Genomic DNA, 144,179 nt, shown 5'->3' with positions numbered 1-144,179 from the left:
AGAAGCCATCCATCAAAAGAAAGCAACCAAAGAACAGGCAGAGCTTAAAAAGACCCAAGCAAGAGTTGAGGCTTGAGAAAATCTTTATCAAAGTCATGGTATGTGGAGGCCAACCGTGCAACCACTTTCCTGCTTTTGACGATTGTTGAATTCTTCGTGCGTACCCCCCCTCACATGGATAAGCTTGTCAACCTCGAAGTCTTTCCATTGACCCTTGGAATTTTGGATGTTGTCCTCATCATCTTCAAGGTCCACAATGCCCCTCTTCTTGTACATGCTCGCCTTCTTCAATGGAGCCGTCGGTGCAATCTCTTGCACGTCCTCCCCACTCGAATGAAGCTTTCTTACTGGATGGCTTTGCACACCCTTTAGCAGATATATGAGAGGAGGGGTTACATGTGGAGGCTTACGGTGTGGAGGTGGAGCACACGGTTTTGGGGGGGGGGGGGGGGGGGGAGGGGGGCTTGAATAAGAAAGGAGAGGAGGGTGATGGAGACGTTAGCATGGTTGTGTTGTGACGGGGTGATGTGTGAAAGTAGTAAGAGGGTTGGGAGAATACATTTTGGGATGCATTGTCATCCATGTCCTTTTGGCTTTCTGAATGTTGAGATGGGCCCATGATTCCTGAATACGCAAAGAGTTCAAAACAAACACACACACACACACACACACACACCCTTCAAGAAAGAGAGAGAATTATTAACAAATTTTGTCCTTAATGTGTAGTAAATTGTACACGGATATATCACTAGAAATCTCAATATGGTTGTGTGTGTGTGTGTGTGTGTGTGTGTGTGTGTGTGTGTGTGTGTGAGAGAGAGAGAGAGAGAGAGAGAGAGAGAGAATTATGGGCACATTTTGGTGTGTGATGTGGTATGTGTGACCCCCTTCCCCTCCCAAAAAACACACACACACACACACACAACTATTGATTGCTTTGTTGGAATCTATAAGGGTATATGTAATACCAATTTAGAGGAAATGGAATGGGTTCATAGCTCTAGAAAATAGAGTATGAAGAAAGCTTGCCTAAGTTTAAATTTTGTTGCCACTTTTGAATCACAACATGATTAAATCAACACACAAAAATTTATACATGTACCTCCTGTGCTTGATTGCACTATTTGCTACCTTTCAAGCATCAACCCCGTGCTATTGTCCCTTCCTCCTTGATCACTGACACCTCATTTTGCCTTGTTGGATCCTCTCTCTCTTCATTTGCTTCACTTTAAACTTTTCATTTGCTTTACCTTTAGCATCTTCCTAGATTCTCACTAAACTAATGAGTCCAAAATCGCACCAACCTACTCATGGATTGAATGCCATAAGCACAATGCACAAAATGGCCTAGCAGGAAAGATTTGCATATGGGTCCAAAAGACTTGGAAGATAAGATTCTTTAAAAACGATCTTTTTTCGGAAAGGAAGGTGTTAAAGAGCCAAGAGATTCTTATTGTAACTCAAATTGTTAGATTTTGCTACTTCAAGGCCAAAATTTGTCTATCCTTTGAAAATACCATGGAAACAACCATGTTCATAGTGATAAATCAAGAAAGCAAGGGGCAATAATCGCCATTGGCAAACGGATTAACATTGATGAGTGGAATAGGGTTTGTGGTGCAAAAATGATTGACCCTTCCAAGCAAGGGTGTAGGCCATGTCTCTGTCATGGGGTGGCACCCATTTCAATGAATTTAACAATGGCCTTTCAAAGATGTCATGGTTCGGCACGAGTATGTCTTGATGTTGTATTTTTTGCTCCACACTCACCATTGTGAGCTTTGCAAAAAAAGAAAAAAAACTCTTTAATTTAGAAGCCTATCTACAAAGGCTAAGAACTTCAATTATCTTGAACATTGTGGAAGTGAAGAATTTGTCTATGTATGTATGTAGGGAAAATGCCTCTCCTCCATCTTTGGGACAACTTCACAGGACACAACCCCAACATTCTAGAAGTTTCATTTTTAAGATGGCCAAGTTGTGGGACAACTCCACAAGACACAACCCCAACATTCTAGAAATTTCATTTTTATGACGGTCAAGCCCAAGTACATGTGATTATCTCTATCCGATTCGAACAATCCTCAAAGACAAAGAACTAACATGTCTATGCGCAAGGATATTTGCATGCATGAGAGAGAGAGAGAGAGAGAGAGAGAGAAAGAACATGTCAGCTTTCAATATCTAGATCTAGCCTATAATAAAAATCCACCATGGAGCGTTTCAACTTGGGACCATCTCAGAAAAAGTGAACAATATTTGGGACGCGCATGATAACTCAACGGCTATCAAGCTCTATAACCCTTGTATAAAGAAATAAAAACCATGAGAAAACTACATACACCAAAGACACTCGACCAAGGCAACCAATTCGTATTAAAACCCTTTGTACATAAAACGGATAAACACCGACTTGCAGTCACGTTCTTTCGAAATGTAGCAAGTCACGTTGTCTGTTATAGCAAAAGAAAGAGGAGGTCCAGCCAAGCCAGGCCCTCCCCACGGCTTCGGGCATGTATGGATGCCTATAACTACAACCCACATCAATATAGCAGGAACTACGGCCTGACAGGGTGCACCTTTGTTCAAGAAAACTATGTGGAAAAAGGAAGTGTGCAGCTGCCTCTCATAGACTAGGCAGAGCTTGATAGGGAGACAGACGTATTTGGCCACCACGAGCTTCTCTGAAAGCTTCCTTAGAATGCGGCACGACACCGCCAAAGTCGCTTATGCAGCCGCTATCGATGGAGGTGCTCTCGACACAGCTAGCAGCGACAATGTTCATTGTGAGTTGGAGTACATGCCGAGGTGGTGGTTGTAAGAGCTGCTGTCATGAGGTGATGTTGCATGTCATCCTAGACATCGTCATCCGCATTGGCAAGCTCCCGACAGGTGTCCACAAGGTTGCCACTCGTCCGATCCTAGCTGGTATAGAGTACCTTCCTCCCACACTAGGGCTAAACGTGATGCTTCATCAAAAAAGACGAGTGCGTACCCAGCAACACCTCCCTCTCCTCCTGAACATTGCAATCCCAACTCTCTGCATTCAATAATTCACACACCCAACTCTATGCAGTTGTTCAGCTCGGCAGTAAGCACCCAAAGAGCGTGATCTGCACAGAAAGCATGAGAGAGAGAGAGAGAGAGAGAGAGAGAGAGAGAGAGAGAGACTCGAACGCATTGGCTTTGGAACCAGCTTGGTTGAATAGTGCAACAGATAACCTCTCTTCCACCTTTCAGTTATTTTTTATTGTGAAATCTAAATCTCACAACTCTCGGCTCGTGGGCTGGGTAGCCACAGGTGGCACGCACGATACGGGCAGAGCACAGAGACTTCACAATACCTGACGCGCATGCAGTTGAGCAGCCCCGACACCACCTCTGCGTGCCGCAGGAAGGGCTGCGCAGCTAGCGAAGGGGAATAGAGACGATGGTAGGCAAAGCTATGACCACCACCTTGGGCTGCAAGGTTTGGGTTCACGGAGCTGCAAGCTGCAAGGCTACATAGCCATCAACGCAGTGACTCAGGCACAATATATCCCACGCGTGGCATACTTGAAGCTTTGGAAAGCTCATATTGCGAGCTGTAATGCGCACAGAGAGAGAGAGAGAGAGAGAGAGAATCCTTTCACATACACGTAGAAAGATAGAGCAACCCCTGTTATGGCCCACACCCTACGCACAGAGACCCTGACGTGCCCCCATATGGCGAGGGGAGAGAGAGAGAGACAGACAGACAGAGGTTTTTGCTGCTTCGCAATAGCCATAGAGAGAGAAAAGCTCGCCGATCAGGCATAAGAGAGAGAGAGAGAGAGAGAGAGGGGACAACAGTCTCCTGCCCATCATTTTGAATCCTGCAATGCTGATCTCAATACTGTGTGTCTTTGCAATGAGTATCTTTCATGTTTTTCGACCAATAAAAATTAGCTATTTTTAAAAAGAGAATCTCTTATTTTTCATTAGCAAAAAGGGATGGCCAAAAATACAAATAGTTTCACATTTTTAGTGCAGTGATACACATTTGATCTTTCACATTTTTCAACAACCCACCCTCTTCACTATCTTGCACGGGCATGTTCAAATGGGATCAATGGGGAGGAAGGTCGGGAGTCACATCCACGAATGAGGGCCGCAGATCGGAGCGCGACGGCATTTTGTAAATTCGAGAAAATTAATAAATTCGGGTGGGGACGGCGTCGATAAATGTGAGTGACGGGAGATTACCTTTGGAAATTGGAGTGGGATAACTATGTTTGTAAAAGTGCATGTGTCCTTTAAGGGTGTTGTTTAAAATATAATGGTAAAAAGCCTATCATGTCACACGTTGTATATCAATTGGTTGGGAGTACGAGGTTGGTAAATTCGGGTCACATTTGTAAATTCGGATCGAGTGATTATGAGCATATTGCTGGTTTTCGGTGTGATTCTCTTCTTCTTTTTCCTTTTTTTCACCTATACCCTGTCTCTCTCAACCTCTCTCTCTCACTCACAACACAATGGAATGGTACATTGAAAGTGAAGACAACAATGACTTTGAGGGTGAGGAGAGAGTAGATGAAGCTCGGGTGCATGGATCTAGGTCCATGGAGCTTGACCACAACCTTTGCAATGTGAAGGATGAAACATCGGTCAACATGGTTGCACATATATCTTCAAGGTATTTCACGTTCACTAAAGATGCATATGTATTGATGATTAAAACCTTGAAAGAAGACATATCCCCATCCTTGGATACACTAAAACCTTGCGATCTTGGAGGGTTGCTTGACCTCAAAAAGTGGCGAAGAATGAAAGACATGTTGTGTGTGAGAGGAGGATGCAATAGGAAACTTTTTATTTGTCTCAAATCAGATCCTTTTTCTTAGGATTCCTTGTGTTGAGGACTGGAAAATTATTGTGAAAGAAACACATTGTATGGAAAGCTTACCCCATCATAGAGATCTCACATCCACAATCAATACCCTGCGGTCAACTTGGTGTATTGATCTCAAGCGTGGTGGAATTCCGTTGTCCTTCATCAAAGAATATGTCATATCATGTGGATGTGCCGCCAAAGGAAGACCAATGTGACCACTCAAGGTACCTTTGATCTCAACAGGGTTCCAACATATAAAATACATACAACACGGGCTAATTTGGACATGCAATTAGATCATCTTATGATTGAGCACAAACTAAGGCTCGTTATGGTGCGATCTTCAAGGAAACATCTTCTTTCAAGTGTTACGATTGAATACAAATGTTATAGGGGTGGAAAGACAAAGCATGTTGGAAACATAAGAAGGCTAAGGACATCGAAGAGGTGTGGTTGCTTATTCAAAATTCAGGTTCAATTGCCCAATGAAGGTGACGAGGTTACGATACATATTTACCCCATTCATGATGGCCATACTCCAGGTAGTCGAAGTGACCTCTACCACCTTCCTGTCCATCCAGCTGTCGTTGAGTGTTGCAAAGAGGATTTACTTGATGTTGGTAGTTCCTGTCATGCTGCACAAATGTCACTTTTAAAAGAAAAATACTGGAGCGGGCTTCCATGCTTGATCGCACTATCTATCGCTTCTTTATGATCCCAAGGGAAGTCCAACTACTATCATTCCAAAGCGCATGGAAGGTATTCTTTGTCATGCTAAATTTTCATCTTTGGAAATTTGTGTAGAGTCCTTACAAAAGACATTTGTTTTTAAGAAGGATCCCCAATGATGATTGGTCAACCATGTATACGGAGGTTAGAGTGTTGCAAGAGCAACATAAGGTGGTAAGTTATCCTTTACTCCCAAGTTCATGCTTGTACATTCTATATTCCAAACATTGGTAATTGTTTTGCTTGTAGGTTGTTTATTTTCAACCTTACAATCCAACAACAAGAGATCTAAAGGATAAGCCATTCATACTATGGGTTTCCCCTTTTTGCAGCCGTGCTACCAAATCAACTTGGACAAGGCATCCCTATTTGGTTTATGTTGTGCACCCAAGATGCAGGGGCTCACCATGATGTCATTGCCTTGGAGGTAACTCTACGATAGTACTTTCAAGAATGGGAGACATCCGACCCACCGCTTTGGTCATTGACAAGTCACAACAAGAATTAGAGGCATTTCTTAAGGTGGTCAATGAAGATCCACACTATTGGGAGACAACAAATGAAGGAGAGCATCGCCAAATTTCATGTCACATTATTCTATGTTGGTTCCATGCTAAGAAAGTATGGGTAGATAACCTCCTTCCTCAGGTAAGCATCATGGTTCTTGAGATTTATGATAATCATGTATTCAAGTTATCAACATTGGCTTGGTTCTCATTTTAGGTTCCAAAAGAGATTAGAAGTGAAATCTACATTGAAATGTCAAATCTCATGCAATGCCCAACTGAGGTTGACTTTGATGGTAGATTTCAACAACTACTAGCTTCTTCGATATGCAGCGTATCCCAATGTGGTGCGGTATGTCACCAATGGGTGGTGTGGGAGATTTTGTATATGGAAATCGAGTTGGCCAAAGTTTGGAAGACTTTTTTCCCATGGAAATGTTGATACCACAAATTTGGTAGAGCGTTTGTGGCAGTACATCAAATACACTCTACTAGAGGCACGTATAAATCGCTCCATAGTGGACTTGATTCATGCATTGGTTGGCGATTCAAAGAGTGGGGCCCGCATGGGTGGGACATTGTTGAAGTTCTTTATGCAAAAACAAGAAATACGTTTGTATTTTGCCTTGCTCAGTAGGTGCTTGATGTTCATAGCTGCATGTTTATGTAATTTATGTATGCAGCTGACTCTGATCGATTTGGAGTTCAAGGATCCTCTCAAAAACACACCAACAAGCTACGGGAGGGCGAGAAAAATTTTGCAACGATATGCACTTGACCCCTCTAGCCTTCAAGTTATCAATGAACTATTGATGCAATTCAAATTACAAATCTCCAGTATACCTACCCAGTGGTACAATGTCAATTTACAAGCAAACTATTGCGACTGTCCTGATTGGTCCTCTGAATGGAAACATCTTTATGGCGTAAGATTGATTATCACACAACATTACCCTCACTTGAATGCTATTCTCCCAATTGTGGATAAGGCACATGAGATGATGGATGGGCCTCATCATCATGAACCTGATCAATGCAACCAAGAAGAGGATTTAATGAAGAGTCTACAGGAGCTCAAAGACCTACTTCTATCAATAGAACGAGAACTTCCAACTAAAACTATGAAAGAGGTAGAGCTTATACTCCACCAAGTGAAGGTTGCAAGAGACTCCATGAAATCATTGGTGAGTCCAAAGGAGATAGACTTGCCAGCTAGAGGAAGTATCCGCCAAGTCCAAGAGCATGTCACCCTAACCCGTCTTGGTCATGGAAGGCAAAAGGTGGATATGGGAGGTCTACTCACCCAACCAGAAAAGCCCGCTCGTCAAACCGGAAAGCTTAGAAGAAAGCATCAACGTGGCCGCCACTGCATCCGATTTGACCAGCGTCCTCGCATTTTTTGTTCGCATTGTTGTACGAAAACTCTATTAGTGGATCCTGCATCCACCTTTTGTTGTACTTGTAATGCTTTACTCCCCTTGACAAATCGTCATAGTGGAGTAAAGGACGTGGAAGGTCTTATAACTAGACGGACCGTCCAAGTTTGTGATGGTGTGAGAAGATTTTATGCCACAATTTCTTCTTGTGAGCATGCAGAAACAACTGATAGTGAGCGCTCTTTCACCCTAGCCACATACGATGGTAGCTCTTACTCTATCCAAGCCTCTTCAACGAGAGTTTTAATGATGTTTACACAAAGTCCACCTATTCAATTGAAACTTTTGTAATCGGCAGTTTGAAATGACATGGGTTTGTGAAGTTGAAGATGTTGCACTATTGTCTTTTCACATGGTTTTGAATGTTGCAGCCCGAATTTACTTTTACAGCCCGAATTTACAAAATTCCAAAGAGTAATTTTTGTGCAGCCTGAATTTACAAAATTCTAGAGAGTAGTTTTTGTGCAGCCCGAATTTACTTTTACAGCTCGAATTTACAAAATTCTAGAGAGTAGTTTTTGTGCAGCCCGAATTTACAAAGTTCTAGAGAGCTACTTATGCGCAACCCGAATTTACAAATAACAAGAGAGACCAAAAAATCCTTCACCATAATCAGAAGCATATACCCACACAAAAAATCAAAGGCCATGACTATAGCATATCCAACGAGTACTCACCCTAAGCAAATCCCCCTAACCATAACCAAAATCGTAACATTTCCATCAAGCGCTCATGAAAGTCATAACCAAACATTCAAAACTATAACCAATACATATCTAGGGAATACTAACAAAAAATTTAAGCAAATAAACTTAACCATAACCGAAATCGTTACATTTCTATCAAGCGCTCATGAAAAGTCATAACCAAACATTCAAAACTATAACCATTACATATCTAGGGAGTACTCACCAAAATCATAAGCAAATCACCCTAACCATAACCAAAATCATAACATTTCCATCAAGCACTCATGAAAAGTCATAACCAAACATTCAAAACTACAACCATTACATATCCAACGAGTACTCTCCAAAATCATGAGCAAATCACCCTAACCATAACCAAAATTGTAACATTTCCATCAAGTGCTCATGAAAGTCATAGCCAAACATTCAAAACCATAACCATTATATATCTAGCGAGTACTCACCAAAATCATAAGCAAATCACCCTAACCATAACAAAAAAAATGATGAGCCCATTAGGTGTTCACGCTAACCATAGCCAAAATCGTAACATTTTCATCAAGTACTCATGAAAATCATAATCAAACAATAAAAAATATAACCATTACATATCCAGCGAGTACCCACCAAAATCATGACTAGATAATCCGAACCTTTGTCATAACCATAACATTAAAACCATGACAACAAGATCAACATACATATAACTTCGATCAATATAATAATAAAATGTCATCCAAAACATTTGTCATAGCCATGTCACGGGAGACAAAAAGAGGCTTCCAAAAACTTAAGCCATATTTGTAGGTTTACAAAAAAGATAATTTTCGGCTTATAAAAGCATATCAAAACTACGAAGAGAACTTGTATAACGGGAGAACTGAATGTAACCACCTAAGGTTCTGCACAAGAGACCAAGTGACATTTATTTTGCATTGTCCATAGCTCCTTCATTAGCCCAAGCACCAAGGTCCACCTTCAATGTCTCCACCTCATCATGAGTAAACCAATTCACGGTAAACTGCAAATGTTAACATGATTAGTTCATGACCATGACAAAGATCTCCGTTAGGCATGTATAACACATAATAGAGATGTTAGCATACATTACTTACACAATTCTTGATGCTATGAGACCATAACCTTCTTCAATCAAGAGCTTCATGACCAACATAACATAGAATCCACAATCTTTTGTGTTTGATTGCATTGGCATCTAAACAAAATTCATAAGAAGAGATTTCATACACAAACCCAACAAAAAACATCACAATCTCTAAAAGCGCACCTCCATCGTTTGCGTGTGGCAATCTTCAGGATGGCATAGCTCCTTTCTAAGTTCCGAATGCGTTGCATAAGCAGAAAAATGTTGTAAAACTCTACAAAAGAAGAGCATACTACCTCCAGAGGAGAGCACACTTATCAAAGTACAAAGACACGTTGAAACACATACCTCTGCAAAGGTGAGATGTAACGGTTAATAGACCGCAAAGAGAGTGAATAAAAGAAAAGGATAGCGCTCCTATCATTTGGAAGGCACGATAGTGGACATGCCCAACAATTGTAAAGTACTACAAGCGTCCAATGATCCCTAAAACCACCAAAAGCCATCAGTAAGGATTAAAAGGGGGCACCTAATTTGCATCAAAAGCTATGTAATAACAAATTCTTACTCATCAATAATCAGAAAGAAAGTAAACACTTGTGAAGAAAGATCCACCCGTCCAAAGTAGTTACGTATCGCTCTCTCAGTAGGATTGGTTTGCATAAAAGAGTGCCATAAACTTATATCAACAAACCATGTTTGATCTAAAGCTTCTTCTCTAAGAACGCTTTCAAGCCATCTATCATTACCCATGATCTCCATTATAATCGCCAAGTTAAACGCAAGTACACGATTTAAGTGAATGATTGAAAAAAAGGAATACTTACAAAACAAACGAAATTAGAGTTCAAGAGGAAGCTTTTTTTGTTGCTCTATCACTTGCGAGCTTTGTGTCATACATAACCTCGAGGCCATATCGAAGTGAATATAAGAGGGTTAACTTTTCCTCGTGTGACCTATGCAATGATATTACTTATGAATGTGTAATCATTACAAAACAACACTTGAAAACCTTCCTTGAAATACTCCATACCATGTATTCTTTATTGCCAAAGGATGAACCAAACTCGTGCTTCCAATCGGAGAGGAGATATCTATATGAGTGTGATCCATCAAACCCGTTTGACGACCAAGCTACAAATTGAGCTCTCTTAGCTCACAAACCGCATATGAAAGTGCAAACACATTAGTTGACGGGCTTGAAATCATGATGAGGTAATACCTTACGCATGTTTTCCCTTGGTTTCTTGAGAACTGGTAGTTTAGCAAGCTTCTTTGCCTTTGTTGAGGTACTTCCCTGATTCTTAAGCTGTGGCTACCATAGAGCAAAAGAAAATATGTATTAAACAATAAACTTAAAGCTTTAAACCAAGCAAGAAAGCATTTTGAACTCTCCATCTTACCAATGTAGTGACATCATTATTGTTCTCTTCCTCACTCAAATCATTTTGACTCATAGAGCAATCATGACTATGTTGCTCTTCCTCCATTACTTGTTGTCCATCTACAACTCCTTTATAGCTTCTAGACTAAAGAATTCAAGAGAACAAGTTAGCAAACACATTTTTCTTATAACTTTCCTATATTATTTATCTCTCTCTCTCTCTCTCTCTCTCTCTCTCTCTCTCTCTCTCTCTCTCTCTCTCTATGTGTGTGTGTGTGTGCGTGAGTGTGTGTGTGTGTGTGTGTGCACTCGCACACATTTGTGTGAGACACACGCACACAAAACATTTATGTATCCTCTAGTAAGAAGCTTACCGTTGTAGAAGCTTCAATATCGAGCATACGCGTCTCTTTTTGCGAATCACATGTCTGAGTAGACAAAGCTTCTATTGTCTTGCGACAACGTCCCTTCCCTTTGCCTTTATTTGCACGACCAGATGATTTAGCCATTGCCGGGAGCAAGGAGCAATATACTTTTGACATGCGCACAGGAATGCATGCATAAGAAAACACCCACATCTTCAAACTATCAAGCCTACTTAGCATAATCTCAAGACCTATTCAACAGTGGATACTTGCATTGGAAAAGATGCACTACAACATATCTTGAAATGTCGACTCAAGGTACCTGTGCAATGCACGACGCCGATCCTACGAAGATGGTGGCGGTCGTGTCTTGAAGATCGTTAATTGATTGGCTGCTTCTTCGACCTTCAAACAGTGGCACCAATACGCTCTTCAAGCTTCCATTGCATTACATTTGTTGTAGTCTATCTTGCATGAGTAACCTCGCATAAGTCCCGCCTCCAACCCCTTATCTTCCTCAAGTATCGACTTGCTCTATTGTTTGAGAGCCCATTGCAGGATTCTGCCTCGGCCTTGCTGAGTGAGGACAAGCAGCCCCGATAGAGCAGGCAGCATGAGGCTCCTGTCGCACGTGCACGCTGCCTTGCATGCCCTCCCTAAATGAAACTGGTTGAGCTCGTTTTCAGCAATTCGGCCACCTGCCCAGCCCGGCTCCCTTCGTGCACGCACGTTGCGCCTGTTTGCCTTACTGCACGAAGGAGGCTGCTGCCCACCCGCACGAGGACCTACGCGCCTGTTTGCATTACTCCACAAACCAAGCTCCGAGCCCCCTCCTGCATACGACTGAGAAAGCGACAGGCCTCGCCACACCCTCGAAAATCCGGTAAAACCAGTAAATTTGGGCCAAATTCGTCAACGGCCCAGATCCACCCAGATCCGCTCCACCGTCGATCCCATTTGAGGGCGCCCGTGTAACATAGTGAGGAGGACAACCCACCACTAGCACTCATAACTTTTTTTTTAGTGTTGCAGTGCACTCACCAATCAAACATTTTCAGTCTTTATTTTATTTTTTTAAATGCATATCAGATTTTTCACTAACAAAAAGGGAACATATCACTATAGCCTTAGCCCTTTGGGCAGGCCAAAAAGGACAAGTGTGAATCTCTTGGTTTTTAGGTAGACTTTTTGAGCTATTGGCAAAATTTTACATTGAAATCTCATTGGTTTTCTTCAAAATCACCATTGACTTTTATTGAGATTTTGGTTAGATTTTCCACTAAAATCTCATTGGTTTTGAAGGAGTACGAGTGGAAGTGCGACGCGAGAGAGAGTGCGAGAAGAAGAGCACGACGATATGGTGAACTCGCTCTACTGTAATGTGTAGAGCATAGTGAGTTCTTATTAGGTTTTTACAAAAGAATATGTGTACATACCTGGCGGCCCGCCCACTTACCTGGGCGACCACATTGGGCTTTATACCCCAACAACCTCCCACTTAAAGTCCAATGTGGTACTTTAAGTGTGAGAGAAGCTACTATACAAGCTAATATACAAGAAATGTAGAGAAGTGATGTACTACCCTACACCTAACTGCTTGCGAAAATGCGCAAAGCTCTCTAAGGGAAGTCCTTTTGTAAGTAGATCAGCAGGATTTTCTGTGGTGTGAACTTTGACAAGCTGAAGTTGCTTATCCTCGAGCATTTCCCTGATGAAATGATACTTCACATCCACATGCTTTGTCTTTGAGTGATAAACTGGATTGCGAGCCAATTGCATAGCACTTTGACTATCACAATATAACACAGGCATCTCTTCTTTGATTCCCAGATCTGTTACTAGTCGATTAAGCCAAATTGATTCTTTGCATGCCTCTGATGCTGCAACATATTCAGCCTCTGTAGTAGACTGAGTAACACAATCTTGTAATCTAGAACGCCATGATACTGCTCCACCAGCCAATGTAAAGACATACCCTGACGTAGACCTTCGGTTGTCTAAGTCACCTGCATAATCTGAATCTGTAAAACCCTTTACACTTAGCTACTGACTCCCATAGCATATACGCATACTCTTTGTAGCTTTCAGGTATCTCAATATTCCTTTCACTGCCTCCCAATGTTTCTTGCTTGGGTTTGACATGTATCGACTTACTACTCCCACTGCAAATGCAATGTCTGGGCGAGTAGCAATCATTGCATACATCAAACTACCCACTGCAGACGCATATGGAATCTTATCCATTTCAGCCTGTTCTTCCTCAGACACAGGACAATCTTGTTTGCTAAGTTTCACATATGGTGGCAATGGAACACTCAATGCCTTTCCCTTCTCCATATTGAAACGTTGCAAAACCTTGTCAATATACTTTGTTTGAGATAACCAAATCAACTTCTTTGATCTGTCTCTCTCAATGCGCATACCAAGGATATGACTTGCCTCACCCATGTCTTTCATGTCAAACGATTTTGCCATCTTTGACTTCAAAGCTGAAATTTCTTCCAAGTGCTTGCCAGCAATCAACATGTCATCCACATACAAAATAAGGATCAGCCAACTACCATCCTTAGCCTTCTTTGTATATAGACAGTGATCGAACTCACTACGTTTGTAGCCTTGAGAAAGCATAAACTTGTGGAATTTATGGTACCATGCCCTCGGTGATTGTTTTAAGCCATAAAGACTCTTTAACAACTGGCATATTCAATCTTCCTTGCCTTTCTCAACAAACCCTTCTGGCTGCTGCATGTAAATTTCCACATCTAAATCACCATGCAAGAACGTTGTCTTGACATCCATTTGGTGCAATACCAAATCTAATATGGGAACCAATGCAAGAAAGCATCTCAATGTAGTCATCTTGACCACCGGAGAGAAGACTTCATCAAAGTCAATGCCTTGTTCTTGCTTAAAGCCCTTGGCAACAAGCCTTGCTTTGTACTTTGGCTGACTATCATGAGCGGTCATCTTATACCTGTAAACCCATTTACAAGGTAGAGCCTTTTTTCCCTGTGGTAATTTAACTAGCTTCCATGTCTTGTTTTTATGCAGAGCTGTCATCTCTGACTGCATGGCCAATTGCCAATTCCCGGAGTCCTTCATTTGCACTGCTTCCTTGTAACATGAAGGCTCATTGCAATCAGTCAACATGACATAGTTCATAGATGGAACAAACCTATCAGGAGGTCGCGTGACACGTCCAGATCTATGCACAATAGGTGGCTCAGGCTCAGCCACAACCTGTGGTTCCACTCTATCCTGTCCTTGCTCCTCTTGAGCCCTGACATTTTGTCTTGCACGTGCAGGTCCATCTTCTTGGAAGACAACTCTTCTAATCTCCTCAACCCTCTCTGGTTTAGAATGATATTTGGATTCATTAAAGTGAACATCATTTCTGCGGACAACCTTTCTGGATTCGGGATCCCAAAGTCTGTACCCCATCTCACCAGAATTACCATAGCCTAGAAAGATGCACTTTCTACTCTTTGGCTCAAGTTTGTTCCTAAATTCCTTTGGAACGTGAGTATATGCCTCACAGCCAAAGACTCTGAGATGCTTGTATGAGGGCATTTTGCCTGACCATACCATCTCTGGCACTGAATCCTTCTGCAAAACCTTGCTAGGAGATCTATTTACAAGATGAACAGCTGCTGATACAGCTTCAGTCCAAAACCCATTTGGCAGCTGTGCATTAGACAACATACTTTTGACCTTCTCTTGTATGGTCCTATTCATCCTCTCAGCAACACCATTTTGAGGAGGATTGTAAGGAGCAGTAAGTTCACGTTTTATACCTTTTGACTCACAAAAGTCCTGAAAGGCCTTTGAAACATACTCTCCACCATTGTCAGTGCGTAAGCATTTAAGCTTCTTGCCACTCTGATTCTCCACAAGTGTCACAAACGTTTTGAAAACACTAAACGCTTCATCCTTGTGCTTGAGAAAGTAAACCCATACTTTCCTCGAGTAATCATCTATAAATGTCATAAAGTAAGAAGCTCCCCCTAGAGATAGGTTAGGCATAGGTCCACACAAATCACTATGAACAAGTGCCAACTGTGTATCTCTTCTACTACTTCTATGATTATGTGGCTGTTGTGTTTGCTTACCATACAGACAATGTTCACAGAATTGAAAATCATTAAATGAAAAGCCAGGCAAATAACCAGAACGAGACAAGATTTCCATTCCCTTCTTGGACATATGTCCTAACCGGCTATGCCATTTAGAGACATTTGATACATAAATCATGTAAAGTCCTCCAGACTTTACTCCATGTGCTACTGTCATAGAACCCTTGGATATCTTCAAGTAAACATGTGCTGATCAAGCTCTTTGTAATTGCGGGAACATGTCTCACATTCTTCAGCGTGAAAGAAGAGCCATTCTGAAACTTCAATTGAACATCTCCAACACCTAAGATCTCACATGTCTGCCCATTGCCTAGCCGAACATGATCTTTAGTGGTCACATAAGAGGTAAAACACTCCTTGTTTGGAGACACATGAAGTGATGCCCCTGAGTCTATAATCCAGTCACTCAGTGCATTTCCATCAGATGCTGTAAGAAGAGCTGAGTCCATTGTATTCTTCAAGAAGTAGATGTCTCCTGACACTAGACTGTCATCCTCTGCAACAGTGTTTGTCACATTTATTTCTTGAATCTTCACTGAGGACTTGTTCTTCTCACCATGGTCTTCAACTTTCTCTTTGCCTTTTTCTGCTTTCCATTCTCTGCAGTCTCTTTTCATGTGACCCTTCTTGCCACAATGGTAGCATTCTATGTCACTCTTGCCTTTAGCACTGCGGGACTTGCTGCAAGATTGATTCCTCTTTCCACCTTTGTACTTTTCTTTGGTCCTTCCCGTGACAACTAAGGCTATTCCTTTGCCTTTGTCCATTGTCTTTCTATTGGTTTCTTCAGTAAGCAGACTTCCTTCTACACCTGCTATGTTCAAACCATCTGGAGGTGCAGAATTACTCAAAGCTGTGCGAAAAGTGTCCCAACTTTCCGGCAATGTGATCAACAGGAACATAGCTCTAACAGGTTCATCAAACTTGACACCTTGAGCTGACAACTGACTATAGATTGTGTTGAATTCATTCAGATGATTGGACATAGGTGTCCCTTCTTTCATCTTCAAGTCAACAAGCTTCTTAAGCCAGTATACCTGTGAAGCTGCACTCTGCTTCTCATAAAGATCACTCAGCTTTAACCATGCTTGATAAGCCGACATCTCGTCTGCTACATTGAAGTAAACGCTTTCTGCCAAAATCAACATAATGGTAGAAAGTGCCAATTCATCCATTTCTCTCCATTCATCTTCGTCCATATCTTCTGGTTTTATCCCCTTGAGCTTTATAGGTTTTATCTGCTTCTTTTGTACCAACACGTGCCAAATCTGCTTCTTCCACAATGGGAAATTGGTTCCATCCAGCTTCTTGATATTGTAAAGAGTAGTGTCCAGTGATCCAGCCATAGCTACGCTTCACAGTGGTTTACTTTCCTGGGAAAAATTCGGCAGAGTTTCCCCTGTAAACTGACCTCTGAACCAATATCAACCTGTCAAATGAACCAAGAAAGCTTCAGATTCTGCATAAATTTCGGCAGAGTCTCCTTTGTAAAATGGCTCTGGTGTACTCAAAAAACAGACCAAAAAAACAACTCAAAAAACACTGTCTCTCTGACACTTTAAGCTGCGGGTAAACCTGTCCTGCACCTGTACTGTCTCTCACTGTCCTGTCACTGTCCCGTAAGCATAGACTGCGACAATGCCTCAACGGCAGTAAAGCAAATATGCAATCCCAATTGTCTAACTGACAGTCAATACATCCTAGCTGCCTATCTAAGGGTGCTCGAGGGATCGCTCCAAGACCTGTATCACCGAAAGGATCTCAACATTCGAGAATCCCCCAGCTCAATAAAACCTTACTTGACCCTCAACAAAGACTGCAGTAAATTTGACAGTACATAGACTTCCCACAAAGTCATACATCCACAAATTTCCCACTGTATGCTGTAACCGCTGCGGCGGTTGTTTGCTGCGTGACTCACAGCCAGCAAATCCTCAACAGACATACATCATCTCTGACAATACATCCCATGTGAAAGTACCTGCAATGTTAGGATGAAATCTGGAATATCAAGCAGTAAACACAAGCTACCTGATGAACTAGTGGATGTCGCCTACAGTCTGTGTGTAGATGCGCCCGTGTCGTATGTGACACGCCTCTAAGAACTGTGAGCCGTCCTTCGATGTGTAGACAGCCACAAATCAACACTCTGGGAGTGTCGATATCCTCAGCACCTGCAGTCGTAGGTCGAAAACCCCAAATTTGCAGAGTCGGATCTGCACCCGTCAAGACCACGTAGTCGAAAATGACCGAGATGACCTCAAAATGAAATTCTGAGCACACCGAGCCCTGCGAGTTCACCCACAAGATTTGGGGCCGTGTCTTTGCCTGTGGAATTTCACTCCAATCTGAGCTGGTGACTCTAGCCTCCTGCAGTGCTGCCTCGAGCCTCGATCTGAGCTTTGATACCAATTGAAGGAGTACGAGCGGAAGTGCGACGCGAGAGAGAGTGCGAGAAGAAGAGCACGACGATATGGTGAACTCGCTCTACTGTAATGTGTAGAGCATAGTGAGTTCTTATTAGGTTTTTACAAAAGAATATGTGTACATACCTGGCGGCCCGCCCACTTACCTGGGTGACCACATTGGGCTTTATACCCCAACAGGTTTGTTGGTTTTCTTCAAGATAACCTTTAATATTTTCCTTAGATTTTTGAGTTTTTCCTTCAAAAATAGATGTAGGTGGGTTCAATATTTTTTCAGGTGCTTCATTAGAGGAAATCCATTGAACTGCTCCCATGGGTTTCAAGCAAGAAAAGGACTAGGAGGAACATGGAGAGAGAGAGAGAGAGAGAGAGAGAGAGAGAGAGAGAGAGAGAGAGAGAGAGAGAGAGAGAGAGAGAGAGAGAGAGAGAGAGAGAGAGATGCCATGTGTATGGGGGAAGCCAGATCAGATACAGAGAGATGTTTTTGGGATTCGATCGTCATTGCCACTCTTTTTGTGAGCTTTGATGGGAGGTGATCGACATTGCAAAATTAATGCTTAGACGATGCCAGAGAGGGTGGCCATCCCTTGCTAGGAAGAGTAGGTTGCACGTTAGTTTGCAAAGCAAATAAATACCAGGGGAAAAGTAGTTTGCAAGTTTGGTCGCCCAAGGCGTCCCAAGGTCAAGGAGCACAGAGAGAGAGAGAGAGAGAGAGAGAGAGAGAGAGAGAGAGAGAGAGAGAGAGAGAGAGAGAGAGAGAGAGAGAGAGAGAGAGATTCATAAAATTTAATATCTAACCAACCCAAATGATCCTCTCATATTAAACTGATCATTTAATGTGGGAGAATAAATGGAAACAAGGGTTAGAACATAGACATGTGCTTACAGGTCTATCTCACCACTGGGGCAATGGTAAAGGGGTCCAAATGAGAGATGGTCTATCAAAGAGCAAGGCTAGCCAATGGAGTTTAAAAGACCTTAGGGTTGGCTTCATTGAAGACCTCCAAAGGTTAGTGTTAAAAGCCCTTTGACCTTAGCTAAGCTAGGGTTGTGCTTGAGGTGGGAACCAAGTTTGAGGTGCTTGTCGTGCTTGCTGACTAAGGTGCTTGCTAAGTAAGGTGCTTGAGGTGCTTGTCGTGCTTGCTGACTAAGGTGCTTGAGGTGCTTAATGACTAAGGTGCTAAGGTGCTCCATGACTAAGGTGCTTGTGGGTAAGGTGTCAATGCATGTCCCTACTCAAGGGGACGTGAGCCCTCATTCTAGGGGCTAGAGAGAGAACACACACACCCTCACACAAGGCAAGCTTGGTACCAAGAAGGTAAATAGGACACTTGTCAAGCAGCTCCTTATGTTACTCTCATGGTGTGCCTACAGCCTATTGGTTGGCCTCCCAAGGTTTCAATGATAATTTAATAGATTTAATTAATTGTTTTTGCATTTATCAAGTCCTCTCTCTCAAAGGGGAAAGGGGGACACTTGTCCCAAGACTACCCTTGTTGCTTGTAATGCATCCTACATGTGATTGGCCAGGCTTGCAGGGGTCCAATGAGCTTCAAGAATGAGCTACAAGGGGGGGTCGACCAAAGCAAGAAGGGGGCTAGCTTGGGGGGTATACTCTCCCACACACACTCACACGCATTCTCATTGTGTGAAGTGCAAAAGTGCAAGAGCTCCATCTCCTTCTCCAAGCTAGTAGAGAAATTGAGAGCCTACACCAACACTCTTAGCTATGGAATGCAAATTCAATCAAGAGCCATGTTTCAATGCTTAAGCTGGCCATCTTCTCCATCTTCATTACTATGCTATTATGTATGCTAGCAAGAAGAGTGATGATAAGTGAGGAACTACTTCTTTCTCCTATGGAATGTTTCTTTCTCTGCTTCCCTACCCTCATTCCTCACTAGCTTCTCAATCTTCGAAGGTGTTTGGGGCCTTGGGACTGAGCCTTGGGATAGTTAATGCTTTTTACAAAGTTTGTGTTATGCTCGTGATGCATGAAGCTTTCCATCTTCATTGCATCACCTAGGTCACAAGGAACACAAAGATTGTATTGTACCAAGTCTCTCTTGATGGGAGAATCTATAAGACAAATGCCTATTGGAGAGGGGACGCTCCACATAAATCTAGTCCTCAACTGTTTTCATGTTCTCAAAACTCTCTCTCTTGCAAAAGTATTGTTATACCAAGTTAACTAGGTACTATTTTTATGTTGCTACCATCAATTAAGTTCACCCTTTATGCTGGCGAAGTATTCTCATAAAAATGCTTTCTTTAATTTCTATTTCCGCTACTCTCAAAGTTCATAGGCCATTTCCATTACATTGCTATCACAGCATTTGGTTTCTCTTTTCTTGCTTAAGAAGAGAGGTCCTTAAGTAGCCTATTAATGGTTGATTTTGTTAATTATATTAGGGTAAGTGGGAATGGGATATTATTTGTTTTGTTGAGCCCACTATGTGGAATATGGTGCACAGCTCGAGAGCTTTGGTCTTAATAACGGAGTCTTTTTAAACTTGCCTATGGCTTTACCATTATTGAGCCATAAGAAGCCTGAAAGGAGCTATCCCTCGACAACTCTGCAATATTAGGTCCACTCCACTACTCTCTATAGTTAAGCAATTCGAGCCGTGGGTGTAGATACTTATGTTGGAATTAGGGTTGCACAGAAACACACACAGCTTGGAGAAGACGAAGGAAGCATAAGGCACACAATAGAGAGTGTGTTACTTAGTGTGCAATGGAAAGATTGATAGCCCTAGAGTGATGGGCGTATATACAATGCACGGGGGGCAAAACCTCCTAAAGAGGGAAAAAATGCCCCGGCGGTCCTAGTGTGTTCACACACATCACTACCACATGTATATGGTAACAAATCCCCCCTAGAGTGATGCGGTGAACGAGAGCTGGCACATGAGTAAAGGGAAGTGCCATGCCCTGAGGACAGGATCAGCCCACAAAGGGGAGTAAGCTCAAAGCTTTGCGGAAAGCTTCAAGCTTCTCACGAGACAATGCCTTTGTGAAAAAATCTGCAAGGTTGTCCTGTGTTGGCACATAAGCCAAGCTAATCTCTCCTGCTGAGAGCCTCTCCTTGACATAGTGGTAATGCACCTCAATGTGCTTTGTGCGAGCATGAAAAACTGGGTTCCTCGCAATTGCCAATGCGCTCTGACTGTCAGTGTACATAGTGTTGGCAGTGTCCTGTCCAACACCCAAATCAACCATAAGGCGTCTGAGCCATACACACTCAACCGTAGCTGTGAAGATTGCCCTGTACTCAGCCTCATACCTCAAAGTGGCCACAGTAGGTTGCTTCTTGCTCAACCATGATATACATGAACTGCCAAGCGTGAAACAAAAACCACTTGTGGACACTCGCGTGTCAAAACAACCAGCCCAATCTGAGTCTGAAAAAGCATGTAAGTCTGGCGGCAATGATCCCCCCTTGGGATAAAACAAGCCAAGATGTAAAGTGCCACTAAGGTAGCCGAAAATCCTCTTGAGAGCCTGCCAATGCTTAGACCCTGGGCTATGCATAAATCTGTTGACCTGTGAGACTGCAAACTGAATATCCGGCCTCGTGTTGCATACATAAATGAGGCAGCCAACAGCAATTTGGTAAAGAGTGACATCAGCAGGATCACCAGCATCATGTAGACTCAACTTCAAACCTGTTTTCATGGGAGTGGCAATAGGTTTGCAATCCTCAAGTCCAAACTTACACAGCAATGTCTCTATGTAACTTTTATGACATTAGGCAATACCACCATCACACTGCTTAAACTGTATACCCAAATAATGATGCAATAGCCCCAAATCTTTCATCTTGAAAGTAGCATTCAAATCAGCCTTAAATTCAGCAATATGTCTCTCATTTCGTCCAGTGATCAGCAAATCATCAACATAAAGAACGACAACGAGAAGTACATCACCCTCACGCTTTACATACAATGTGCTTTCTGTTGGACTGATACGAAAGCCTTGTTTGACCAAATGAGTGTCAGCTTTCTCATACCAAGCACGAGGAGATTACTTCAACCCATACAAAGCCTTGTTACATTTGCACACTTTGTCCTCTTGTCCTTTTATGACAAAACCGCGAGGCTGCGTTACATAAACTTCCTCAAATATGTCACCATTCAAGAAAGCAGTAACAATGTCTGATTGATTTACATCCCAACCAAAATGAGCTGCCAATGCACATAGAAAACGCACAGTAGTCATACGACAAGTGGGAGTAAAAGTCTCTTCATAATCTATGCCTTTTTGCAGTGCATAACCCTTTGCAACAAGTCGAGCCTTATGGCAATCGATCTCACCATCCGGCGTGCGTTTCAACTTGTAAACCCACTTCGTACCAATGGCCTTTTTGCCAGGAGGCAAATCACATAAAGTCCATGTGTCATTTTCTATAAGTGCATCCTATTCTGATTGCATCGCAGCCATCCAATTTTTTGAATTTTGTGCTTCATCAAAAGTCAAAGGCTCCTCAACATCATGTAAGCTAGACACAGCCAAAGCATAACAATCTGATGCATAAGATGCATGGCGAGAGCCTGAACGAGTACGACTAGACAAAGGTGCATCCAATTTACTGTCACGCAAACTGTGCACCAACCATTTTGGCATACCTCTAGCCTGCTCATTTTCAGCCCTTTCCTCATCAAGTACATCATGTACATCTGCATCAGTAATAGGCTGATCTAAAACATTTTCAGAAACCCCCATAGGCTGTACATTTGCCTCATTGGAACTTACATTCGTATTTCCAGCACTGAAAAGAGGCAACAAAGTGTCATAAATGTCCTGTGACCTTACATTATTGTCTCTGGTACATGACAGCAAGGGCTGAACAGAATCTTCCACAAACACTACATCCCGTGAAACCAGAATACGTTTTGTTTGCGGATGATACAACCTGTAACCTTTGCTTTCAGCACTATAACCAACAAAAATACATTTGACAGCCTTATCATCCAATTTTTTGCGTTGCACTTGTGGCACCAAAGCATATGCCAAACAACCAAAAACACGCATGTGCTCAATAGAAGGCTTTCTATCATGCCATGCTTCATATGGAGTAATAGACTGCAAAGCTTTCGTAGGACACCTGTTAAGTACATAAGTGGCACACATGATGGCCTCAAGCCAAAAAGAATGCGGTAAAGCTTGACTTTTGACCATACATCGTGCCATTTCCGTCAGTGACCTGTTTTTCCTCTCAGCAACACCATTTTGCTAAGGTGTATAAGGGACTGTACATTGGTGTTTTATCCCACGACTAGCCAGAAATGCATTAAATTCATGAGACATATACTCCCCCCCTCGATCGGAACGGAGGGTGTCCATAGTACATTTCGAGACATTTTCAGCCATAGCCAGAAGTTGTTTGAAGCAAAACAACTCTAACAGCTGCAATCCTTGCAGCAAGACCTGCAACATCCTCAACATCGCCTACATCCTCAACAGCAGGACGTACATCAATGCCCTGCACAATGTTCCAGACACCCTTTGACACAAGAACATGTTGCATCATATAAGCCCACATAGGGTAGTTGTCCCCATCCAACCTGTCCTCAGCAGCAAACATCTTGAACACATCTGTGTTGTTGTTGTCAGCCATGGTAAATGTTGCACCTGATGTGAAAACTGCCTGAAAATAGGAGAAACGGAGTGGGAACAACCTGTGCTATATAGCACAAACCGTAGAAGACTATAAGGCACCTGTTATGCAGAAAATGGCACTGACAGAAATTCTGCACAAAATGACGAAATAGCATGTGTAGTACTGCCTGTAGTGGAAACGAAGGCCGAAATGAGCCCAAATCAAAATTCTAAGCTGACCGAGCTCTTCGAGTTCTCCCAAATTTTTGTCAACCTGCGATCGCTCGCCAAAGCTCACTGAAATCGGAGAAAGTGAGCAGGCGTGTGCTGGAGCAGCTGGCGAGTAAGCCTGGGAGGGCGTGACCTGCTCTGATACCAATTGTTGGAATTAGGGTTGCATAGAAACACACACAGCTTGGAGAAGACGAAGGAAGCTCAAGGCACACAATAGAGAGTGTGTTACTTAGTGTGCAATGGAAAGATTGATAGCCCTAGAGTGATGGGTGTATATACAATGCACGGGGGAAAAAACCTCCTAAAGAGGGAAAAAATGCCCCGACGGTCCTAGTGTGTTCACACACATCAGTACCACATGTATATGGTAACAACTTAAGTGCCGATTTTCAAAGGTTAAGAGGAGTAGCAAACAACTAAGCACAAAAATTTTGTTAATATGGCTGACAATAACCAAGAGAGTAGAATGAACATTGATAACTTTGATTTTGTACATGAAGGTGCTAATGATGATGCACCCATGTTTCTCAATTATCTTGTTACTAGGTTGCAGCAAGCTATGGACAACCCTGCTTTACAAGCCGAAGTTACTTAACAACTTCGCGCTTTTATGGGATTTCCCTTCCTCTCCAAGAGGAGAGAGAGCTTAGGAGGTCTATTGAAAAGACCCCCAAAAGAAAACTCTCTCCCATACATGTAATGGAAATGGCCTATGAACTTTGAGAATAGCGGAATTAGGAGAATTAAAGTGAGCATTTTTATGAGATCACTTTGAGAACATAGAGGGTGAACTTAATTGATGGTAGCAACATAAACATAGTACTTAATTAACTTGGCATGAACAATACTTTTGCAAGAGAGAGAGAGAGAGAGAGAGAGAGAGAGAGAGAGAGAGCGTATTAGAGAACATGACAATAGTTGAGGACCGGATTTACTTGAAGCCAGTCCCCCCACCAAAGAGCGTTTGTATTATAGATTCTCCCATCAAGAGAGACTTGGTACAATACAATCTTTGTGTTCCTTGTGACCTTGGTGATGCTATGAAGATGGAAGCTTCATACATCACGAGCATAACATAAACTCTGCAAAAAGCATTAACTATCCCAAGCCTCAGTCCCAAGGCCTCAAACACCTTTGAAGGTGGAGAGAGCTAGCGGGGAATGAGGGTAGGAAAGAGGAATAAGAATCATTCATAGGAGAAAGAAATAGTTCCTCACTTATCATCACTCTTCTTGCTTAGCATAGCATAATAGCATAGTAATGAAGATGAAGAAGATGGCAAGCTTAAGCATTGAAGCATGGCTCTTGGTTGGATTTGCATTCCATAGCCAAGAGTGTGGTGTAGGCTCTCAACTTCTCAACAAGCTTGGAGAAGGAGATGGAGCTCTTGCAAGCACTTTGCACTCCACATAATGAGAGAGTGTGTGTGTGATTGTGGGGGAGTATACCCCCTCTCATGCTTGGTCCACCCCTCCCCTCTCTCTCTCTCTCTCCCTCTCTCTCTCTCTCTCGTGTATTATTTAATTATATCACTTGGACATGTGTCCTCTTTTTCCTCTTTGAGGAAAAGAGCTTAATTATTTATTTTTATGCATCTAAATTCTCATTGGAACCCTTTAAAGCCTATCCAATAGGATTCAAGCACATCATGAGGGCCACATATGGAAAATTTTGACATGTGTCTTTTATGCTTCTTAAGTCATTTGGTTTGATTTGAACACTTAAGCACTTAGTCAATAAAGCATGGAAACTGTTTATGCCTCTTGAGAGTTTATATTTGAATTGAAGACTTCAAGAACCTTAGTTATTTAAGCATGAGAATCACCTCAAGCTTGGGAAAGGTTCCCACAAACACTTTAAGCACTTTAGTTAGCAAGCTGACAAACACCTCATGGTCAGCCCTAGCTTGCCTAAGGTCAAAGGATTTTTTACCACTAATGTTTGGAGGTCTGTAATGAAGCTAACCCTAAGGTCTTTTAAGCTCCATTAGATGTACGTTGCTCTTTGATAAACTACCTCCTTTTGGACCCCTATTGAGATGTAACCATCTCTCCTCTTGGTCCCTTGTTGGTGAGCTAAATCTAGAAGCACTTATTGCACATTGCTCTTTGATAGACCGTTTCCTTTTGGACCCCTATTGAGATGCAACCATTTCTCCTTTTGGTCCCCTATTGAGATAGGTCTAGAAGCACATATCTATATCCTAACTCTTGTTTCCCTTTTATGTTTCCATATTAAATAATCAGTTTAATATGAGAAAATCATTTGGTAAAGTTAGATATTATATTTTATGACAATACGAGAGGCGGAATCCAAAGAACAAGAAAGTAATGAATCTTTAAGTTCCTTTGAAGATGTGGCTTCATGAAGACGACGATCTAGACGACCGTCGTGACTCCTCCCAAGGGGAAACAGTCAACCCACAGTCCTTCTCTTCGTCACTCCAAAACGGAAGAGATGAAATAAAGGAAGAAAAGGGCAAGAAAGAGGTCACCCTCTTCTCCTTCTTCTTCACCTCCTTCCTCCTCCGATGAAAGCTATGGCTATTCTCCTAGAGAATACAAGAGGGGAAGACATCGCAAATCATACCCTGCATGGCAAAGGTCACAAAAGCTCAAGAAGTTCAAAGAGTGAGGAAAGAGTATCTCTTTTCTCACCTATGATGGCACCTTTGGTGCCATCGACAAAGTATTGGCCTTCATCAAGTAATTTCATGCGGCCTTTGTAGAAGACGGCTTCACGGAGTCCTCCAAGCTACACCATGTAGCTATGCACTTCCAGAAATCAGTTCGCCAATGGTGGGCTAGCCTTCGTGGCAACGACAAGCCCCAAAGACATGGAAAATTCTATGAGTTTACATCAAAAGCAATTCCTTGCAAGCGATGCAAAGGACAAAGTGCTTACTGAATGGTGCAGTTTGAAGCTTCTCTCTCATGAGTCTATACACAAATATGTAGACAAGTTTTGGGATGTACATCTTAATGCTACTATCTTTCAAAAGATAGACTTCATTGAACAAAAACAACAATTATGTGCGGGATTGCCTAAAGAGATGACCGAGTACGTCAACTCTCAACGGCATGCTGGCTCTATCACCGAAGTAATCCACCACACCATGGATGCTTCGTGCATCAATTTCCAAAAAGGGGCTAGACGGAATGTCAAGCCCATGGAAAACAAAGACAAGAGTGATGCAAAGGGAAAAACCAATGCCCAAAATTCTTCCCAATGCAATTCCAACAACAACAACAATCGCTCCAAGGAGAAGGGAGTTTATAAAGGTAAAAACAAACTCTCTCCTAAAGAGCTTGTAGCTTTTTGCAAGGACCATAAATGTTTTTAAGTGTGGGGAGCAAGGACATGGCTATCGTTCTTGCCCCAAGAGAAATGCCTGCAATGAGACTCCTAGAGCTTCCACCATCGAAGCTCAAAAGAGGATGCTCATTACAAAGGATCACCTCTCTCCTATGCTTGGGGAAAGGTAAGGGAGCATGATGCCTTCATCTTGTTTGACCCTAGCTCTACTCACAACTTTATATCAATGGAGTTGGCCACCAAGTTGGGCATTCCAGCTTTTGAGGTGGGAGATTCTGTAACGATCGACACCGCTTTCAAGGGACAACAAGCCTCTGTTACTCCCTTGATGGGGAAGTTGAGGCTTCATGTCCAAAACTATGTCGACAAAGAAGACTTTTCATCTCTCCTCTCCAACATGAGGATGCTTTCCTAGGGGCACCATGGTTCAACTGCCTGGCTGCCAGCATGAAGTTCCCTAAAAGGAGAATCTACTTCACCTATAGGGAAAAGAATATGCATATAGATGCTAGTAAGTCTGGTCGAACTATACCATTTGTAAATCCTCTGCTTTTGATAAATCAATGAAGAGCTCAATTTCCACGTACATGAGTTTTGTCAAAGAGTCCCTAAAAGTCCTAATGTTTCATCAAAAGTAAATGGTAGGAATCAAGAAGAGTTAGACTTGTCTAATTTTCTAAAAGGATTCCACGATGTGTTCATCAATGATATCCCTATGGACTTACCTCCAAAACGAGGGGATAATTACCATCAAATTGAGCTCCTACCAGGAAGCTCACCGCCTAACAAGTCTCCTTATCAAGTTTCCCAAGCTCAATGAGAGGAGATCATGAGGAAAGTACAAGAATGGGTAGACAAAGGGATGGTGAGGTCTAGCTCCTCTCCCTTTTTTTCTCCAGTCCTTTTAGTGCAAAAGGAAGATGTCCTTTTAGTGCAAAAGGAAGATGGTACATATCGTATGTGTGTGGACTATCGAGCACTAAACCATATCACTATCAAAAACAGACTTCCCATGCTTCGGGCTAAAGATCTGCTTGATAAGCTACAAGGTTCTACCTACTTCATAAGGATTGACATTAAAAGCGGCTATCATCAAATAAGGATAGTGGATGAAGATATCCTAAAGACCCATTTTGTACAATGTTTTGCCTTTACAAATATCTGGTCATGCCTTTTGGCTTGATTAATGCACTGGCCACGTTCAATCCTCTAATGTGGAGAAAATATTTAGACCCTAGTGCAAATTCATTGGAGTGTTCTTTGATGATATCATCATCTTCTCCAAGTCCTTGGAGGAACACAAGCAACATCTCCAAGTGATTTTTCAAGCATTGAGGGAGAACAAGCTTTTTCTCAACCAAAAGAAAAGCAAATTTTTCATTCAAGAGATTCAATACTTAGGTCATATTATCTCTCAAGATGGTATCAATATGGATGCATCAAAGTTAGAGGTAATAAAAGCATGGCCTAATCCAAGGAATCTACATGAGCTAAGAAGCTTCATTGGTATGTGTACATACTATAAATGTTTCATAGCAAAATTTTCTCAAATAGCAGGACCATTACATGACTTCACAAAGAAGAACGTAAAGTATTCATGGACTGCTAAGGAGAAAAATGCTTTTGACAAGCTCAAAGAGAAGCTTACCTCCCAACCAATCCTCATGCTTCTGGATCTCTCAAAGCCATTTGAGGTCCAATGTGATGCTTGTGGTGATTGCCTTGTAGCAGTTTTGCTTCAAGAAGGACATGCCATAGCATATGAGAGTCGAAGGCTCAATATGGATGAACGGGTCTTAGGCATTTATGAGAAAGAGCTTTCAGTTTTTCTACATGCCCTAGACACATGGAAGCACTATTTATTGGGGACTCCCTTCATTTTATGAACAGACTGATGGGGGCTTTTCACAAGCCAAGCTCCCATACCCCTCTTCTCTCGTCCCCACCCCATGAAAACCCCCTCTTAGGGAGGGAGTGATAAAAGACATTGGAAAAAGTAAGAAAAAAATAAAGTATGATTATGTAAATATATGAGAAAGGTAAAATAGGCCACCTCATGCCTGCGGGGCAACCCATCCCCACCTTGCCTTCTTTTTCTTCACTGTTGCCCCGCCGTGTGTCCCTTTTCCTCTCCTCCACTCAAAAGGTCAACCCCCTCTCTCTTCCCCTTGTCCTTTCTCCTTTCTCTTTCCCCTCAAGCTACCCCACCTCTCACCAATAATGCATTCTAACTCACCAATAATGCACCCTAACTCACATGCAACTTACCCTATCTTCCAAAATAGTATTCCCCACCCCCCCTTTCTCTCTCCTATCATATCCCATGACCCAAATACCCCCCCCTCTCTCTAAAGGGCGCCATGTCTCTTGTCTTGTAGCTAAATAACCTCCCCCACACTCACACACACTCAGTTTCACTAAAAAAGGTGCCCACAGACCCATCCCCACTCGGTGGTTACCTGATTTTTCTTGTGTTCACACACATCTGCACACAAATTCACCTCTGAACACACTCCTCTCTCTCCCCTCTTGTAATTACTTTATTCTCCATGTCACCTCTCACTTTTTTTCATCAACCCATCTCTCTCTCTTAGTCTCTCTCTCATGAGACTGCTGTTCTGGCACATATACACACAGCCAGACAAGTGGGGCCCACAGTCACATGGCCTATGTAGATGATGATTTCTTCATTTCTAAATTCTAGAATTTCTCCCCCCCCTCCTCCCCTATATAAAGAGGGGTCACCATCACACAAAAACAAACAACATCACCAAAGAACACACTATGCACTGTGTGTGCCTAGTGCACACACACACACACACACACACACACACACACACACACACACACACACACACACACACACACACACACCATCACCATCACCGCAATCACCATGCTTGTCTTGAGCATGACCTCTACACCCTTGGCTATGGAAGATGAAGGGCAACTAAATGAAGGATGATGGCCATAATCCTCGTGCGGATCTTCGCCATCAACTCCCACCTATCCGCCATGTGCTCTATCACTCTCTCCCTTCTCATTCCCCTACCCTATGCTCCCCATTTCATCGCCTAATTCTCTAAATAAAGCTTGAGGTTTTGTGAGTATGTTTTCTTGCAATGTTTTGCCCATGTGAGGTGTGCGGAATCGCCACCTAGTCTTGTGTTTTGGAGTGAGCTTGTGTATATGTGAAGGGTGTGCGGATTCGCCATCCTTTTGTGATGCCTAAGTACTAAGCCGCTATACCCCCTCCCTCACTCTCTCTCTCTTTCTCTCACTTGATCTCATTCCCTTTCCTTTTCATCATTACTCCCAAGCATCCATCTCTCTTGGATGAAAACTTTGTTATGGTGGTGTGTTGTTTGCGTCCTAGCCGCTGAAGCTAGGTGGTGCCCCCTGTTTGCTTTACCATGACAGGCTCGAGGCGCGCCATTCGGTCCCCGGTGTTTAGAGGCCGTCGGGGTTCGGGGTTCGCTTTGCACCCGTCAAGACCATCAAAGTCTCAAGTACTTCATGACGCAAACAAATCTTTCCGACAAACAAATGAGGTGGGCAAATTTTCTTTCAAAATTTAATTTTCATATTGCTCACATTGCTGGTAAGCACAATCAAGTGGCCGATGCACTTTCACGACGACCAAAAGTTAATGCGGTGTCTATAGCAACTCACAATGATCTATCTTCTATGATAGATGAGTATGCCACTAACCTTGACTTTATATTAGAGACATAATGTCAGCCCTTGATTTGAAGAATAAAGAGGACCCATTCACCTTGCAAGATGGTTATCTTCTCCACGGCAATAGGCTATGTGTTACCCACTCCCTTCCTGAGAGTCATGTATAAATCCCATGCTCCTCCCTATGCGGGGCATAGAGGCATTCAACCTACTCTCCAAGGAGTAGAAATGTACTTCTATTGGCCTACCATGAGAGTGCGACATACAAGAGTATGGTTCAAAATGTGTGGTATGCCAGAAGGCCAAGTATGATAGAGGGAAGCAACTTGGCTTACTCCAGACATTGCCTGTCCCAAATTCACCATGGGAAAGTATATCCATGGATTTTATCTTTGGATTACCCAAGTCTATCCATGGGAATAAGGGAATATGTACAATAGTCGACAGGTTTAGCAAGCAAGCACACTTTATTCCTGTCAAAAAGACCATGTAGCCGAACAGAAAATTAAAGTTGGGTTCACCTCAAAGAAATGCCGGTTCACGCAGAAAGGTCATCGCAGTCGAACATGTATCAGTCGAACATGTCTTTTGGTACCCCAACCTCCCGCACAAGCAAGAGTTTTCTAGCATGGCAGTTGCACCAAAGAAGGACTTCGCCGCTCGACAAGAAGCATGGATTACAAATCTGGAGGCTAAAGTTCAAGAACTCATCGAGGAGAATAGAAAAATGAAAGAATGCTTGCATAAACTTGAGGAAGGGAAAGAAGTAGAGAGACAAGCTCTGCTTGTAAAACCACAAGAAGTTAAATCCTCCCTCGTCAAGAGTGTCATAGAAGTCCAAAATAAAGGTCACAAGGCAGCCCACGAAGAGATTGACACCAAGATACAAGCGGCCCTACAAGAGTACCAACTACAAGAATCTCTTGGCCTCAAGGTCTGGATTGGGGGGACTCCACCCACCGTGCTGCACTGACAAAGACACCCTTGAAGAATCCAACATCCAACTTAATGGCATTCTTCAACCAATTCAGATCAAGCTCGAAACTGTTTGTTGCATCAATGACACACATAGGCCTATGCCACCCAACCAATGTATCCTCACCTTCAAGGACAAAGAGGAGCGGATCAAGTTGCTACGTCAATCCCGACTCTTGAAGGGAACAAAGCTTTGGATCGTCAAAGAATTAACCACGATGCAACTCAAGATGAAGGCAAGCGAACTCGACAGGATGCATGAAGCCCGCAAGCAAGGTAACTGGGCATTCTACCAAGGCGGTAAAGCCATCATTTAAGAATTTTGAACTCCCAAACTAGCTATCTCCTCACCTGAGGCCCATTAGGGTTTTTGTTCTTTTCTTCCATGCTTTTGATGGACCCTCAGTCCTTAACTAATATGTATTAGACGTCCTCACATACTTGGAGCGACCGTTATGCTTTGTTTTTTGGTCCCATGGGTCATATCTGATCTCCATGGATAATTTAATCAATCTGTGTGTGTGTGTGTGTGTGTGTGTGTGTGTGTGTGTGTGTGTGTAATACAAATATTATTTGAGCCTACGGATTGTTTTGAGTCTATCTATATTATTCTAGTACTCAATGTTGCAATTGCACAAGCGCTAGGAAATGCACGTCTGTCTATCGGAGCTGTTGAGGCAAAAGCAGTGACAAGTCCAACGAAGAGGACTGAGGATCGGGTTGCAAGTGCAGGTGCAAATGTAGGGACAAAGAGCAAGAGGATGCAATGAAAGGGAGGGGCAAGGGCGTTCGTGATGAGATTGACTCTTGAGAGGATAAGCAGGGTAGAAAATGAGCAAACTCTCTCTCTCTCTCTCTCTCTCTCTCTCTCTCTCTCTCTCTCCTTGTGTACCCTTGATGTAGGTAGAGACTGAGTTATAGGTCTTTTGTGCATAGGGAGAATGTCTCTCTCCTGGTTAGCTTGTCAAGGCCAAGTAGACGAAGGAGGCGGGGGTAGGGTGGGATTTTGGGGGACATTGGCTAGCTTACTCACTGGGGGGATAGTGCACCCGCACAAGAACACATTACAATCAGTGTTGCTTCAAGTTGAAAGATTCTCTTTTTTCCAAAAGGGAATCGAATCAAAAAATAGATTTCCTGTAGAATAGAGCGTATAAGTAAGATAAGTTAGTTGACAATCATTGCTTAGTATGTATCCCACCCATTGACTTATCCACCCATCAAAAAATTGTGCATTTAAAAAAAAAAAAAAAGAGGACTCTCATTTCTCATTATCAAAAAAGGGTAATGCTCACCCCTTCGGGCAAGCCAAAAAAAGTAACAAAAACATTTCTTTCATGAGCTTATTCAACTTTTTTGAGATTAAATCGTGAGAAAATGACTTCCCTTTCATTTGTTCACGAGACCTCTCTTCCTTGTTGTGTGGGCACATTGTGTGACTGATTGTGTGTGTGTGTGTGTGTGTGTGTGAGAGAGAGAGAGAGAGAGAGAGTGAGAGAGGACAAAGTTATTTGCTTTAATTTTGTTTTTGTGATCTGTCATACATTGTACTTTTTCATTTTCTTAATGTAAAAGGCAGGACATTTTAATTTTTGGTTAACTTATTTTTTGAAGTAAAGGTAATGTGTATTGAAAATGGTAGAGATTACAACAAGGGATATAAGGGAAGAGGTTAAGCCAACCCATAGAGAATGTTTCAGAGCGTTGGGAAAAAAGCGACATGCCTTTTGTCCAAGGCTGGTGTTTGGTTGCCCACTGCCCATACTTTCTTATTAGTTGTACATATACAGACTAATAAGGAGCTCTTCATTTAAGGCTTGCTCCATCCACACATCATCGTGCATGCTCTCCTTCTTCCCTTCCCCGCATGCACGCATGCACATATTTTTGCACTTTCAACTGGTATCAAAGCTCAAGTGCTCGGGGGTGTTCACGACGGTGGTCTTGTCGCAACGTCCCCGGATCTCGCGAGTTGTGGAAGTGTAGAGCTTGGCCATGGAAGTTTGAACTTGGTAGCATTGCATTGGATTGGATTTGGTGGAGCTCAAAGCTCCTCATGTATGCAGCCCTTCCAAGCAGGTGATGGACTCTTGAGGGAGATTTGGGCATTTGTAGAAAAATCGAAGATCAAGAAGCAGAAGAGCTTGGGGGAGTGTAGCAAAGCAAATGGGGCAGCAAGTAGGAATCGAGTGCAAAGAGCGAGCAGGAAGTTGAGCCTTAATTGAAGCGGGCAAAAAATTGGAGGCTCTGTAGGAGCGTGTGTATTCAAATTAAATAGGATAGCAAGTGAATTGAGCACGGGAGCTTGACGGCACTTATGTGAGACACACACACACACATAAGGAGAACTGCATTAGGTAATCGGATCTACAAAAGCTATGTTGTAGCAAATTATTTCAAATTAGCCAGCACTAGAAAGCTAGCAATAGCACTGAAGAACAATTGAAGGGCGGAAACAATAGTGGTAATCCAAGGCAAGGAGAAGCATGCATGCATGCATGCGCGCGCACACACACACACACACACTCTCGGTAGAGTAAGAGAGAGAAGAGCAAAGCATAAGCTTGGTTGTGTGTAAGGGTGTATTGACTCACACAACCATGCACATTGCAAGGAGCTCACACTATGAGTAAATCGGGCAGTAGGTTGAATCGACAGGGCACCAAGAGCTGGAGAAATTAGCAAAGAGTTTGCACATGCACACACTTATAGGCATCATGTGTGAGCATCGACAAATAAGCTCGAGAATACCCCAACATCGGCCTAGTCATCGACAACGACGGGAATTGACACCAGCCTCCTTGTTCGACATCATCACTTTGGATTCAGTGATTGTTATTGGTGGCATCCGACGAGAGGGAGAGAGAGAAGCTTAGCTCTCATCCAACATAGCGCCATTTTTTTTGCTTCTTGGCAAGTTGGCTTGCGACTTCTGTCTTTCGATGGTGGAAGATGACATTGGCATGTACTTCTCGGCTTTGACATAGCGACAGTGAGAGAGAGCGAACTTTTGATGCCACATTTCGATGGCAAACGACGACGTCAACAAGTACTTCTTGGCTTCAACATAGTGACAATGAGAGAGAGTGATCTGGTCCGACGGCATAGCCTTGCCATCGACTCTCCTCCCACACCCATTTAGGAGCAGTTTTGCTTTGATGGACTCTCCGTGGCATCTTAGTGTTGACACCATTGATAAGAAGAATATAAACAAATTTTATATCAATCCCATGCCATGCAAAAACTGCAAGAGAGAATCCAATTCCAACCTATCATAAGCTTTGTCAAAGTATATCTTGAAGAAAACGAGTTCTTCGTAAGATACATATGCATACTACTCCATTCCCTTCAACATGGTTATAATGGAATCTTATGTGAACCTCCCTTTTATAAACCCTTGATGCTCGTTGAGAATGAAGTTATCACGAGGGGAGAGACTCTTGTAGCTAATATGAAACTCATTTTTCCATCTCATCAACCAAAAGCTTACATTCTTATCCTTGAACAAAGGAACATAGTGCCTAATTTCTTTCTTTTTCGATAGGTGGAATATCTTTTTGGTAGTCGTGTCCACTTTAACGCAAGGAGGTTCACTATGTATAAATTGTGTATCGTGTATCTTCAAGGACTATTTGTAAAAGTTTTATTGTGTGAATTTTTGATAAATAAAATATACCATTTGTTTATTTAATCTGTATTTTTTTCTAATTCCATTTTATGGTACCCTTTGTATATGAAAATGTGAAAAAAAATAAACTTTTAGAACCCCCTCTGTTGCACTCATGTGAGTCACATAATTATTAAGGGAACCCCCTGAGCTTTAACGGTCCAAAAGTCCCAAATCCAAGTTGAGCTTCGAAGAGTTCTTCTTGTATTAACTCTTTTCAATTTACATAACTCACGAGAGGGAGGTAACAGAAAATTGAGGCCTAGCTCTATGTGGGAGGGCATCTTGAGTTTTTTTTAAGAGAAGTATCCAAGCCTAGAAAGGTTTATCTAACTTCCAAAAGAATAATAAAAAATATGTTTAATGCAATCTCTTATAGCAGTCGGTTTCAAAAGCGGATGGTCAATATGAGGCCACCCTACCTTATACATGTGATCGTGAACATTTGATTCAAGCAAGTCGAGTAAATCATAAGAGATAAGGAGAGATGGGTCTAACCAAATTTTGATGCCCTTAGCCTAAGTCTTTAAATGTAGAATTTTCCTAGCGATGTATAACAGCTTCTAGACTATTATTAGACCATGTATAGCCTATATCCTGTGAAATTTCCACTATTGTTAATTCACCTGCTTTCCAAAATTAGGGTGACATACTAAGTAATGATGATCCAGTAGTTTATCCCACTTGTCTTTTTCAATTGAATAAGTGTCTTGCCCATTTGATTCCACTTGGAAAAAGACTTCTCACCATGTTGAAGTCACCAAGAATGTAGATGGAAGATTGGAGTTGAGAGACTACAAACAATGAGCTCTTTATGAACTAGAATTAGCTGCATACATTACGATAACAATGAAATTTTAGGGAGGAGCTAAGGCAGCTACCACCCATTACTTATCCATATCCAAAGACACATTTAGGATGACGTGTGAGACCTTAGGAGAGAGTCCAAGGGTTGGCCCCCCTTTACCTGCAACATGCTTGATATCGAACCATGAAAAATATGTTATGATTCTTTGGAGGTTGAAAAGTAGAGAGTTACCTCCACCCTTGAGTTGTTATACACAGATGATAATCCACTATATCATTGGGCCATTTTTTTAATGGTTGATGCCCTGAAAAGATTAGCTAACCCTTTACAATTTAAAGAAATAACTTCTAAGTTTTGAATTTGCATCATTTCTTACTATTCTTTGTGGGGCTTGGTAAGTACAACTAAATCTCTATTGATGTCTATAAACCTATCCTACTTTCTTTTACACTTGGAAAGGGGTTGAATAGGGGGGTATCTTCTTCTACTTGTGTTATTAAACTGTCAAAAAATGGTCAAGACAAGTCAACTTTGTTTTTTGGTATTGGTTCTCTTTTTCCAGCTCCTGTCTTCAGTTTTTCGAGTAATGAGTGCAGCATCCTACTCATCATCATCCTTAGGTTGGGAATCCTCTTATATATATATATATATATATATATATATATATATATATATATATAGATATAGAGAGAGAGAGAGAGAGAGAGAGATAGATTCATCATTAGAAGCATCATCTCCATTACGGTTATCTGTGTTAACCAAACCAATAGGGTGAGTAAAGTTTGTGAGGCTTGTCAATTTGGAAAGCATCAAAAGGCATCATTTCCTTACCACAAGAATGTAAGCAAAAATAAGAAGAGTCCATCTGCACGTGGATGTAGGCTTTATGAAGGAGAAATGTGAGATGTTTACTCACTGTCGAAGTTTCAAGGTTATGACTAAAAAACAAACATGAAAGTATGTACATTGCTTAGATCTCCATGTCATGGAGGGGGAGAGTACTTCTCCAATGAGTTTAGCAAGTTTTGGAGAAAGCAAGGAAGTGAGAGGTTACTTTCATCTAGATATACTTCACAACAAAATGGTGTTGCTAAGTCAAAGAAAATGCATATTGCAAAAGTTGCAAGGGCAATGATGAATGAGAAGAATATGAGACATTGTTATTGGGCTAAGGTAGTTTCTACAGCTGGATACATAATGGAACAAGATAGCCAATGCTAGTGTACATAACATGACACCGAAGAAGAAGTTTACTTGCAAGAAATATCATTTCACCTTAAAGTGTGTGGATGTGTTGCTTATGTGCATGTGTCAGATGAGTTGCATAAAAATTTGAACCCAGAAGTTGAAAATGTATGTATATTGGTTATTTCCTCGAGAAAAAATGGTAGAAATGAACTACAACCTTGTTAAATATCAAGTGAGGGTCCTTTTTTCCTTCCAAAACCTCCCTATTGTATACTCTTGTGCCACCATATGGTAACCTTTAGTGAATACCATAGGCTTGTTCACCCTCGGTGTCCTTGCAATAACTAACCATCAAGAATTTTTTATTCTAAACTTCCAAGCATGGAACTTCTTCTTGTCTAACTTCTTGCTAGCAATGGTATTTATTCCTTCATTGTTAGATATATATGCAGGAAATCAGAAATCTACAAAAGACCTATAACGAACTAAAAATAGCATGTATCTATCACAACCTATTAACTTAATGTGCATGCATATACCCAACACAACGTCCCATACTACTTTACAATATTTATGAAAACTTCAGCACCAACCAAGCTTCCTACAACACCAAAATATGAGATTTACAAAAACTCAAACCTAAGCATTCCAGCATACGAACACACTCTAACTAAAAAACATAGGTTGAAACGTGTCCAAGATAGAAATTTGGCTAAATAGTCTTAGTCCAAAGGACTAGATAGAAACCCAAATTGCACTATCTCCCATAAAAATCCTCGAAGGACTAGATAGAAACCCAAATTGCATGATCTCCCACAGAAATTTCAAAGATTTTTGCCAGCACCTCCCAAAATTGAAGGGTAGTACAGTATCAACACAAGAGATGACAATGCAGAAACCCTTGCCCTAAACAACTTTTTTGTTGCTCTTGCTTGTCGCTCGTAGCTCCTTAGCCACAACCAAGATCTCATAACATATAAAGAGATAGAGAAGGGGAGAGCTTCTCTCACACACACACACATCCACAAGAGTGCACGTCGGAGATGGGGACTGCAAGCTTCTCCTTCTTCTTCACAACATATAAAGAGATAGAGAAGGAGAGAACTTAGGCTCTTTCAAGCGTGCACACACACACATCCACAAGAGTGCAGGTTGGAGATAGAGATTGAAAGCTTCTCCTTCTTCTTCACAACTTAAATTGATGATAAGTTCTACAAAATATAAGTGGAAAGTACAACAAAATATTAACTATCTACAATGATCAATATGAAACCATTAGTGAGTGAGCTGACAAGAAAAGCAGCCATCACTCTCAATAAAGTCCAGCTATAGTAGCACTTGTGCTAATCCTTTTTTATACTACCTTATTTCAATGATAAATGTGGGTGAGAAGTCATCCAAGCGTACCAAGCAATGAGCTTGATATCTCAACAAAAATTGGTGAGATAAAGTCCACTTCAAAATTTGCCAAGGAATCATCCCATAAATTTGCTAGTCCATGTGCACCCTTTTGAGCTAAGTTTATATGGGTCACCTTGAAAATTTGAGATGTCCTCTACATCTCTTTCTCGTACCGAGTATTAAGGACCCATGATGCAAATAAAGTGTACTTCTAACACTACTACGACCTATCTCAAGTGCCTTGAGAGTATTTAATGTTGTTTCATAAGTACTTATGGATCCCCTTTTGTGAATGCAATCACTTTGAGAAGTAACTTGAGATGGGACATAGGCATACTATTTAAAGTACATATTGAAGGCGGATAGGACTCGTTGTAGCTACTTTACTTGATATATCAAGTAGTTCAAAATACTTCCATAGTACCTAAACTAGATGCCCAAAAAGTTGTAGGTACTTTAGATGTGTTTCTATGGTTAAAGCTATCATATTATAGATTCTCTAACTCACTACTACATTTTTATGTTTTTTACATATTTGGATCTACCAATTGTGCCTCTAAAGCATATATGCAGCTCATCCAAGAGATGTATTGGATGCATTACCTAACAATGTTTACCCAAAGGGTTTTTTAAAAAATCCAATCCGAGGAGAAGAGAGTTAAGCAGACAATATTGATTGGACATGCCTTTTCATGTGAACAATTGAATTCTTGTTTCTTTTAGTTTGTAAATGGGTCTTTTCATTTCGCAACCTTATATGACTATTTATTTCTCATTTTATTCTTATAGAAATCCAGTATGAACATTCACCTTGTTTGTTTGGAGCAGTGTTAGAAAAAAACCAGGGTCTAGTGTATTTTAACCGACTGAAATCTTAAAATCCCTGTTAGATTTTGAGCTTGCTTTGAAGCAAACCGGGAATTTTTCTTAAGTTTTAGTGTAATTACCGGCAAAAGCTTCAAATTTTTTAACCTAAAAGCCGGGAGAATTTCAAGTTTGCCCTTATTTTCTTCGGTTAGGAAAAATGTGTTTTTCTAGTGCTGGTTTGGAGAGACTAGTGTCTCTAATGATTGAAATTCAAAGAGTTTCAATCGAAGCGATTGCTTTATATTTATTGTAATGATGCTACTTTGAGGCTATTGATGTTTGCATAATAACAAGGAAAATCACCCATCCTTGCGTTTTTTAAAACTTTTATTTGCTTTCCAAAGTTTTAGAACTAAGCTCTCAAACTTGTTGCATTGCAACCACCATCATGTATTTAATAATAATAAAGAAAACCATGAGACATTCTCTGTGAGGCCAAGGGTAGCTATAGGCCCGGCCTAGTGGGAAATCAACATGGGGGCTTGGGGCCTTGTCTATAAGTGTAGGCAAGGATGGTTGGGTGGCATGTGTGGTTTTCCTAGGAATCTTGGGGAAGGAGGAGAGGTAGTGCATGCTTTTGCATGGGAAGTGCATGAGCTTCGCATGTTCTCTCTCTCTCTCTCTCTCTCTCTCTCTCTCTCTCTCTCTCTCTCTCTCTCTCTCTCTCTCTCTCTCTAAGCTATGGTGGGGGTTCACCATAGTTGTGAGCAAAGCATGTGAAAAGGGGGCCTACACACATGAAATCAATGGTGTGGACTTGCACCGATTGCAAAGATCTCAAGCTCGTTGGAGTCATACTAGTGAGTGGAGAATTTTTTAATCACATAGCCACGTTACAGAGGGGCTTTAGTTAGGGTGAGCATCTCTCTCTTTTTGTCTCGCACATTGCTCTAGCAGCCAACATCTCTCTCGTTCTCTCTCGCACATCGCTTTAGCGGCCATGGGGAAGCTTCTTTTCCATTGCGTTTAATTTTGGGCGCCCAAGGATGCCCAAGGGGCCCATCCCACCACAAGGGGTGAAGGCTCTCGTCTCTGCTCTAAGCAAAGCCTCTAAGCATGGCTTGGCAAGGGCAACTCCAGCATGCAACCATCTTGAAGGCCTTTTCACGAGGATGTTTGTCCACCAGCAAGTTTGAGGATGTTTGTCCACAATGTCAAAATCATGATGATGCTTGGTTCGGCAAGGCAAGTATTTTTGCAGCTATGCACATTGGGCTTCTCGGCACCAAGATACACAGAATTCAAGGTAGGGGAATTCAAATAGGATCCATGCAAAGGTACACAGCTCTTCCTCGCCGACATAGTAATCAAGGTGAGCAAAGCCATGCACAACAACAAGGCTTTGCTACTACCAAGGCTCAAATTTTTAAAGCTTTCATTGAAAATTGAATTTGGAGCACTACCAAATGCCAGTAAGTAGTTTAAGTTCAGCATTTTAATTTTGATATGCTCGAAAGCAAAGCACTGTCTATTTGTGAAGTTTAATCAGGAATGGCCTGTGAATGTTTGAAGACGAATCAAACAGTTTCGAGCATAGAAACTTGACAAAGTTTTCATTATTGAAGCAAGGCTTTAGTTTTATGAATATGCAATGATCCCTTCCAAAGCTTGAAATATTCTCTCATTATGGATTTGGGGGTTCTAAAGATGTATCTAAATGATTATATGCAAAGTGGATGACTTGACTACGATGTCAAGATGGCATGAACCCAGTCAATGGTTTTCACATACATAGGACACACTCAAGGTCTTTCAGAATCCAGGGCTTTGAGCTAGATTTAAAGTAAAACACATGCGAAGCCATGATTACCAACCATACAACTCGGGCAAGAATGGTTCTAGTTGAAAATTTACACACCACCGTGCAAAGAGCAAGGCTCTGTAGAAGGTTTATCAAAATCGAAAGTGGTGCATGCTCCGACAAAGGGTAGCATGCATCTAGGCCATAACAAGATGCATAACTACTGAGTTAGGATCTACAAAATGGCACCAAGGGCCAGGGACTTGGATCCCAAGTTCACATTTTACGTAAGCTACATTCAACTCATGCTTGAATGTATCATAGATAGTGTAAGGCACTTATAGATATCGACTAAAATCATTCAGACTAGCATGGTAGCCAAGGGCTTATCACTCTATTGGTACCCAAGGCTTATCACTCTATTTTATATAAGGTGCATGCAAGGCATGCCAGTAAGGTGGACTTATTTCCACCCACGTGGTTTTTACGTTCTGCTACAACACATCACACTCTGTTCATGACGGTTTCATGATCGACAATGTCGATCCTACTTAAGTCAAGCTCTTTGCACAAGGTGCACATGCTAAATAGCATGTGACAAAGTTTATCTCACTTCAAGTTGAGTCCATAACTATGGCATGTTCTCTCTCTCTCTCTCTCTCTCTCTCTCTCTCTCTCTCTCTCTCTCTCTCTCTCTCTCTCTCTCTATATATATATATATATATATATATATATATATATATATATATATATATATATATATATATATATATATGCAAGGCATTATGACATATCCGTCACTACTTGTTATTGTCAATTGTGACATTATCTTGTGTCACATTGACTTGCTTTGCTCAAGGAGCATTGATTCTATTTATGTTAAATGTTTGGGCACGCCCACATGACATACATAGCATCTTGATTGGATCTACTTACTAAACATCCTCCATGTTCTTAGTTTTTCCTTGGCTACAAGCCTAGTGATTGTGCTTTAGTATTTTACCAAGGGTAGATCCAATTTGGACAATGTGGTCACGTTAAGAATGTTATCCAAGATCCATAAGAGGGGAAGACTCTCTTTGGTTCATTTTTTCTCATTTATTTCACTGCTGCATCTCATATATGTCGTCATTTAATGTCAAGAACATTCTTTGAGCTTCACATGTATGCACTCAGTATGGCACACATGTTAGAGATGATAATTTCTTCTGCCAACAGACAAGCATGGCCTGGCTATGGAGAAACTCGTTCATGTGACAACATGAATCTTCTATGAGAGCTTCAAGGAAAGCAGTCTATTGTTTCCATTATAGCTATGTGGAAGAGTAAACACATATTCATGATTTAGTTGGGTTTGTTAGGTATATCCTGTATATCTATGCAAGGCATATTTATAAAGAAAAAAACAACAAAGAATCTAGTATGACTCCTTTCTTTTGGGTTTTGAGAATATTTCTCTTCTTTCAACATGAGGATATGATTATGTTAACGATCCAGTTGTGAATAAGATTCCAACTTGAGAGGATATACTATATACTCTATAGAACCGATTGTGTAAAGAAGACATCAAGTCTAGAAAAAGATTCTAACAAGGAAAGGTTATTTTGCTAGTTTCTTCTCCTGAAACCAGTCAAGTTTAAGGACTACAATGACTGTGAGTAGGAACCTTGTCTAAGGTCTCGTTAACACGTGTTGAACTAAGCAAGAATTACCGATAGTGAGTTTGTTCAGAGACATGCTTCACATCCAGTGTCCGAGCCCACCCAAATGTTAAGGAGGACCTTGTGTTTTGATTGTGTGTGTTGTTGTTTTAAATAGATTACTTAAACGCGGAAGAACACCATGTTCATAGCTAGCTCCAAACAACAAGAAAGTATATACATGAAAACACTTTTGAATTCAAAGCATTTATGTACATTTTAGGTAGAATGAATACTCATTCCAAACATCATGTACATCAGGACAAGAAGTGGGTTTATCGATGAACTCAGTTATCATCTTCAAGGTCAGACTGCAGCAAACCTAAGCATTTTAAAGCGAAGATAGGACTCTCACTTGCATCCATATAAACGAGACAACATATTTTGCTGGCCTTAGATACCTTTTTATAGGTGTCAAACATTTGTTATCCATGTCACAACATAAAACTTATTAGCTAAACTGCAGTCCTAATTCGGACAAGTTTATGTGGGGGTGTGTGTGTGTGTACCCATGAGCTAAAAAGTGACATGTGTCCTTGGTGTTGGAATTAGGGTTTCAGAGAGACACACACAGCTTGAAAAAGACGAAGGAAGCTCAAGGCACACAATAGAGAGTGTGTTACTTGGTGTGCAATGGAAAGATAGATAGGCCTACAGTGATGGGCGTATATACAATGCTCGGGGGAAAAAACCTCCTAAAGAGGGAAAAAATGCCCCGGCGGTCCTAGTGTGTTCACACACATCACTACCACTTGGATATGGTAACAAATCCCCCCTGGAGTGATGCGGTGAACGAGAGCTCGCACATGAGTAAAGGGAAGTTCCATGCCCTGAGGACATGATCAGTCCACAAAGGGGAGTAAGCCCAAAGCTTTGCGGAAAGCTTCAAGCTTCTCACGAGACAATGCCTTTGTGAAAAAGATCTGCAAGGTTGTCCTGTGTTGGCACATAAGCAAGGTTGATCTCTCCTGCTGAGAGCCTCTCCGTGACATAGTGGTAATGTACCTCAATGTGCTTTGTGCGAGCATGAAAAACTAGGTTCCTCGCAACTGCCAATGCACTCTCACTGTCAGTGTAAATAATGTTGGCAGTGTCCTGTCCAACATCCAAATCAGCCATAAGGCGTCTGCGCCATACACACTCAACCGTAGCTGTGAAGATTGCCCTGTACTCAGCCTCACAACTCGAAGTGGCCACAGTAGGTTACTTCTTGCTCAACCATGATATACATGAACTTCCAAGCATGAAACAAAAACCACTTGTGGACACTCGCGTGTCAAAACAACCAGCCCAATCTAAGTCCGAAAAAGCATGTAAGTCTGGCGGCAATGATCCCCCCTTGGGATAAAACAAGCCAAGATGTGCCACTAAGGTAGCGGAAAATCCTCTTGACAGCCTACCAATGCTTAGACCTTGGGCTATACATAAATCTGATGACCTGTGAGACTGCAAACTGGATATCCGGCCTCGTGTTGCATACATAAATGAGGGAGTCAACAGCAGTTTGATAAAGAGTGACATGAGTAGGATCGCCAGCATCATGTAGACTCAACTTCAAACATGTTTCCATGGGAGTGGCAATAGGTTTGCAATCCTCAAGTCCAAACTTACATAGCAATGTCTCTATGTAACTTTTCTGACACAAGGCAATACCACCATCACACTGCTTAAACTGTATACCCAATAATGATGCAATAGTCCCAAATCTTTCATCTTGAAAGTAGCATTCAAATCAGCCTTAAATTCAGCAATATGTCTCTCATTTGGTCCAGTGATCAGCAAATCATCGACATAAAGAACCACAAAGAGAAGTACATCACCCTCACGCTTTACATACAATGTGCTTTCTGTTGGACTGTTACGAAAGCCTCGTTTGACCAAATGAGTGTCAGCTTTCTCATACCAAGCACGAGGAGATTGCTTCAACCCATACAAAAAGCCTTCTTACATCTGCACACTTTGTCCTCTTGTCCTTTTATGACAAAACCGCGAGGCTATGTTACATAAACTTCCTGAAATATGTCACCATTCAAGAAAGTAGTAACAATGTCTGATTGATGTACATACCAACCAAAATGAGCTGCCAATGCACATAGAAAACGCACAGTAGTCATACGACAAGTGGGAGCAAAAGTCTCTTCATAATCTATGCCTTTTTGTTGTGCATAACCTTTTGCAACAAGTCAAGCCTTATGGCGATGGATCTCACCATCTGGCTTGCGTTTCAACTTGTAAACCCACTTTGTACCAATGGTCTTTTTGCCAGGAGGCAAATCACATAAAGTCCATGTGTCATTTCTATAAGTGCATCATATTCTGATTGCATGGCAGCCATCCAATTTTCTGAATTCTCTGCTTCATCAAAAGACAGAGGCTCTTCAACATCATGTAAGCTAGACACAGCCAAAGCATAACAATCCGATGCATAAGATGCATGTTGAGAGCCGGAACGAGTACGACTAGGCAAAGGTGCATCCAATTTTCTGTCACGCAAAGTGTGCACCAGCCATTTTGGCATACCTCTAGCCTACTCATTTTCAGTCCTTTCCTCATTAGGTACATCATGTACATCTGCATCAATAATAGGCTAATCTGTAACATTTTCAGAAACCCCCATAGGCTGTACATTTGCCTCATTGGAACTTACATTTGTATTTCCACCACTGAAAAGAGGCAACAAAGTGTCATAAATGTCCTGTGAGCTTACATTATTGTCTCTAGTACATGACAGCAAGGGCTGAAATGAATCTTCCACAAACACTACATCCCGTGAAACCAGAATACGTTTTGTTTGCGGATGATACAACCTGTAACCTTTGCTTTCAGCACTATAACCAACAAAAATACATTTGACAGCCTTGTCATCCAATTTTTTGCGTTGTGTTTGTGGCACCAAAGCATATGCCAAATAGCAAAAAACACGCATGTGCTCAATAGAAAGTTTTATATCATGACATGCTTCATATGGAGTAATAGACTGCAAAGCTTTCGTAGGACACTTGTTTAGTACATAAGTGGCACACATGATGGCCTAAAGCCAAAAACAATGCGGCAGAGCTTGAGTTTTGACCATACGCCATGCCATTCCCGTAAGTGACTTGTTTTTCCTCTCAGCAACACCATTTTGCTAAGGTGTATAAGGCACTGTACATTGGTGTTTTATCCCATGACTAGCCAGAAATGCATTGAATTCATGAGACATACTCCCCCCCTCGATCGGAACGGAGGGTGCCCATCATACATTTCGAGACATTTACAACCATAGCCAGAAATTGTTTGAAGCACATAAAAACTTCGGACTTCGTTTTAAGTGGAAATGCCCATGCATGCCTGGAGTAATCATCAATGAAAGTCACAAAGTAAAGGTAATTGCCCAAGGAAGGAGTTTGCATGGGTCCACAAACATCACTATGCACAAGCTGCAACCTGCATGTGGCCCGAACTGAACCATCGTTTGGAAACTTAGAACGTTGTATCTTACCCAAAATACAGCCTTCACAAACATGTTTAACATGTGCTTCAAGAGGCGGCAAAGAAGCAACCATATCATATTTTTGCAAACGCAACAAACTAGCAAAATTTAGATGACCAAAACGTGCATGCCAAAGTTTTGCATCTGAGATAGCCCTTCAATCTGCAACAGCATTTGCACAATTCTGTCCACACTTGTCGTACAAAGTGAGCTTATACAGCCCATGGCACAAAAGGCCAGATGCAACAATTTCATCACCAAAATTGAGATCATGAATTGTACATCTGTCATCCACAAATTTGACTACAAGTCAAAGTCTAGCAAGTGTGGATACAGAAAAAAGATTCTTCTTGATCCCAGGTACATAAAGTGCATCAACAAGTATGAAGGAACTGCCATTTGCAGCAGTAAGCACAATCTCTTCAGCTCCCTGGACCGGATAAGAGGCATTGTTGGCACAAGTGACTGAATTCCCACGAGGGACAGCAGACTTGAGAGAGGTGAACAATTCACAATGTGCTTTGTAGCACCACTATCGAAATACCACACATGTGAATCTGCATCAACTAACAAGCATGCATCATGGACAGCAAGATTGTAAGTGCACTATACGCTAAAAGCCCATTCTGCATCAACATCAGTATTACAGTCTTCTTTTACAGAAGACTCAACAATGTCTATGTTTGTACTGGAACCAGCATTTGCAGTGGAACCACCCTCTTTCTTCTTAGCCTCTTTTGCCTTCAACTTAGGACACTGCTTGATCAAGTGATCATTAGCTTTACAATAATGGCAACGCATCTTCTTTTTGCCCTTATCACCAGAATTGCCAGACGAAGTGTTGCAAGCAGAAGCATTGGGAACAGAGGTTTTGCCACTCGCTGCAGAACCATAAGAAGTGGCTGCATTGTTGTTACCACCCTTGCTTTGAGAAGCAATAAAAGCCTGTTCAATTGCATGCTGTCTAGTCCTGTTTTTTCTGGAAAGTGACTCTTGCAACAGCAATGTGCATAATGCATCAAACTTGACAACTTTTGGATTTCCTTGGGTCATAAGTCTCCAAGTACTAGCAAAAGTCTGGTAAGAAATCTGGTAAGGCATCAAAAACAGTCTGCACAAGGGAACTGTCTAAAATGACTTCACCTGCAGAAATAAGTTGCTCATTGATATCCTTGACACTAGCAAGGAAAGTGTCCATATCATCTCCCTCATGCATAATCTTCGACTCCAACTCTTTACGCAGCAAAGCAATTTTAGCCTCATTGTGACTTGCATAAAGACCAGCCAAAATATCCCAAGCCTGTTTTGCAGATTTTACTGAACGGATGTGAGGAACAATAGTGCGCTTCATAGACAACGCAATCAATGCATGAGCTTACTGAACGGATGTGAGGAACAATAGTGCACTTCACAGACAACGCAATCAATGCATGAGCTTGCGCAATCAATGCATGAGCTTGCGCACAAACTGTAGAAGACTATAAGGCACATGTTATGCAGAAAACAGCACTGACAGAAATTCTACACAAAATGATGAAATTGCTTGTGCAGACTTGCTTGTAGTAAAAACAGAGACCGAAAGGAGCCCGAATCAGAAATCTGAGCAGACTAAACTCTACGAGCTATTTCGAAATATTTGTCGAACTATGAATGCTCACCAAACCTCACTGTAATCGGAGAAGGTGAGCAGGTGTGTGCTGAAGCAGCTGGCGACTAAGCCCAGGAGGACGTAACCTACTCTGATACCAATTGTTGGAACTAGGGTTGCAGAGAGACACACACAGGTTGGAGAAGACGAAGGAAGCTCAAGGCACACAATAGAGAGTGTGTTACTTAGTGTGCAATGGAAAGATAGATAGCCCTAGAGTGATGGGCGTATATACAATGCTCGAGGGAAAAAACCTCTTAAAGAGGGAAAAAATGCCCCGGCGGTCCTAGTGTGTTCACACACATCACTACCACATGTATATGGTAACACTCGGGACTTGCTAAAATCTTATATTCAAAAAAGCCTTGGTTTGTCGTTGAATGGGTCCACTACTATAGTGTGTCAAACTCAATAATAAAGCATGCTTGAGGCACCCACTACTATAGTGTGTCAAACTCAATAATAAAGCATGCTTGTGCCTTAGTGATGCTAGCAAGACTAGTCCAAGGTATCTCTAATCAGTGTAATCCATCACCCGTAACAGAGGGGCTTCGCATGACTCTAGAAAGAATAGCCCAAGGCATCTCTAGTCAATGGAATCTAATAGAGGCTGAAGCCCTCTTTGAAAAGCCAATGATATTGTCTCGAAATCTCATAATATATTCAGCGCCGACATATGTAATGCTTACACTTTTTTAGGTTGCATAGCGAGATATGGAATGCTGCATATCAAAATATGTAATGCTTCTCTTTTCTAAGTTGCATAGCTAACATATCCACGACTCTAGAGGTATACCTATCTCTGTTTGCGTTTGATGGGAAGCTATCCTAGACACACATTGAAGCATGCAAGGGATGTGCTTCACATGTGCAAGGGATGTCCTTTCCTTATCAATCTATGTGAACTTTGATCAGATAATCGTTCTGAACATGTGAACGCAGGTGATGGTTCACCCAGCAAGTTATTTAGAGCAAAACCATGCCCCTGAAACCAGGTTAACATCTCATACCAACATCTTGAGGCTCCACCCTATACACAAGAAGATTTAAAAATTTTCTCATGTAGGAAAAGGTAGCTTTTTTCAGAGCTTCTGCTATGGAGGCAGCGCATACCTAGCTAGGTACGATTGGGGGCAGGGGACCCCCGGCCCCCCACCGGGCCGACGGTTCCCTGCCCCCACTCGTACCTAGCTAGGTATGTCGTGCCTCCCTCACAGAAGCTCATGATGTTGAATTAATTCATAATGTGGGAATTATTGTGAGAATCTGTCCAAAACTTCTTGTGAGCTAGAGAGAGAGAGAGAAAGAGAGTTGAAGAGTTCTCATGTACTTTAAAAATCAAGATTTTTTGAAAAAAATGTATACAAAAGCTTAGAAAGGACCATCTAGCAAGTGTATTAAACATCTACCAAGATGGCGATAAAATTCACTCCTCTTTTTACACACATTCTTATAAGGAAATGCCTTGAGTTAAGAAGCTTTCTCACCAGGTGGAATATTTGCTTCCATATTTCTTATGGAAGATATTCTAGCACCTTTGTTGTTGAAGCGATATGCAGCACTTTGCTCCTAGAAGAGGATTCTGTTGATGGGGGTTGGGAAAGGACATGTAGTATCCTTTCCCCATAATGCAAGCGACCCATTGGCGATCGTAAACAAATAGAGTTGTGGAGAGCTACATTGTGTGGAAAGGACACTACAGGGACTTACCTGGCCGTCGAGTGTCGGGGGGGTGGCTCTCACGGTGACACAATCAATACTCTAAGTGGGTAATTTTCATGTGCTGACTTCGTCTTCAATTAATGGAAGCTGGGGCGGCTTACTTCGGCTGTTGACATGGATGGCCACAATTGGTCAACAAACATGATTTTCTTCATGCTGATGTGTCGCACATCTGACACGGCAAGCAATGCATTCTTGCCCATCAATGCTCAAGTGGGCAATTTCCATGTACCAGCCCAGTTTTCAATGATTGAAGGTTGGGGCAGGGCTGTTGACATGGATGGCCACGATTGGACTACAAACTACGCAAATTCTGCATGCTAATGTGTCACATCCAAGGCAGCAAGGAATGCATTCTGGCCAATAAAGGGCAATAGATTGACGATTGCAATGAGCAACACCCCTCCCCATGACCTTGACGTGTGTAGGGAATGGTCTATCAATGACCATTGCCAAGAATGTAGGCAACCAACTAGTGACCTGCGGGAAGGCGGGAGCCAATGTTGGGAGCCTCATTCCTTGGGAATGGTCTACCAATGTCCATTTTCAAGAGTGTAGGCAACCAACCTGGTGACTGACGGGTAGGCAATGGGAGCCTCATTCCTTGGAGAATGATCACTAATAGACCATTCCAGGACGTCACAATCAAGGGGAGAGGGCTAACAGTGATCATTGTCATGCAAACAGGCAACACAATGGAGCTCCAAAGATTCCTTCCAACTTACGGGTTCTGACTACTACGTGTTAGACGCAGGATACATTCCAGTCACTGACTTGGGAGGCAGTGATTGGCTGCAGCCTGTCAGTGCCCTCTGAATATTCTGGGTGTTGACTTGGATGCCCCTCATTGGTGTGTTCACATGGCTCATTCCGCCTGCTGAGGTGTCCAGTATCTAGTACTTGCGCACTGCAATTCTGGCCAAGAAAGCATTCAAAATGGACGGTTGCGATTGCCTGCCCTCCAACCCATGATTGCGACAGAAGATGAGCAAACGTACTGCTACAGATATTCTTTCAGTCACAAGCAACACATGTACCCCACAAAATTCAATCCAGGTCTTGATTCACATTGTATATGTGCTACTTGGCCAACCGATCCATCTATTTCTAGACCCAAGCATGCTTAACACAAGAAGCATGTGATCAGCTTGCACTCGTTACCAGTAATATATAACTCGTGCAACTATGTCAAAATCAGCACAGTTACAAGAAGACTTGCATAGTTAGATATAAGACAAATAACTCGTCCCATATGATAGTGCGAGAGAGTTATTTCAAAAGTTAGCTCATAAAATGCATTGTGTGACCACTGCCTGACCATGTTATTAGGCAGTCTACCAAACTGCATCATTCAAGCTACTCAGACACCTGCCCAAACCCATAAGGAAGCATCCACTAGCATATTCTGGTGATAAAACAGAAAATTGACAGCAACAAAACAATAAAGATTTTTTTAGTGACCAGAATGACAAAAGAGCAGTAGAAAACTCCATAAAAAGCAAGGTCAAGAGAAGTTTGGCAAATCACGAGATCTGAACACCCTCAGATGCCTTCAAAAATCGTCTAACTCTAATATGCTGTTCTACAAGCTTCAGTATCAAAGCTTCTCTTTGTCAATGCCGACAAACCCTCAACTTGAGTGATGGCATCATAATAGATGAGCACATAACATTTCTGTGCTTCATTTTTGTAGCTACTTCACAAATTGTAATGCCGTGTCCAAATTTATTTGCATCATATTTTAGTCTACAATTTCAGCTCCAGCATGAACAGGCGACTCCCCAGTGATGTGTAGGTTGTCATGCTTCAGCTGCAATGCCTACAAACTGCTGGCAAACACACCCTGTACCTTGCTTAGCTAGAAACAAATTTCCATCACTTGATTGGACACTGTACTGTCGAGTTTGGTTGCAAATTGTGATTGCAAAATCTTAGTGCAAATCGGTAAGAAAAACTCACTCGAAATTGTACAAAAATATGGAGGACATTTTTGTTATGGCTGAGTAATCTCAGAAAAGAAACAAAACTGTGGTACAGCTTCTTTAAAACACTTCACAAGGACACTTCCTTGATTGATGCTTACTAACACTATCGTGAGCCTCTGAAAAAAGGATTTTGAGCCTTTAGCTCTCGCATTTTCCTGCATGTACACAGAGAAGCTGTAATATTAGCCCTTACCAAGGACAAAAAGAAAAAGACCTTCTAAAGCCCACAAAAAACACATAATTACAAAACTTTTAACGGTCTCTTACTTTTGGTAATCTTTTGTCCGAACAAGAAATTCTGAAGGTATGTCATGGCCATCATAAGACGCCAAAACAGACCTGACATCTGAAGGACGATACCGAGCAACATCTGTCCATAAAGCAATTTGTACATATAAGCAGGGACTATATCACAATCAGAAATCACAAGGGACGATAAGTGTACTTGCTTACATTCAAGAAATGGTAGCATATCCAGAAGGTGTGTGTCATCCGGCTCCAGTTTCCAAGGCTTCACAGGCACCGCATTCTCAGGTTGTAGACATGTTTCTTTCGCATGGGCACTCAAAAACATGACATGTGCCGGATCCCTATTAAGCTTTGAAAGATCCTGTGAGGACATAGGTCACATATCACACACTTCTGTTAGCACTTCAGGCTCCCTTGCTGTTATGCTAACACATAAATAAAACAAGCTCCGTTTGTTGTTATGCTAGCACTTCAAGCTCCTCTGCCGTTATGCTTACACACAAATAAAACAAGCTCCTTTCCTGTTATACTGGCATTCAAGCTCCCCTTGCTGTTATTCTAACACATAATAAAGCAGTAGTCTCATTCATGCTGCACGCTATAAATTTCAAACCTTCGATGCAAGAGAGTCACTAAACAAATGACATATTCACAAGATAAAACAAGCCTCATTCAAAATTTCCACAGAATCCAATGCTGTGAGCAAATGAAAAATGTTACCTTATAGTGCTTCCCATGAATATACTGTGTTGCTTCACGTGCTAGCCGATACCTTATACAACCTTTCTGGTCCAGTTTCTCCAATATCGGATCAACTGTCTAAAACAAGGAGAAAAAAAAATTTCAGACGGCATCTGTGCGAAAAAAGACCAAATTTGACAGAAAGAAAAGAAAGGAACTCACAAAGGGCAATTGGTCTGTGTAGATGATTAGCTCATAAAACTGTGCCAAATGCTCTAAGAACGCTTCTGCTCCAGGGCGTTTAAAAGTCTTCCAACCACGGTCTCTCTACAGACCTTCGATCATGATAAGTCTTCTCTCTTTACAAATTTTTTGTATTCTAGAAGAAAAGCATATGATCCTACCGTCCAATCAGAGTACACAAGGGTCTCGTTCAAATCTATAACCAAAGTAAATACATGTCTCTCTTGTGGAAGAAGATCCGGTAGAAGCTTATCTGATGTTGGTGCTGCAAAACCCTACATAACCTGGAAAAATTAGGGAACTTCACATAAATCTGAAGCCTAACACAACAACATTAATTTGTAGCTAACCTTCACTTGGTCTTCAATAGCCTTCCGTGTCTCCAAGTAAAGATCGGCCACCTCTGCTGCAGCTGCAAAAACCAAACTTCAGTTACGTAATGTTTTTCATTTATATGTTTTTCAGGACTTCTGGATCATTTCAACTTTACTTTCAACTTTTTCGGGCTAGAGCCTGCAAGCCAGCAGGGGCAAGTAAGTTTCCCCCTTGGGGGAGTAAAAATATTCTCACGACGTGTCATTTATTCCATGTCCCCTTGTTAGTCACGCCACGAAAAGGTGATGCTGGGGAATCACTATAGGGTCACCCCACACAGTCAAATCTTTCTAAAATTTGAGACGAGAGACCACCCATTGAGACGTTATTGCTTGGCTGGCACCGTTACTTTCTTAGATTTCGAAAGTAGAAAATGGCGAGCACGATATCAAATTCACTTTTCAAAGTTACTGGTTTCTTTTTCGATGTTTGAAGTGAATGTGACATGCTTTAGAAACATTACTAGAGAGAGATCATATCTTATGAGGCCCTTCTAAAGACTTAGCTACAAAACATTTTAAGGTATGATGAAGAACTCAATTCCACCAGAAAAATGTTTTCGTGTACATTTCAAGCTATGATAAAGAAGTATTCAACTCCACCTAAAGTATTCATTCGTGAGCTATCTTGTGACAAACAGTAAGGAAACAAGGATGGGTAGAAATGGGGAGAAAAATAGAAATGAAGTCATGACTCCTAAGTTCTTCGAGCTAATAAAATACAAATCATAGAGACGAGGCTAACTATGGATAGAGGACAAGAAGAAAAGGGCATTGAGTGCCCCTTAAATAAGAAAGAGTTTGAGCATTGTGACCAATTCGACCCTAAGCTGAGCCAAGCAACTGGATACATTGATCACTTAATTTCTAACTTTAGGAACAGTCAATTGTCTGTTTGACCATCCCTAGAGGCCATCCCCAACAAGAGGACCAAGAAGGTAGCCCCTATCACAAAGTGATGACATGGCATGCTAGCTGTCACAAAGTGATGACGTGGCATGGCCCTGGACATGCGGCAGCAGAGCACACACACACACCCCGGCTGGCAGTCCCGGAATCCGTGGACAGTGACACGTGGCATGCTGTATGGAACCCCCGCCAAATGTGCCGACAGGCTGGTACAGATTCCCGGGAATTGTGGCATGATTTGTGGCGCAGATTCCCTTGACTTGCTGACATGGCAGAGCGTACGAATTTCCGCTTTTTACACTGCTGCTGTACGGAAATTTGCTTTTAGCCCTGAGAGCTGAAATTGGCAGCTTTTGAAGCTTTTGGAGCTTGATGCCTATTGCTTTTGGGGCTCTGCTTTTTAGCATCCCTTGTAACCTTTATAATGAACCCAAGGGGGGGCTCCCTTTGCAGAGCATCTGGACGCAAAGTCTGAGAGCGAGCACCCGCGGGAGTTGTACTTTGCTCGAAGATTAATACAAGAATATCGAAAGGGGGCACCAATCTTTGGGGCCAATATCTCTAGGCACCGAACTCCGCCGGGCCGTGTCGAATCAATTGTGAACTGTGAACTGTTTTGAAGTGAATCTCTGCTGTGTCGCGGTAGAATCTTGACTTGGAGTGTCCAAGTTTGTTACAGTGGTATCAGAGCACAAAAAGATCCGATCCGTTTTTGCAACGCGCACAGCTTTTGAGAAAGAATCTTCGTGGCCGACCCCGAACTTATTAGCCACTCCCACCCTTCATACATCGCGCATCGGGCGCGCTCCCTTCTTCATCGCTCTATCTTACAAGGCATAAAGCCATAAAGAATCCCAGATTACACATGAGTTCTTGTGGAGAATCTAACAGAGATGACACCTCTCAATGGGAAGGCAAAGAAAAGTTGAAAATCCAACACGGGAACTGAAGAAAAGAATGAAGATTTGGGCAAATTTTTTTCGGATAAGTTAGCCAGAAAGGAACACAAAACGTCAACTGCAGATTGGCATATGTATGAGCAAATTGATTAAGTACTCCAGTGATCCGAGATTGACGAAACACCTAAAGAATTACCCGACTAATAAGATTTACTCGAGATAGCTATGGCCATTGCTTCTCCTCTCAAGTAGAGAGAAAAGCCGAAAAGATAGACGAGTACAAAAAAGCAGAACTTGTACTCGCGGAAAGAAGAAACATTTTCTTTTTATAAAGCCAACCAATATGACTTCCTCGAAGATAAAAGCAAGAAAGTAAAAAAATTAAAAGAAGGTGGACAGTCGATTTGAATCCTTTGCTGAGTTCCGAGATGCTCGAACATGCTGGTCCACTCTTCTGCTGAGAAAGGAAGCTCCGGTTAAATGGTTGAACTTCAAAAGGCTTTTTATTTCTTCTTGGCTGACTCTGGAGTACGAACGAGGAGTACGAACGAGATATATTAACTGCTTGGAATCATCTTCGGATGACCAAGGGAGATTCTTTGGACGCTTATTGCAAGAGATTTTGGAACTCTTTTCTACCAGTCTCTTCATTTACGAAGGTCTTGTTTAAGGAATAGATTGAGCGGTTTTGCTGCGGACTTCCTACAGAGATCCAAGACTACTGCTTGGAACAAAAGTTGAATTCTATTCAAGGATTGATGGGTCATGCGAAACGGGGTTTTGCAATACATTCCAGAAATTTGACATACCCCACTAATGAGATCTTGACTCAATGAAACGAACATAGAGACTGGATCTCCCGGCTACACGGACCGCCTATAGACACGCGTCGGACGAACCACCTGACCATAGCCACCATCCGGTAGCTCCCCTGTGCTGGGGCAACGTCTGAGGACGTAGGCGTGCACCTATAAGACCGAGCATCCCATACCACCCGGCCTCACCTTCTCAAGGTGACCTCGTGCACTCCTAGCCTCACGGGCTCACCACTGGCACTCTGCCAATGGGGATTGATAACTGAAAATGAGACCTTGTCACAAAACGGGAGAGCACACGAGCACTTAGAAAATCTGAAAATTATAATACTTTGCAAACATGAGAGAAGGGAGAAGATCGACACAGTATTGGGGACCAAAAGATGGGCTGGTCCCCCCCCCGTTAAGAGTATTCTTTTATTCAGGGAGAATTCTTATACAAGCACGAGAACCCGAGGAAACCCCTCCGTTCTGTAATCTTAGACCCGTAGGTCGTGCTTTCTCGTAAAGGGCTTGGGCACACGGCCGTTCCTTCCCGTAAGGGACTTAGGCGCGAAGCCGTACTTTCCCATAAGGGACTTAGGCGTGAAGCCGTACTTCCTGTGTAGGGCCTTCCCGTAAGACGGCAGATTCCTACAAAACAAACCACACAAGGCAACAATTCTCAATGCGTACCAACACCTTATACCTGTCGCTCCTTGCTCGGAGAATCGACCTCCGTACTCAGTCATCACGCGAACACTTGCAAATTCCGTCGCCAACCTCTGCTCCAGAATCCCAACGCTAGTGCTTTCTGCTGCTTTCGGCTTGCTGAGAAACTGAACGCTGGCTGTCCTTTTATAAGCCATGGCACCCGGCGGGAATAGAGCCGAAAAAGCAGGGCCCTGGCGCCCTAGAGAGAGGAGAGAGAAAGATCGCTGAGTTTGGCGCTTTCTAGAGAGAGGAGAGAGAGGGTGCACTGTTTTCAGCCCATGCGTAGGTTTTTAGCGCTGGATTTTTAGAGCCTTGCTTTATTTTATTAATAAAGGGCTGGTCACTTAAAAGTGACCGGCCACTTAATAGAATAAAGTGTGAACCTGTTCAAACTTTAAAAACTCACTTAGTTAATGAAAACAATGCTATACGAACACATTCCAGGCGTCCCCGGGCGCAGGACACAACACACATGCAATGCAGACACAGACTCCTCGCGGGAAAACATCTGTCCTCCCGCGACTGTTCCTGCTTTTCGTAAAAAGCTTCATTGAACCCATCTTTATTCTTGTGCTTGCGTTCTTACGCGTATTTTCTTACTCAGTTCGGATTTCCTCCTTAGCCTACGAGATGCCCCCTTACTGATGCACCCGTCACCCATCATGTGACGCATCAGGGGCACTCGTAACCAAGCCCTTTCCACCGAACTTACGGAAACTCCTTCGCGATGTTTACCGTCACCCATCAAATGACACATCAGAGTTTGTCCGTTCTTGATGGCAGTTCCTGTAGCTACAATCTTTTAACAGTTCTTAGTGCACATAATAAAATATCCTAAAAAAGAGATTAATCGTTAAAAATAAGAAAATAGTCCAATTAGCAACATCCCTCTGGCTTCTAAACAGTTGACCTCAAGTGTAGGGCTTGGACATATACCTCCAATATCTCGGAATAAGCTGCTAATTCTTCCTGCGTCATTCACTGAGCATCTAGATTCGAATAGTTCTTAAACTTAACCAAATACTTCCGTGTTATCTTTCCGGATTTGAGAGGCCGCTCCTGATGACTTACTATCTGCTCCGGTTGGAGTATTTCTTCTGTTTCCTCAACCTCAAGAGGTTCCTCAGCACTAGGCTGGCTTGGAGGCAGTCCCACATACGGCCGGAGTAAACTGACATGGAAAGCATTATGGATCTTCCAATTAGGCGGTAGCTCTAATCGGAAGGTGACATCATTCACTCGCTCAGTGATCTTAAAACGGCCCATAATAACGGGTAGAAAGTTTTACCACTTTCCCCTTATGAGACGCTTGTTTCTTAAGTCTTGCCTTCTCAAACTTGAGTAAGACTAACTGTCCGACTGTTAAGTCGAGATTCCTCCTGTGCTTGTCTGCAGCTTTCTTATGCTTTTCCTGAGAGCGTAGAATAGCTCTCCTAACTTGCCCGTAGGCTGTGTCCAAATCCCGAAAAAATTCATCTGCTGCAAAGATCTTATCCTTAGTTAAAAGGATTGGTGGAAGCAAAGGCTTACCATAGAGAATCTCAAAAGGTGCTTTCCCCGTCGATGAGTGTATGGTATTGTTATACGCATACTCGACCAGAGGCAAATATTTCTCCCAATCAGATTGTCGGTCTGACACATAAGCTTTTAACATATCCAATACTGTGGAATTGGTTATCTCACTTTGCCCGTCCGTTTGAGGATGGTAGGCAGATGAAAAATTCAGCTTCGTACCAAGGCACGCCAAAAATTTCCTGTCATGCGAGGATCTCGATCACTCACAATAGACTTAGGCATTCCATGATGCTTAAAGATCTGTGCTAGAAAGACCCTAGCCATATGATCTACTTTGATCGTTTTCTTGACTGGTATAAAGTGTGCTTGCTTGCTAAACCTATCCACAATGGTCCAGATTGCGTCATTTCCAGTCTGAGTTCTAGGGAGGTCCATGATGAAGTCCATGGCAATACTTTCCCAAGGTTCATTAGGCACACGCAAAGGTTGTAGCAACCCTAGCGTCTTATGCCGATCATACTTCACTTTTTGGCAAACCAAGCATTCCCTGACATACTTATCAATGTCTGCTTTAAGGCTAGGCCAAAAGAAATATCTTTCCATTGCTAAGGTCGTAGGGAGAATACCCCGATGACCCGCATAAGGCGAAGCGTGTGCTTCATCCATGATCTTCTTTCTTAATGGTTCCGCCACACATATGGCCTGATGGTGGTAGAGATAACCGTCCCGAATGGAATAGGGAAACTCATTCTCTCCACGATGTAGCTTTCCCCAAATGGGGGAGAAGTCTGGATCATTCGGATACAAATCCGGTAGTGCTTCTAATTCTTGGTGATACACCGAAGTGATAGCGTTCACCCTTGGCCGCCCAGACAATGCGTCTGCGACCACATTCTTGCTCCCAACCGATTGAAGGATCTGGAGGTGAAACATAGACAAAAAGTTTGCCCATCTCATCTGCTTCTCAAATAGTTTCCTTTGCGTAAGAAAATACCGCAAACTCTGGTGATCAGTCTTGACCACAAAATCCGCTCCTAGAAGATAGTGCTTCCAGTTGGATAAGGCGTGAATCCAAGCTGTGAGTTCCTTTTCGTAGACTGATGCATGCAACTCTGCATCCTTAAGCCGTCTGCTTTCGTATGCCACTGCATGACCTTCTTGGTTTAACATTGCTCCGATGCAATCGCCTGAAGCATCGCAGTGAACCTCAAATGGTTTCCTTAAGTCAGGCACTATCAAAATAGGTCCATGGCTTAGCAAGTACTTGAGCCGATCAAAAGCTCCTTGTTGTCTCGATCCCCATCTGAAAGGAATCTTCTTCTTTGTCAAGTCATGAAGTGTCCTGCTACATGAGCAAATCCTCGGACAAATCTTCGATAATATGAACATAATCCCAGAAAGCTACGTACATCATGTACCGTAGTGGGAATAGGCGAATCTTCTACCACTCTGATCTTGGCAGGATCCATACTCACTTGATTGTGAGAGACTATATGGCCGAGATAGTGTATCTCTGAGAGAAAGAACTCGCTCTTCTTTGCATTCACATGCAACTCATGCTTTCGTAATTCTTGAAACACTAAGTCCAAGTGCTTCCGATGTTCCTCTTCTGACTTAGAGAAGATAAGTATGTCGTCAAAGAATACTCCCGTAAAAGCTCGGTACGGGCTGAAAATGCGGTCCATCATGCGATTGAACGTCGCAGGAGCATTGGTCAAGCCGAAAGGCATTACCAAAAATTCATATAGTCCAAAGGTTGTGCGGAAAGCAGTCTTATGGACATCCTCAGGGGCGATCCGTATCTGATGATACCCACTCTTTAAGTCTATGCGACTAAAGACACTTGCACCCTGCAACTTATCAAGTATATCATCAATCCGAGGGATGGGAAAGCGATTCTTGATAGTGATCTTGTTTAAAGACCTATAGTCTATGCACATTCGAAACGTGCCATCTTTCTTCTGCACCAGTAGAACTGGAGAGCAGTAGGGTGAAGCACTTGGCCGTACTAACCCTTTCTCTAGAAGCTCGTTGACTTGCTTCAAAATTTCCTCTTGTTGAGCAAGACTTACCCGATAAGGGGATTGATTGGGAGGCGAGCTACCAGGTATGAGATCTATGCGGTGATCTTCTGGGCGTACCGGAGGGAGTTCATCAGGGAGTGTTTCCGTGAAACAATCTTTGTGCTTTTCAATAAATTGAAGACGCTTAATTTCCAGACTAGAGAGAGAGTCCCTACTAGCTTTATCCTTTTCACGTGCAAAAATCAAGTAAGCAAAAACACACTTCTTCATTTCTTTCTTAATGGAGATATGGCTTACAATTGGGAACTGCCAATCTCCTGCATCAGCTTGAATCTTTATTTTCTTACCCCCATGATCAAAAGTGAGGGTCTTTTCCACATAATCGGGAATAGGTGTCATGTGGAAGTGCCATGGCATACCCAAGATGATATCACATCCCTCGCTAGGTACCATCAAAAATGATTCGCGGTCCTTGTACTCGCCAATCCGAAGATTGAGTTGTCCTTGCACGGGAGTTGCATTGGTTGTCAACCCCTCGAATGCCGATCCGGATGTAACCGGTGTGCCAAGCTGAGCCGATGTGAGACACAATCGTTCCGCAGTATCCAGGGAGATGAAGTTATCCGTGGATCCTAGATCATAAAGAATCAGTACTCGCTGGTTGTTCAAAGACCCCCAGCCCTTCAGAAGTTGACGCTTCCCTTTCTCCGTTTCTGTGTTTCCTTGAACATCTGGAATTGAGTTCGAGCTTGGCGGTGCGGGTTCCTTCCTTGCTTTCGTAGAGGCTTGTTCTTGCCATTGTTGCTTTAGCGGGCAATCCGGTATCATATGTCCTTTCTCGCCACAGTAGAAGCATCTTCCTTCCTCTCCGAAAGTTTGAAGTTGAGTAGGAGAAAGATACTAGTTCGCTTGCCAATGCCCTCTGGCTTCTTAGAATGATCATCATCCCTAGATGGAGGACGTTTTCTTCCCTGGCCCCCATGGTCATCGTAGACCCCTGTTTGTCTTGCACGGTAAGTGCTATGCTCCATTTTTCTGGGCGTCCCAGTTGAATGCAAATCCTCAGCAATGATTGCTGACTCCATCATCCTTTGAAGAGTATCATGCGGATACACCTTCATACTCTTTCGAAGCTACGGTTGGAGACCCGCTTCGAACTTTCTTTTCTTTTCCTCGTCGGCAATCTTCATGAAGGGAGTAACCTTCAGAAGAACCGACCAATACTTGTCCACATAAGTCGTTACTCTTTCATGTTCCTTCTGGGCAAGCCAGTCCCATTCCTTCCGTATGTCCTGCTCGAAGTCAGGTGGAAGAAATTGCTCATAAAATTCAGATTTGAAGCTCTCCCAAGTTCTGGCCTATGAACCTTCCAGAATCTTGGCTAACCACCAATTACTTGCCGTTTCCTTGAGGTGCATCCCCACATGGCGTAATTTGGATCTTTCTGTGAAGTGCCCATTGGTAAAGGCGACTTCAAACTTTCTGATGAAGGACAGTGCTTTGGAGATGTCTCTCCGTCCGTTGTAGGTTTCGAACTTGATGTCCTTGTCGCCCGATTATAAGACTCTCATGCGATGTTGAGACTTGCGACCATGCTTCTTGAATCGAGGCTTATCTTTAGATTGATGTAGGGTAGTGGCAGTAGTAGCGGCTTCCTTCTTCTGACGAGATGATCAAGAAGTAATAGTATAATCAGAAGAGTAGGATGGAGATGAGATAGAGATGTCCTTGCTCTCGTCTAGCAGAGAGAGCACTTTTTCCTGGCCTTTCCGTGAAGTAGGTTGTTCATTCCGATCCGAAGATCCTTTGTTCACCTCGGCACGTTCTTCTTCTCTTGCCTCCTGTGGTCTCACGCCATCAGTGTTGTCTGGATGCTTGGCTACATCAGTTCCATTCGTTTTCTTCATTCCGCCCAAAAGCTTTTGGACGTCTGGCAACAGTAAGATTTGTTGCAAATCCGCAAGCTGAGCTTGCACTTGTTGAAGCTCCTCTTCAACACTTCTCCCTTGGCCCGACATGGTTCTTCCCGTTCTTCCTGGAATCGTCCTTCTTTGCAGAGAAAGAGAGGAGTCCGAGCTCTGATACCACTGTCACAAAACAGGAGCGCACGCGAGCACTTAGAAAATCTGAAAATTATAATACTTTGCAAACATGAGAGAAGGGAGAAGATCGACACAGTATTGGGGACCAGAAGATGGGCTGGTCCGCCCCCCCCCCCCCCCCCCCCCCCGTTAAGAGTATTCTTTTATTCAAGGAGAATTCTTATACAAGCACGAGAACCCGAGGAAACCCCTCCGTTCTGTAATCTTAGACCCGTAGGTCATGCTTTCTCGTAAAGGGCTTGGGCACACGGCCGTTCCTTCCCGTAAGGGACTTAGGCGCGAAGCCATACTTTCCCGTAAGGGACTTAGGCGTGAAGCCGTACTTCCCATGTAGGGCCTTCTCGTAAGACGGGAGATTCCTGCAAAACAAACAACACAAGGCAACAATTCTCAATGCGTATCAACACCTTATACCTGTCGCTCCTTGCTCGGAGAATCGACCTCCGTACTCAGTCGTCACGCGAACACTTGCAAATTCCGTCGCCAACCTCTGCTCCAGAATCCCAGCGCTAGTGCTTTCGGCTTGCTGAGAAACTGAACGCTGGCTGTCCTTTTATAAGCCCTGGCACCCGGCGGGAATAGAGTCGAAAAAGCAAGGCCCTGGCGCCCTAGAGAGAGGAGAGAGAAAGATCGCTGAGTTTGGCGCTTTCTAGAGAGAGGAGAGAGAGGGTGCGCTGTTTTCAGCCCATGCGTAGGTTTTTAGCGCTCGATTTTTAGAGCCTTGCTTTATTTTATTAATAAAGGGCTAGTCACTTAAAAGTGACCGGCCACTTAATAGAATAAAGTGTGAACCAGTTCAAACTTTAAAAACTCACTTAGTTAATGAAAACAATGCTATACGAACACATTCCAGGCGTCCCCGTGTACAGGACACAACACAGATGCAATGCAGACACAGACTCATCGTGGGAAAACATCTGTCCTCCCGCGACTGTTTCTGCTTTTCGTAAAAAGCTTCATTGAACCCATCTTTATTCTTGTGCTTGCGTTCTTACGCGTATTTTCTTACTCATTTCGGATTTCCTCCTTAGCCTACGGGATGCCCCCTTACTGATGCACCCGTCACCCATCATGTGACGCATCAGGGGCACTCGTAACCCGGCCCTTTCCACCGAACTTACGGGAACTCCTTCGCGATGTTTACCGTCACCCATCAAATGACACATCAGAGTTTGTCCGTTCTTGATGGCAGTTCCTGTAGCTACAATCTTTTAACAGTTCTTAGTGCACATAATAAAATATCCTAAAAAAGAGATTAATCATTAAAAATAAGAAAATAGTCCAATTAGCAAAAGGCCTTGGCCTCCCTTTTATAATAATGGCCCGCCACATTGGCTGGGTTCACACTATGTCTGCCCAAACACTGGACGCCCGTCCCGACGACGTCTGGACTAGATCCCCTCTCCTATGAGTGGGACATAACATACTTCCCCCCTTGAGAACCATTGATGTCCGTGTCACAAATTGCTGACGTGTCAAAGCCTTGAAGAAGGAAATCAACTTGCATATGTCGGCCGAGGGGCCTAAACCCTAAAAAGAACAAGTAGAAGAAGAAGAGAAGTCCTACCAACTTATGGGGACCCCGTCCAGGGGGGCCCAGTGACAAAGGGATTAAAATAACGCAGGACTCACACACACTCACGCAAAGCTGATGACATGGAAGTTGTACGGAAGTTCCGGAAATTACGTTGACTGTTGAGTTCTAACGTGGCAAAATTGTATGGATTTCTGCTTTTCACGCTAGCGGTGCTGACGTGGCAAGACTGTACGGATTTTCGTAAATTGCAATGGCAGCTTTTTGGCATTGCTTTTGGACCAAAAGCTTTTGAGTTTTAAAGGCTTTTTATTGTAATTGCTTTTCAGGCCTAGGGCCTTTAAATATGAGGTTAGGGCTCATTCTCTGGCATGCTTCCTAGAGAAGGTGCAAAGTATGGAGTACCGGCTTGTACTGTGTGGATGCAATATAAAGAAATACCGAAAGGGGCGCCAAGATTTGGGGCCAACTCTCTAGGGTGGATTCATGGATTCAGCAGAATATTTGCAGTTTCTACTCAATGAGCTTCACGACATTCTTTCGCGGCATCTTCAACAGAATCTTCTTATGTTGCAAAGTTTTCAACAATTTTTGAACTACATGTCACCCCCTCTGATGCCCCATGTGGTACCTCCTCCTCCGGCACAAGAAAGTACGAGAGCTTCCAACCGACAACCTTCTCAGCCGTCAGTTCCGATCAAGGGAATCTTCAAGAATATGGTGCAGCCATCTGACCCTGATCCAGTGCAACCGCCTTTGCCACCGCCATTGCCCCCACCTCCACCACCACCGCCAGCAGGCTACAATGGTTGGAGCCCATATGGATACCCTTATTATCCATACCTGGGATATGCGCCTAACCAACCCAAAGATTTCAAAGATGGTGGCACGACAATCAAATTTTTCACTTTTTCCGAGGTGATCGCAAGAAAGCATTGCAATTCCTACAACAATTCGACAACATCTATGCTTTGGGGAACTATACAGAAGAATCCAAGATTTCTAGAGAACGGGATTTCTTAAAGATAATGCTATGCAATGGTGGAGTTCAATCGCGACACAACACCATGCTCCAACGACCTGGCAAGCTTTCAAGACAATTTTTGCACGTAGTTACATGACTTCGATAAGTTTGGATTTTGGCAGAGTAGGGCAACTTGAAAATGCTTGCCACCGAAACCATGGACGAGTATAACCAAAGGTTTCTCGATGTGTACCTTTCGGTGTCCTTCTTTAGATATGTTCCCTTGGAGGCCCACTGCCAGCGATACTCCATTGGACTACCATCACCATTGCCGGAATATTGTCTATCCAAGCAAGTCTCTAACATGCAAGAACTTATGGACCCTGGCGCAGTCGGCTACAAACTGATGAAGGGAAAGCTAGAGTTTACCACAGAAGAATCTCCGACCACGAACCACAACTCTCGCCAACAAAGAACAAATTCTCGAGTCTCGTGAAAGTCAACCACAAAGGCCTCGTTTGACGCCTTAACAACGAGACACCTTACTACAAGAAGGCCGATGCTTTAAATGCTTTCAAACAGGGCATAATCATTCAAATTGTCCCAAACGCACTAATAGACCAGAGGAGCAGACGCCCGCACCAACGGGTTGACAGAACCCCAACGCCACCTCCTGCTAAGAGAGCTAGACCCGCTATTGGACTAGGTCCTGATATTTATGGCATACGCCTTGAGAGTACAAATGAATTGTGTCGAGCATATGGCAAAGTCAATGGGTTCAAAGCACTTATTTTCTTTGACCCCGGAGCTACAAAGAACTTCATCCATCCAGAAATCTTAAAAGCAGATGCACTTTGATTATGATGCAGAGTGTGGAGAAATTGAAGCTGAGCTAGCCACGGGGCAAGCTCAGAAAGTGGTTGTAACAGACTTGGACACTCCAAGTCAAGAATCCACCACGACATCACAAATAATCACTTCAAACAGTTCACAGTTCACAATTGATTCGACACTCGCCCGGCGAAGTTCCGTGCCTAGAGATATTGGCCCCAAAGACTGGTGCCCCTTTCGGTATTTCTTTTTGTATTAATCTGTATTCAAAGTACAAGAGTGCGGAAAGGCGCTCACACTCAGACTCTGCGTCTAGATGCCCTGAGTTGTGAGAGGCCAACCCGCGTATTTAAAGGTTACAAAGGGATGCTAAAAGCAGAGCCCCAAAAGCTGAAAATCAAAAGCCTAAAATAAAGCAAAGGCTCTTCCTCTCTCTTGCTCGTAAAGTAAAGCGAACTCCAAAAGCTGAAAATAATTAGCTTTTAAAATAAAGCAGAAGAGCTCTCTCTCAATATGCGTAGCCAAAAGCCAAAAGCCAAAAGCTGCCGCAAACTACCCCTCTTTATTCCGTACGTTGCTGCCACGTGTCAGCACCGTATTATATGCCGAAATTCGTGGGATCCGTACAACCTGGCCACGTGTCACATCCTCCGCAGTTTCCGGGTGTGCGTATTGCAGACAGCCACATCACCATTTGGTTGGGCAGTCAACAGAGTATGTGTGTGTGTGTTGTGGCACACCACGTCACCAATTTGTGACAGTGGTACCGCTCATTGGTGCTCTTCCAGTGACTTCAGAATTATCATGGAAAAGTTGATTTCCACATCATGAAGTTGGGCAATTGCGACGTTCTCTTGGGCATGCCTTGGCACGACAAGAATGATGCCTCTCCAGGTTCGGAACCAAACCATCACTGTGATGCAAAAGGACAAGCCGGTCATCCTCAAAGTTCGGTTGTTCGAACAAAACCTCGAATGAACTCTCTTGTTTTTTTTCTTCATAGCTAGAAAGTATTGTTTGAAAATTTGTTTGAAATTTGTTTGAATTAAATGGTATCTGTTTTGAACTTGTCTTGGTGTCGATTTGAAATGTTTGACTCTGGTTTTAATACTAGTTTCAACGATTGGTGATTTTACTCCCGAGTGGAGTAGTGAGAAATGTTGTTTTGCTATTGTTTGAGCCTCCGAACGACGCAGACGGGATGTCTGGGGAGCTTTTGGTTGTATGCTGGTAAAATAATTGTTGTTGTGACTCCGGGGCCCGGACCTAGATGGTTATGATGTGTCGGGGGATATGTGTTCGCTACGTGAGTCGGGCAAGCGCCGGGCCTCTGGCTGTGGGAGGTGTGAAAGAGAGAGAACAAGAGACACTGACAGCTCTGGCAATCACCGCAATCATCAATTAATTGAATATTACTTTGAGTACAACTTAGTCCTTAGCCAAGGCAGGCTGTTAACAGCACCGTCACTTGGATCAGCTGCTAACTAGGAGTTTAAGCTCCCGTTTACAGGATTAACCGGGCCGTTAACAACACCGGACTTAACAAAATGCGAATTCAATCTCTAAAGGATGACGGTGATGGAAATTCCCTCATGTCACTTCATATCCTTCGGTTGCCCTTAGATTCAGCAAGCTTCAACTCTATCAGAGGAGATAACATTTTAGACAGATTCTCCTTGAGCACTTACTCTTTTGCATTCCAAAACCCTGGCTGCAGCTCATTGACCGAGCGGACCGGAGTGGTACGGAACCGGCCCCCTGTGAATCTTTATAACCGGAACTGCGATCACTGATCTGAAAAGACCGACGCGCTCCACAAAGTGAGCACTTCAGGCCCATGCATTCATTTCATCTCTGTCACTTCAGCTGCAATTGCCCAATCCGTACGGATCTGCAATCGAATTGAACTTTAAACTGCCATAACTTCTTCACCGTAGCTCCAATCGACGAGCCGTAAAGACAAGCCGGTAGAGCACTTCAAGCACTGCAGTTTTAGATCATAATCTCTCATCTGTGGTCACTGCAAGCATACTCATTTTTGGCATCATTGAGGCATCTGTTGGCCCTTTTAAGCCGCATCTGGTATACATTAATCATTAAGCTTGGCATGTTATCAAGCCCTGATCACTAACCATTAAATGTGTGGGCTTCAGAGAGGCTTAGCTTGCATTTCTCTGCTCTTTTTCTCTTCATGGCAGCGGAGCTGCACGACAGCGGGAGGAGTATTAAGAAGTCTGAGTAGTGGTTACTCTCAGCACCTCCAAACGGCGCAAGCTGCAATCTGGAGGCGTTTGGTTATAAAAGGCCTCTATATCTCTCGGCCCGGACCTTTCTAGGTTATGCGAGAGGAATGATGAGGGAGTCGTTGAATATCTCTTGGCCCGGACCTTGTTAGGTTATGCGGGAGGAGTGTTCATCGGCGGCTTTATGTTTCTATGTCTTGTAACATCCATATGTGAGCATTTGTGTTGCATTGTGATGTGCCAACCACTAAATATTCCTAATTGGATGAGATTGCTTGGGTATGTACTTTTATCAAGACACCCGTGGAAGATCAATACGGTCTGGATGTGATGGCTAATTTTACGACGCTGGAATATCAAGAGTTTCGATCTAGACGAAAGGAGAAGCTAACTCCTTAACAAAAAAAGCAAACTGATTGTCCCTCGGAATGACCCTCGGAACCGCGGACAATTACTCTCTTTCAAGAAGGGGAGATGTCACAAATTGCTGACGTGTCAAAGCCCTGAAGAAGAGAGTCAACTTGCAGATGTGGGCCGAGGGGCCTAAACCCTAAGAAGAACAAATAGCAGAAGAAGAAGAAGTCCTACCAACTTATGGGAACCCCATCCGATGGGGCCCAGTGACATAAAGGGATTAAAATAAAGTAGAACTCACACACACTCACACAAAGCTGATGACATGGTAGTCGTATGAAAGTTTCGGAAATTACACTGACTGTTGACGTGGCAAAACCGTACGGATTTCCGCTTTTCACGCTGGTGGTGCTGACGTGGCAGGATTGTATGGATTTCTGTAAATTGCGATGGCAGCTTTTTGGCATTGCTTTTGGACCAAAAGCTTTTTGAGTTTTAAAGGCTTTTTACTGTAACTACTTTTCAGGCCTGGGGCCTTTAAATATGAGGTTAGGGCACATTCTCTGGCATACTTCTTGGAGAAGGTGCAAAGTTTGGAGTACCGGCTTGTACTATGTGGATGCAATATAAAGAAATACCGAAAGGGGCGCCAAGGTTTGGGGCCAATACTCTCTGGGATGGAATTCCGCCACTCCATGTCGCGTGTCGTCTCTCTCTCTCTCTCTCTCTCTCTCTCTCTCTCTCTCTCTCTCTCTCTCTCTCTCTCTCTCTGTGTGTGCTTCACACAGAGAAGGAGATTTCAGAGAAAGCTTAAAGAGGATATTGCATGCTGAATTTTAGTCTAAAATCAGTAACTTAATGAGGAATTCACTGATTTACGTTGAAAGTCAGCAAAACTAGTGAAGAAACTGTGACTTTCAGCATTTCCACCTCCCACTATGCTGATTTTTATCAAAAATCAGCGACCGAGCTTTAATTTTCTCTTGCAAACATGCTTTCGAGAAGCAAAATACAATAATTTCAGCAATTATTCACCAAAGATTACGTGAAATTGAGGCTCCCTGACTCGAACTAATCCGTAGGTGTGCACATGGTCCTTCGTGCAACCAAGCGAGCTCTCATACCATGAAACAAACATAGAGACTGGATCTCCCGGCTACATGGACCGCCTACAGACACGCGTCGGACGAACCACCCAACCATAGCCACCTTCGGGCAGCCCCCCTGTGTTGGGCCAACGTCGGAGGACGTAGGCGTGCACCTATAAGACAGAGCGTCCCATAACACCCGGCCTCACCTCCTCAAGGTGACCTCGCGCACTCCTAGCCTCCCAAGCTCACCACTGGCACTCTGCTAGTGGGGGTCGATAACTGAAAATGAGGCCTTGGCCTCCCTTCTATAATAATGGCCGGGTTCACACTACGTCCACCCGGACACTGGACGCCCATCCCGACGGCGTCTGGGCTAGATCCCCTCTCCTATGAGCGGGACATAACACTCAGAGAACCCAACAAACTTCTAAAAGTGAAAGTAGAAAGAGAAAGATTTCCAAGGACAGAGAAAAGAAAGATACACGTCCTCGACAGACTCTTAGAAAAAGGGCTATCTATCTCAAAGACGGCAAGTGTTTTAATTGCAAGGAATTTGGACACATCTCCGCAAAGTGCCCCAAAAAGGCACACCAAGAACAGATTGAAGACAGGCCAGAGAGTTCTAGAGCAACAGAGGAACGTGGTAGAAAAGGCAGATGAATGCAGAATTGGTACCACATTGCATGGGGCCCGAACTGGGGCAGAAAAGGCATATGAAAGCAGAACTGGTACCACATTGCATGGGGCCCGAACTGAATCAGATGAACGTAAGTACAAAACTTTGCCGCACTTAGGTCAAAGTGAAAGATCAGGAAGCCCTCATTTTCTTTGATGGAGGAGCCAAGGCCAACTTCTTTTCACTTGAATTGGCGGCTCGATTTGGAATTACACCTGACAGGCTGAGGCCACAGGCGGAGACAGTTCTAGCGGCACCTGGACGGGATGTTGCCATTACACCGATCATTGGCAGACTTCGTTTGCAATGTCAGGGGTGTTTAGGGCACAAGGACTTCTACGTAATGCCCTTAGGAGGTTGTGACGTCCTCCTCGAAATCCCTTGGTACCTAAAGAAAAAGGCCGTGGTTGACTATCGGGCTGAGAAAGCAACTTTGACACATGAAGGGCACAGAGATTCTACTTGATGAAATTCAGTTTCTTTCTTTACTTGATTTCCTCGAGAGAACTGAATGATGATTGAAGGTCGAATATGTTTTGACCTCGGAAAGAACGCCAAGATTTTCTCCTCAGATGCTGATTATTTCTCTGAGGGCTTGCCAGGCGAGTTGCCACCAGCTCGTCCCGAGGATCATACCATTGATCTGATACCTGGAAGCACACCACCGAACCAGCCACCTTATCGTGTGAGCTGAGCCCAGAATGAAGAGATTATGAACCAAGTGAAAGACCTCTTGGGAAAAGGCCTTATCCAGCCGAGTACTTCACTTTACTACTGTCACAAAGTGATGACGTGTCTGCCTGAGAGCCGAAACCCTAACTGCTGCTGAAAAACCCTAATTCTGGAAACCCTAGCCCTAAAACCTGCAAACCCTAAAATCTGCCAAAAACTCTAACCCTAACCCTAAAACCTGCAAACCCTAAAAACTGCCAGAAACCCTAACCCTAACCCTAGGGCAGCAAGCTGAATCCCAGAAATTGCGGGGACATGATGACGTAGCACCGTACGGCTGAACCCGCTTTTTGTGGCGCATTTCACGGCAGCCAGCGTTGAAGCTTTTTTTTTTCTACACAATTTGAGAAGAGAGAGAGAGAGAGACTTTGCTTTATTTTAAAAAGCTCAAGAGAGCTTGTGAGAGAGAAAAGAACCTTTGCTTTATTTTTAAGCTTTTGGGGCTCTGCTTTTGGCATCCCTTGTAAATTAAATATGTGGTTTGGGCACCCACTCTCCAGAGCATTTGGACACAGAGTCTGAGAGTGAGACCCGAACCACTCTTGTACTTTGAGCATTGATTAATACAAAAAGAAATACCGAAAGGGGCGCCAGTCTTTGGGGCCACTATCTCTAGGCACAGAACTCCGCCGGGCCAGTGCAAATCTATTGTGAACTGTGAACTGTTTTAAAGTGGTTATTTGGTGCTGCCGTGATTGATTCTTGACTTGGAGTGTCCAAGTCTGTTAGGTGGTATCAGAGCACGGCCGATTTCTCTTCTTCCCAATTTTTTTTCCGCGGCATCTATGGCTTCACGCAAGGATCAGTCGCCTCCCTCTGCATCCGGAGATGCGGGCAAGGATCACAACGAAGATTCCGGTAGAGAGTATGGCCCGCCTCGGCCTACTCAGGCGGAGCAACGAGAGATGGAGCGTCGTCGATTGATCGGCGATGCAACAAAGATGATGCTCAATTTTGCATAGGAACCAAAATTGGCAAAATATATGAGCGAGACTTCTTTTCAGGAAGTGCATGAGCAGTGGCAGAAAACCACACCACCCCCCCCCCCCCCAAATCCGCTCTCAAGAAACCTTCTGCTCACAAGCAATATTCAGAGCAAGAATTAGAAAAGGTGGTTGATGCAAGAATTGCTCAGCTTTTTGACGCGCGAAACAAAGCTAAAAAGTACGGCAAAAAGCAGAAGAAAGGCACTGACTTCCTGGGCTATTTGGGTCGTCAGTCGACATTTGAAAAGGCAAAGAAACAGAAGAAGCGTGTTCGATTTGAAGGAGTACCCACTTCTTCTTCTTCTTCTTCTGACAGTTCTTCTAGCTCTTCAGATTCGAGCGAAGAAGACAGAAAAGGCAAAAAACGAAGCAAGAAACAACGCTTCGGAAAGGGCAAGAAAAAGGCAAAGAAGTCTAAATCTCGCCCAATGACTGACAGTTCTATAGAGGACTCGTCTACAGACAGTTTAGACTCTGATGACGGCAACTTTTATGCAAACAAGAAGAATTTTTATAAAGCCAACCAGTATGACTTTCTGGAAGACAAAAGCAAGAAAGTCTGAGAGTTTAAGGAGGGTGGACAGTCAATTAAATTTGACCTCATCGGTGGGCAGTCTGACCTACCCCACCGATGAGGTCATGACACAACGAGCTGAACATACTTCAACGAATGAAAGTAGAAAGAGAAAGAGCAACCCAGAAAGGAAGGATGCGCGACCCAAGCTTACTCCTCAGGAGAGAGCTCACTTCATCAGGGAGGGGAAGTGCTTTGGATGCGAGGAACATGGACATATCTCCACGAAGTGCCCTAAAAAGGCACAGAAAGAACAGAATGACAAGGATGACGAAAGGCCTGAGAGTTCAAGAGCAACTGAGGAACGTGGAAGAAAAGGCAAGATAGAAACAGGATTGGTTCCAAATTGTGTGGGTACCAATCCCAACACCATGGACGAGAGTACAGAACTTTGTCGAGCTTGGGGCAAAGTGAAAGACCAAGAGGCCCTGATCTTCTTTGATGGAGGAGCCAAGGCCAACTTCATTTCACCGGAATTGGCGGTGCGGCTCGAGATCACTCCCGATCGGATGGGACCACTTGCGGAGGCTGTTCTAGCGGCACCCGGCAAGGAAGTAGCCATAACACCTGTCATTGGCAAACTTCGGTTGCATTGTCAGGGGTATTTGGGACATGAGGACTTTTTCATAATGCCTTGGGAAGGTTGTGATGTTCTCTTAGGGATTCCCAGGTACCACAAGAACGCCGTGGACGATTATCGAGCGAGGAAAGCGACATTGACTACAGAGAAGGGCAGAACCATTGTACTTGATATTAAACTGAAGGGCGAGTTTGTCCCTATTGTATCAACTTTGGCCATTTCTAAATTAATAAAATCCAGTCTGTTTGTTTAGTCGATCTTTATGAAATAATTGAGCAATAAGGATAGGACAAATATGTCTAAACTTGATAAAGAACGCCAAGATTTTCTCCACTCTCACGCCAATTGCTTCTCAGAGGGCCTACCAGGCGAGTTACCACCTGCTCGTCCTGAAGATCATACCATTGATCTGATACCTGGAAGCACACCACCGAACCAGCCACCTTATCGTGTGAGCCGAGCACAGAATGAAGAGATTATGAACCAAGTGAAAGACCTCTTGGATAAGGGTCTTGTCCAGCATAGTACTTCACCGTATTGCTCTCCAGTGTTGTTGGTTTTGAAGAAAGCGGATCTTGGAGTATGTGCATCAATTATAGAGCTCTAAACAAAATCACCATCAAGAATAGATTTCCGATTCCTAGGATCGATGATATACTCGACAGACTACAGGAATCCTCGTGCTTTAACAAGATTGATTTGAAGAGTGGATATTATCATATCAGAATAGCGCTGTGAAACGTCACACAGCTTTTCGAACGAATTTTGGGTTATTTGAGTTTTTGGTGATGCCTTGTGGCTTAACCAATGCTCCTGCGACATTTAACCGGATGACGGACAGGATTTTCTGAGAGTACAAGCTATTTGTTGGCACTTTCTTTGACGATATCATTGTTTTGTCCAAGAATGAGGCAGAACACAGAGATCATCTGCTTCAGGTCTTTCAAGCATTACGAGATCACAAGTTAGTGATTAATGCAAAGAAAAGTGAATTTTTCCTACCAGAGATACACTTTTTGGGACATATTGTCTCAGCAGCACGAATGCAAATGGATCCGACCTAGATAGAGACTATCCGCGATTGGCCCCATTTGAAGAATGTCCATGAAGTTAGAAGCTTCTTGGGACTGTGTTCGTACTACAAGCGGTTCATTCGGAAGTTTGCAGAAGTTTGCAGAGGTTTGCAGAGGTTGCTTCCCCTTTGCATATCTTGACATAGAAAGGAGTCCCTTTCTCGTGGGGACCCACAGAGGTGACTGCCTTTCAAACATTGAAAGAGAAATTGACTACGGGACCAGTTTTGACTTTTGTCGGACTTGTAGAAGTCATTTGAAGTATATTGTGATGCTTGTGGTCGTAGTCTGGGTGCGGTCTAAATGCAAGAAGGCCATGTCATTGCTTACGAGAGCCGATTGTTCACAAGGCCCGAAATGACAGCACAGATTTATGAGAAAGAGCTTTTGGCGGGTAGTAGCGCAAACTCTGATGGTCTGTAAAGACAGTAAAATCCGCTCCGAGTAGGTAATGCCGCCACTGAGTAAGAGCAACTACTTGTCACAGAAGCAACTTTTGGAAAAGCAGATGGGGTGGGCGAACATCTTGTCACAGTTTCACTTCCAGATTGTCCATGTGCAGGGACAGAAGAATGTGGTGGCAGATGCTTTGTCTCGGAAGCCGTTGGTTTTGGCTATTTCCGCGATACATCATAGGAGCTTCGAGGATATGGTCGACCAGTATGCCATAGATATAGATTTTGCAAACATTTTCACACGGATACGGGATAGGGAGACGGTAGCGGGATATTTCATTCGGGATGGCTACTTGATGAGAAAAGCCATGTTGTGCGTTACACAACCGTTGAGGGAAAAGGTTATGACTGAATGCCACTGTCCACCTTTTACGGGTCACCGCGGCATTGCTACCACCATGAAAGGGGTAGAGAGATACTTCTTTTGGCCGAGACTCAAGAAGGATGTGGAAGAGTTTGTGCACAGTTGAGTTGCTTAGTATGCCAGAACGTCAAGTTTGACAGGCATAAAGCACAGGGATTGTTACAGCCTTTACCCATACCCACCCGTCCCTAGGAAAGTATTGCAATGGACTTCGTTTTTTATCTCCCGAGAACACAGAGTGGTCACGATGGTGTCTGAACTGTTATTGACAGATTTAGCAAATAGGCTCATTTCACTCCAGCGAAGAAAACAATCAAGCCGGATCACTTAGCCAGACTGTTTGTGGCCCAGATTTTCAGATTACATGGCATGCCTGAGACGATTGTCTCCAACAGAGACCCCAATTTACGAGTTTGTTTTGCAAGGCAATTTGGGAGAACATTGGCACACGGTTGCAGTTCTCGTCATCGTTCCACCCACAGATTGATGGGCAATCTGAGATTGCCAATTAAGTGGTTCTAGATTTATTTAAGTCTTATATCTCGGATCAAAAGACTCAATGGGAAAAGTACTTACCTTTGGTGGAATTTGCCTACAATAACACGATACACTCTTCGACGCGGAAGGCGCCATTTGAGATTGTTGAAGGTGCTGCGAAGGTTTCACCGGTCCTAAGCACGAAAGATAACATTTTTGAAGCGGATGAATATACGCAAGACTTAGATACGGCTTTTGCCAAGGTTTGCGAGACTTTGCAGAAATCTCAAGAACGATAGAAAAAGGCAACGGATCGCCATCGTCGCGACTTGAAATTAAAGGAGGATGATTGGGTGCTCTTACGTTTTCAGAAGGCACGCATGAGAAAGAAAAAGGGAAAGGAGAGGCTTTAAAGCTTAGTATGCGATACTACGAACTTTTCCAGATCAATGAAAAGATAAATAATGTCTCCTTCCGACTGAAACTGCCTGATACTTGGAGGATTCACATTGCATTTCATGTGAGTCTCTTGAAACCTTTTAAAGGTGATGTGCCTGATGATGGGGAGCCTGATGAGCAACCCAAAGTGGAAGAAAACGAGGAGATCCTTGTTCCTGAACAGATTTTGGCACATAAGGATACGACGAAAGGTAAAGTCCAAAGGCGGTCCTTGGTTAAGTTCAAGAACTATCCTGCATTGGATGCGAAGTGGATGGAGGAGGAGGACCTAGCAGATACTCCTCAGATTGTGAAACTTTACCTCGAGGCTTTTGGTTTAGCATAGTCTACTCCAAATGGAACCCATAATTTATCTTGGCCAGAGATCTGGTGCAGTGGGATGCACAAGAGGGGAGTTACTCCGCTCCTTTGTCAACAGATGCCTTGATTTTGATACTAGAGTCACTGATGTCTCTTTGAGCTTCAAGGATATTGAAAGCTGGCAGTATTCTACTGTATGACTTTATGAAATGGAATTCTTGAATATGATAGTGATTTGTTCTTGACTTCTTTTTAAGTGCAGGAACTGATAGACGAAATGACTGCACCATTTTGGTCTGATTGATCTCGAATAGACATGGTTGCAATAGGGGTTAGTCAATCGGACATCGATGAGGTCCCGATTGGATCTAGATGCGATTGCTAGCTACATTGCCGATAAATCATGGTCTAAGATCCGAATGAATGTTGAATGTCATGTGATGTCCTGTGATGTCGTGTGGTGTCGTGTGATGTGACTGTCGATTGGTACATGTGCTAGATGTGTGTTCCTAGTACGTAGGTACTAACAGCTAGTGTCTGCTAAGACGGTTTATGGCCTCTGTCTGTTTTGCAGGCATAATCGAGAGCGATTACAATACTTTCAAGAGGGGGGTATGTCACAAAGTGATGACGTCTCTGCCCGAGAGCCGAAACCCTAACTGCTGCTAAAAAACCCTAATTTTGGAAACCCTGACCCTAAAACCTACAAACCCTAAAATCTGCCAGAAATCCTAACCCTAAAACATACAAACCCTAAAATCTGCCAAAAACCCTAACCCTAACCCTCGGGCAGCAGGCTGAATCCCGAAAATTGCGGGGACATGATGACGTAGCACCGTACAGCTGAACCCGCTTTTTGCGGCGCATTTCACGGGAGCCAGCCTTGAAGCTTTTTTTCTACGCAATTTGAGAAGAGAGAGAAAGAGACTTTGCTTTATTTTAAAAAGCTCAAGAGAGCTTGTGAGAGAGAAAAGAACCTCTGCTTTATTTTTAAGCTTTTGGGGCTCTGCTTTTGGCATCCCTTGTAAATTAAATATGTGGTTTGGGCTCCCACTCTCCAGAGCATCTGGACGCAGAGTCTAAGAGTGAAACCCAAACCACTCTCATACTTTGAACACTGATTAATACAAAAAGAAATACCGAAAGGGGCGCCAGTCTTTGGGGCTACTCTAAAGGCACGGAACTCCGCAAGACCAGTGCAAATCTATTGTGAACTGTTAACTGTTTTGAAGTGGTTATTTGGTGCTATCGTGATTGATTCTTGACTTGGAGTGTCCAAGTGTGTTACAACTGCTCTCCGGTGTTGTTGGTTTTGAAGAAAGACGGATCTTGGAGAATGTGCATTGATTATAAAGTTCTCAACTAAATAACCATCAAGAACACATTTTAGGATCGATGATATTCTAGACCGACTACAAGGATCCTCTTGTTTCAGCAGGATCGATTTGAAGAGCGAATATCATCAGATCCCAATCGTGCCAGGAGAAGTCTACAAGACAGCTTTTCAAATGACTTCCGGTTTATTCGAGTTTTTGGTGATGCCTTTCGGGCTTACCAATGCTCCAGCGACCTTTAACCGAATGGTGGACAGGATTTTCAGAGAGTACAGATCTTTTGTGGGTACTTTCTTTCATGATATTATCGTCTTCTCCAAGGATGAGACAGATCATAGAGCACATCTGCTACAGGTCTTTCAGGCATTACGGGATCACAAGTTGGTGATCAATGCAAAGAAGAGTAAATTTTTCCTACCAGGGATACACGTTTTGGGACACATCGTCTCAGCAGTAGCATGAGTGCAGATGGACCCGGCCAAGATAGAGACTATCCGTGATTGGCCCGATTTGAACAATGTCCATGAAGTTAGAAGCTTCTTGGGCTTATGTTCTTACTACTGGCGGTTCATTAGAAAGTTTGCAAAGGTTGCTTCCCCTTTGCATATCTTGACACAGAAAGGAGTCCCTTTCTCGTGGGGACCCACAGAGGTGACTGCCTTTAAGACATTGAAAGAGAAATTGACTACGGACCAGTTTTGACTTTGTCGGATTTACAGAAGTCATTCGAAGTATATTGTGATGCTTTAGTCGTAGTCTGGGTGCGGTCTTAATGCAAGAAGGCCATGTCATTGCCTACGAGAGCCGATTGTTCTCAAGGCCAGAATTGACAACACAGATTTATGAGAGAGCTTTTGGCGGTTATCCATGCTCTTACTCAGTGGCAACATTACCTACTCGGAGCCGATTTTACGCTCTTCAAACATCACCAAAGTTTACGCTACTTGTCAAAGAAGCAGCTATCGGAAAAGCAGATGCAGTGGGCGAACATCTTGTCACAGTTTCACTTCCAGATTGTCCATGTGCAGGGACGGAAGAATTTGGTGGCAGATGCTTTGTCCCGGAAGCCATTGGTTCTCGCTATTTCCGCGATACATCATAGGGGCTTCGAGGATATGGTCAATCCATATGCCACAGATACAGATTTTGCAGAAATTTTCAATTGGATACAAGATGGGGAGTAGTAGCGGGATATTCCATTCGGGATGCCTACTTGAAGAAGAAAACTATGTTGTGCGTTACATAGCCGTTGAGGGAAAAGGTTCTAACCGAATGCCACTCTCCACCATTTATGGGTCACAGCGGCATTGCTACCACCTTGAAAGGTGTGGAGAGATACTTCTTTTGGCCGAGACTCAAGAAGGACGTGGAAGATTTTGTACGCAGTTGCTTGGTATGCCAGAAGGTCAAGTTTGACAGGCATAAAGCACAAGGATGTTATAGCTTTTACCAATACCCACCCACCCCTGGGACAGTATTGCAATGGATTTCATTTTTTATCTCCCGAAAACATAGGGTGGGCACGATAGTATCTGGACTGTTATTAACAAATTTAGCAAGCAAGCTCATTTCATTCCAGTGAAGAAAACAGTCAAGCAGGATCACTTAGCGAGACTATTTATTGCTCAGATATTGAGATTCCATTGCATGCCTGAGACAATTGTCTCCGACAGAGACCCCAGATTTACAATTTATTTTGGAAGGCTATTTGGGAGAACATTGGCACACGGTTGCAGTTCTCGTCATCTTACCATCCGCAGACAAACAGGCAATCTGAGATTGCAAATTCAGTCGTACTGGATTTATTGAAGTCTTCTTCTTTGATCACAAGACTACATGGGAAAAGTATTTTGCCCTTGGTGGAATTTGCCTACAATAACACGATTCACTCTTTGATGGGGAAGGCACCATTTGAGATTATTGAATTTGCTATGAAGATTCCATCCTTTCTTCGCACCAAAGATAAGATTTTGCAAGCAGACCAGTTCACGAGGGACTTGGACTCGGTCGGGAGGCTTTAAAGAAATCTCAAGAAAGACATAAGAAGGCAGCAGATCGACATCGTCGCAATTTGAAATTAAAGGAGAACGATTGGGTGCTCTTACGTTTTGAGAAGGCATGCCTAATAAAGAAAAAGGGAAAGGAGTGGCTTTTTCCAAAGCTTAGCATGAGATACTATGGACATTTCCAGATTTCCGAAAAGATAAATGATGTCTCCTTTAGACTGAAGTTGAAGTTGCTAAAACCACCTTGTGGGGCGGTAGGGGTTGGCTATCACCAAAAATTATTTACTTTATACACACACAGAGTACTTTGCAAAGGTAACCTGTAACAGGGATTAACACCTAAGTACACACACGGCTCGGACGCTAGAATGCTCCGAGCAGACGCCGACAACCTGTAGGTGTCACCAGGAGGTGTATTTTTCATGTTGCCTTTCGTAAATAAGTATTAGACATATTTATTTTATTTTTACTTGTTTGTCCCAAAACCCTTGAAAAGGTGCAAGTGGACATTGCATGGCCAGTGTGAAACGGCTGCAGCCAAATGGGTTTCTCACATCGCGGATCTAGGTCGGTCACACAGGGACTGTATGGAAGCTCGTGTGCGCCAAACTGGAATTTGGGCCACTCGCCAAGTCACTACAACTTTATAAGTTGAAAGGGGCCAGTAAATTAACCCACATTGTAGATGTTGGTCAAATGGTAGTCTTCAATGATGGTCAGGAGACCGATAGGGACGCCATGGAAGCATCTCCTAAAATTTAGGAAACTGCTATTTTTGACCGGAAAATGTGTTCGCGTCATTAGCTCTGCAATGACGAGGGGAACATTTTATTGCTCTGCTGCCAAGTCAACTGACGCACCAGTTGAGATATTTTTAGCAGGGAAAGCCCAAACTCGGAAACTGGGCAACGTGTCAGCCTGTGAGCGATTCTGCCACTCTGGGAGGCAAAAACGAGCTGCATATCAACAAAGGGGGCGCCATTTTCAGCCTCAGGTGGATTGTAGCAGGTACAGAAGCTATGGAATGCTTACCTTGCCCTCTATGCACAGTATGGTGACGGGAGTGATGCCCCGCACGCTACATACTGCTCTCTTTCTCCCCTACGTACAGTATGGTATGCCCCACTAGTGGGCTTCTCATTTGACCTATGTACAGTCCTGGGGGTTTATGCGCGTTTGCCAAGGCAAGAGCCTTCTGACAGGAACCGGATTAGCTAATTGCTAATCCCCCACAGGTACGCACAGTTCCATCACGAAAGATTGCGAGTTTGGAGAGTTTTCTCGTGTGAAAACTCGTCCAATTCATAGGGGAACTGTCCCATTGCGTGCGGGAGCCCTTGGGACACGCGTGGGCGTGTTCGCTCCACTAAAAATGATCCGAAACAGGGAATTACAGCCTGCTGTGTTTTTCTGCAGGTTTAGGGTTTCGCACCTAAACTGCAAGGGAACATCGGGGGAGCCTCGTGAGAGCCTTGGGATGCGTGTACAGGCTTGTGGGCTCCCGGCAGTGAAAAACAGAGAATTACAGCCCGCTGAATTTCTGTGACAGCTCACCAGAAAGCTTCCAGATATCGAGGGAATCCGTCCTAGACAGGTATTTTTGACCTACAGGGGTTTTTGCGCCGTTATGCTATCGAAATCCGGTCGAAAATCTGCGTTTTCAGCCCTCGCCAGGTTTGGACAGCTTTGTGAAAGCTTGTGCTAAGTGGTCAGATCGTCTACCTTAATTTGAATAAAGAAATACCGAAAGGGGCGCCAGTCTTTGGGGCCTACAGGGTGTCGGTCTCGTGTGCGCAGTGACATTCTAGTCGCTGGACGCAACTGTGTTCTCTTCCCTTCTCAGTGCTCTGTGTAAAGTTAACAGGTAATTGAAATAGTACCGCCCTCTACGTTGTACGGGCCGGTTATATGGTTCCATCGACGGGATAGTCACTTTTTCCTTAAAAAGTGTAGCGTGGATTGTTGTGGGTGAAAGCAACACAGAGCTTGTCGATATGGCAGAGAAGAGAGACCAAGTACCTGAAGAGGGATCTTCCTCACATGGCACAAAGAAAATTCCTTCAACTCTTCAAGAAGAGGACAGGTTGTTTAGAACTCAACTGCGTTGTTGCATGGATATGTTTCAGCAGTTGGCTAACAACCCAAGGATGCAAGAATTCTTACAGGCTCCGACACAGGGTTTTCAGCCTCCTACACAGGGCATGATTGAGCCGTTGCAGGAAAAGGAGATTTCCAATGCGCAGAGGACTCATGATGCTCGAGGGAAAGCCCATGTGGTTGAGCAACTAGCGGTGTCCAATGATCCAAAGCAACTTGCTTTAGCTGGACAGGAACCGTTTGTGAATGGTCAAGGGAGCAATGAACAGGCTATGCGTCAGACCCTTCCATTACCTAATACTTATCCTGGTTATTTTGGAGGTGGTTCAGTGTTTCAAGCTATGGCTGGACCTTCCACGGGTTATATGCCAGGGAATGTGTTCGGGACAATGCAAACAGGCATGGGTAACCCTATGTACGCGAACATGGGTGTCCAACCTGGTTTTCAGGGTGCCTATGGCCAGTTTCGAGTGCCTGGAACACAATTTGGTATGGCTGGTTTTTCGCAGCCATACGTACAAAATGCAGATATGACAGGGAAAACAGTTGATGCGAGTGCTGGAATGAACACTCATGGAGCACCACTGCTACAGGCACCTGTTTATGATAATGTGGCTCCTTTGAGTCAGCCTAAGGATTACAAGGAAGGTGGGCAGGGAGTGAAGTTTGAAACTTTCAGAGGAACTGAGGACCAATTAAAGGCTTTGATCTTTATACAGCAATTCGATGCAGCTTATGCTGGAGGCAACTTCGCGGAATCTTCAAAGATACGCAAGGCTGCCACTTTCTTGAAAGGGAATGCGCTCCAATGGTGGACCACATTGTTGAACCAGGGTCAAGCCCCAACAACGTGGGTCCAATTCAAACAGCTTTTTGCGCCTGCATGGTTGACAAACACTTTTGAAGTGGATGTAATAACGGAATGGCACGAGTTGAATGCTAAACAGTGTGCGGATCTGGAAGAGTACAATAAACGGTTTTGGGCCGCACTGTTGCCAGTCAGCTCTTACAGGTTTGTGCCTTGTCAGAACAAATTGAGAAGTACTGTTGCGGATTGCCCAAGAAAATCAGGGACTACTGTACAAAGACTACTGTCATGAATATGTTTCAATTGATAGAGAATGCAAGAGTGGCCAACAATCTGTCGAAGGGAGATTCTGATGGATTTAATAGCCACAAGAAAGGGGCCCAGGGCAAACAGTTTTCAGCCAAGGGGAATGTTGCAGCAAAGCCTTCTGAGCCTCCCACAAAGAAGCCCTCCACTGAAGAAGCTGATACGTCCAAGAAGCAGTCTAAATCTTCTTCGGAACGAGGACAAGGACAAAAAAGGCATTTTTCTGGCAAAACTTTTCAAGAAAGGAAAGCTCTTAGGGAGGCCAAGAAATGCTACATTTGTGAACAGGAAGGACACTTTGCAAATGAGTGCCCACAGAAGAAGTCACATGATAAGGATGACAAGTCAGACCATAAAGGGAAGAAGCCAAAGCCGAGTGCAAGACTTGTTCCAGATTTGGTTGGAGATCAGCCAAACACAGATGCCACGGAGCTGTGCAGAGCTTGGGGCAAAGTTAGAGACTAGACAATGCTGGTTTTCTTTGATCCAGAAGCCCGTGCAAATTTCATATCACCAGAATTGGCATCAAAGTTGGGCATTCGTGCAGAGGAGATGGGTATGACAGGCGAAGCAGGTTTGGCATGCCCAGGACATTCAGAGCCTATTACTCCCATTCTGGGAAAGCTTCATCTGCACATTCAAAGCTATGTGGATGCGGAAAAATTTCATATTATGCCGCTTGAGGGCTGTGATGTGTTATTGGGTATCCCATGGTGTTACAGGTTGCATGCTATGGTGGATACTTACAACAAAAAGATTAGCCTTGTACATAGAGGAAAGACTCATGTCCTTGATGTAAAGCTTAAAGGCGAGTCTGTTCCAGTTGTTTCTGCTTCTGCTATTTCATATGTAATAAAGAATCATCTTTCTGCGTACTTGATCTTTGCAAAAGAAGTAACTCAAGTTGTATCTAATTTGTCTACCTTAGATAAAGACAGGTCAACTTTTTTGAGTGGTTTCAGTGATTGTTTTTTGGACTCTTTGCCAGGGGAGTTACCTCCTGAGAGACTTGAGGATCATACTTTAGATCTTGTGCCAGGTTCTAGTCCACCGAATAGACCACCATACAGGGTTAGTGCAGCCCAGCAGAAAGAGATTATGGATCAGGTCAACGAGCTTTTAGAGAAGGGGCTGATTCAGCCCAGTTCATCCCCTTTTTGTTCGCATGTACTCTTAGTGCAGAAGAAGGATGGTTCATGGCGCGCCTTGAATAAGAATACCATCAAGAACAAGTTCCCCATACCGAGGATAGATGACATTCTTGATCGGCTTGAGGGAGCGTCATTGTTTACAAGAATAGACCTAAAGAGCGGGTATCATCAGATACGCATTAGACCAGAAGATGTCCATAAGACTGCGTTCAAGACAACATTTGGTCTCGATGAGTTTCTTGTCATGCCATTTGGTCTCACAAATGCTCCTGCCACATTTAATAGGATGATGGACAGAATTTTTAGACCACATAGAAACTTCGTGGGTACCTTCTTTGATGACATGATTGTCTACTCAAAGTCTGAAGAGGAGCATAGGGATCACTTGACCGCAGTTTTCAATGAGCTACGCAAGAATAGGCTACTCGTCAATGCGAAGAAAAGTGAGTTCTTTTTGCAAGAAATTCACTTCCTTGGGCACATTGTTTCAAAGGATGGGGTACGCATGGATCCCGCTAAAGTGGAAGCAATTAGGTCATGGCCAGACTTGAAGTCCGTACATGACATTCGAAGCTTTCTAGGCTTATGTTCCTATTACAAGAGGTTCATCCGAAATTTTGCTGAGATTGCTTCTCCACTCCATGCACTGCAAGGAAAAGGAGTTACTTTCAAGTGGACAGCCAAGGAAATTTTAGCGTTCAAACACTTGAAAGAGAAGCTGACTTCAGATCCGTTTTAATGCAGAATGGCCGAGTAGTCGCATATGAGAGCAGAATTCTTTTGAAGACTGAAAGGAACTTGCAAGTCTATGAGAAAGAATTGCTTGCAGTAATTCATGCTCTCACTAGTTGGAAACACTATTTGCTAGGGGCTGATTTTGTTGTCCAAACGGATCATCAAACCTTGCGATATTTTCTTACACAGACGAAGTTGTCTGAGAAGCACATGCGATGGGCAAACATCTTGTCAATGTTCCATTTTCAGATTGTGCATGTGCAAGGGAAAAAGAACGTGGTGGCTGATGCGTTGTCACGAAAGCCCCAAATTTCAGCAGTGTCAATTCCGTACCATTGTGAACTAGACGAAATGAAGACACAATATGCTGAAGATTCAGATTTTGCAAGGATCTATGACCAGCTTGTTGATGGGCAACATCATGAGCACTATATGCTTAAGAATGACTTTCTCATGATGCATGGAAAGTTATGCGTTACTAAACAGTTACGGCCAAAGATTTTGATGGAAAGTCATGCTCCACCTTATGCTGGGCATCGTGGAATTGATACGACAGTGAAAGGGGTTGAGACATTCTTCTATTGGCCAGCTTTGCGTCGAGATGTTGACACATTTGTAAGATCGTGCTTAGTATGCCAAAAAGTCAAATTTGACAGACAAAAGCAACCGGGATTGTTGCAGCCATTGCCGATCCCTGATAGGCCATGGGAAAGTATAGCAATGGACTTTATCTTTGATCTTCCAAGGACGCAAACAGGAAATGATGGGATTTGGACTATCATTTGTAGGTTCAGTAAGCAGGCCCATTTCATTCCTGTTAGGAAGAAGATAAAGCCAGAACACATGGTCAAGATATTCATGAGCAATATCTTTAAATATCATGGGATGCCTCAGTCAATTGTCAGTGACAGGGATCCACGTATGACGAGTATTTTCTGGAAGGCATTGTTTGAGAACATGGGCACTACGCTCAAGTTCTCTTCTTCGTTTCATCCGCAAACTGATGGACAGTCAGAAGAGGCAAATTCTATTGTCTTGGACCTGCTCAAATGTTATGTCTCAGAGCACAAGGCAACTTGGGAACACCATCTCCCATTGGTTGAATATGCTTACAATAACACTATGCATACGTCAACAGGTAAGGCACCATTTGAGATAGTGGAAGGAGGAAAGAAAGTCCCGCCCATTTTGCAGACTAAGGACAAGATATTTGAGGCAGACAAGTATGTGCAAGATATGGATGAAACATACAGAAAGATAAAGATTGCTCTTGAGAAGACTCAAGCTAAGCAAAAGAAAGCTATTGATCGTCACCGTCATGAACTTGTATTTTCACTTGGTGATTGGGTACTTTTGCGCTTTGAAAAGGTCAGGTTAAGGAAAAGGAAAGGCAAGGAACGCTTGTTTCCTAAGCTCAGTATGCGATATTATGGTCCTTTTCAGATTTCAGAAAAGATCAGCGAAGTAGCTTACAGGTTAAAGCTACCAGAAGGCTGGAAAATACATAATGCTTTTCATGTCAGCCTTCTAAGGCCCTTCGTTGGTGATGTGCCAGAGAATATGCTTGATGAGGAACAACCCGAAGTGGAAGAATTGGATGAAATCCTTGTTCCTGAACAGATATTGGCACATAAAGAAAGAAAGGTTAGAGGAAAGGTTGCAAGACGCTATTTGGTGAACTTCAAGAACTATCCATCATTGGATGCCAAATGGATGGAAGAGTCTGAATTGCTTGATTCACCTCAGCTATTGCAATTGTATCTTGAAGCCTTTCAAATGGAACCCACAGTGACTTGATGCAGCCTTTTTGGAGCAAGGCAAGAGCATGGTTCATGATGCTCAAGAGAGTAGTTAAGCAATTGTATCTACTCTTTCCATACAGAATTTAGCTAGAGAAGTTTGTGCTCAAGAGTACACTAGAAGACTTCTATGCTTGATATATGTGTCGTAGCCAGGTTGGTGGGATTGTTTAATCGTCAACCGCTACATTTCTGGAAGCATGTATATCTTGGATTTCCCATCATAGAATATATGTGATATCAGGAGATATCTGCATGTATTATTGGCATGCAAGCGAGGTCGCTTGCAGTATTTCAAGGGTGGGGTGTGTCACCAGGAGGTGTATTTTTCATGTTGCCTTCCGTAAATAAGTATTAGATATATTTATTTTATTTTTACTTGTTTGTTCCAAAACCCTTGAAAAGGTGCAAGTGGACATTGCATGGCCAGTGTGAAACGGCTGCAGCCAAATGGGTTTCTCACATCGGGGATCTAGGTCGGTCACACAGGGACTGCCCGGGCCAGTTAGCACTAAATTCTGATGAGTATGGAAGCTCGTGTGCGCCAAACTGGAATTTGGGCCACTCGTCAAGTCACTACAACTTTATAAGTTGAAAGGGGCCAGTAAATTAACCCACATTGTAGATGTTGGTCAAATGGTAGTCTTCAATGATGGTCAGGAGACCGATAGGGACGCCATGGAAGCATCTCCTAAAATTTAGGGAACTGCTATTTTTGACCGGAAAATGTGTTCGCGTCATTAGCTCTGCAATGACGAGGGGAACATTTTATTGCTCTGCTGCCAAGTCAACTGACGCACCAGTTGAGATATTTTTAGCAGGGAAAGCCCAAACTCGGAAACTGGGCAACGTGTCAGCCTATGAGCGATTATGCCACTCTGGGAGGCAAAAACGAGCTGCATATCAACAAAGGGGGCGCCATTTTCAGCCTCAGGTGGATTGTAGAAGGTACAGAAGCTATGGAATGCTTACCTTGCCCTCTATGCACAGTATGGTGACGGGAGTGATGTCCCGCACGCTACATACCGCTCTCTTTCTCCCCTACGTACAGTATGTTATGCCCCACTAGTGGGCTTCTCATTTGACCTATGTACAGTCCTGGGGGTTTATGCGCGTTTGCCAAGGCAAGAGCCTTCTGACAAGAACCGGATTAGCTAATTGCTAATCCCCCACAGGTACGCACAGTTCCATCACGAAAGATTGCGAGTTTGGAGAGTTTTCTCGCGTGAAAACTCGTCCAATTCACAGGGGAACTGTCCCATTGCATGCAGGAGCCCTTGGGACACGCGTGGGCGTGTTCGCTCCGCTAAAAACGATCCGAAACAGGGAATTACAGCCTGCTGTGTTTTTCTGCAGGTTTAGGGTTTCGCACCTAAACTGCAAGGGAACATCGGGGGAGCCTTGTGAGAGCCTTGGGATGCGTGTACAGGCTTGTGGGCTCCCGGCAGTAAAAAACAGAGAATTACAGTCCGCTGAATTTCTGTGACAGCTCACCAGAAAGCTTCCAGATATCGAGGGAATCCGTCCTAGACAGGTATTTTTGACCTACAAGGGTTTTTGCGCCGTTATGCTGTCGAAATCCGGTCAAAAACCTGCGTTTTCAGCCCTCGCCAGGTTTGGACAGCTTTGTGAAAGCTTGTGCTAAGTGGTCGGATCGTCTACCTTAATTTGAATAAAGAAATACCGAAAGGGGCGCCAGTCTTTGGGGCCTACAGGGTGTCGGTCTCGTGTGCGCAGTGACATTCTAGTTGCTGGACGCAACTGTGTTCTCTTCCCTTCTCAGTGCTCTGTGTAAAGTTAACAGGTAATTGAAATAGTACCGCCCTCTACATTGTACGGGCCGATTATAGTAGGCCCCAAAATTGGCGCCCCTTTCGGTATTTCTTTATTCTTTAACAGTGGGAATAAAACTTGTGATCTCCTACAAGCTGCCCCGCACAATCTAGGCTAAGAAACGCCTGTTCTGGCCGGATTTCGGTAACATAACTGTACTAGGACCAGAGTTACCGGGGAACGCCATCCCATGGGCAGGGAATGCCGGAACAACGTTCCGGGGGGGTTACATGGTCCGGAACGGCCAGATGTTCCGCACGGACTTTTGGTACCGGAACGGCCCTGAACGGGCAGATTTTCAGATTTGGGTGATTTGTCTTGTGAGCCTTCCGCTTGTTAAATGTCCCTTCCCCCACCCCTTACCTTCACTATGCACACAAGCTTATAAGGGCCAAAGCTAAAGCTCTACCCTCTCGACTCTCGACTCTCAAGCTATAGCCTCTTTCAAGCTTTGAAGTTTAGACTCTTAGAGTCTACAAGGCTAAAAGCTCTCCCCCTCTCTCTCAAGCTCCCTCCCTCTCTCTCTCAACTTTAAGCTCTCTCTCGAGTCTCTCCCCCCTTCCCTCTCTCCCCCTCTCAAGCTTTCAAGTCTACACGACACACATTTGTCATAGTAAGTCAGAATGGTCGTGTTTCGTGAGTGTTAAGAGTCAAAGGACTCTGATACTACTTCTATTCAATCACAAAGAGCTTGAAATTGCATTATTTGGGTGTTTTTATGCCTCCCGTTCCGCGCCGTTCCCGTTCCAGGCCCTTCCCCGTTCCCCCATTCCGCGGGGGATCCCGTCACCGTTCTCGTTCCGCGTTCCGGGTAACTATGACTAGGACGCTTCACAGTCAGTATCCCCACCCAATAGGTGACTTTCCTAACGCATACGGACACTTTGCAAAACCTGGCAAGAATCTGCAGCACGATGACTTATCTGTTTTCTGCCCTGAAAATGCGCCAATTCACCTATACAGCGGTCCCCTCCCGTCCCCCAACCTCCTGGGGGTATTAGGGTCCGTTTAGGGCCGAAACTCTAAACCTGCAAAAATACACAGCATGCTGTAATTCCCTGTTTTGGGCTCCGTTTCGCGTGCCGGTCACCTCGAGCTCCCGCACCTGTAGGGCTACTTGCCCTTTGAATCGGACAAGATTTCTGACGTGAAACCTCTCCGAATTCACCTGTACTTGCGGGGGATTAGCCGCTAGCTAATCCAATACCTGTGCAAGAGGCTCTTGCCTCGGCAATCGCGCATGAACCCACATAACTGTACATTGGTCAAATGAAAGGCCCACTAGTGAGGCATAACATACTGCTCGTAGGGGGGAGGGAGAGAGAGAGAGAGAGAGAGAGAGAGAGAGAGAGAGAGAGAGAGAGAGAGCAGTGCGTAGGGTGCAAGGCATCACTCCTGGCACCGCACTGTACATAACAGGGAAAGGAAGCACTCCATAGCTCTCAACCTGTGACAGAGAATAAATAAGGCCTCTCCCAGCATCAAAAATCAGCGCCAACTCTTCTTGCATGAGGAAAGTGCACCGAAGTGTGCCACTTGGTGCATTTACAAGCATTTTCCAGTTTCGGGTTCGCCGCTTAAAAATCTCCCGACTGGTCGCCCAGTTGACTTCACGGCAGAGTTGTAAAATGTTCCCCTAGTCATACCGGAGGTAATGACGCAAACACATTTCACGGCCCAAAATAGCAGTTCCCTAAATTTTAGGAAATGATTCCGTTAGGCTCCCTGTGGTCATCTGACCATCTATCCTCATTGGAACCGCATCCAAAAGTGCAATGTGGCCCAAGTGTCGGATACTTTCTGTTGTCCCACCTTGACTTTATGTCTTTATTGAGTTCACTTCCTAGTATCCACCAACTTGCTAAGTGCGACGGGGAGACCTATATGATCTTGCTCTGAGCCTAGACATCCTCTTACCATACGAATTCCAGTGCCGACCACTACCCATCTGCGGGTGAAACTACCGTTCACATTGGCCATACAATGTCCTTCATACTTTTGTCATTCCCATCTATTACATTGAATTCATATGTATATTTGGTGTACTAGCTCTATCATTACCCCTCCTTTGCACACGTTGGGTTTGGGCTTAAGTAGGCTGTAACCCAAAGGCTTCAAGGTAAAGCTGCAATACATTTGGTGACTCTGACAGTTCATGTTGTTCCATCCACTTTGCATCCATAGGCGGATAATTCTTGAACTTCACCAAATAGCGTCTTGCAACTTGTCCTTTAACTTTTCTATCCTTATATGCCAAAACTTGCTCAGGTACCAGGATCTCATCAAGTTCCTCAACTTCTGATTGATCCTCATCTGGCATATCTTCTGGCACATCACCCACGAAGGGTCTTAGAAGACTCACGTGAAACGCATTATGAATCTTCCACGCATCAGGCAATTTCAACCTGTAAGCCACATTGTTGATCTTGTCAAGCACTTGAAAAGGCCCATAGTAACGCATGTTGAGCTTAGGAAACAGCCGTTCCTTGCCTTTCATCTTCTTTAACCTTGCATTTTCGAACCTCAACAGGACCCAATCGCCAGGTGATAACAGCAATTCACAACGGTGACGATCAGCAACCTTTTTCTGCTTTGCCTGAGTCTTCTCCAAGGCAACTTTAATCTTCTTATACATCTCATCCATGTTTTCAACATATCAATCTGCCTCAAAGATCTTGTCCTTTGTATGCAGAATGGGAGGAACCTTCTTGCCACCTTCAACAATCTCAAAAGGTGCTTTGCCAGTAGACGAATGCACCGTATTATTGTACGCATACTCAAGCATAGGCAAATATTGTTCCCACTTGCCCTTATTACCTAACACATAACATTTCATCAAATCTAAGACAGTAGAATTAGCCTCTTCTAACTGTCCATCAGTTTGTGGATGAAACGAAGACGAGAACTTGAGTGTAGTGCCCATGTTCTCAAACAATCCTCTCCAGAACAAACTGGTCATACGAGGATGACGATCACTGATAATCGATTGTGACATACCATGGTACTTAAACACATTGTACATGAACAAGCGTGCCATCAAGTCAAATTTTATCTTCTTCCTAACAGGGATAAAATGGGTCTGCTTGCTGAACCTACAGATAATGGTCCATATACCATCATTCCCTGTTAACATTCTTGGAAGATCAAAGATAAAGTCCATAGCAATCCTTTCCCATGGCTTATCCGGAATCAGCAATGGTTGTAACAACCCTGGTGCCTTTTGCCTGTCAAACTTGACCTTTTGGCAAACCATGCATGCTCGCACAAAGGCATTCACATCTCTCCTCAAGGTAGGCCAATAGAAGAATGTTTCTACCGCTTTGTTGCATCAATGCCACGATGCCCTGCATACGGTGGGACATGACTCTCTTCCATGACCTTATGTCGCAGTGGCCTAGTGACACAAAGTCTACCATGCATCATCATAAAACCATCTTTGAGGAGGTAGTGCTCGTGATGTTGCCCCTCTTGTAACTGTTCAAAGATCCTTGCAAAATCTTCATCAGCAGTATACTGTTCCTTCATGTCATCTAACTCATGATAATAAGGAATTGACACAGTTGAAATTTGTGGCTTTCTTGATAACGCATCAGCCACAACATTCTTCTTGCCTTCCACATGCATAATCTGGAAGTGGACATGGAAAGAATGTTTGCCCATCGCATATGCTTTTCGGATAACTTTGATTGTGACAAGAAGTATCGCAAGGTCTGATGATCTGTTTGGACAACAAAATCAGCACCTAAGAGGTAGTGCTTCCAACTAGAAAGCGCATGAATCACGGCCAAGAGCTCTTTCTCATAGACTTGCATAGTCCTCTCTGGCCCTTGCAAAATTCTGCTTTCATAAGCTACTACTCGTCCATCTTGCATTAGCACTGCTCCGATGCTACTGCCACACACGTCACACTGTAGCACAAATGACTTCCTGAGATCTGGCAAAACAATAACTGGATCTGAAGTCAACTTTTCCTTTAAGAGACTAAAAGCTGAAATCTCTTTTTGGGTCCATCTAAAAGTGACCTCTTTCTTTTGCAAAGCGTGAAGAGGCGATGCTATCTCTGCAAAATTTCTGATAAACCTTCTATAGTAGGAACACAATCCCAAGAAGCTTCTGACATCGTGCACAGTCTTCAAGTCTGGCCATGTCTTGATAGCTTCGACCTTTGCGGGATCCATTCTAACACCATCCTTTGAGACTATGTGGCCAAGAAAGTGGATCTCTTCGTGGAAGAATTCACTTTTCTTAGGATTGACAAGTAACCTGTGACTGCGCAGCTCTTCGAACACAATGGTCAAGTGACGCATATGCTCCTCTTCATTCTTAGAATACACTATCATGTCATCGAAGAACGTTCCAACAAAACTGTTGATGCGAGCGAAAAATCTGGTCCATCATTCTGTTGAACGTGGCAGGAGCATTTGTTAGCCCAAACAGCATCACTAGAAACTCATAAAAGACCAAATGTCGTTCTAAACGCAGTCTTGTGCACATCCTCTGGCCTTATACGAATCTGATGGTACCCACTCTTAAGGTCTATCCTGCTGAAAATTGCAGCACCCTCTAAACGATCAAGAATATCATCAATTCTAGGAATAGGGAACCTATTCTTGATGGTATTCTTATTCAACGCACAGTAATCAATACACATTCGCCATGAACCATCCTTCTTCTGCACTAGGAGCACTAGAGATCAAAAGGGTGAAGAACTAGGCTGAATCAGCCCTTATCTAATAACTCCTCAACCTGCCCCATAATCTCTTTCTGCTGCGCCGCACTAACCCTATAGGGAGGTCCATTTGGTGGGCTACACCCTGGCACCAAATCTATCCGATGGTCCTCAGGTCTCTCTGGCGGCAATTGCAACGGTAATGAATCCGAAAAACAGTCACTAAACTTTTGCAAAAATGCTGACCTTTCTTCATCTAACACAGATAAATTTGATTGATCACTATCTGAGACATCACGTGCAAAAATCAAGTACACAGAAAGATGAATCTTTATTACAGAAGTGATAGCAAAAGCAGATACAATAGGGACTGACGCTCCTTTAAACTTTACATCCAAAATGTGAGTTTTGCCCCTATGTTGCACAGTGATCTTTTTGTTGTAGGCATCCAAGACTCCATGCACTCGGAACATCCACGGGATCCCCAACAAGGCGTCACAACCTTCCAGCAGCATGATGTAGAACTCTTTTGTGTCCACATACGACTGAATATGCAGATGCAGTTTTCCAATGATGGCAGTAACACACTCTGAGTGGCCAGGACATGCCAACCCTGCCTCTGCTGTGTACCCCATCTCTTCAGCTCTGATGCCCAGCTTCATAGCTAACTCTGGTGAGATAAAGTTGGCTTTGGCACCTGGATCAAAGCAGATGAGTGCCGTCTGATCCCTAACTTTACCCCATGCCCTGCATAACTCACTGGCATCTGTGTTGGGCCTGTCACCCACCATGTCTGGCACTAAACCTGCCGTGGGTTTAGGTTTCTTGCCTTTCTGGTCTTCTTTATCCTCTGGACAAGTGAAAGAAAAGTGACCAGGCTGCTCGCATATAAAGCATTTGTTCTCAGCCATTAGGACCTTCTTTTCCTCGAGCGACTTGCGAACAAAAGGCTTCCTTTTCTGTTTCTTTGCCTGCGCTCCAGAAGTCCCGGCTGAATCCTTGTCTTTGGTGGCCTTTTCTGACCCCTGTGACGCATCAAGAGCCGTTTTCACCAAGGGATTCTTCGCTAAATTTTTCTTTTGCTTCCCTCCTTTGTCGCTGCTCGGAAATCCACTGTCCTCTCCTTTCAACAAGGCAAGACCAATGTTCGCAACTTCCATAAGCTGAGTGAGGGTAGCCACTTTGTTCTTTGTACAGTAATCACGAAGCCCTTTAGGCAACCCACAACAGTACTCTATCTGCTCTATCAATGGCACAAATCTGTAGGAGGTCACTGAGAGTAACGCTTTACAAAACCTCCTATTGTACTCCAGCAAGCTCTTGCACGAAGCTGAAGTAAGCTGGTGCCAATTTGTCATGACATCGGCTTCAAATTCATTTGATAGCCAAGCAGATGCAAACATTTTCTTGAAGTAAACCCAAGTGGCGGGTGCCTATCCTTGCATTAACAATGTCGTCCACCATGTAAGCGCATTGTCCTTTATGAAAGTGGCAGCTTTCCTGACTTTCGAGGCCTCTGTAAAATTCCCTCCTGCATATGCTGTATCAAACTGCTAGAGGAAGGTAAGAGCCTTTGTCTTATCCTCGAAACCACTGAAGGTACTGGACTTTACAGCTGTACCACCTTCTTTGTAAGCCTTTGGCTTCTCTAGTGCCCCCAAGTTGTCATAAGGGATGGTCTGCAACATGGGCACTGTAGTAGGCATGATCGGCACATCTTGGCCATTCACATTTTGCGTCAGAGGTGCGATATCTGGATGCTGTCCAAAAAAACCAGCCATGCCAAAATGACCTTGTGGCACCCCAAATCGGCCCTAGTTGCAATGAAAACCTTGCTGCATGCCGGAACTACCATACATGGGGTTTGGCATGATGCCTTGCATACCCCCGAACACTGTTCTTAGCATGTACGGCTGACTTCCAGGCGCATAACCAGCCATACTTTGGAACACTGATCCACCCCCAAAATACCCAGGATGTACCGTGGGTGGTGGAAAAATTGAGTGCATAGCCTGGTATCCAATTCCCTATCCATTTAAGACAGCAGGTTGGCTCTGAAAGGTGGCGGGCTGAACTGGCATAACCTGTGGAATACGCGTTCTAGCCACCTGTTCAAGCACAGGAGGAACCTGTTTTGGAGCCCTTGACTCCGCAAAGTGTTCCCTTTCCTCCTGAGCTGCATGAAGTACCTAGGCTTGAGCATCAACAAGCTCCGTACGCGGCGTAGGTTGCCTATTTTGCTGTTGCACTGGTGGCGCTTGCAAGAAGTCCATAAACCTTGGATTCTGCACCAACTGTGAAAAGACATTCACCGCGGCAACTAACTGAGTCTTGAACGCATCATCCTCAAGTTGCCCAGTCATAAAGCCCTGTACTACTGGAGGGACATTCACATTGACAGGAGGTACAGACTGACGTGGCCGTGAGTGAGCTCTCGCCAATCTCGAAAACCATAGGGATCTCCTGCCTACCCTTTGAAGAGGAACCCTTTTCCATAATGCCCTTCCCCTTGTCGGCCATAGTGTAATCCCGCGTTCCTGCACTCTATGTCTTTACTCAAAACAATCCAGGCTCACTCTTTTAAGGAAAAAGTGATTGATATCTCGGCAATGGAACCATGAAACCGGCCCGTGGGGCGGTAGGCGTTGGCTTTCACCCAAAATTCTTTACTTTATACACACATAGAGTACTTTGCAAAGGTAACCTGTAACGGGGATTAACACCTAAGTACACACACGGCTCGGAAGCTAGAATGCTCCGAGCAAACACCGACAACCTGTAGGCCCCAAAATTGGCGCCCCTTTCGGTATTTCTTTATTCTTTAACAGAGGGAATAAAACCTGTGATCTCCTACAAGCTGCCCCGCACAATCCAAGCTAGGAAACACCTGTTCTGCCCGATTTCAGCAACATAATTGTACTAGGACGCTTCACAGTCAGTCTCCCCACGCAATAGGTGACTTTCCCGACGCATACGAACACTTTGCAAAACCTGGCGAGAATCTGCAGCACGCTGAATTCTCTGTTTTCTGCCCCGAAAATGCGCCAGTTCACCTGTACAACGGTCCCCTCGCGTCACCCAACCTCCTGGGGGTATTAGGGTCCGTTTAGGGCCGAAACCCTAAACCTGCAAAAATACACAGCAGGCTGTAATTCCCTGTTTTGGGCTCCGTTTCGCGTGCCGGTCGCATCTGTAGCATGACCTCGAGCTCCCGCACCTGTAGGGCTACTTGCCCTTTGAATCGGACGAGATTTCTGGCGTGAAACCTCTCCGAATTCACCTATACCTGCAGGGGATTAGCTGCTAGCTAATCCAATACCTGTGAAAGAGGCGGCAATCGCGCATGAACCCACATAATTGTACATTGGTCAAATGAAAAGCCCACTAGTGGGGCATAACATGCTGCTCGTAGGGGACAGAGAGCAGTGCGTAGCGTGCAAGGCATCACTCCTGGCACCGCACTGTACATAACAAGGAAAGGAAGCACTCCATAGCTCTCAACCTGTGACAGAGAGTAAATGAGGCCTCTCCCAGCATCAAAAATCAGCGCCAACTCTTCTTGCATGAGGAAAGTGCACCAAAGTGTGCCACTTGGTGCATTTACAAGCATTTTCCCGTTTCGGGTTCGCCGCTTAAAAATCTCCCGACTGGTCGCCCAGTTGACTTCGCGGCAGAGTTGTAAAATGTTCCCCTAGTCATACCAGAGGTAATGACGCGAACACATTTAACGGCCCAAAATAGCAGTTTCCTAAATTTTAGGAAATGATTCCGTTGTGCTCCATGTGGTCATCTGACCATCTATCCTCATTGGAACCGCATCCAAAAGTGCAATGTGGCCCAACTGTCGGATACTTTCTGTTGGTAGACCCACCTTGACTTTATGCCTTTATTGAGTTCACTTCCTAGTATCCACCAACTTGCTAAGTGCGACCGGGGGACCTATATGATCTTGCTCTGAGCCTAGACATCCTCTTTCCATACGAATTCCAGTGCCGACCACTACCCATTTGCGGGTGAAACTACCGTTCACATTGGCCATACAATGTCCGACCGTTTGCTACTTCAAAAAGAGGGTCTCAAAAATAAAACAAAACCCATTGGAAAGAAACCAACAACTAAAGTTAGCAGTTGCCACGTCCTCGTGACATAGTTAACAGTTGCCACGTCCCCGTGGTGACAGTTGCCCAATACTTGGAGGATTCACAATGCTTTTCATGTGAGTCTCATGAAGCCTTTTAAAGGCGATGTGTCCGATGATGGGGAGCCAGATGAGCAACCCGAAGTGGAGGAAAGCGAGGAGATACTCGTTCCAAAACAAATATTGGCACATAAAGATAGAAAGATAAAAGGTAAAGCAATAAGACGATGCTTGGTTAAATTCAAGAACTATTCCGCATTGGATGCGAAGTGGATGGAGGAGGAGGACCTGGCAGATACTCCTCAAATTGTGAATCTTTACCATGAAGCATTCGGTTTAGCATAGTCTATTCCAATCTAACCCCAAACTCAGCTTGGGCGGAATTTGGTGCAACGGGTATGCACAAGAGAGGAGTCCCTCCACTCCTTTGTCAACAGATTTTTGATACTAAAGTCACCGATGCCTCTATTGAGTTTCAAGGATATTGTGGACTGACAATATTCTGTTGTATGACTTTATGAACTGGAATTCCCGAAAATGATACTGACTGATTTGTACTTAACTTGTTTGAAGTTTGAGTGCAGGAACCGATAGACGAAATGACTGCAACATTTCAGATCTCTATAGACATGATTGCAATAAGCCTATAAGGATTAGTCAATCGGGCATCTGAGAAGTCCCGACTGGATCTAGATGGGATTGCTACATACATTATCGATTAACCATGGTCTGAGATTAAAATGATTGTTGAATGTAGTTTGTCATGTGATGTCCTGTGATGTCAAGTGATGTCCTGTGATGTGACTGTCGATTGGTACATGTGCTAGATGTGTTGTTCCTAGTGTGTCGGTACTAACAGTCAGTGTCTGTTAAGACAGTTTATGGCTTCAGTCTGTTTTGCAAGCGTAATCGAGGGCGATCACAATGCTTTCAAGAGGGGGGTATGTCACAAACTAGTGACGTAGCATGGCCCTGGACATCGGGCAGCAGAGCACACACACCCCGGCACTCGGAAAATCCGCAGACAGTGACATGTGGCATGCTCTATGGAACCCCCACCAAATGCGCCGACAGGCTGGTACGGATTCCCGGAAATTGCGACACAGATTTTGCTGACGTGGCAGAGCGTACGGATTTTCGCTTTTTACGATGCTGTTGTACGGAAATTTGCTTTAGCGCTAAGAGCTGAAATTGGCAACTTTTGGAGCTTGATGCTTTATTTTAAAAAAGCTTTTAAGCTTACTGCTTTTGGGGCTCTGCTTTTTAGCATCCCTTGTAACCTTTATGATGAACCCAAGGGGGGGCTTCCTCTGCAGAGCATCTGGACACAGAGTCTGAGAGCGAGCACCCGCGGGAGCTGTACTTTGCTCGAAGATTAATACAAAAAGAAATACCGAAAGGGGCGCCAGTCTTTGGGGCCAATATCTCTAGGCACGGAACTCCGTCGGGCCATGTCGACTCAATTGTGAACTGTGAACATTTTGAAGTGAATATCTGTTGTGTTGCGGTAGAATCTTGACTTGGAGTGTCCAAGTTTGTTACAGTGGTACCGGACCAAAAGAGAGGAGGAAAAGTAGAGTTGCACAAAACCCAAATTACTGCACCCAAGTTACGACTCGGCACATTGCAAATCACATCATGATTCATAAGTGCTGACGTGGTAGACTAAACAGACAAGCTAATGACAAGGCACGAGGTGCTGACATGGCTGATTGGACACTAGGCAGCTTTTGGCGCCAGTTATAGAAAGCATTGACTTTACCAAGGCTGTTTTGATCGCAGTTGATTATGGTGCATTTGCACTCGTAAAAACAAGTGTTATTTTTGTTAATTAGGGAGTATATTTTAAAGGGGTGCTTTTTGAATCCATGCCTATATAAGGGAGGTCACGCGTGCCATTAGATATCCAACAAAGACTGCCATCTGCGGAGGACTCAGAGGGAAAGCGTGGCTCTCAACAGTTGTAGCTTAGACTTCAGTCTTTTGGAATAAAGAAATACCACAAGGGACGCCTAGTAGAGGGGCCAATGCTTCTGAGAGTGAAGCTCCGCCACTCCATATCTCTTGACTACTGTGTTCAGTTCTCTTCTAATTCAAGTTTGCTGTTTTGGTTCAGTTCAATATTGTTGATATGTTTTCTACCACCGTGTTAGGTGACTCGTCAATTATAGCCCCTTGTCACAGCAGGTTAAACAAGGCCACTCATCCATTCCATCTTGTCCAATATCACCCTGAATCCAAGGACGACACCCCAGAGATTTTTTATGATTGACTTAAGAAAAAACAAAACAGAGACACTAAAGCTATGCCGCATTAGGCATTGGCCAAAAGAATATCATAGTAAAAACCATACTTCTGAACACTTCATACTCCTTCATACCCTAAAGCTGGATGTATACTTGGCCTCCATAAAAAACAGATAATTGGCTCAGAACTAGCCTCATTATTGTTTAACTCAGATTGCATCTCAGATCGGTTACGACAACACTTGAAAGAACATTTAAATTCTCAACGTCAATCCATAAAAGAGGCCTAAATAGCTTGTGTCGGTAGGACAACCAAAATATAAAATGCACATGAGCTACAGATTGAACTCCTCAAACATCATTCAGTTCTGAAGGTCCAAACTAAAAGTGATACAGCAAGGCTCCACGCTTCAAACAGACAAAAGAGTTCTTGTAGCACAACAAGTAGAGCCTCATTTTAGTTTGCTGAAGCAGAGGACAAGCTTTTAAACATTCTTTTAGTCCCCAAAGAGTTGAATTAACGGTAAGGCTTTGGCCTCTCAACCTACGGCTTGTGGGTTCAAATCCCCCGTTGGGTCACCTCTAGAGGGACACCTTGTGCTCACCGGGTGTTCACGTTGCTAGGGCCCTTGCCCTTGGACATCGAGTGCATCCTCCTCCTAGGATGGGTCACTGGAGGAGGAGGTTCCTAGCTGGTTGCTATGAGTCCTCTCAATCGTTCCTAGCACCTGGTGCATCGATTAGGTGGCAATGGTGATGCCTACGCGTGGCTCTTGCCCAATGGTACGCGGCCCTTGCCGGACCATGTTTCATGGCTAATATTTGGAAGGGATAAGCACCTCCCCCTGTGGGCCCTTTGGTGCGACGGGAAAAAAAGAACATTCTTCTAGAAAAAACCACAAAGGACAAACGAGCAAACCTTTCAGACTGTTGGAATATATCACATTTTGAATTTTCTGCAAATTTAAAAGGAAAATATATCATTATAGAGCGTAAGTCTCTGACAAATAAAATTTTGAATGAACAAAACGATCAAACTTACAACAACTGCCAAGAGGCTTGCCATAAAAACCAAAGACATAAACATCCTTAAGGATAGTAGTGCATACTTGTAGAAGGCTATCTTCTTGGGAGTCTTTGACTTCAGCTTGAACCCGCAAAGCAGAAGTTTTCTTCTCAATCTCTTCAGATGTGTAAGCTGTACACAAAAGCTTTTATTATACGATGCAAAGATTTAAATATAGAAATCCTTGTCGTGTGTGGCAGCATGAAGTTATACAATCATTAGGCTTCACACCACCAATTTTTCTAAATAGGCAAGTGAAAACAAGTTGCCAATGGTCGAGGTCCTGCCTAAATAAAAATTTCAACCAAGCTCAAAGTAACCACACTAATTTCATCAGTGTCATACAAACAAGTTGCCAATGGTCAAGATCCTGCCTAAATAAAATTTTAACCAAGCTCAAAGTAACCAGAGTAATTTCATTGGTGTCATACATGTTGTGTTTAGAACCAGGTGCCAATATATGCTCCCACACACACTGCACACACTTGAGCAAACATCTAAAAAGAGGTGGAGCTTGGAGAAGTAAATAACATGCATACAGACATACATGCATGCATATGTAGATGTACATTTGTGCATATACATACATGCATACAGGTGGACAATCTGGGTCTCATTTTCAAAAGATAGAGATCCAAGAAAGATTGAACTCTTTGGGTTAAAAAAAAAACACGCATACAGCAGACTCACATAAGGGTATTCTTGTATGCATTCCTTAATATGTGTAGGTGCACATACACAAACATGCGAGCTCTGGATTTTTTACTCATGATCTGAAAGGAATTACCATGTCAAGAACAACCCACATGGTATCACAACTGCAATTTCTTATAAGTTATGGGAGGACCAACAATAAAGTCCACACAGATCCTTTCCCGCTTCACATTTGGAATCACTAATGGATGCAACAGCCCGCCTACTTTCTTCTCTCCAATAACTGACAAAATCTGAAACAGCTAAAACTCCCATGCCAAGGTGTGGAATCCATTTAAGTTCAGTGCAATAAGTATAAGTACTAGAAAATCTGGGCGATCCTAGGGCAGTCAAGGTAGAAGCAGCACCAGGGAAAGTTGGACAAAATATTCAATGCAATATGCCAGTACTTCGCGATCACCTTGCAGATGAACTATCGAGCTTCTCTTTAGAACCTGATGGCACCCCACTATACATCTGGAAGCAAGAGGTCTCATGCTCCCAGAGAAAAAACTAAACGGATCAGCTGCAATAGGCAACTGCACCAACAGACAACAGAACCAACTCAAAGCAGTCTACAAGAAGCTGACTCATCTACAGATGATTACTACTACATGAACACTATCCACTTTTCATTCATTACTTTCTATTTGATGGAAAATCTACATGCTGGACAATACTGTAAAAAATCAAAGCTATGGAAACCAGACGTAGCTAAAATGTCGACAAGGAATAGAAGGTAAATAACAAGGGAGTGAAGCAAACCATAGGAAGCGTATCCAGCAGCCAATGTTCCCGCAGCCAACGACCCAGCTAAGATGGCTTTGAATGCAGTCCAGAGGGGGTTCTTCTTGGAGGGATGGGAGTCTTCTTGTGGGGAGCTCGTAGAATCAGGGCCCTCAGAAGCTTCATTAGCAAAGGAAGTGTCGGTGTTTGTATCTTGCTGGCTGCTGCTTTCTGCTGCGGGGCTGTGGGTTGAAGAAGGAGTTTCTCGTGCTGCGTCTGCTGCAGTAGAAGAAGAGTTCGTACCTGCAGACAGGGACCTTGAGGCGTTGAGCAAAGAGTGGCGATGGCGAGAGGCTGCTGCGCAAAGCCTCCCTACTCCTCGTCGCTGGATCATCGTCACACCACGACAATTTCAGACGATCTCTCTTCCCATTTTATTCCCGCACCCTGGGGTTTTCCTAAACCCAGCCAGCATATATTTTGTCAGTAGGCAGTCAAAGCCCAAGGGCATGGCGGTTGTATTATGGTCACAAATTACGGTGTATGTATGCCCATACATGCCATTTGCTAAGGGGCATTAAAGCTGAACGCCTCATTCTCGCTTAACAACCCACTAGTATGTGACCCGCGTGTTGCTGCGGTTAAAATGTAAGGCTAGGGTCACATTGCATCGGTAGCTATAGAGCTGAAAAAGAGCCTCTTTTTTGGGTGGAACACCTAAGGTATAGACTCTTTTGCTGGCCCTTAGCTCACTCTAAAGGGTGGAAAAGTACTTAGATCACTCTTATGTCATTGTCTTAAGGTTCGCACTAAGGCCACTGAAGAGTGTAACCATACCATTGCAAAACCTTAGTAGAGCACCATAAAACACAACAAATTGCAATTGGAGGTTGGTTTTTGTTAGCCAAAAATTGAAGGGTTTTTTTTCAAAATGTAATTTTAGATTACTCACCTTGTTTGGGGTGTAGAGAGAGAGAGAGACCATTTTGTGTCGTGCATTAGCACTGGTTGCATCACCTACTATCATGCAGTCTAAACACCTTTGTTTATGTTGGGGTAAGAATTAGCTTACACCCACCTACAGTTTTTGACATTTGCTGCTAAGTTTTAGTTTTGAAGGGGAGAAAACCTACAAAATTTAGAGAAAATTATTGTTAAAACCTTTTAATATACTCAATTTAACTATGGCCCCAATGCTTGTGCTAATTGCCCTGATATCGAATGCCGCTAAATTTTAAATTTGAAGGCGAGAAAACCTACAAAATTTAGAGAAATTTAATGTTAAAGCCTTTCAATATAGTCAATTTAACTATTGCCCTGATGCTTTGATCCTTGTGCTAATCACGCCGATGCCGCTAAAATCTAAATTTGAACGTGAGAAAACCTACAAAATTTCAAAGAAATTTAGTGTAAAAAGCTTCAATACAGGCAATTTAACTATTGTCATGATACATGTGCTAATCGCTCCAATGTGAGCCATCCCTTCTCGGTCAACTGCCATGAACCATCAATTATCATCGAATGATACTTTAAAACTTTCTCTCTATTGTCTATGCAAGCAAGATATTGGCAAGAGATTTTTGCCTCCCTCTCTCTCTCTCTCTCTCTCTCTCTCTCTCTCTCTCTCTCTCTCTTTGTGTGTGTGTGTGTGCGCGCGCGCACGAGAGCACTACATCTTTGCTTCTCTTTGCCTCTCTCCCTTTCTCTGTCTCCATGCACCATTAACACAAGTACTCTCACTCTCTCTTTCTCTCGTGTAAAAACCTTTCAATATAGTCAATGTACCTATAAAATTTCTTATATGCAAGTTTTAAAGGTTTTGGGAAAAAAGATTTCGAGCTCTCACTCTTCTTTCTCTCTTGTGTAAAAACCTTCCAATATAGTCAATTTACCTTTTGCCACAATGCTTGTACAGATCGCCTCCATGCGAGTCATCCCTTCCCATCTATAGTTAGTTGCCACAAATTATTGATTACCATCGAACGCGACTTTGAACCTATATATTTGCCTTCCCCCCCCCCCCCTTCCTCCCTCTCTCCCTCTCTCTCTCTCTCTCTCTCTCTATAATGGTGAGAGCCACTACTCCTTAACCTCTCTTTTTCTCTTTGCCTCTCTCCCTCACTTTGTCTTCATGCACTTGCAACACAAGTGCTTTCTCCCTCTCTTTCTCTCTTGAGTACTTCCATTGCAGTGCTTGAAAAAACCTAGGTTTAGTGTAAGCCCACCTACAGATTTTGAGTTTTACTCCTAGATTTTAAATTTGAAGGTCAAAAAACCTACAAAATTTAGAGAAATTTAGTGTAAAACCCTTTCAGTATAGTCAATTTACCTATTATCCCAATGCTAGTGTGAATCACCCCAATGTGAGTCAACCCTTCTTGGCTTCAATCGACCACCACGAACGATTGGATGTTATCGAACGTGACCTCGAACCTTTCTCTTTGCTGCAAGATCTTGGCGAGAGATTTTTGCCTCTCTCTCTCTCTCTCTCTCTCTCTCTCTCTCTCTCTCTCTCTCTCTCTCCTGGTGAGAGCACTACTTCTTAGCCTCTCTTTGTCTGTTTGTCTCTCTCCCTCTTTCTATCTCTATGCACTGGCAACACAAAGTGCTCTTGCCGTCTCTTTCTCACTTTAGTACTTCCAATAGTGCTTGAACAAAATCTAGGTTTAGTGTGATCCCACCTACAAATTTTGACATTTATCGCTAAATCTTAAATTTAAAGGGGAGAAAACCTACAAAATGTAGAGAAATTTAGTGTTAAAACCTTTTAATATATTCAATTTAACTATGGCCCCAATGCTTGTGCTAATTGCCTGATAACCTCATGCTGCCAAATTTTAAATTTGAAGGTGAGAAAACCTACAAAATTAATAAAAAATTAGTGTAAAAACCTTAACTATAGGCAATTTAATTATTGTCACGATACTCGTGCTAATCGCTCCAGTGTGAGCCATCCCTTCTCAATCGGCCGCCATGAACCATCGGCTATCATCAAATGCAACTTCGATCCTTTCTCTCGACTGTCTATGCAAGCAAGATTTTGGCGGGAGATTTTTACCTACCTCTCTCTCTCTCTCTCTCTCTCTCTCTCTCTCTCTCTCTCTCTCTCTCTCTCTGCGAGAGCACTACATCTTAGCCCCTCTCTCTGTCTCCATGCATCAACAACACAAGTGCTCTCGCTCTCTCTTTCTCTCGTGTAAAAACCTTTCAATATAGTGAAATCACCTATAAAAAAATTTATATGCAGGTTTTTGAAGTTTTGAGAAAAAATATTTCGAGCTCTCACTCTCTCTTTCTCTCACTCTCACTACTCCCTACTCGCTCCATGTTTATTTTATTCATTTCTCGAAGAGATTCCCCGAATGCTTCCCTTCAGCAAATATCAGCAGCTACCAAGGAACTCATTCCTCTGACCTCTAAAAGTGTTACGTAGGAGTTCGAACCCACATGGATAGAAACTTGCGATTTGTGATGACCCTCATGACCAACCAACCTTCTACGCGATGCTTGTTGCAGCTGGCAAGCATGCTAATTAAAAAAAACTCATCGCAACAAGCGGATAGCACGCACACGCTCCTCTGCCCATTGCCCTCAAGCATCATCGCCTCTTGCACCTGCTCGCCCTCTCCTGCTCTATGCCTACTTCGACGCTCGAAAAGGGAATCCCCTCCGATTTTACTCCCCTGCTTCGCGCATCTCCTTTGATTCAGCTGCTATTTTCTTTTTTAACAATCGTAGCACCTACTCTCTTGTGTAAAAAACTTTTAATATAGTCGATTTACCCATAAATTTTATTTATATGCAATTTTTGAAGCTTTTGGGAAAAACAAATTTGAGCGCCGACTCCCAGAGTCCCAGTCGCTCTCCCTCTCCTTCTCTGTCTTCTATGTGCAACAAATTTGAGTGCCGACTCCTAGAGTCCCAGTCGTTCTCCCTCCCCTTCTCTGTCTCAGCTTAATATCGTGGCATTTTCAATTTCAAAAATGCCACTTGAGAGCAAGGAGAAAATGAGAAATTCCATCCCAAAATAGAGAAAAATAGTGTAAAAACCTAAAAAATAATTGTAATTTTCTAAAATTTCCTCTTGCCAAATTCAATAAAAGGATATTTGTCCGTTTGTAAAAATGATCTTTCCCGAACACTCGAGTTTGCAACTTGTCACGCTCTCTCTCTCCCCTTCTCTATCTTCTATGCGCGACAGATCCCGAGCGTTGTCAGTGGTCTCTCTCTCTCTCTCTCTCTCTCTCTCTCTCTCTCTCTCTCTCTCTCTCTCTCTCTCTCTCTCTCTCTCTCTCTCTCTCTCTCTCTCTCTCTCTCTCTCTCTCTATGTTCAAGAAAAATGTGTCTCAACTTAATATCGTGCCGTTTTCAATTTCAAAAATGCCGATTGAGGGAGAGGGGAAAGGAGATATTCCGCCCCAAAAGAGAGAAAAATAGTGTAAAAATCCGAAAAAACAACCTAACTTTATAAAATTTCCTCTTGGAAAATTTTCTCGAATAGTGCTCTCTCTCTCCAGACTTGTCACGCTCTCTCTCTCCCCTTCACTGTCTTCTGCCCGAGCGTTGTTAGTGGTCGGGTACCCTCTCCCCATCGTTGCCCACACACAAAGCCTGAGTAGATGCGTGTGTGACGGTGCGCCTACTACCGGCACAACCGGTCATCTCTCTCTCTGTTACACACACACAGAGGCTGTGTGCCACAGGCTATAACTCTCTCTCTCTCTCTCTCTCTCTCTCTCTCTCTCTCTCTCTCTCTCTCTCTCTCTCTCTCTCTCTCTCTCTCGCTCTCTCGCACACACAGAGTCAGAGTCCAGACGCCTGCACAATGCAAACAGTACACGCGAGGCAAAAAGGCTACAGTTTGGGACTCCGGGCAAGACTTCTCTCTCTCTCTCTCTCTCTCTCTCTCTCTCTCTCTCTCTCTCTCTCTCTCTCTCTCTCTCTCTCTCTCTCTCACACACACACACACACACACACACACACACACACACACGCACGCACACACCCACGGCCTGTCAAGGCTCAAGACCGAAAGGGGGCTGAAACAGTGCTGCAGTCCATGCGAAGCTTTGAGGAGTCGACACGTGGAGACCTTCTCCTTCCTCCAAAATCTCAAGTTGCATAATAGAAGTATAGATGTAGTTGGAGGTGTTTTCTGCTCCTGTGTGGTGCTCTCATGCGTGTTGCTCCCATTGTACCTTCAACTCAACACCACGATTTGTAGCCCCTTCATGCAGTGCTCTTCTTCTATAGAGGAAGAAATGGAAGGCTTTAGGTGAAATAGTAAACACCTCTCTCTCTCTCTCTCTCTCTCTCTCTCTCTCTCTCTCTCTCTCTCTCATGCACAGGTGGTCATACACAAAATCATCTATGCCCACAAACCATAGGTACTAGTACAAAACTATACAATGCAAACGAGCAAAAAGCATATACCATTATAAACAAATAAAAATAGCAACGCCAAAGGCCAAATTAGCTACAAGCTACAACTAATCTTAATAACAAGCAATCATATAACAAGCATCTCTTCTGAAAAGCATAAGATGCGTTAGAAAACTTAAAAAGAGAGAGAGAGAGGTAGTAGAGTCTAAATTGAGTAAATATTGCCTCGAAAACCTACAAACTAGAGAGAGAGAGAGAGAGAACTCTAGATAGATTATGAAAGATAAACACTACAGTATCAATAGAACACACATACATTCGATATAAGCATGGACATAAGAATGTCCACGATAGTAGCCACCGAGAGACCAGCACTAGAATGAGAATGAAGTGGCCACCAAAGATTGAAAGTCAAGGCTCCCCATAGTAGCCATTAGTTCAATGAAACGAAAATCAATGTCCATGAGCCTTACACAATCCGTGAAGGAAGTTATGGAATAGCGCACTCCACTTGCTACAGGTCACTTCTACAAAGACTATCAAAGGAGAAGCTCAACCATGAGGCAAAAATATGGCAATCTACGAAAGATTTGAGGCAGGCCACACAAACTCAAGGTAAAGACCATTATGGAAACAAAAACCAAACAACGAATAGCTAAACTCTGAAAAGAAAGAAGCACAAATAAAATGCATGACGTGGAGTAGAGCAAAGGAGATAATAGTTGTACTACATCTCCTCTCTCTAGGCCTAGGTAGCCTTATAAGGAAGACCCAAGAAAAGTACATCTATCAATTTGACTTTAACTTCATTGACCAAGTTTACTAGTGGACAAAAAGTCAATATTCAAACAAACTTGGAAGCCAAATGTTAGAACACGAGTCCTGAGGTTAAGAGCCTGGAGGCACGAAGCCTATCGGAATGGAGCCTATAGGTAGCCCTATTGTAGGAGATGCACTCATGGCAAGGGGTCATATTTAGAAAGAACATGGCTAGCATGTATGAGAAGTTGGTTGGGTGGAGCTTCAATGTGTTATTCCATTCCCTTTTTGAGTGCTTGGGTGTGCATGGGGGTGCTCTAGTTCTTTGACTGGTATCAGAGAAAGTAATTTTCAATTTATTACACGAGGCAGGCCATTGAAGGCAACTTAAAGCGCTCGATGATATAGTCTAGTATTGCAACTTGTGTGGGAAGCAGCATTTGCATCACATCCGGTGCTAGTGGTACCAATAGGATCACCTCCCCATGTTGGACATAGAAAGTAACTATGGGGTATCCTCCCCTTGTTCGACGTAACTCGTGTAATGGAATTGGCCTATTTAATTCGAGAGTAGCGGAAATTAATGAGAGTATTTTTGAGAAATGACTTTGTGAGCATAGCGGGTGAACATAATTGAAGATAGCAACATAATCATAACAATTAGTTAACTTGGCATGAACAATACTTTTGCAAGAGAGAGAATTTAGAGAACATGACAACAGTTGAGGACCGGATTTATGTGGAGCCGGTCCCCCCTCCAATAGGCATTTGTATTATGATTTCTCCCATTAAGAAAGACTTGTTATAGTACAATCTTTGTGTTCCTTGTGACCTAGGTGATGCAATAAAGATGGAAAGCTTCATGCATCACAAACATAACATAAACTTGAAGAAAGCTTTAACTATCCCAAGCCTCAGTCCCAAGACCTCAAACACCTTCGAAGGTGGAGAGAGCTAGCAGGGAATCAGGGTAGGGATGAGGAAGAAGAAACATTTCGTAGGAGAAAGAATTAGTTCCTCACTTATCGTAACTCTTATTGCTAGCATACATAATAGCATAGTAATGAACAAGAAGGAGATGGCAAGCTAAAGCATTGAAGCATGGCTCTTGGTTGGATTTGCACTCCATATCCAAGAGTGTTGGTGTAGGCTCTCAACCTCTACTTGCTTGGAGAAGGAGAGGGAGCTCTTGCACTTTGCATGGCACACAATGAGAGTGTTTATGAGTGTGTGTGGGTGAGTATACCCCCTAAGCAAACCCCTAGCTTGCTTGGGTCGACCCCCCCTTGTAGCTCATGCTTGAAGCTCATTGGACCCCTCCAGGCCTAGCCAATCACAAGCAGGAGGCATTACAAGCAACAAGGGTAGCCTTGAGACAAGTGTCCCCCTTTCCCCTTTGAGAGAGAGGGCTAGATAAATTCTAAATCATTTAATTAAATCTCCTAAATTATTATTGGACCCCTTGGGTGGCCAACCAATAGGCTTCACGCACACCATGAGGGCAACATGAGGAGGAACTTGACAAGTGTCCCTTTTGCTTTCTTTGTACCATGCATGCCTTGTGTGAGTGTGTGGGTGTTCTCTCTCATCCCCCCTCATGTAGGGATCGCCCCCTCCTTGTAGGGATTGAATATTTGACTTTTTGACACCTCAAGCCCCTCATACATAGGCCCAGTTCCCACCACAAGCTTGGCCGTGAGCACTTTAAGCTTGTGCTAGGTTCTCACCTTAAGTGCAACCCTAGCATCTCAAGCATGTCAAGCACCTCAAGCATCTCAATAATTAAGCACCTCAAGCATCTCAAGCACCTTAGTCATCAAGCATGATAAGCAGGACAAGCACCTCGAGCTGGGTCGGGTTCCCGCGCCTCAAGCTCACCCCTAGCTTACCTAAGGTCAAAGGCCTTTTACACACATTATTGGAGGTCTTCAATGAAGCTAACCCTAAGGTCTTATGCTCCATTAGTTAGCCTTGCTCTTTGATAGACCATCTCTCATTTGGGCCCCTTTACCATTGGCCCCGTGTTGAGATAGATCTATAAGCACATGTCTATATCTTAACACTTGTTCTCGTTTATTCTCCCACATTAAGTGATGAATTTAATATGAGAATCATTTGGGTTGGTTAGATATTAGATATTAGATTTTATGGCATTACCTCTCTCTTGAAATCGTAGTCGTCCTCGACTATGAGGTAGAAGAGATAAAGCCTTAGTCATTAGTCAATTTTACTTAGCGGGTAGAGGATCCCTTTTTACCCTACGACATCTTTCCAAGATGGATGACTAATCCATTTGGTGCTTGGGAGACATAGCTTCCGCAAGCATGTCTGCTCTTTAGTCCATTTCATTCTCCCAAAGTAGAGTGACAAACTCTACTTGGTGTTTGAGAGACGTCGTCATCACAAACATGATTCTAAGCATGCATACTAGTTAAATTTGTGCACAATTAAAAAGAGGACTAGTCTTATAAGACAAAAACACGAGTCATTTAAAAGAAATTTGTACATTTGCTTACTCTAATGTAGCATTGTAAGCATTGACAAGGTTCATACTATCCTTAAGCTGTATTCCTTGCATCCATCTAGCATCTTTAAAAGGATAATTTTTGAACTTAAATAAGATACCGTCAGATAATTTTTCCATGTCGTAGTACCTTGTCTTCATGCCGAAGGACAGCTTCGGGTTGTAGCACCTCTTCTTGGTCTTCAACTTCGGGAGGGTCTTCAATAATTGGTTCAGTTGGTAGCTCTCCTTTGTAGGGCTTAAGTAGGCTTACATGAAAGTCATTGTGTATGAGCCAATGGTTGGGCAACTTGAGTTGATAAGCCGTCTCATTGATGGGCTTCAAGATTTGGAAAGGACCATAGTATCTTTTTGCTAGTTTAGCATAATACTTTTGATGGCCCGTAGGCTTTTTGCCCGTCGTTTGCCTTAATCGAGCCTTAGGAAACTTGAGTAAGACCCAATCATTTTCTTTGAACATTAAGGCTCTTCTGTGCTTATCAGCAACAGCTTTTTGACTTTGTTGAGAGATGGATATAGCCTCCTTAATCTTTTGAAAAGATTCTTGTAGGTCACGGCTATACTCATTGGCGGCGAAGATCTTCCCATGTACTTTGAGTAGCAAGGGACTTTTAGGTCTTCCCTCAATGATCTCAAAAGGTGCTTTTCCCGTAGAAGTATGTACATTATTATTGTAGGCATACTCTACAAGAGGTAAGTACTTTTCCCATTGTGAGCGTTGATCTACTTCGGTAACATAAGTCTTGAGTAGATCGAGTATCGTAAGATTGGATATCTCACTTTGGCCATCCGTTTGTGGGTGATAGGCCGAAGAGAAATTCAATCTTGTTCCTAGATTTTCAAAGAGACCTTTCCAAAAATTACTGGTCATTCTAGGATCTCTATCTGACACGATGGATGTGGGTAATCCATGGTGCTTGAAAATCTGAGATATGAAGAGAGTTGCCATTTGATGTGCCTTAATAGTCTTTTTGACAGGAATAAAATGTGCTTGCTTGCTAAACCTGCCAACTATTGTCCATACTCCTGTATTCCCATGGCTAGACTTGGGTAATCCAAAGATGAAATCCATGGATATACTCTCCCATGGTGAATTTGGGATAGGCAATGGCTGGAGTAATCCAGGTTGCTTCCCTCTATCATACTTGGTCTTTTGGCATACTACACATTTTGAAACATACTCTTGTATGTCGACTTTCATGGTAGGCCAATAGAAGTACGTCTCTACTCCTCGGAGAATAGGTTGAATACCTCTATGCCCCGCATATGGAGGAGCATGGGATTCATACATAACTTTCTCACGAAGGGAATGGCTAACACATAGCCTATTGCAGTGGAGAAGATAACCATCCTGCAAGGTGAATGGTTCCTCTTTCTTCCCCAAAGCAAGGGCTTACATTATGTCTCTAAAGTCAGGGTCAGTAGCATACTCATCTATCATAGAGGATAGATCATTGTGAGTAGCTATAGACACCGCATTAACTTTGGGTCGTCGTGAAAGTGCATCGGCCACTTGATTGTGCTTACCAGCTATGTGAGCAATATGGAAATTAAATTGCGAAAGAAAATTTGCCCACCTCATTTGTTTTTCAGAAATCTTGGTTTGCATCATGAAATACTTGAGACTTTGGTGGTCGGTTTGTAGGATAAATGGAGTCCCCAATAGGTAGTGCTTCCATGTGTCTAGGGCATGTAGAACAACTAAAAGCTCTTTCTCATAAATTCCCCAGACTCGTTCATCAATATTGAGCCTTCGGCTCTCATATGCTATGGCATGCCCTTCTTGAAGCAAAACTGCTCCAAGGCAATCACCACAAGCATCACATTGGACCTCAAATGGCTTTGAGAGATCCGGAAGCATGAGGACTGGTTGGGAAGTAAGCTTCTCTTTGAGCTTTTCAAAAGCATTTTGCTCCTTAGCAGTCCATACAAACTTAATGTTCTTCTCAGTTAAGTCGTGTAGTGGTCCTGCTACTTGAGAGAATTTTGCTATGAAGCGTCTATAGTATGCGCACATACCAACAAAGCTTCTTAGCTCATGTAGATTTCTTGGGTTAGGCCATGCTTTTATTACCTCTAACTTTGATGGATCCATTCGGATACCATCTTTAGAGATAATATGACCTAGGTATTGAATCTCTTGAAGGAAGAATTCGCTTTTCTTTTGGTTGAGAAAAAGCTTGTTCTCCCTCAATGCTTGAAAAATCACTGGGAGATGTTGCTAACGTTCCTCCAAAGACTTGGAGTAGATGATGATATCATCAAAGAACACTCCAGTGAATTTGCGGTATGGTTTAAAAATATTCTCCATCAAAACGATTGAACGTAGCTGGTGCATTAGTCAAGCCAAAAGGCATGACTAGATATTACTAAAGACCAAACGTTGTGCGAAACGCGGTCTTTAAGATATCTTCATCCACTATCCTTATTTGATGATAGCCACTCTTAAGGTCAATCCTACTGAAGTAGGTAGAGCCTTGCAGCTTATCAAACAGATCTTCTACCAAAGGTACGGGAAATCTGTTTTTGATAGTGATATGGTTTAGTGCTCGATAGTCCACACACATACGATATGTACCATCTTTCTTTTGCACTAAAAGGACTGGAGAACAAAAGGGAGAGGAACTATGCCTCACCATCCCTTTGTCTACCAGCTCTTGTACTTGCCTCATGATCTCCTCTTGTTGAGCTTGTGAGACTCGATAAGGAGGCTTGTTAGGTGGTGAGCTTCCGGGAAGGAGCTCAATGCGATGGTCATCATCCCCTCGTTTTGGAGGTAAGTCCATAGGGATATCATTGATGAACACATCTTGGAATCCTTTTAGAAAATGAGACAAGTCTAACTCTTCTTGATTCCTACCATTTACATTTGATGAAACATTAGTATCTTTTAGAGACTCTTTGACAAAAATCATGTACGCAGAAACTGAGCTCTTCATTGACTTATCAAAAGCGAGAGGATTTACAAGTGGGATAGTGCGACCACGCTCACTAGCATCTATATACATGTTCTTTCCCCTGTAGGTAAAGTAGATTCTCCTTTCAGGGAACTTCATGTTGGCAACCATGCGATCAAACCATGGTGCCCCTAGGATAACATCCTCATGTTGGAGAGGAGAGATGAAGAAGTCATCTTTGTCGACATAGCTTTGGACATGAAGCCTCAACTTCCCAATCAAAGGAGTAATAGAGGCTTGTCGTCCCTTGAAAGCTGCATCAGCCTACTATATCTCCCATCTCAAAAGCTTGAATGCCCAACTTGGTGGCCAACTCCGTTGATATGAAGTTGAGAGTAGAGCTAGGGTCAAACAAGATGAAGGCATCATGCTCTCTTACCTTTCCCCAAGCATAGGAAAGTGATGATCCTTTGCAATGAGCATCCTCTTTTGAAGCTTCGATGGTGGAAGCCCTAGGAGTCTCATTGCGAGTATTCTTCTTGGGGCAAGAACGATAGCCATGTCCTTGCTCCCCACACTTGAAACACTTATGGTCCTTGCGAAAAGCTTCAAGCTCTTCAGGAGAGAGTTTGTTTTAACCTTTGTAAACTCCCTTCTCCTTGGACCGATTGTTGTTGTTGCTGGAAGTGACTTGGGAAGTATTTTGAACATTGGTTTTCCCCTTTGCATCATTTTTGTCTTTGTTTTCCATGGGCTTGACATTACGTCTAGCCCCTTGATGGAAATTGATGCGTGAAGCAACCATGGTGTGATGGATTACTTCGCTAATAGTACCAGGCCATTGAGAGTTGATGTATTCGGCCATCTCTTCAGGTAATCCCGCACAGAATTGCTACCTTTGCTCGACAAAGTCTATCTTTTGAAAGATAGTAGCCTTGAGATGTAAATCCCAAAACTTGTCTACGTACTTGTGGATAAACTCATGAGAGAGAAGCTTCAAGCTGCGCCATTCAGTAAGCACTTTGTCTTTTTCATCGCTTACAAGGAATTGCTTCATAATGGAAACTCGTAGAGTTTTCCATGTCTTTGGGGCTTCACCATTGCCACGAAGGCTAGCCCACCATTGACGAGCTGATTTTTGGAAGTGCATAGCTACATGGCGTAGCTTGGAGGACTCTGTGAAGCTCTCATCTCCAAAGGCCGCATCAAATTGCTGGATGAAGGCCAACACTTTTTCAGTGGCACCAAAGGTGCCATCATAGGTGAGAAAAGAGATACTCTTTTCTCCCTCCTTGAACTTCGTTAGCTTTTGTGACCTTCGCCATGCAGGAAATGATTTGCGATGTCCTCCCCTCTTGTATTCTCTAGGAGAATAGCCATAACTTTCATTGGAAGAGGAGGAAGGTGAAGAAGAAGGAGAAGAGGGTGACCTCTTCCTAGCTCTTTTCTTCCTTTGTTTCCTCTCTTGCCTTTCAAAGTGATGAGGAGAAGGACTATGTGTTGATCTTTTTCTCTTGGGAGGAGTGGGCGATCGTCTAGACCGCCGTCTTCGTGGAGCCACATCTTCAGAGGAACTTAAACTTTCATTGCTTTCTTGCTCTTTGGATTCCTCCTCTCGAATAGGAGAGAGTCTTCTTTTGGGGGTCTCTTCAAGAGGCCTCCTAAGCTCTCTCTCCTCTTGGAGAGGAAGGGAAATTCCATAAGCACGAAGTTGTTGAGTAACTTCGGCTTGCAAAGCAGGGTTGCCCATAGCTTGCTGCAGCCTAGTGACGAGATAATTCACAAACATGGGAGCATCATCATTAGCACCTTCATGTGCAAAATCAAAGCTATCAATGTTCATTCTACTCTCTTGATTATTGTCAGCCATTTTAACAAAATTTTATGTATGTACTTAGTGTATGCTTTGGCAATTCACAACCTCGGTTGCCACTCCTCTTAACCTTTGAAAATCGGCTCTTAAGTATCTACACCCACGGCTCGAAGTGGTTAATTATAGAGAGTAGAGGAGTAGGTCTAACATAGCAGAGTTGCCGAGGGCTAGCTCCTTTCGGACTTCTTATGGCTCAATAATGGTAAAGCCGTAGGCAAGTCTAAAAAGACTCCATTATTAAGTCCAAAGCTCCCGAGCTGTGCACCATCCCCACATAGTGGGCTCAACAAAACCGATAATAGATCCCTGTTCCACTTACCCTAATATAATTAACAACATCAACCATTTATAGGCTACTTAAGGACCTCTCTTCTTAAGCAAGAAAAGAGAAACCAAATGCTCTAATACCAATGTATAGGAATTGGCCTATTTAATTTGAGAGTAGCGGAAATTAATGAGAGTACTTTTGAGAAATGACTTTGTGAGCATAGCGGGTGAACATAATTGAAGATAGCAACATAACCATAGCAATTAGTTAACTTGGCATGAACAATACTTTTGCAAGAGAGAGAATTTAGAGAACATGACAACAGTTGAAGACCGGATTTATGTGGAGCCGGTCCCCCCTCCAATAGGCATTTGTATTATGATTTCTCCCATTAAGAGATACTTGATACAATACAATCTTTGTGTTCCTTGTGACCTAGGTGATGCAATAAAGATGGAAAGCTTCATGCATCACAAACATAACATAAACTTGAAGAAAGCTTTAACTATCCCAAGACCTCAAACACCTTCGAAGGTGGAGAGAGCTAGCAGGGAATCAGGGTAGGGATGAGGAAGAAGAAACATTTCGTAGGAGAAAGAATTAGTTCCTCACTTATCATAACTCTTATTGCTAGCATACATAATAGCATAGTAATGAACAAGAAGGAGATGGCAAGCTAAAGCATTGAAGCATGGCTCTTGGTTGGATTTGCACTCCATATCCAAGAGTGTTGGTGTAGGCTCTCAACCTCTACTTGCTTGGAGAAGGAGAGGGAGCTCTTGCACTTTGCATGGCACACAATGAGAGTGTTTATGAGTGTGTGTGGGTGAGTATACCCCCTAAGCAAACCCCTAGCTTGCTTGGGTCGACCCCCCCTTGTAGCTCATGCTTGAAGCTCATTGGACCCCTCCAGGCCTAGCCAATCACAAGCAGGAGGCATTACAAGCAACAAGGGTAGCCTTGAGACAAGTGTCCCCCTTTCCCCTTTGAGAGAGAGGGCTAGATAAATTCTAAATCATTTAATTAAATCTCCTAAATTATTATTGGACCCCTTGGGTGGCCAACCAATAGGCTTCAAGCACACCATGAGGGCAACATGAGGAGGAACTTGACAAGTGTCCCTTTTGCTTTCTTTGTACCATGCATGCCTTGTGTGAGTGTGTGGGTGTTCTCTCTCATCCCCCCTCGTGTAGGGCTCGCCCCCTCCTTGTAGGGATTGAATATTTGACTTTTTGACACCTCAAGCCCCTCATACATAGGCCCAATTCCCACCACAAGCTTGGCCGTTAAGCACTTTAAGCTTGGGCTAGGTTCTCACCTTAAGTGCAACCCTAGCATCTCAAGCATGTCAAGCACCTCAAGCATCTCAATAATTAAGCACCTCAAGCATCTCAAGCACCTTAGTCATCAAGCATGACAAGCACCTCGAGTTGGGTCAGGTTCTCGCGCCTCAAGCTCACCCCTAGCTTACCTGAGGTCAAAGGCCTTTTACACACATTATTGGAGGTCTTCAATGAAGCTAACCCTAAGGTCTTATGCTCCATTAGTTAGCCTTGCTCTTTGATAGACCATCTCTCATTTGGGCCCCTTTACCATTGGCCCCGTGTTGAGACAGATCTATAAGCACATGTCTATATCTTAACACTTGTTCCCGTTTATTCTCCCACAGTACTAAGTGATCAATTTAATATGAGAAAATCATTTGGGTTGGTTAGATATTAGATATTAGATTTTATGACAACTCGTAAGCACAAGGTCCACTCCACTCTATGTAAGCTTAAGTAATCTTGGGCACTTTGCTGCTAGTTGCCATAACTAAAAGAGCTTGGAATGTTATATTAAATGCCCTAAATATTGGGCCCCTCCTATTTTTAGAGGCTATCCTCAAGTAAGAGCTCATAGAAAAAGCAAGCTTTATATTTCTTTTGGATATTGGGCAAAAGAAAGAAATCTTTTTCTTCTTTCATCCCACACGAGCTTAAGCAACTTGTGTGCAACATCTTACTCGTAAAGAAAACATAAAAAAAGGACATCAACCTTCTTCGTTGGTTGGTGGTTGTTAATCCGATAAATTGTTCTATGACAAATCCCCCCTGGGAGTGATGCGGTGAACGAGAGCACGATCAATCCACAAAAGGAAGTAAGCCCAAAGCTTTGCAAAAATCTTCGCACTTCTCACGAGACAATGCCTTTGTGAAAAGATCTACAAGGTTGTCCTGCGTTGGCTTATAAGCCAAGCTGGTCTCTCTTACTAGGAGCCTCTCCCTGACATAGTGGTAATGCAACTCAATGTGCTTTGTGCGAGCATGAAAAACTGGGTTTTTTGGAACTGCCAATGCGCTCTGACAGTCAGTGTAGATAGTGTTGGCAGTGTCCTGTCCAACACCCAAATCAACCGCAAGGCATCTGAGCCATACACACTCAATCGTAGCTGTGAAGACTGCCCTGTACTCAGCCTCCCAACTGGAACTGGCCACATTAGGTTGCTTCTTGCTCAACCATGATATGCATGAACTATCGAGCATGAAACAAAAACCACTTGTGGACACTTGTGTGTCAAAACAACCAGCCCAATCTGAGTCCAAAAAAAGCATGTAAATCTGGCAGCAATGATCCCCCTTGGGATAAAACAATCCAAGATGCAAAGTGCCACTCAAGTGGCAAAAAATCCGCTTGACAGCCTACCAATGCTCAGACCTTGGGCTATGCATGAATCTATTGACCCGTGAGACTGCAAAGATAGATTCATGCATAGCCCAAGGTCTGAGCATTGGTAGGCTGTCAAGCGGATTTTTTGCCACTTGAGTGGCACTTTGCATCTTGGATTGTTTTATCCCAAGGGGGATCATTGCTGCCAGATTTACATGCTTTTTTTGGACTCAGATTGGGCTGGTTGTTTTGACACACAAGTGTCCACAAGTGGTTTTTGTTTCATGCTCGATAGTTCATGATCATGTGCATACATAAATAAGGCAGCCAACAACAGTGTGGTAAAGAGTAATAGAGCTCGATAGTTCATGATCGTGCTTACAAACAATGCCGGTGATCCTGCTGATGTCACTCTTTACCACACTGTTGTTGGCTGCCTTATTTATGTATGCACACGAGGCCGATCACCAACTCGCTTGAGTATCTTGAAAGGCCCACAATATCTTGGAGATAATTTAGGTGTTGGCCCAGTCTTCAAACTTCTGAATGCTCTGGCACACACAAAAATACATCTTCCCCTTCCTTAAAGGTAGCTCGACGACATTTCTCATGAGCGTACTTCTTGTACTGATCTTGCACTTGTCGGACATTCTATCGAGCAATTGTCAGCATATCCATATGGTCTTGGATAAAATCCTTAACTTGCTAGAGTTTTTCGGTCGCCAACCCCACCATAACGGGTGACCTAGGTTGAAAACCATACATGAGCATGAAAGGACTAAATCCAGTTGTGACATGCTTACCATTGTTTGTAAGAAAACTCAAGAAGAGGTAGATACTCTTCCCAGTCTGCTTGTTTCTTGCTAACGTATGAGCGTAGCATATCCTCTAGCACTTGGTTAACTCGTTCAGTTTGACCATCCGTTTCTGGATGATCTGTTGTACTAAGGTTGAGTTGTGTACCCAATCGTTTAAACACAGCCCTCCAAAAATGAATGTCAAACTTGGGATCACTATCACTCACAATGTTACTTGGCAATCCATACAACTTGTACAGGTTGTCCACAAATAACTTAGCTAATTCTGAAGTCTTTATGGTCGACTTGGTTGGAATAAACTTACATAGTTTAGTCAACCGATCTACGACTACCCATATCGAGTCATGACCTTGTACAATGGTTGGTAAACCCACAATAAAATCCATAGAGATACTTTACCATTTAGCATTGAGAATCTCCAAAGGATGTAAGAGTTTTCCTGCCTTTAGGTGCTCTGCTTTGTTAACTTGACATTTTTGGCAATGTAAGACATAGTTTTGAACAAAGCCATGTAAACCTGGCATGTAAAACTATCGTCTTACAAGGGCATAAGTCTGTTTAATGCCCGGGTGCCCTGCACTTGGACTGTCATTACATTCATAAAGAATTTGGCACCGAATGTCCGTGTCCGTCGATCCACAAACTCTCCCCTTGTGGAGTAGGTACCCACTATCGATGGAAAAATTCTTCCATCTTTGCAGCTCATTACTCGATGGAGGAGAACTGTTTGTGGAGGTTAACAAAACACTACCAACGTTGGAGTGAGAAGGATCCCTCATTTGCACATGGCTCCACACTTTGGAGTATGCATCATCATGCTCATATTTGCCCTTCTTAGAATCCAAAACTCACTTCGAAGTTCTGTGAACAAAAGAGGATTGATCTTAGGCATACAACTGAGAGCATCAACCACCACATTGTATCGTCCTTTATGATACCGGAGCTTTGCATCATACTCCTGAAGAATCCCAGCCCACTTGGCCTTTCGACCCTTCAAGTCAGTTTGTTGTGTAAACCATTTTATGATTTCATGGTCAAACACGATCTCAAATTGAGCTCCATAGAATAACGCCGCCATGTCTTTAATGCACACACTATTGCGTAGAGTTCACGTTCATAAGCAGAATAATTATATTGCCTTGAATCAAGCTTCTTGCTTTCAAATGCAATTGGCCTACCCTCCTGTAGAAGGACAGCTCCAATAGCACGGTTATTGGCATCCATTTCCAAAATGAATGGCTTTAAAGGATCCACAATAGCTAGAATAGGTGTTGTAGCTAATGCATCCTTGAGCATATCAAAACTTTGTTGTTGAGGGGCACTCCACCGAAAGGTTTTCCCTTTGCCCTTCAACTAGTCCGTCATGGGCACAACAATATGAGCATAGTTTTTAACGAACTGTCGATAAAAACCTACAAATCCCAAGAAAATCTGTAACTCTTCCAAATTTTTAGGAGAAGGCCACCTCCAAATGGCATCCACTTTGGAGTGATCCATGTGCATCCCATTAGCTGAGATAACATGCCCTAGATAGTGAATTTCCTCCTTGAGAAAATCACACTTTAATTCTTTGGCATATAAGTTGTTTGCTCTAAGCAATTCAAACACCTACCTCAGATGTTGAAGGTGCTCGTCCTCAGAAGCATTGTATACAAGAATGTCTTCGAGAAAAACGATAATGAACTTGCCCAAGTACGGTCTCAAGAAACTATCCATGAGTGCCATGAAAGTTGCGGGCGCATTGGTTAACCCAAAAGGAATAACCAAAAACTCGTAATGTCCAAACCTTGTTTGGAATGCAGTTTTAGCAAGTCGAATACGTACTTGGTGATAGCCCGACCACAAGCCTATTTTTGTAAAAATACGAGCATGAGTGAGCTTTGTCAAACAGCTCATCCACGCATGGTAATGGGTATTTGTTCTTAATAGTGACCGCATTTAAACCACGGTAGTCTATGTACATGCGCATACTACCAACCTTTTTCTTCACTAATAGGATAGGAGAAGCCCATGGTCAAGAACTCGGTTGAATAAACCCTTTGCTAAGATAGTCAGCAAGGTGACATTCCACCTCAATAGTCTCAAAATGACTCATTTTGTAGGGTGGTTTACTGTCTGCAACCACGTTTATGCTATGTTGCACAAATCATGTTGACAATAATCCTGATGGTAAATCATTAGGAAAAACATCTTGAAATTCCATTAATAAATCTTTTAACTAACTAACAACTTTTGCTTGCTGAGAAGAGAGAGAAGTAGCCATTGCTGGAAGAGATGAGAGAGAAGCATGTGGTGTTGAGGAATGTTCAACAGATTCAACATTTGAAAGAAAATGACACAATGAGTAACATAAGAAAACTTCTTCCATTTCATTATCAGAAGTGAGCTTCATAAGCTCTACTGTACATATCAATGGTGAGGAAGGCACATCCTTCTCTCCTAACAACAACACATGTGCGCCATGGGATTCAAACATCAGACTGTTGTGCTCGTAGCTACGCTGCAGTGATGGTCCTAGTCTATGCAACCACTCTCTACCAAGTACCACATCTGCCCGCTCCATATTCATAACCTGGAAATCCAAGGATGTGGAATTGCCTTGAATTTCTAACGGTACAGCTCTGACTTGAGTATCCCATACTTTGAAATCATAGCCATTCATCATTGCTACCTTGTGGCGGTGGGAACTAGAAGTTTGGGGCAATTTGAGTCTTTTCACTAATCCGTAGTTAATGAAATTGCGAGTAGCACCGTCATCTACCAAAATAAGCATCTTGTGTCCTTGAAGAGATCCGTGCATACACACTAACTCATGTGGACCAAAGGTTTGTTGCCACATGGAAGCTGTGATACAACATTCATGCACCACCTTGGTGTGTGTTACCTCCACCTTGGAGAAACGTGAGGAAGACTCAAGAGGCAGCAGCTGCACCGTGTGCACTACTTTCTCCTTGCCTTGAGCGTCAAATTTCCCCTTGGGACAATTCTTTTTGCCATGGCCTCTTCCCAAGCATTGAAAACATAACTTCTCTTTTTTAGCCTTTTCAAATTCCTCAGGAGAGAGAGGCCCTCGAGACCCCTTGGGTTTTTTAGCTGCTTCAGTTGGCTACTATAAATTTCCTTTTATTGTGCCCATGTTGTTTGCGTGTATTACCATGTGTATAGCAGGCATGTGAGTACTATGTGATTTCTTCTCATCTGGATCATCATGAATAAACCCACGTACTTGTTGAAAGGTGTCTAACCCTTCCAACTTGAGGATAACATCCAGATAGTGCAAGATATATTCAAGCAATGATGGGTGTTGGCGCATGGAACACGTGTCCCAAGCCACCCAATTCCTATTTTATCTGCCTCATTTGTGGGCAGGAACTCTTTTCTAAACATAGCCTCAAAGGCCGTCCAGCTCTGTGGTATGATATTATTCTTCTTGAGAGACAACCACCATTTATAGGCCTTGCCTTCCAGAGTCAGACTTGTCTATAACGCCCTGACTGCATCCAAAGTACGCCGTTAGGAGTGAATTGTCCCCCACTTGCCGAGAAAGATATTCACTGCATCCTTATTGAGTTCTCGGTCCTCTCCCTTAAAAGTTAGTGGCTTTGTATTTTTCAACAACTCGTCCACCTCCTTTGTAGTGAAAGAGTGCAGAAAATCTGGAGGGGGACATTGTCCCTAACTAGGAAGGCCGTGCCCCTAACCGGGTACGTGCTCATGCATGTGTGTGTCAAAAGGACCCTTGGCCTGTTGTTGCATAAACTGTACCACTAAAGTGGATAATTTACTGACATTTTCATTTAGGGATGCAAAAATTGTTTCCATCACCAATATGCGTGCTTGAAGTGCTCAAAAATCTTGAATATCCACCAATTCATAAGCGTCATCTCCTCCCGTAGTTGCACGGGTACTCTTTGTGAGAGTATTTGTCCGCGAGCCATCATTGGGAGGATCGGGCGTATTGTGCTCCAAATCAAAAGTCATGTTAATATATGAATCCATGGCGATTGTGCATTGCTAGGGGGGGGGAAAAAAAAGAATACCTTTATTCCAGAAGAGGTCGTAATCGTAGTTTGCACCGTACATGGTGATAATTAGTCGTGCTAATTATGCCTTCTAGTCAAAACTTTGCCAATTTGTTAAGTCCAAACGTCCAAATACACCGCTTGAGACGTAATCGTCTGCTTTGAAATGTCGTAGACGACTTAATCTTCCCGAAGATAGAAGTTGTAATAGATACTTGTTTGAAAATCTCCAAGCCGTTGAAAGTTAACCGTTACCAACTTCTGCAATTTCTAATTTTTTTGAAAGTCTGCAAAAAATCGACAGCTTGCCGACGAATTTCCCGGCCCCTTGCTGACAAGTTTATGTCGAACCTTGGCCAATAACCGGTGGAAAACCTGTGTACAGGGTCTGTGTTGGGGTGGGCATGCACCCTTGCTTAGTAAATTGAGTAAATTGCCCAAGGCCAAAGGCCTTAGGGTGTGTATAATGTGAAACTGCACTGTTGGCTATGGCGACCAACAGTGTCACAAGAGCGAGGGAAAGAGAGGGCGGCATGTGGGATGCTCTCTAGGGGTCGCTACAGTGACGAGGACCGCTCCCTGTCGCATCACGAATCCGCCAAGCTCGCCCACATAGTATACGGTGGAGGTCGACAACTCATCTCCCCTCGCCTCAAGAGGCCCTGCACATGCTATGTGTTTCGGCTTCCTCCTGAGCAAGCGGCTTTGCACGCCCTCCCTTGCATGAACATGCAATCCCCAAGTGACTTCATGCCCTCTTTCTCAAAATAGACCATGCTCTATTACCAATGAGAGGCCCAGGGAACTGCCTGGGCTAGATTCACCACCCAACCTCGCTTATATAGCCCCTTGCTATTGAATCCCCTGTTCCACACTGGCAGTCGGCCACCTACTGGCCCAGGGAATTGCCTTGGCTGGAGTCACCGCTCAACCTCCCTCATATAGCCCCTGGCTACGAATCCCCTATTCCACACTGGCAGTCGGCCACCTACTGGCCCCGGTTCGTGACCTACCTTGGGTATGCCCTTGGCATGACAACAGCTTCCCCAATTCTTTCATCTTGAAAGTAGCATTCAAATCAGCCTTAAATTCAACAATATGTCTCTCATTTGGTCCAGTGATCAGCAATATCCACATAGAGAACGACAATGGGAAGTACATCACCCTCACACTTTACATACAATGTGCTTTTTGTTGGACTATTATGAAAGCCTCGTTTTGACCAAATGAGTGCCAGCCTTCTCATACCAAGCACGAGGAGATTGCTTCAACCCATACAAAGCTTTCTTACATTTGCACACTTTATCTTTCCCCTGCCCTTTAATGACAAAACCGCAAGGCTGCGTTACATAACCTTCCTCAAATATGTCACCATTCAAGAAAGCAGTAACAATGTCTGCTTCATGTACGTCCCAACCAAAATGAGCTGCCAATGCACATAGAAAATGCACAGTAGTCATACAACAAGTGGGAGCAAAAGTCTCTTCATAATCTGTGCCTCTTTTTTGTGCATAACCCTTTGCAACAAGTCGAACCTTATAGCAATCAATCTCACCATCTGGCTTGTGTTTCAACTTGTAAACCCACTTCACACCAATGGCCTTTTTGTCAGGAGGCAAATCACATAAAGTCCATGTGTCATTTTCAATAAGTGCATCATATTGTGATTGCATGGTAGCCATCCATCCAATTTCAAATTTTTGAACTTTGTGCTTCATCAAAAGACAGAGGTTTCTCAACATCACACAATCTATACACAACCAAAGCATAATAATATGATGCATAAGATGCATGGCGAGAACTTGAACGGGGCCTGAATGAGTACGACTAGATAAAGGTGCATCCAATTTACTGTCACGCAAAGTATGCACCAGCCATTTTGGCATACCTCTAGCCTGCTCATTCTCAGGCCTTTCCTCATCAAATACATTTGGATCAGTAATAGGTTGATATGTAACATTTTCAGAAACCCCCATAGGCTATACATTTGCCTCATTGGAATTTACATTCAAACTTCCACCACTGAAAGAGGCACCAAAGTGTTACATTATCGTCTCTAGTACATGACAGTAAGTGAAGGAGATCGGGGAGCACCACAGACGAAGAGTGAGAGAGAGAGAGAGAGAAGGAGACACACACAATGATGTGGGTGGGGAGACTCAAAGAGTGAGCAGCCCCCTATACACTTATGCTATGTATAAGGTATACAAGTCAGTGGGCGCCCAGACTCTGGGCGGACGGGCAAGGCACAGACGCCTATATCCCAACAACCTCCCACTTAAAGGCGACTGTGCCTTTAAGCAAGGGAACCTAGTCTAAAGACTACAAAAGGTGAGAGAAAACCGCTCTCAACCGATGCCCACTGGCTGGCTGTGATCGTGTGTATCCGGCTGTCCTGCTCCCGTGTAAGTCCATACACCACCAGACGTACCGCACACGTACTGCAAGTATGTACGCAATACCTGCATATCTTTCTCGTGCACTATGCCATCATCAGTCAACAAACGGCTGACAACCCCAACTACAAATGCTCCCACTACAGCTGCGATATCCGGTCTCAAGATCAACATCTCATACATGAGACCACCGAATGCCGATGCAATGCTAGCGGGCCCTGCTAGCTCTACGGAGCATGCATCAACATATATATCCCTGGCAATAGGCATCTCTGACTGACAAGGTGCGTCAGCCACATGCATCTCCTGACTGTCCTCAAAAGACGCATCAACCTGTCGTGCAACCTCAGAGCAAACCAGCTGCTCTAGGTGTCGGCTGGAAGACATATCCTGCACAACTATATCCCCATGCTCACTATCGAGCATAGAAAGGAATGATTGCATAATCGCTGACATCTCAGTCTCCTCTGCAATCATCCACTGCAAACATGACCACTCAATGTGCTGTGACTCAGTAGAGCTCTCATGCTCTAACTCCGTATGCATAGACTCTTGCGCAACGTCCTCCTGTCGTGACTCACTAGAGCAAGACCGCTCTACCTGTCTATCCTGCATAGAAGTATCTCGCACAACTGACTCTCTGCTTTGCTCAGTCACTAGCAAAGCATGCATGTCTGACTCTGTCACCTCTCTGTGTGACTGCTCAAGTCGTGCCCCAACTGTGTGCACGACGAGCTCACTACTCTGCACTCCATGCAAAGCATCCTGCAACCCACAAGCAAAAGAGACTTGCCTGCTCTCTCGCTGTCTACCTGGTTGCATGATCACAGAGACAACACCGTCTCTCCCGTGATCCGCATGCAATGGGTAACCTGTACCACTCCTGGCACCTCTCGCAATCACTAGCGAACCCAAATGCATCACAAAATCTCGCTCTCGTAGCGAAATCTGACATCCACAATCTCTAAGCTGACCAATCGAGATCAAACTCACTGTCAAATCTGGTACATAGCGCACATGTCGTAACAAGTAAGATGCACCACTCGGTAATGACAGTCTCACATCTCCTGCACCTGCTATCGCATGCACCGATCCATCGATCAAACGTACACTGCCAAGCATCCCGCTAGAATAGCTACAAAACCATGCACGATGCGGCGTGACATGAAACATAGCATCTGCGTCTAGCAACCACTGCAAAGGGAGTGCACTATCCACATGTATAGCATCTCGTGCATAGCTCGAGGTAAAAGTGACATCCCTGTCACTAGTATACTCCGACACTACATGTGCCTCAACTGTCAAAGCAACTGAGTCCATGGCATCACTACATAAATCTCTGAGACTGCCATGTCTCCTACGATGTCGCATACAACGAAAACAGCGTCGTCTAACGTGTCCAGAATGACCACAATACCAACATGTCACCTGTCGGCGTACTCGTGAATGTACATGTCTCACACGAGTCCTTGATGACTCAGATCTATCATACATATCATGTAATCTGCGCCAAAGTGCTCTCGAAGTAGTCTCATACATAACAAGAGCATATACAGATTCCGCAAGGTGCAAAGAGAGTGTAGATAGTGTCATCTCCTCTAGCTCCTGCCACTGATCGTCAGACATGTTTGAAGGTCTACTTGCATCACCACTCAATGGTCGATGCAACCCTCGTTGTGTCAATGCATCAAGCATACACTCTCTCCATGTCGCAAAGTCTGACCCATCAAACGTGCGCATCTGTGAGAGGTCACAATCTGATCGATCACCTGTCTCTGCCATGAGCACAAGTAGCAAGCTAGATAGCAAAACCACCTCACCAACAACACCTGGAAACTGTCTACAAATATGGCCAGAAACACAATATAAAACCTGTGAGACACACTCCAAAATAGAGCTCCGGCAATGTCAATACAAGCCTCGCATGCTCTAGTATCACACTGCAATCTGTGAGCTAATCACCAAGCCCACACTGTGCGGTATCGATGCATATACACGCACAAATCTCCCACCTGCAGAGAACACCGCACACAAATGCTGAGTGCAACCCGCAATCTCTACTTAGATCACATAAATGATACGCATAAAACTCCTGGGAAAATTTCGCCAGAGTTTCGACGCACAATGGCTATCAACACAAAATAACCATTGTCCTGTAAGCTCAATACAATGAGCAATCAATGCGCATCAAACTACACTCAACATACATGCATAAGATCTGCAAAACTATGGCAAACAATGCTCGAGATCACAAGACTCTCCCACCCGAGAGCAAACCACTGTCTCAAGCAAAGAAAGATACACAACTCCTCACTCTTGCGAGAGTGGATACAAAAAACACAAAACTGTGTCCAAACTGACAAAACCTATCAATGTGAGAGTAAACACTCGATCACAAACTATGGCGAGAATCTGGAAAAAATCCGACAGAATTTCCCCTGAAAACTGAGCAAAAAACTCAAGTACAATCTCTACCATAAACCATAACACTACTCAATGCCAATGAGTAGAAATGCCAAAATGGCTCCACATTTTCACATACAATGGCAATCCGCACTCAACGTACATCAACGGAGTGACCGCGCATAAGCAAGCGCCAAAAGATTTGCAATCCGGGAACTTGATCAATGCGAAAACAATGCTCTCAAGAGAGCTCACCGGCACTTGAAAGTGCTCGCCAAAATGCATGTATAATGGGCATCAACCATGCGCCATAACCATATGCAAACCATCCGCAAAGACCATGAATCCAAGCACAAAATCACTGCCAAAGTATCCTGTGAAAACCAGTGAAAGAAGCTCCACCTGTGTGCTCCAAAAAACTGCGTCTCTCAAGAGACCGCTTCGGTGGTGTGTAAACGCCTCCGTACTTCGTTGCCCAAGTCTATCAAAAAACCCTCAAACCACAAGCTTAACACAAGTTGCAATTGCATCTTCAGCTCAGAATTTATGCACTCAACTTCAAGCATCTCCCGTGCTTCCAAAAGTGCATCAAACTAGCATACAATGCGACAACAGAAAATCTGAAATGTCTGTATACAGTTAGTCTGAGCTGAATATCAGCAAAACGGTGAGGAATTTGTAAAAAGTTTCTTCTGCAAAGTTGTAGACCACGTCGAAACGGATGGGCAATGCGGATAGAATTCTCAGATCTGCATTCTACAAGGAGAAAACGAATCTGAAAATAGTGCTGCTGCGCACACAGTTTTAGGGCAGCACCTTCACTTACACACAATCTTCCACACTCCTTTCTAAGCTTCCACAAGAGCATACATCACTCTCAACTGAGCTCACAAGCTCCCATTGCATTCTCACAAAGCTTCCAAGCTTTCTTAATCTCTCTACCGTCGAGAGCGAGCGAGCTATCGCTTCAAAGCTCTCAAAGCCGTCGTGCTCTCCGCGGTCACCATAGCTCTGATACCAATTGAAGGGGATCAGGGAGCACCACAGACGAAGAGTGAGAGAGAGAGAGAGAGAGAAGGAGACACACACAATGATGTGGGTGGGGAGACTCAAAGAGTGAGCAACCCCCTATACACTTATGCTATGTATAAGGTATACAAGTCAGTGGACGCCCAGACTCTTGGCGGCCGAGCAAGGCACAGACGCCTATACCCCAACAGTAAGGACTCAACAAAATCTTTAACAAACACAACATCCCGTGAAACCAAGATACGTTTTGTTTGTGGATGATACAACATGTAACCTTTGCTTTCATAACTATAACCAACAAAAATGCATGTGACAGCCTTATCATCCAAATTTTTACGCCGCCTTTGTGGCACCAAAGCATAAGCCAAACAGCCAAAAACGTGCATGTGCTCAATAGAAGGCTTTTTATCATGCCATGCTTCATAAGTCAAAGATTACAAACCTTTTGTAGGACACATGTTAAGTACATAAGTGGCACACATGATGGCCTCAAGCAAAAAAGAATGTAGCAAAGCTTGACTTTTAACCATACATCGTGCCATTTTCGTAAGTGACCCGTTTTTCCTCTCAGGAATACCATTTTGTTGAGGCGTATATGGCACTGTACATTGGTGTTTTATCCCACGACTAGCCAAAAATGTATTAAATTCATGAGACATATACTTCCCCCCCTCGATCTGAATGGAGGGTGCCCATAGTAGATATGGAGATATTTTCAACCGTAGCCATGAATTGTTTGAAGCACATAAACACTTCGGACTTCACTTTAAGTGGATACACCCATACATGCATGGAGTAATCATCAATGAAAGTCACAAAGTAAAGGTAATTGCCCCAAGTGTGGAGTTTGCATGGGCCCACAAACATCACTATGCACAAGTTGTAACATGCATGTTGTTGGGGTAAAGGCGATGCACCTTTGCCTGGGGCCAGACATCCGGTGTTCGGCCGCTCGCCCACGTGTGTACATACCCTATATGAAGAGTAAGGAGCTCCTCGCTCTAACTTCCAAAGGTTGCTTCACACACATTATCTCGTGCTTCTCCCCTTCCCCGCACGCACATATCCACGTACACGCACACTCACAAGTGGTATCAGAGCTACGACAACGACCCGCGCACGTGATTGCTTCCTAACGACCGATTCGAAAGCGACTGAGCTCGCCGGCTATGTTGGGGCTCGGAGCTCAAGCTTGGCGGTGGCAGCAGATCCGACACGGAGGAGATCGGGCAGATCTCGGCACCTCGGCGTACACTGTCCCTCTTGGGCCTTTGGGGATCTTGATGATTCTTAGAGAATCGAGCAGGAAACATCGGAATTTGCCTGAGAGCTCTGTCCGGATGTTATGAAAAAAAAAGCAAGTCGAACAGTCGAGCTTGGAGCTTGAGAAGGAGGAAATCAAAGCTCAGGGAGTCAAGCAGCACGTCGCGAGCAGCATTGCCAAATCGAATGCAAGAATTGGGCAGCAACACATCTGGTGAGCAATCAATAGCAGGTCGAGGTGCAGAACAAAGAAGCTTGTGGTCTCTCGAGCTTGGAGAGCTTGAGCAATCGAGCAGGTGCAGTCGGGCAAAGGAGCATCTCAAAGCAAGTCTTGAAGGCTTTGAAGGCAAGGCATTGAGGCCGTTAGCAAGTCTCCTCAGCAGAACCGAAAGCAAGAGGGATCAAAAAGTCGGGTAGTGCCGAGCATTGGAGAGAGCCATTGGGCTGGAGCAGGGGATCAAGAGTAGAGGCCAAAGGGGGCCTAAGGCAATTGGGTCTCTCTCCCTGCAGCACTGGAGTCACACACACTCCCACATCCAGTCCCCACTCGTCACACCCGGGAAAGCCTACATCTCGTCAAACTCTGCAGCGTTTTTGCCATTTTTGTGGCAGTGGATTGAATTTGATTTATTTTTTTAAATTTCAATCTTACACACCATGTGTGCAAGAGCCCGATCTCACGGGCCCCTCGACAAACCTAGCCTACTGATCCTACTAAACCCGCAAAACCTTCGACACCCCGATCCATATCGGCTCACACACATGCTAGAGAGAGAGAGAGAGAGAGAGAGAGAGAGAATGTGCCGGCTTCGATGATTGCAAAGCTTTGGAAGCTCATCATCGGCACAAAAGCAGAGAGAGAGAGAGAGATCAATTTATTCTCTTCTTCGATGACTAATAGTCAAAGCGCATTGGCAATTGCAAGGAACCTAGTTTTTCATGCTTGCACAAAGCACATTGAGGTGCATTACCACCATGTCCAGGAGAGGCTCTTAGTATGAGAAATCAGCTTGGCTTATGTGCCAACACAGGACAACCTTGGAGATCTTTTCACAAAGGCATTGTCTCATGAGAAGTTCCAAGCTTTCTGCAAAGCTTTGGGCTTACTCCCCTTTTGTGGAGTAGTCATTTCCTTGGGGCATGGCACTTCCTTATATTCTATGTGCTAGCTCTCGTTCACCGCATCACTCCCAAGGGGGATTTGTTACAATATACATGTGGTAGTGATGTGTGTGAACACACTGAGGACCATCAAGGAATTTTTTCCCTTACTATCCCCGTGCATTTTATATACCCCCGTCACCCTAGAGCTATCTTATCTTTCCTTTGCACACTAAGTAATACACCCTCTATTGTGTGCCTTAAGCTTCCTTCGTCTTCTCCAAGTTGTGTGTGTTTTCCTGCAACCCTAATTCCAACATAGACAAGCTTAAGGAAGCATAGTTTATCTACGAGATCGAGCACACAGAGTGCGTGTCACTAATCGTGGTAGTGCCCCAAAAAAATGATAAATTACGAGTGTGGTTGAATCTCAAGCAGGTGAATGCTGCCATGATGAGAGACAACTATCCCTTACCTATCATAGATCATGTGATTGAGAGAGTCATGACAAGGAAACTTACAACTTTCTTGATGGCTTTTTGGGCTATAATTAGCTCATGATAAAGCTAGAGGATCAACACAAAATGACCTTTGCAATAGAATGGGGCATGTTTTCTTATCGAGTGATGTCATTTGGTTTAACCAATGCACATGTCACATTCCAAAGGCTAATGAGTCACACATTTCAGGAATATCTAAGACAATTCTTAGAAATCTATATTGATGACACTTATGTGCATTCTCTAGTGAGAAACAATCATGTTGAGCACTTGAAGAAGATATTTGAGAAGTGCAAACTTATTGTATCGAAAACCCTGAAAAATGTGTCTTCATGGTAAGACAAGGTAAGATTTTAGGACACATTGTGCCTAAAAATGTCATTTCCACAGATCTTGAGAAGATTCAAGTTTTTGTTTCTCTTCCAAGACCCACAAAAGTTAGAGAGGTACAAGCCTTTACGAGTCATTGCGGCTACTGCTGAAGATTTATCTATATGTATGCAGTCCTTGCAAAACCTCTCTATGCTCTCATCACAAAATTTGAGTGGACTGAACAATGTGACAAAGCATTTCAACAATTGAAGCGAAGATTGATTTTTGCTCCAATTTTGAAAGCTCCTGATTAGAACAAGATCTTCCATGTCCATGTAGATGCATTAGCTTATGCAATCGGATGTATCTTAGCATGATTTTTCAATTTGTTACTCCAATAGACAACTCAATAGTGTGGAGCAAAATTACATGACAATTGAAAGAGAAGGATTGGGAATGATCCATGCTATCAAAAAGTTTAGACATTATCTTGTAGCAAACAAATTTGTATTCTTTGTGGATCACCAAGCACTATTGTACTTAATGAACAAATTATGCAATACGGGCCAAATAGTTTGGTGGCTCGTTATATTGCTAGAGTTTGACTTCGTAGTAGTAGTCAAGAAAGGGACTACTCATCAGAGGGTGAACCATTTATCTCGGTTGATCCATGGGGAAGTACCTTTTGGAGTTGACAATGACCTGCCAGATTCATATCTCTTGAACATACATATTGTACCAAGGTGGATCAAACATGTGATTCCATTGCTCACTACTGGTTCTCTACAGATTGAAAGGTAGCCATCAGGCATTGAGTAAACATGTTCACTTGTGCTTATAGCAGTACGTCTATATAATCAAGGAAATGACAAAATACTTAGGCTATGTATAGAGCAATCCCAGAAAGATTTGTACTTGAGACACGCTCATGTACAAACAATAAGGATACATAATGCAAAAAATCAGACATTATAGAGACTGATGCAACTTGGGGCGTATTGGCCTCATATGCAATGAAGTGTCTATGACTATGTTGATTCATGTGATACTTGTGCAATTCAAAATCCAATTGAACATGCTATGCTATTCAAAATAGTAAAAGCACCCAAGTGGGGAAAATACATTGCGGATTACGTCGAAATAGGAGTCTTGCCAGTAGATATGAGTAGATCCATACTACATTCAATCCAGAGAGAAGTGAAAAACTACACAATCATTGAATATCACCTTTATTGGATAGGGAATAATAACAACTTGCAAATTTGTGCCACGAAGAACAAGTACTTACCAATTCTAGAGCAAGCACATGCTGGGCCAGTAGGAGGTTACTTTTTGACAAACAAAATCGCAAAAGAAATACTTCTTATAGGGATCTAGTGGCCAACTGTATACATGAATGTGGAGCAATACATAAAACAATGTGACGATTGCCAACGTATAAAAGTACCTATGCAACGCGATGAAATGTCCATTAAGAACAATGATGGGTGCAAGGGATTTTGCCAAATGGGGGATATACTTTGTTGGACCTATCTTGCCACCAGCCTATTGAATGCATGCATTCAATGCATGCTCAATACATCATCACAAACTCGATATGGGCTTCCAACAGAGATAGTGAGTGATCAAGGGACTCACTTCATAAACGATATGGTTGACTATTTATTGCAAGAATTTATGGTGCTTCATTCAAAGTTAGTGCCATATCACCCTCAAGAAAATGGACGAGCTAAGACCACAAACAAAATTCTATGCAATGTGCTCACCAAAATGTAAACAAACCAAGAGCCAATTGGGACCAAACATTACACTTAACTCTATGGGCATAAAGGGTGGCATAAAAAATGACACTGAATACGACACCCTTCAATTTGGTGTTTGGGATTAATGCCATACTACCGTTAGAATTCTTGATTTCGGTACTACAAGTCGCAGAGAAAGTAGAATGGACTGAACATGAGTTGTCTAGCAGACTTGAACAGCTTAGCACGCTAGACGAATTGTGACTAAAAGCTGTTCCAGTAATCTATGTACAAAAACAACAAATGAAGGAATTTCATGACCAACACATGATAAATAAGGAGTTTAAAAAGGGAGACTATGTGTTAGTATATACCTTGAAGCAACATTCCGATATTGAAAAGGCGATATAATGGCCCATTTGTGATCAACGACATATGACCTAGTGGTGCCGTACAACTTGTGACATTAGAGGGAGAGGAGATACCTAGCTGGATTAATGGTTGCAGATTAAATAAATACCATCTACCTCTCACTGCTGACATGTTGGAGAAAATCATGAAGCAAAAAAAAGGAACCAGAGCTAAATCCATTCGAGACCACGCGAAGAAAGAAACGAGTTTGCAGATTCTAAAGTGCAAAGAACGACATAATATTGCTCAAATTTGGCAAATAAAAACACCATATCCTCTTATCAAAGCAGTCCAGATCGAGCAGAGTTAGCTTGGAGGTATGGATGTACGAATCAATGTCCAACTTGCCAATGGAACAATTGAAAGAGCACTTTGTGGATATTGGAGCGCGCGTTAATGTCATGCGGTATTCTACATATCGCAAACTATCAAACTCCATAATAGAACGAGCTCAAGGCAGCTAACAATGGTTAGTTTGGAGCAAGCCAATGTCTCAATCAACATTGATGGTAACCACTACCTACATCAATTCCACATCATGGCAGACACAAATCTACATCGTTCTTTGAAATCCGAGAGTCCAGTTATTTTTGCTCGAGTGGTAAAGACGTGTATAATTTCACAACATACCGACAAGGAAGATAGTGCTCGTGACGGTCCCTGAATCCTTGCCGGCATTGCTCTTGATCTCGAAAGCTTTCAGCCACGAGGGCAATCCTTGATCGAAGTGAAATCATTGGCGTAGAGAGAGTTCCACTTTCTAGTGTCAAGCAAAGCGTGCAAATTTTCCATGCTTCTACCTTGGACACCTTGGAATTTTTACTTCGGCCGCCAGCACATGCACCTTGCAGCCATGCCATGCATGCATGCCATTAGTAATTGCTTATTGAGTTCCGACTCCAATCTATGCGTGAAAAGGTTGGCAACCGTACTCTTGTGCAATGCTGTGTTCCTTGAACAGCTCGAGGCTTGCAACTGTGTCGAAGGTGTCGAAGGCATCGCAACTCGTTCGCCTGTTTAGCAAACCATCATGCAAGTCACGTCGTGTGAGGGTTTGAGGTCGAAACCTGCTATTCTTTTTCGACTGGAATCGTGGGCCAAAGCCCTTAATTGGGGGGTGCCCAAAATTAGGGCACCCACCTAAAAAAAAAAGGGTGAGAAGCAGCCATGGCGGTAGCGCAGTGAGTGAGAGCAAGAGGATGGAGATACCATCGTCTGCAGTGGTGGAATCCATTCGCGGCAGAGGCGAGAAAAAGTGCTCTCCCTGTTGCGCATCCATCAAGCCCAGCTGTGCTGAGTTTCGTGCAGGTCGGTGTCGGCCTTCCTCCTCCCTTCAGCGGGTGTGCCTACGGGTGTGTCCTCGGCTGCCAAGAGACCTTGCCCACGGCTCTGCATGCCGACAGCCCTCGATTGCTAAGGGCTCTTGCCGACGGCCTGGTTTGGCTTCTCGAGCCTGCCATGGAAACCCCCATATAAGGGGTCCTTCTTGCGGTTCTGCCCTCAATTGACCCCTCCATGGAAGCTCGCATGAAGAGAGAGAGAGAGAGAGAGAGAGAGAGAGAGAGAGAGAGAGAGAGAGAGAGAGAGAGAGAGAGAGAGAGAGAGAGAGAGACACGAGACCGTGCTTCCATGCCCTCCACCCTTCTCCTCCGTCCTCCCCCTGAGCTCCGATACTAGTGAAAGGACAGGGGAACTGAACATGGTCATCACCACCCAGCCATGCCCTATATAGGCCCTTGGCCTTCTAAATATAGGGGACCCCTTGACTGCATGTCCGTCTTGGCCCTTGGCCCGGACTGGTCCTACCATTGTCCTGACAGTTGACAGGTTTAGCAAGCAAGCACACTTTATTCTTGTCAAAATGACTATTAAGGCGTAACTCTCTTCATATCTCATATTTTCAAACACCATGGATTGCCAACATCCATTGTGTCAGATAGAGATCCTAGAATGATTGATAATTTTTGGAAAGGTCTCTTTGAAAATCTAGGTACAAGATTGAGTTTCTCTTTGGCCTATCACCCACAAATGGATGGCCAAAGTGAGATAGCCAATCTTACAATACTCGATCTACTAAACACTTATGTTAGAGAAGTAGATCAACGCTCACAATGGGAAAAGTACCTACCCCGTGCAGAGTATGCGTACAATAATACTATCCATACTTCTATGAGAAAAGAACCTTTTGAAATCATTGAGGGAAGACCTAAAAGTCCCTTGCTATTAAAGTACATGGGAAGTTCTTCGTTGTCGATGAGTATAGCCGTGACCTACAAGAATCTTTCCAAAAGAGTAAGGAGGCTATATCCATCTCTCAACAAAGACAAAGAGGTATTGGTGACAAGCACAGAAATGATTGGGTTCTTACTTAAGTTTCCCAAGGCTCGATTGGGAAAATGAGGGGCAAAAATTCTACGGGCCATCAAAAGTATTATGATAAACTAGCAAAAAGGTACTATGCTCCTTTTCAAATCATGGAGCCAATCAATGAGATGGCTTATCACCTCAAGCTGCCCAACCATTTGCTCATACACAATGCTTTTCATGTGAGCCTACTTAAGCCCTACAAAGGAGAGCCACCAAGTAAACCAATTATTGAAGACCCTCCCGAAATCGAAGACCAAGAAGAGATATTACAACCCAAAGCTATCCTTCGGCATGAAGACAAGGTACTACGAGATGGTAAGATTGTCCGACGGTATCTTATTTAGTTAAAAAATTATCCTTTTGAAGATGCTAGATGGATGCAAAGAATACAGTTTAAGTGTAAGGTTTCCAGTTTCTGAAACCTTAAAGGTTGTATAAAGCTTAATCAAACTTATATGATTATTGAAAAAAAAATGTAGAATTGTCCGATCATGGCAAATATTGGTATTTTTGGAATCTTAAGCACATCAAACCCCGGGCTAGAAATTTTCATAATTGAATTCCGATAAAAACTGGCATAGTTATGACCCCTGGAAGTTTACACTGTGAATTGAGTAAAATAGGTAAAATTGAAGGGTTGCAGTAATCATTTAAGCATAGACTTTATTAAATTCCTCCTAGATATTTACAAGATATTTACCAATTAAGCAAAAATAGGTCAAAATATAACATAATTGATATTTTAAAAGCTGACAGGTAATGGGAGAGTCATCACTGACCTGCCAGGGACTCATTTAGCAGCAGGGGTCATTTTTTGACCTGTAGGGGGCTGCTTGAACTGCAAGCAACTGCTTTTTTAAGCCTGTGAGAGCTTAAGAGTGCCAGAAAACTATAAATAAGACCCCTAGCTTCACATTTTACACAGACTCGGAGCCTTGCTACTCTCTCTCTTATCTAGAGAGAACACTACGCAAAATCATTAGAGTTTAATCTCTAATTGATTAACCCTAATGGTAATTAACCTAATCCTTCTTAATTAGTAAGGTTAGATTAAGATAAATTGTTAATAAATCAAAGATTAGGTCTATGCATGCTCCTTAAACCTCTTTAAATTAATTAATCTCTGTTGATTATTATAATTAGGCTTAGTAATACTAAGCTGATTATTTATCCTATCATATTAAGGCAGAAATTAGCCAAATTAACCATGAATTAATGGTAAAAATATTGATTAGGATTAGATTAATATGAATTATTTATCAGAGATGCATTAGACAGTTATTAATTTAGGAAAATTATCCTATAATTTTCTGAGAAGTTTTCCTAATTAATTAGGCATAATTACTCTGTTTTTTTGAACAATTTCATTAGGGGAAATTAGTAAATAGATTTCAAATGCTCTGATATAATTATCAGTGGTTAATTAGATGTTCAAAAACCCGTGATAATTAAGAGAAGCTCAGAAAATTAATCTAGCTAATTACGTTAGCTAAAATACCTTGTTTTTTAAGAAATTTAAATAGGCGAAATTAGTAAATGGAATTTAAATGGTGTGATATATTTTTTAGTGGTTAATTAGGTGTTCAACAACCCGTAATAATTAGGAGAAGTTCAGAAAATTAATCTAGCTAATTAATTTAGCAAAAATACTCTGTTTTGGGAGTAATTTAAATAGGGAAAATTAGTAAATGGATTTCAAATGATTTGATATATTTATCAGTAGTTAATTAGATTTTCAAAAACTTGTGATAATTAGGAGAAGCTCAGAAAGTTAATCTAGCTAATTAAGCTAGAAGAATTACTTTGTTTTTTGAGTAATTTAAATAGGGGAAATTAGTAAATTTAATTCAAATGCTGTGATATATTTATCAAGGATTAATTAGGCATTAAAAAACCTGTGATAATTAGGAAAAGCTCAGATAATTAATATAGCTAATTATGTTAGTAGAAAAACTCTGATTTTTAGACAAATTAAATAGAGGAAATTAGCAAATAGATTCAAATTGAATTGAGTTATTTATTAGAGGTTAATTAGAGGTTATAAAATCCGTTATATTTATGCTGATCTCAGATAATTAGTTTAACTTATTATCTTAGTAAAATTACGCTGCTTTTAGGGGTAAATTAAAGGGGAAAATTAGTAAATCATGTTCTATAATTACATGCTATTTATCAGAGCTATATTATAGGGAGAAGAGGCGGTGATAATTATTCGAAGGTTATAAAAGTAGTATAGATATTTATCAAAGTCAAATTACACTATTTTTAGCTAAAAACTAAGAGGGAAATTAGTAAATCATGCTATATGATTACATGCTATTTATTAGAGCTATATTATAGGGTAAAAATGTGGTGATAATTATGTCAAGGTTAGAAAAGTAGTATAGATATTTATCTAAGTTAAATTACACTATTTCTAGCTAAAAACTAAAGAGGTAAATTAGTAAATGATGCTATATGACTACATGCTATTTTTAAGAGCTATATTATAGAGTGAAGAGGCCGTGATAATTATGCCAAGGTTAGAAAAGTAGTATAGATATTTATCAAAGTCAAATTACACTATTTTTAGCTAAAAACTAAAAGAGGGAATTTAGTAAATCATGATATATGATTACATGCTATTTATCAAAGCTATATTATAGGATAAAGAGGCCTTGATAATTATGCCAAGGTTAGAAAAATAGTATAGATATTTATCTAAGTCAAACTACACCATTTTTAGCTAAACATTAAAGAGGGAAATTAGTAAATCGTGCTATATGATTACATGCTATTTATCAGAGCTGTATTATAGGGTAAAAAGACCGTGATAATTATGCCAAGGTTAGAAAAGTAGTATCAATATTTATCTAAGTCAGATTACACCATTTTTAGCTAAAAATTAAAGAAGGAAATTAGTAAATCGTGCTATATGATTACATGCTATTTATCAGAGCTGTATTATAGGGTAAAAAGGCCGTGATAATTATGCCAAGGTTAGAAAAGTAGTATAGATATTTATCTAAGTCAAAATATACTAATTTTGGTGAAAATTTCAAGATAGAAATTAGTAAATCATGCTATATGATTACATTCTATTTATCACGATTAGCTTACATAATAAAGAGGCCATGATAAATATGTCAAGGTTAGAAAAGTAGTATAAGTTTTATTTAAGTCAAGTTATCTTAATTTTAGCTGAAAATTGAAGATGGAAATTATATAACTAAGTTGGAAAATAATAAGATAATTACCAGAAGTCAAAAATATCATAATCTACTTGTGGTAATTATACCATAGTTAATTAGTAAGGTTATGAAATTCTAATTGACCGAAAGTCCTATTTTTAGCAAATGATTAATTAAAATAAATAGACTTTGTGTTAAAACTGGTTGAATTAGGAAAGATATGTTTGATTATCCTTAAGACAGCTTGTCTCAAGACACCTTCGACTCCTTGATATAAATTGATGATAATGATTGGCTTTCTAGCCACGGTTAAGTCGGTTACCCCCATGAACGATGAGTTTCTACTCCGTGTGATGTTTTGATGTTTCTACATAAGTTAGGATACCGTTTTTATCTTAGGGGAGCCGCTTGGTTGTATGGGCAACTGGTTTGGTGTATGGACACCCGAAACCTTGGGTGGGGGTTTATCCACTCCGGATTTGAATAAGGAATGGGTGCCGTTTTTCACCCTTAGGTGGTCTTGAGACAAGAAGAGTACTAGTCATGGTTATTATGGATAATGTTTTGATTGACAGTACCCTGTCTTAAGTTTAAAGATGTTTGCTTTCTGAAAGAATGCTTTCAATGCTGTCTTCAAGGAATTACTGTGATGGAACGTTAAAAGAAACCATTATTTTAAATGTTAAAACAATGTGATAATAAGATAAATGAATCTTGTGTGAGTGCGGGGTGGTAAGTGGGGATTGACTAAGGTTGTCCATTATGCAAAATTTGGACTCACAAAGGGGCCCTTTAAGGAGTTTGACTTTATCTCTCTCTACCAAAACGGGCGCATGGATAATTTTTTGCAAAAAAACTCCAAAGTTGGTAGAGGTTTGATAGTTAGAATGTCCTCTTCAAGCTCTATCCACTGATATATAGCACGCCATGAGATTCCTCATATTTTAGAAGATTCTTTTTTTTATTCACTTAGATTCCGACAGAGTTGTCACATCATAGGTGAATAAAAAAAAGAATCTTCTAAAATATGAGGAATCTCATGGCGTGCTATATATCAGCAGATAGAGCTTGAAGAGGACATTCTAACTGCCAAACCTCCGCCAACTTTGGAGTTTATTTGCAAAAATTTATCCATGCGTCCGTTTTGGTAGAGAGAGGTAAAGTCAAACTCCTTAAAGGGTCCCTTTGTGAGTCCAAATTTTGCCTAATGAATCATGGACGGGTGGACCTGATTTGTCAGGTAACTATCCATCCCTGCGTACTAAAACGTTTAGAAAACTTCTTGAATCGGAAGAGGAATCTACCAGCGGCTGTGCCCTCACATATGTTAGGGGGAAAAAAGCGTTGGTTGAGGATACCTTAGTCCAATTTGTGGAAGATATAGGGCCGAAATAGTTATTGGACTTTCAAAAGGATGTTCCGTTCCCGCTGCGAGACAGGACTAGGTCTTCTTCTAAGGCTATAGACCCAAGCCATTGTCAATGGTAAAGGTCTATTCTTTGGATTTTTCCTGTTTAGAGACTCCGATTTTTATCAGACCTAGAGACATGTCAAGGATCCCATCCCGACCTCGGTATAGGCGGGATGGGGACCTTACATTAAGGATAGTATGAACCATGTCAATGCTTACAATGCTACATTAGAGTAAGCAAATGTACATAGTTCTTTTAAATGACAAATGTTTTTGTCTTATAAGACTAAATCCCTAGTATGAACCATGTCAATGCTTACAATGCTACATTAGAGTAAGCAAATGTACATAGTTCTTTTAATGACAAATGTTTTTGTCTTATAAGACTAAATCCCTTTTTATTGTGCACAAATTTAAGTAGTATGCAGAATCATGTTTGTGATGACGACGTTTCTCAAACACCAAGTGAAGTTGTCACTCTACTTTAGGAGAATGAAATGGACTAAAGAGCAGACATGCGTGTGGTAGCTATGTCTCTCAAGCACCAAATTGATTAGTCATCCATCTTGGAATGATGTCGTAGGGTAAAAAGGGATCCTCTACCCGCTAAGAAACATTGACTAATGACTAAAGCTTTATCTGTTCCACCTCATGGTCGAGGACGACTATGATTTCAAGAGAGAGGTAGTGTCATAAAATCTAATATCTAACCAGCCCAAATGATTTTTTCATATTAAACTGGTCATTTAATGTGGGAGAATAAACGGGAACAAGGGTTGAAATCTAGATATGTGCTTATGGATCTATCTCAACACGGGGCCAAGGTTAAAGGGTCCCAAATGAGAGATGATCTGTCAAAGAGCAAGGCTAGCCAATGGAGCTTACAAGACCTTAGGGCTAGCTTCATTAAAGACCTCCAATAGTTAGCGTGAAAAGCCTTGGACCTTAGGTAAGCTAGGGTTGTGCTTGAGGTGGGAACCCGGCCCAAGCTTGAGGTGCTTGTCGTGCTTGATGACTGAGATGCTTGAGGTGCTTGTTGTGCTTGAGATGCTAGGGTTTTACTTGAGGTGGGAACCTGCCGCAAGCTTGAGGTGCTTGATGACTGAGATGCTTGAGGTGCTTGTTGTGCTTGAGATGCTAGGGTTGTACTTGAGGTGGGAACCTGCCGCAAGCTTGAAGGGCTTAAGGGCTGAGCTTGTCGTGGGAACCGGGCCAAAGGTTGAGGGGCTTGAGGTGTCAAAAAGTCAACAAGTATCCCTACAAGGAGGGGGTGAGCCCTACAAGTAGGGGGATGCGAGAGAACACACACACCCTCATACAAGGCAAGACTAGAACAAGGAGGCAACAAGGACACATGTCAAGCTCCTCTCCATGTTGCCCTCACAAGGTGTCTAAAGCCTATTGGTTGGCCTCTCAAGGGGGCCAATGAGAAATTAGTTTATTTAATTAAATTTTAAAGCATTATTCAAGCCCTCTCTTTCAAACGGGTAAAAAGGACACTTATCCTAATGCTACCCTTGTTGCTTGATATGCAGTAAGCATGTGATTGGCTAGGCTTGAGGAGGTCCAAATCAAGTGCAGGCTAGCGCTAGAAGAGGGGGTCGACCAAAGCAAGGAGGGGGCTAGCATGGGGGGTATACTCTCCCACACACACACACACACACACACACACACACACACACACACACACACACACACACACTCATTGTGTGAGGTGCAAAGTGCAAGAGCTCCATCTCCTTCTCCAAGATTGTGGAGAAGTTGAGAGCCTACACCAACACTCTTGGCTATGGAATGCAAGTTCAACCAAGAGCCATGCTCCAATGCTTAAGCTTGCCATCTTCTCCATCTTCATTACTATGCTATTATGTATGCTTGTTGGAATTAGGGTTGCAGAGAAACACACACAGCTTGGAGAAGACGAAGGAAGCTCAAGGCACACAATAGAGAGTGTGTTACTTAGTGTGCAATGGAAAGATAGATAGCCCTAGAGTGATGGGCGTATATACAATGCTCGGGGGAAAAAACCTCCTAAAGAGGGAAAAAATGCCCCGGCGGTCCTAGTGTGTTCACACACATCACTACCACATGTATATGGTAACAAATCCCCCCTGGAGTGATGCGGTGAACAAGAGTTGGCACATGAGTAAAGGGAAGTGCCATGCCCTGAGGACATGATCAGTCCACAAAGGGGAGTAAGCCCAAAGCTTTGCGGAAAGCTTCAAGCTTCTCACGAGACAATGCCTTTGTGAAAAGATCTGCAAGGTTGTCCTGTGTTGGCACATAAGCCAAGCTGATCTCTCCTGCTGAGAGCCGCTCCCTGACAAAGTGGTAATGCACCTCAATGTGCTTTGTGCGAGCATGAAAAACTGGGTTCCTCGCAACTGCCAATGCGCTCTGACTATCAGTGTAGATAGTGTTGGCAGTGTCCTGTCCAACACCCAAATCAGCCATAAGGCGTCTGAGCCATACACACTCAACTGTAGCTGTGAAGACTGCCCTGTACTTAGCCTCACAACTCGAAGTGGCCACAGTAGGTTGATTCTTGCTCAACCATGATATACATGAACTGCCAAGCATGAAACAAAAACCACTTGTGGACACTCGCGTGTCAAACAACCAGCCCCTCAACAAAGGCTCCTCAACATCATGTAAGCTAGACACAGCCAAATCATAACAATCTGATGCATAAGATGCATGGCGAGAGCCTGAACGAGTACGACTAGACAAAGGTGCATCCAATTTACTGTCAGGCTAAGTGTGCACTAGCCATTTTTGCATACCTCTAGCCTGCTCAGTTTCAGCCCTTTCCTCATCAAGTACATCATGTACATCTGCATCAGTGATAGGCTGATCTAAAACATTTTCAGAAACCCCCATAGGCTGTACATTTGCCTCATTGGAACTTACATTCGTATTTCCACCACTGAAAAGAGGCAACAAAGTGTCATAAATGTCCTGTGAGCTTACATTATTGTCTTTAGTACATGACAGCAAGGACTGAACAGAATCTTCCACAAACATTACATCCCGAGAAACCAGAATACGTTTTGTTTGCGGATGATACAACCTGTAACCTTTGCTTTCAGCACTATAACCAACAAAAATACATTTGACAGCCTTATCATCCAATTTTCTGTGCTGCACTTGTGGCACCAAAGCATATGCCAAACAGCCAAAAACACGCATGTGCTCAATAGAAGGCTTTCTATCATGCCATGCTTCATATGGAGTAATAGATCGCAAAGCTTTTGTAGGACACCTGTTAAGTACATAAGTGGCACACATGATGGCCTCAAGCCAAAAGGAATGCGGCAAAGCTTGACTTTTGACCATACATCGTGCCATTTCCGTCAGTGACCTGTTTTTCCTCTCAGCAACACCATTTTGCTGAGGTGTATAAGGCACTGTACATTGGTGTTTTATCTCACGACTAGCCAGAAAT

General features: G+C 43.1%; 1 protein-coding gene across 1 annotated transcript; it reads right to left on the bottom strand.

Annotated features, from left to right (window-relative positions):
• Window positions 1–51,114: 51,114 nt before the first annotated feature.
• On the bottom strand, window positions 51,115–101,923 carry LOC147449069 (mitochondrial import inner membrane translocase subunit TIM50-like). The gene is made up of 10 exons (XM_086521597.1): window positions 101,477–101,923; window positions 100,062–100,150; window positions 99,872–99,908; window positions 53,157–53,218; window positions 52,968–53,081; window positions 52,786–52,890; window positions 52,603–52,701; window positions 52,087–52,243; window positions 51,901–52,003; window positions 51,115–51,788 (listed from the first exon to the last, which is right to left on the bottom strand). The coding sequence occupies exons 1-10, from the start codon at window positions 101,829–101,831 to the stop codon at window positions 51,737–51,739; spliced, it is 1,173 nt and encodes a 390-aa protein (XP_086377723.1). The 5' UTR covers window positions 101,832–101,923; the 3' UTR covers window positions 51,115–51,736.
• Window positions 101,924–144,179: the final 42,256 nt, after the last annotated feature.

Source organism: Adiantum capillus-veneris, chromosome 10, assembly GCF_014529385.1.
Source record: "Adiantum capillus-veneris isolate H3 chromosome 10, ASM1452938v2, whole genome shotgun sequence".
Lineage (NCBI taxonomy): Eukaryota > Viridiplantae > Streptophyta > Polypodiopsida > Polypodiales > Pteridaceae > Adiantum > Adiantum capillus-veneris.
This window is presented reverse-complemented; position numbering and strand designations above follow the sequence as displayed.

Coding starts and splice junctions, on each gene's coding strand:
- LOC147449069 (XM_086521597.1), bottom strand. CDS start 101,831: ATGATCCAGCGACGAGGAGTAGGGAGGCTTTGCGCAGCAGCCTCTCGC. Junction 52,702..52,785: donor ACACAGACCAATTGCCCTTT/GTGAGTTCCTTT, acceptor TCCTTGTTTTAG/ACAGTTGATCCGATATTGGA. Junction 51,789..51,900: donor CGGACAAAAGATTACCAAAA/GTAAGAGACCGT, acceptor GTGTACATGCAG/GAAAATGCGAGAGCTAAAGG.